At 42.8% G+C, this 130,333-nt stretch overlaps 1 protein-coding gene across 1 annotated transcript; it reads right to left on the reverse strand.

Moving 5' to 3' along the window:
- Positions 1-5,186: 5,186 nt before the first annotated feature.
- Positions 5,187-77,914, reverse strand: SLC1A2 (solute carrier family 1 member 2). Its single transcript, XM_030199458.1, has 9 exons — positions 77,779-77,914; positions 72,380-72,532; positions 70,662-70,912; positions 57,680-57,848; positions 55,365-55,491; positions 42,093-42,326; positions 17,136-17,330; positions 8,934-9,068; positions 5,187-5,454 (listed from the first exon to the last, which is right to left on the reverse strand). Exons 1-9 carry the CDS (start codon positions 77,906-77,908, stop codon positions 5,187-5,189), a joined length of 1,662 nt encoding a protein of 553 aa, XP_030055318.1. The 5' UTR covers positions 77,909-77,914.
- Positions 77,915-130,333: the final 52,419 nt, after the last annotated feature.

Consider the following 130,333-nt stretch of genomic DNA (forward strand, 5'->3'; position numbering starts at 1 on the left):
TCCGGTGTCCATCCCTTCCCTTTCAGACCCATGTGCTCAAACAATTCAAAAGGGCAGCATGGTTGTCACCTCACTTATCCACCCCTTATCAGAACCCTGACTAGGACTAGACCTCAACACAATAGAGAGAAATACTATAAATAGTTAAAACAGCCTCAAAGGAGTGACTTTTAAAGTATGATGGGAACCACTGTTACTGTCAGTAATACTGTTATATTATATTGCCACAGCTGGAACTAGGCATGCAACCATGGTCTCTGTAAGTCAAAATGTTCTAGTAAGGTTTCATTGTACTATGTATAAGGAACTCAAATAGTATCCTCTCACTGCTTCCATTACTACAGCAATACAAGTGAGATATTTAACGTACGGACATTTATGAACCAGAATTTAAGACCATTACTTGGCAATGAATACCCCAAAATATTTGTACACATCCAATTCACAGATGAAATAGGTAGAGCTTCGCATTCCAAGCAATAAAATGCCACCTGTTCTATCATCCTTTATTATGAGGCCACCTTCTTGAGAGGCTGATGAGATGAACTTTTAAGTCTGTGTTCAGATGTTTTCATGCATCCAGCGGCTCCTCCTCAACAGCATTGCAGTCTGCAGTTTGCTCATTGTTTGCCAGTGTGATCTGCAAGCGATAAATAACTGTCTCAAAAGTTGAGGCACTTTTAAAAGACACAATGGCTGAATGATGTGATCTGATGTTGCATGCATTAAGGATGTTCTATTATTACAAAACAAAATAGGACATATTGATGATATTTCCTATTTCATTTTATTTTGCCCACCTTAAAAAAAAAACAACCCTGGTCATCTAGGACTTAAATCACCCATCCCTGCAGGCCCTCCAGTTTCATTGAACCCCATTCTTATCCACAGGATTTCAATGGGTAGGAATAATCTCCAGTTGCTTCTGCCTTGCCACTACTATTTTTTTAATAATGGCTGACCAGAAGCTGAAACCATTTTGAAAAATAGCAGTAGTGAGGCAGAAGAGGCAGGGGGTGTTACTCTAGTCCACTGAAAAACCCTGGATGGAATAGGGAAGACTGTAAGAAAGCTAGGGGAATTGGGTGGAGAGGGGCAGTGGTTTGTCACTAAGCTTCTGCATTGGTCTTTTTGGGTTTTTTTTAATTTATTTGGCAGTAGAGGAAAGGTGTGGGACCTTTTGTTTTGGAGGGGATTTTGTTTGCTATTTGCTTCATTTTAAATAAATGAAACAAAAGACAGCAAACTAAACATAATATGAAAAAAGAAAGAAAACAAAAAACAAAATGAAATTTTTTAAAAAATATATTCAGTGCCTACTCTTAAAATGCATCCATCTATCCTGTCTACCTATCTGTCCTATTATGCTGTCTATATCATGTCTATCCATCTTTGCCTATGCCATTATTTATCTTCAAAGTATCCAAGTATATTTAGCTGTACATATGTATTCCATTCAAATTGACATTAATCAAAGACTCCTAAGTCCTATCTGTCTTGAAATTTTGTTATTGTCCTGGGTATTTGCTCTAGCTAGCTATTAGGATCTAAATCATTAGACGCCTGTCATGCCCAGAAGAATAGAGGCAATAACCTTTAGAAACTGGGACAACAGCCGATCAACGTCCGTACTTATAAAGCTCTGCAGCTCACAGTTAAAAGCGCTACATTGTGTAACTTCTTGCACAACAATCTCATCTCAAGTACATAAAAGATTTGGTTACCATGAGGCCAAACCAAGCTAAATTGCTTCCAAGCTGAAATCAAACGAAAATGGAACTACCAAACAATAGATGTAATGTCCAAGCTACAAAACAAGTTCTCTTTTTCATAATCTGCTTGATTCATTAAAAACTATTTCCCTCAGAGGCACGAAGTAGGAGAAAATGCTTTCTGAATCAGGCCCTCTGAGATGGTTAGCACGGAAATTTAACCGTGGGGACCTTGTACTAAAGGTTAGTGCGTGCAAATGGACATCAGCATTCACCAAAGGGCCCTTTTACAAAGGCACACCAAAAAGTGGTCTGCGGTAGTGTGGGCACGTGTATTGGACGCGCGCTGGACCATTTCTTTACTGCGTCTGGAAAAAAAGGGGGGGTTGGACCGGGAAATAGATGTATGGCAAAATTAAAACCAACGCTCATCTATTTATGGCCTGAGATCTTAACGACATCCATTGACTTAGCAGTAAGGCCTCACATGTTACCCACGTGGTAACCATCCAGCGCGCGCCAACTGCGAATTACCACCAAGAACACCCCTCGCAGTACAAAATAGAAAATTATTTTCTACCATGGGTTTTCGGTGCATGCCGAGGCCCCCTTTTATCATAGCGGGTAAAAGGTAGGTCTTTCTTTGTTTTAAAAATGGCCGTGCGGCAAGTGAAGCACTTGCCACGCACCCATTTTGGGTGGGAGCCCTTACCGCCACCCATTGAGGTGGCAGTAAGGGCTCCCAGGCTAACCCAGTGGTAACTGGGCAGCATGCAGCACTGCCCGATTACCGCTGGGTGCACACCAGCGCTTTAAAAATGAATATATTTTTGTAGCACCGGATATGAAGGTGTGCTGTGGGTGGGAACTATCACCAGGCTGCTGTGGTAGCACGGCGATATTTCCTTTTTAGTGAGCAGTAAGCCCTCATTGGGCTTACCACCGCTTTGTAAAAGGGGCCTTTAAATGGCAAAGAAAGGCTCCTGGATGTTTGAATCGTCTGTCCAGGGCTAACCAGGCATATTCAGCGCACTTAACTGGATAGCACAACAGAAAATGTCTGCCAAGCACCCAACTCAAAACTGACTATTTTGGGGTGTTCCGGGGCCGAGTCAACGCTTGACTGGTTAAGTGCCGATATTCAGCACTTAACCGGCCAAGGTAATCGTATAAGTAGGGTTGCGTAAAGCACAGTCCTATCTTAGTGCCGAATGTTTTCCCCCATTCCGTATGCCTGGAAATTCAATGCCAGAGCCCAGAATTTCCAAGGATAACACCAATGGCAGTCAGGAAAATGCTGATCACCGCCAACTGAATATCAGGCCCCTCGGCATTTGCTCTGTACACATGAAACTTTACACTCACTTTATTCTATAAGGGGCCATTTTACCAAGCTGCCGTAAAAAGGGCCCTGCGGTAGTGGCTGTTTTGCCGCATGCCATGGCCATTTTCACCGCAGCGGGTAAAAAGCCCCCCCCCTCCAAAAAAAAACACATGGCCACACAGTAAGCTTGCACTTACTGCGTGGCCATGCAGGGGGGGGGCACTTGCCGCCACCCACTGAGGTGACAGTAAGGGCTCTTGCCGCTACCTTGGCAGTAACCAGGCAGTACACGGCACTGCCCAATTACTGCTGGGTAACCCCTTGCAGTACACCGGAAATGGCTCATGGTGGAGGTGGAATTACTTGCTGCAGCTGCTTTGGACTGACGGTTGTTCCAGGTTGCCTCACTGCAACCCTTTAGTGAAAGGGCCCCTAAGACTTTTACACTATCTTGGGTATTCATGTTGTTAGGGGCCTTCTCTGGGGACAGGATGTGGATAAATAGAAGCACTCATTTCTTGCACATGGCAATAGGGCATAAAGGGACCAGTCACAGAAGAGATGGCTGTTTCCATACATAAAACTCTATAACCTAATTCCTCAACAAAAACAAAGCAGAGAGAGATCATCAGAAAATGAATTGTGGTATGTGCTGAAGAAGGTTTTTCAATTTCTAAGGTAATGTGTCTTTATTACAAGCCCTCAGGAGGGCTAACAAAGTCCCAGTGCAGCCTCTTAATCTGGTCTGGCAGATATAACCTGCACCTTTATATATTTTGCATCCTTAATTCTAAAGAAATGTGATGGTTCTTTCCTAATTTACCTACCTCGATGCTTCTATCCGCGGCTTTATGGGAAAGCTTACAGACTGGATTGGTATTCCACATGATGGAGAGACTGGATATGTAAAAGGATTGGGACATGGAAACATGAAAAAAATGCACCGGTATCTGCAAACAACCTCACCACTCATTCAGAAACAAGGAGATTAAGTGCATGCATCGTACAGCAATAAATAACAAAATTAAAACATGGATTATGGATTTTTCACAAGCAAGTGTTAAAATTAATCATACAGAACCAAAATACAGAAAGTGTCATGCAGTTACAGTCGCTATTGTGCCACCAACTGATTTAGAAAAACTACTTTAGCATTTCTGCAGATAGTCAAAGAAGACATGAGACATAACTTACATAAATTACGACACATCTTATGCAAACCATCCCACCTCTTTTGCAATGGTGTAATGCCGACACAGTCCATTCACTTTGAATGGGCTGTGTCGGCATTACCACACTGGCAGCCGCTAGCTTGGCTCTGTAAAAGGGAAGGGAAGGTTAGAAAGAAAGGGTTTCAGCTCGTGATTCGACTTTGCTGAAAAAGTTTGCAAGCAAAGCACAGAAAAGGCAAATGGCCCCAGATTTTTGGCACTAACACTAGCAGGGCTTGTGGTTTCTTTTATGACCTACAGTGTGTCAGGCAAAAGCAGGGCAGTGCGCTGAGCACAAATTCCATAACAACATCTAGGCTCTAAGATTCCTTTACCGAATACTATTGTAAATCTATCTGCATGCCTACAATTAGCAACACCCACTTACACCATGTCTATAGCGGGCATAAAGGTGCATGTCTAAATGCAGCACTTTAGGGGATAACTTACAGTAATGCATGTAAGGAGGAGCCCTGCATATGCTCCGCCCACATGCACACCCCTTTGCACTTATGCACTAAGCACATTGTGCACCAAATTTGTGGAATTGTGATAAGTGCACACATAGCACTAACAGCACATATGTAAGTGAACCTTTTCCTGCATAAGTGCTATTCTATTTTAGCTTAGATTTAGGAGCTAAAATTATAGACTGCAGGAGATTGTTCTTAGACTTACTAAGATTTGGGATTTTTGAAGAGTAGTTTTGGATTTTGCTCCCTCCAGCCACTTCCGAAATGCCAGGCCTCTCTGGAGCTTCCTCCTGAGCTTTTTCATTACACATTGATAAGGTTTTCTGCGAGTTTCACACAGTGTTATTTTATGCTGACAAACAGTGGCATTCAGACATTGTCTGGGGCATATAGAGACTGCTATATGTTGTTAATGTGAAAAATATGAAATATATCCAGTACAGGCAGATGCACGAAGCATGCAATGCTATATGCCTGTTTCAATATCCATAAACGTTAAAGGTACCTTGCACTCTTCTCCTGTGACAGAGTTGTGAGCTGCATAGGCACATTGGTTTGAGTTGTTTTCCCTATGGTTCTTCATGTCATCGTAAATGGATTGAGTCTTGGCCATTTCAATGTCATGCTGCCCGTGATGTGAATCCAGATCTTCCAACTCTGCCTTGGAAAGATGATAGACAATGCCAGCTCCAAAGGAGTCGCCTACAACGTTTACTGAAGTCCTCATTCTGTCTCTGAAAAGTATATAAAAGGCATTGAACCACAAAATATAGCCAGAAATAAGTATATAAGTACATAAGTGTTGCCATACTGGGATAGACCGAAGGTTGATCAAGCCCAGCATCCTGTTTCCAACAGTGGCCAATCTAGGTCACAAGTACCTGGCAAGATCCCAAAACACTACAATACACTTTATGCTGCTTATCCTAGAAATAAGCAGCAGAGTTTCCCCAAGTCCATCTTAATAATGGCTTATAGACTTTTCTTTTAGGACAGTATCCAAATCTTTTTTTAAACCCTGCTAAGCTAATTACTTTTACCACATTCTCTGGCAATGAATTCCAGAGTTTAATTACACATCCAGTGAAGAAATATTTTCTCTGGTTTGCTTTAAATTTACTACTTTGTAGCTTCATTGCATACCCCCTAGTCCTAGTATTTTTGGAAAGAGTAAACAAGCAATTCCCGTCCACCCATTCCACTCATTATTTTATAGACCTCTATCACATCTCCCCTCAGCCACCTTTTCTCCAAGATGAAGAGAGCTAGCCACTTTAGCCTTTCCTCATTGTTAAGTTGTCCCATTCTTATTTCTTCTGGAATCCCGGCATTACTCCACTTTTCCAGGGTCCTTGAAAACATCTTTTGAAGATCAGATAAGCAGATGTGATTCATATAGACACATTCCTATATACACTTTGCCACTTATTGTGGCATTGCTGTTTATTTATAGATTACTTAGAATCCATAAGGGATACTGTACTCATTGTGACTATGAAATTTAGGTGCCCGGTGTTATAGAATAGTGCACAGCCAGATGTGAATCTTAATTGGTGCCAATTAATGTCAATAATTGGTTGTTAGCATCCAGTTATTGACGGTTTAACAGATCGTTAGCCAATTAAGTTGTGTGTGTGTCTCTGAAGCGCCGCATATAGAATCCTGGAGAGCAAATGTGAATGCTTGTATTTTAAAAAAGTAAATGCATGAATCATGACCACCTGTGCCCCATGGAAAACTTAACTCTCAAACACACCCGCACCAAAGTCCCATATAAATATATAAGAGGTACTTTGCACATATAGACATGAAAAAAAAGCCTTTGCAAAATGACCCCCTTATTGCTGAAAACTTCCTGATATTTTCAAGAGGAAAAACACAGGTGCAGAACTACAGAGAAACTTTCACATCTATTGTACCCCTGCCAACAGGAAGCAGCCATCAGTGGAGCGGAGCCAGAGGGAACATTACTGCCCACAGAAAGCAGTACCATGGTTAAGACTGGCCACAGATCTCCAAAGAAGACTTTTACACTGTCTTGGGAATTCATGTTGTTAGGGGCCTTCTTTGGGGGGCACGATGTGGATAAACAGAAGCACTCATTTCTTGTACATGGCAATAGGACATAAAGGGGCCAGTCACTGCAGAGATGGCTGTTTCCATACATAAAACTCTAAACTAATTCCTCAATAAAAACAAAGCAGAGAGAGATCATCAGAAAATGAATTGTGGTATGTGCTGAAGAGGAGGCTGAGGCACCCAGAAATACCTTGTGCCTGGGAGAAGAAATAGGGGGAAGGAGAGAAGGGAAAGGAGACTGGACTGATGAGAGAAAGGACTAGAAATGACATAGTAACATACATAGTAACATAGTTACATAGTAGATGATGGCAGAAAAAGATCTGCACGGTCAATCCAGTCTGCCCAAGAAGATAACTCATATTTGCTACTTTTTGTGTATACCCTACTTTGATTTGTACCTGTGCTCTTCAGGGCACAGACCGTATAAGTCTGCCTAGCACTATCCCCGCCTCCCAACCACCAGCCCCGCCTCCCAACCACCGGCTCTGGCACAGACCGTATAAGTCTGCCCAGCACTATCCTCGCCTCCCAACCACCAGCCTTGCCTCCCAACCACCGGCTCTGGCACAGACCGTACAAGTCTGCCCAGCACTATCCCCACCTCCCAACCACCAGTCCCACTTCCCACCACCGGCTCTGGCACAGACCATATAAGTCTGCCCAGCACTATCCCCGCCTCCCAACCACCAGCCCCGCCTCCCGATCTTGACTAAGCTCCTGAGGATCCATTCCTTTGGCACAGGATTCCTTTATGCTTATCTCATGCATGTTTGAATTCCGTTACCGTTTTGATTTCCACCACCTCCCACGGGAGGGCATTCCAAGCATCCACTACTCTCTCCATGAAAAAATACTTCCTGACATTTTTCTTGAGTCTGCCCCCCTTGAATCTCATTTCATGTTCTCTCGTTCTACCATCTTCCCATCTCCGGAAAAGGTTCGCTTGCGGATTAATACCTTTCAAATATTTGAATGTCTGTATCATATCACCCCTGTTTCTCCTTTCCTCCAGAGTATATATGTTTAGCTCAGCAAGTCTCTCCTCATATGTCTTGTAACGCAAATCCCAAACCATTCTCATAGCTTTTCTTTGCACCGCTTCAATTCTTTTTACATCCTTAACAAGATACGGCCTCCAAAACTGAACACAATACTCCAGGTGGGGCCTCACCAACGACTTATACAGGGGCATCAACACCCCCTTTCTTCTGCTGGTCACACCTCTCTCTATACAGCCTAATAACCTTCTAGCTACGGCCACCGCCTTGTCACACTGTTTCGTCACCTTCAAATCCTCAGATACTATCACCCCAAGATCCCTCTCTCCGCCCGTACTTATCAGACTCTCCGCAGGTGACAGCTGATATTCAATGTAGGCACCTGCATAGATAAGCAGGTAAAGTTAAGACTTCCTTCTGTGCAGCTCTATCTACCCTCTTAGCTATGCGGGTATAGAAACTGAATATGGCATTATTGCTGGCTTCTCTCCCAGGCACTACTGCGGCAGTCAGAGCCAATATTCAAAGGCACTGCCTGGTTACTGCTGCTGTATATTGGCTTGCTCAGTGTTTTTAATTGATCAGGAGCCTCTTCTGCCAGTTTAAACCACACTGATCATTGACCCCTATGAAAAGAGGTGAAATAGGACAAAATTTTCCAAAAGCAGAATGCAAATTTTTGCCTGTGCACATTCCAACTGTTTGTTTTTCTTATATGTCACATGCAAATAAAGACTGTGATTCATACAAATGTAGCAAGTCACATTAACATAGACATTAAAGAACTGAAAATTTATGCTATAACTCAGAAGAAACATTAGTCAAAATCATCACCCGCTACTATACAAGAATACAAGGAATTGTGCACCGAGATGTCAAGGTAGACATTTCAGACCCTGCATGGTAGAAAGTTGTTTTTCCAGTTTGTCACAAAAACTAATATTAAATCAGACCAATAGTGTAACTGGCTAAAATTGCTAGAAAAGAAGTCACAAGCTCAGTGTCTCTCCTCTAGCTATTTATGTAACTGTTCTTTAAAGGCTATTGCCAGTATTTTTCCGGATGCTGGTGTCGCTGTGCAAGGTACTAATGAGTGAAAAACAAAGTCAGCACAATCAGCACACATTACTTACAAGAGCCAGTCAACAGCGATAAGTAAACTGATGTCCTGAGTTGGCAGCCCCACTGCCGTTAGAATCAGAAGCATGGTGACCAACCCGGCACTGGGTATGCTGGCAGCGCCAACGCTCGCCAAAGTGGCTGTCAAGCTGTAAAAACCAAGAGCGTGAGCAAAATAATGAGTGCAAATTTTAGAATTACTTCATCCTATGGTTTCTCTTGTCTGAGAGACCCTCAGCTAAAGTATCCATAATAAATATTCATAGAGTTGATAAACAGCCAAGATCAATTTGCATTGGGGGTTGGCCCTGAAAATTATTTTATTTATTCATACTTGTATGCCACAATTATCCAAAAATGAGTTTTAGTTCAATGTGGCTTACATTTAACAGTTGTTAGAGATTACATTGATTCAGTTACATTTACAAGGTTGTATGATGCTGTGTTTTACAGTGGTTGGCAAGATAACTATTAGTACGTATGGAATAGTCATTGGGTTTCTTGAGAAGATATTTATTTATTTATTTAATAGGATTTATTTACCGCCTTTTTGAATGAATTCACTCAAGGCAGTGTACAGTAAGAATAGATCAAACATGAGCAATAGGCAATTACAGCAGTAAAAATAGTCAAATAACAATACAAAGTATGGCATAGCATACTACTTACAACATCAACACAATACATAATAGAACATTTTAATTGATAGTGAAGGGTGAAGCAAAGATGTAACATATAGATAGGTAAGAGAGTTAGAAGAGTTAGAAAGTAAGGTGACTGATTTAAAGAAAATTGCACATGAGGTCTTAGTTCATTTCTTAAATAAAAAGATGCATTACAGTTAGAGGTTGTGTTGTGTAATGTTATTCCAGAATGATGGCCAGAATTTAGACACTTGTTTTCTAAAGGAGATCAGGCATCTCATCTGATTGAAATAGGTAGCTTTTCCGTCAGTGAGACCAGAGATGTCAAAGAAGCCATTACCTTTACAGCAGTGATGGTACAGAATATATGACAGGAATAATTTCACCCTTAGTCACATCTGAATTATGAGCTGTGACATGTGAAGCTGATGAGGATGTCTAAAATATGGAGGGCGGAACTAACACGCTGCTGTCCAACCCCATTGAAAGCTACAATGGTGTCAATGTTGCCAAAAAAAGGAAAAAAAGAAAACTTCTGCTAAAAAAATAAAAGTGAATGATGGAAAATTATTTCAGTGATCCACAATGATGACTCACCCATCACATATACAACAGATGTCAATGTAATGAGAATTTCTCCCACTAGAAAATACAGCCTATATTAATATAGTAATGACATTAAACCCTAGCTAATGGCCCCTATTGATATCAAACCTTTTATTACAAACCTTGGTTCTAACTGATATAAATTATATGTAATAGCTACATGTAGCTCACAATATATCCAAACTTTTGCTATAGACTATTAGAGGAGACACCTCGTCAAGAATTTACCATACTTAATATATATCCAAATAGATGCCTCAACCACCCGGCGGAGAAGACATAGACTTTTACACCAGCCCAATCAGGTATATCTATCACTAGCTTCTCTAAAATGACTGTAAAAACAGCACTGGGAAACAACTCCCCTTGGGAGAAAAAACACTGCTGCATAAACTAGTCCCTTAATACAAAAAATCCATTGACTAGGTATCTGCTCAAAATAGTCTCAAAATTGTCTTATACTTTTAGAACTCACAGGTCTCCCACTAAGCTATCTCTCGCCCCTTCAATCTATTCCAAACTCTGCTGCACGACTCCTCATATTAGCCGACTCCTCAAGTCACTTCATTGGCTCCCTATCCGTTTCCACATACAGTTCAAACTCCTCTTATTGATTTACAAGTGCATTCACTCTGCAGCTCCTCAGTACCTCTCCACTCTTATCTCTCCCTACACTCCTCCCCAAGAACTCCGTTCATCCGGTAAATCTCTCTTATCTGTAGCCTTCTCCTCCACTGCCAACTCCAGACTCCGTTCCTGTTATCTTGCTGCACTATATGCCTAGAATAGACTTCCTGAGTCAGTTTGTCAAGCTCCAGCTCTGGCCATCTTCAAATCTAGGCTAGAAGCCCACCTTTTTGAGGCTTCTTTTAACTCCTAACTCCTATTCACTTGTTCGGTACCCTTGTCTGTTTTATCATTCCCACCTTATGTAATTCCCTTATCCCTTATTTATCCCGTTTGTCTGTCTTGATTAGTTTGTAAGCTCTGTTGAGCAGGGACTGTCTCCTACATGTTCAGCGTATAGCGTCGAGTACATCTAGTAGCACTATAGATATGATAAGTAGCAGTAGTAGAAGTACAAAACTGTCCCGCCGTATTATGCTTAACGCCAAGCACACATTTCGCTAGCACTCAGCTGTTCTAGCGTGTCGATCCAGTTCCACCACGGTCATGGCGAGATATTCCTTCAATTGTCAAACTGTTTCCCACTGAATATCCCTGACAAGGGCCCCCTTGTTTCACCAAGGGACTGGTATTTGCAGCAGTGGGTTTTTTCTCCCAAGGGGAATTGTTTCCCACTGCTGTTACAGTTATTTTAGAGAAGCCAGTGATAGATAAACCCAATTGGGGTTGGTGTAAAATGTGTACGACTTCTCCCTCGGGAGGCTTCTATTTTGTTATATATTAAGTATGGAAAAAACTTGACAGGGTGTCTCCTCTATAGCAAAATTTTGAATATATTGTGAGTTATAAGGTATTTTGCTTGATTAAAAGAAAATAGCTATATGTAGAATAGATTTGTGAACATCTGACTGTTCCGTTACGTTGAGTAGATTTTACTAAGGGTTTTCACCAGCTTTTGCTCATTGTGTCTATGGTAAAATTCTTAGGGCATAGGACTGTTGTATTTAATGTATGCTGGGAGACACAAGTTGATTACATAAGTTGAATACATATGATAATTACATTTTTTACAGGTCTCGTGAGGAGAGTCCTCATTTTCTAAAATGTAAAATAAAAGCACGGTTGTGAAGAGTTAATTTCCAAAGATTTGACACCAATGAAGCAGAAGTTTCCTGGCACTGGAAGACTTTGATCACCATAAAATTAAATCCAGCACTTTGGGATTTTTTTGTCTAGTGCAAAGTCTGCTGCTGTAATTACCGTTCTAGTTTGATTGAGGTTTGGCATTTGGCACTGTAGTCTGATGGCCTCAAAGTAGTCTGCTTTCACTTAAGAAACAGGCAAGCAGTGGCTGTTGGTGGGTTACCTAGAGCATGTCCTACAGGCTTGATGCTGGTGGGCGTGATTAGCAAACCCATGTGACATTCCTTGACAATATGGGAAATCAATCAGCCAGCAGCAGGGTTTGCAATAGGCACGAAAGGGAAAAGGATAGAGTCTGTTTGTTCCGAAATGACTCATGCATTTGCAAAAGCGAGAGTTTTGGCTACTTCAGTGTGCATCAGAGTACCATGTAAAGAGCTGCACTTCCCCACTTCACTGCGTTTCAATCAACTGATGATGTCAATACTGAAACCACTTTGGAGGATTATCCATCACAGTGATGACAAAATAGATTAAATATGTTCTTACCTCTGACTATCTAAGCGTATTTATCAGTCTGGGTTCACTCATAGAAAGAGCAGTTTTCAAAGACTGAGTTACCCAAGAAAAGGGACTATTTGAGAACTGTCCAACCTGGGCCTTGGCAGAAATCTGTGTTTTGTTCTGAAATGTGTATTTATCTGTATTTAGCATTCCTAAGAGTAGAGCTATTGCTGGGAATGCAACAGCATAAGAACATAAATGTTACCATACTGGGACAGACCGAAGGCCTATCAAGCCCAGTATCCTGTTTCCAACAGTGGCCAATCCAGGTTACAAGTATCTGGCAAGATTTCAGAACAGTAAAACAGAATCTATGCTGCTTATCCTAGAAATAAGCAATAGATTTTCTCAAGTCCAGCTTAATAATAGCTTATGGACTTTTAAGAAATTATCCAAACCTTTTTTAAACCCTGCTAAGCTAACTGCTTTTACCACATAGAGGGGCATAATCGAACGCGAACGCCTATCTCCATGGGTGTCTATGTCTGAAAACGGGTACATGAAGAGGCAGGACAGACCATATTTTTGAAAAAATGGACATTTTTCAGCTGGGCGTTTGTTTTTTTTTAGCGATAATGGAAACTAAAAACGCCCAGCTCAAAAACGTCCTAATCTGAGCCATTTGGTCGTGGGAGGGGCCACGATTCGTAGTACACTCGCCCCCCTGACATGCCAGGACACCAACTGGGCACCCTAGACATCAGTGCGGTGGACTTCAGACAACGCTCCCACATGCATAGTTCCCTTACCACGGGTGCTGAGCCCCCAACCCCTCTCCCCCAAAACCCACTACCCACAAATGTACAACACTACCATAGCTCTTAGGGGTGAAGGGGGCACCTACATGTGGGTACAGTGGGTTTTGCAGACCTCCCATTTACCAGCACAAGTGTTACAGGTAGGGGGGATGGGCCTGGGTCCGCCTGGCTGAAGTGCACTGCGGTACCCACTAAAAGTGCTCCAGGGACCTGCATACACGCAGGCCTCTAGGACTTGTTGCTGCTATATAACATTGGCACACCAGTTAACACCTGAAGACTAATCTCTCCGAAAACGTCCTTTATTGGAATAAGCACGCTTACTCACAGTTAACTGCAGATCAGAGGTTGTGCCCACCTGGCAACGAGTCTCCTGGGGCTGAGATTAGCAGTAGGTCAGAGGCTGCAGAATGCTGTACAATGCCCCTCTTTCAGCCACATCAAGGGAAGAACTAAGTTCTGTATGTGGCTAACATGTGAAAGGGATCTAAAACTGGCTTACAAAAATGGCCACATACCTCATGGACTACGAAACAAAACAGGGCACACTCTGACCCAGTAAGCAGGGGGAAAAGCACCATGGGAGTAGAGCCTACCAACTACCAACATCGTGAGCATTTGCCACAAGCTAGTGGAATCACGAGCCCCATACCCTACCCACCCACAAGCATTGCTGATGTGACTCTGCAGTGCGCATAACAGCAAAGGTGTCATACTCACCCGAGAGCCACATCAGACCAGGGAAAGGCTGTCCAGGATAGAACACATTCTGCTGTCATGGAGGTGGGTACGGTATTTGAGGCTGGCATGCAGGCTGGAAAAAAAGTTTGTAAAGTGGGTTTATTTGGTGGGAGGGGGTTAGTGACCACTGGGGGAGTCCAGGGAGGTCATCCCCGATTCCCTCCAGTGGTCATCTGGTCAGTAGGGGCACTTTGTTGGGACTGTTCGTGAAAAAAGGGTCCAAAAAAAGTGACCCAAAATCGCGGTAAAAATGCCTTTTTTCGATTATCAGCTGAAGACGCCCATCTCTCCTCGCCGATAACCACGCCCTGTTCCCGCCTTCACCACGCCTCCAACACGCCCCCATCAACTTTACCCATTCCGTGACGGATTGCAGTTGGAAACGCCCAAAATCGGCTTTCGATTATACTGATTTGGGCGCCCACAGGAGAAAGACGCCCATCTCCCGATTTGGGTCGCAATATAGGCGTTTTTCTCTTTCGATTATAAGCTGGATAGTCTGGCAAAGAATTCCAGAGTTTAATTACATGCTTAGTGAAGAAATATTTTCTCTGGTTTGTTTTGAATATACTACTTGGTAGCTAAAAAGGATAAGACCTTTCTTCCCAAGGACCATCTTTCGCAATCTGGTACAATCACTAGTGCTCAGTCACTTAGATTACTGCAATGCACTTTACGCCGGCTGTAAAGAACAAATCATCAAGAGACTGCAAACCGCCCAGAACACCGCAGCTAGACTCATATACGGAAAAACAAAATATGAAAGTGCTAAACCCCTGAGGGAGAAACTACACTGGCTTCCACTTAAAGAACGCATCACGTTCAAGATATGTTCTCTAGTTCATAAAATCATCACGGAAATGCCCCAGCCTACATGTCAGATCTGGTAGACCTGCCACCCAAGAACGCTAAAAGATCATCTCGAACATTCCTCAATTTACACTTCCCCAGTTGTAAAGGCCTAAAATATAAACTAATGCATGTGTCTAACTTCTCTTACCTGAGTACACAGCTGTGGAACGTATTGCCGCGCTGCTTAAAAACTACTTATGAGCTAACTAAATTTCGCAAATCCCTGAAGACCCACCTATTCAGCAAGGCATACCAACAAGAGCAGCAACTATAAATGCAATACATTGCAACCTTGCCTATTATCAACAATGTTCTTGCTTATATCTATTTGTTTGAATTTCGATCACGCTATTTTCTATGACATCTCCACCTTATCGCTATCAGTAACGTCTCCTAATTGTATTTACCTGTCTAAATTTTGATCATGTTACTTTCTATGTAATACTAACTGTTATCTCCTAATCTACTATCTACTAATAATCGACACATTGTAAGTTGCAAAGAGGTGGAAAAATGTGGGATACAAATGCAATAAATAAATAAATAAATAATAAATAAATAGTATTTTTGGAAAGAATTAACAAGCGATTCATGTCCACCTGTTCCACTCCACTCAGTATTTTATAGATGTATATCATATCTCCCCTCAGCCGTCTCTTTTCCAAGCTGAAGAGCCATAGCTGCTTTAGCCTTTCTTCATAGAGAAGTTATCCCATCCCCTCTATCATTTTCATCGCCCTTCTCTGTACCTGTTCTAATTCTGCTATATCTTTTATAAGATGCGGTGAACAGAATGGCACATAGTATTTGAGGTGCAGTCACACCATGGAGCAATACAAAGGCATTATAACGTCCTTATTTTTATTTTCCAGTCCTTTCCTAATATTCTATTTGCTTTCTTAGCTGCATACTTTTGGATTTGTGAGGAAAAGTACCCACAGATAAAGGAGATGCAGGTGTCTGTTGGTACTTGTCCCTTAGGCAGTGGTCAAAGCAAAAGTATACATGGACTTTCATTTTAAAAACTAGTGCACAGACCACTTAGCAATTATGTGGACAGTATGTTAATTGCTCTCACCAGGTTAATATTGTCACAGACAGAGAGTAACTGGTAAATATAGCTAAATAAAAGAACAACTTCAAAACTGCTATGTTATGCAGAAAACCAAATAAAGTAGATTTGAGAGAGAAGTGTAACATGCTTATTGTTTGAGGCCCTCCGCTCCCCACCTTGAAATGCCATAAAGAAGGCCAGATTTAAATGTAGCACAAATAAATTTAAAAACACTTCAGCTTTGCCAGAATTTCCTGTGGCTTCTGAAGGGGAAGTATATTCCACAGGAAAGAAACAGTGTAAGCCCTAACTGCCTGCAGGGCAGGAGGTCAAGGGGCATGAAAATCATGTCAGCCTGTGCAGAATGGTACCTGAAGGGCAAATGTGTGCAGTTTAGTAGCTGAGAGGAACATTCCAGTGTATGGTGTTATCTTAGTCACATATTTCTCCCTCATTTCCAGGGACCTGAATGGCAGATCCATTATTAGTACAATAAACATTAAGGAGATAATTCTCTATAGATTGCCTACGTTAGGTGCCGAGATGATCTGCATGAGGTTAGACTGCAGTTACACACCTAACTGTTGGTGCGAGCACTTACACTAGCTCGATGTCTGGTGTAAATGCTCACACCTAACTAGAATTCTATAACCTGTGTGCACGTGCTGGGCACGCCCTACACCCCAGCCCCTCCCAAGCCCACACTCCAACCCACCCGGCCCCTCCCAGATCTACACTCTGCCCCCCCCAGCCCCCCCCCCCCAGTTTCTCACTCCAACCCGCCCAGCCCTTCTCAGGGCCACGCCCCGGCCCCAGCCCCTCCCAGGTCCACACTCCAACTGCCCAGCCCCTTCCAAGTCCATGCCCATGTCCCTCCCAGGTCCACACCCCAGTTGCACTTACATACTTTGGGTTTTGTGTGCAGAGTTTATAGAATACTGACTTAGGGCATAACTGCTAATTAGCAAAATCAACACCAATTAATTCCAATCATAGCCAATAATTGGTTGTTAATGCCAATTAGCAGCTCCTTAATCAATTCAGTTATTGTGTAACTGACAGTATTCTATAACTTGCATATGCAAGTTTGTGTGCTAAGCATAGAGATGTGTGCACGTTTATAGAATTAGGGGTTAGTGTCTGTCATGCCACTGTATTAGTGTAAGTAGCGAATGTTAGTAGCTAAGGAAACAGCGTTATTTATTAACTAGCAATTGAGAATCTTACCTTACAGTTACTATCTGGCCTCCATCCAGCACTACTCCATTCATTTGGGCTATAAAGATAGCTGCAACTGCTTCATACAGGGCTGTCCCATCCATGTTAATTGTTGCCCCAACAGGAAGAACAAATCTTGTCACACGTTTATCAATGCCCAGGTTCTCCTCCAAGCAGCGGAATGTGACCGGCAGGGTTCCAGCACTGAAAAGGTTACCACAAATATACATAGGATGAGACTTTATTTCCTGAGGAATCAAGATGCCGACATTGCATTGAATTTTACCGAAATATAATCTGTGCCTTCAGTACAAAGGGACCAGTTCCTCAGCATCTCCATTTCAGCACCCCAATGCTAGGAGTAGAGGAGTGGCCTAGTAGTTAGGGTGGTGGACTTTGGTCCTGGGGAACTGAAGAACTGAGTTCGATTCCCACTTCAGGTGCAGGCAGCTCCTTGTGACTCTGGGCAAGTCACTTAACCCTCCATTGCCCCATGTAAGCTGCATTGAGCCTGCCATGAGTGGGAAAGCGCGGGGTACAAATGTAACAAAAATAAAAATAAAATACCCAGTGAGCCCCTCATCTATAACAACATCTGGCCATCCAAATTCCATGATAGAATACTAGCGTAAACAAAGAAAAACAAAAATAAAGTAAAGGGGGTCCACACACCTTCCATAGAGAAAGAGTAAAAAAACAACAAGGTGGAAGTGGGACTGTACCAAGTAACCAAGGCTGACCACGAATAAAAGGTATCCAAAAGTTTATTTGCCAGTGCTAAAACTGACCCAATTCAATGACTTCACAGAGTTCTATGCCTCAGTGACGGTTTGCCACGCTAGCAGCTGTGCTTTCTCGTATGTGATTTCATCACTACAGGAGTACATTGTATTACATGTTTATACAACAAGTCATTGAATTGAAGGAATTGACCCCTGAGGAAAGTTCTCCAGCTGAAACATGACCCGTGTTGTGTCCTTTTTATTGGGACAGTTTTACCACTGACAAATTAAACTTTGGGATACTTTTTACTTGTGGTCAGCCTTGATTACTTGGTATAGAATACTAGCATAACCCAGCATCGAGTGTAACCGAGATGCCTAAAAATGGCAAGAGCGTGTTTAACTGACTGTATGTTGCGTGTATACATCGCAGTTCCACCCATGTGAACACCCTATGCCACTTATGCATGTCTGTATAGAATAGTGCCCAGTCCCCTTGTAATTACTTAGGTACCCAAATGTGCACTGACTTGCAAAAGTGCCAGTATTCTCTACATTTACGTATTCGAGTGGTACATAAATGCAGGTCTCAGTTATAGAATTTTCCTTCATTTGCAATGGAAAGCAACCCTCCACTGGGGCAGTCAGTGATGCTGGGTTGGTCAATGCAACCATCTAGCCCAGTTGCTGGCTCCAAAATGGATTCCAAGAGCTGGAGACCCTGCCAGTGGTGATCAGCATTTTGCTGACTGCTGCCAGTGTTACCCGTAGAAATTCAACGCCAAGCCATGTCCAGGCTCCAGCATTGAATTTCTGGGTATACAGAGGTGGTGAAAACATAGTCGGTTAAGTACAACATTCAGCATTTACAGGCCTTTTTACAAAGCAGCGGTAAGCCCAATGCGGGCTTACCGCATGCTTATCTGGAGCTACTGCCGGCCTAACTCAGGCACCAGCGGTAGTTCCAGCCCCAGCACGCGCCATTTCTCATACTAGCGAAAATAAAGCTGTAATTTTAGCGCAGCACTAACCCGGCAGCAATTGGGCAGTACCACATGTTATCCAGATACCGCTGGGTTAGCGTGGGAGCCCTTAGCACCACCTCAATGGGTGGCAGTAAGTGCTCCCCCTCATAAGGCCACAAGGTAGAGCAATCGTACTGCATGGCCATGGCTACTTTCAGCCTTGGTTACCTGCTACGGTAAAAAGGGGCCACAGCACGCAGCAAAATCAGCCACCGCCACTAACACAGGGCCCTTTTCTACCATAACTTGGTAAAAGGACCCCTTAGTCGCTATGGGGCACCGTATAAAGATGGAACTTTTATTTATTTATTTTATTTATCTATTTATTAGGATTTATTTACCACCTTTTTGAATTAATTCACTCAAGGCGGTGTAGCAGGGGTGTAGCCAGACACCCAATTCTAGGTGGGCCTGGGCCCAAGATGGGTGGGCAGAAGAACCCCACCCCATCCCATAGGTGATTTGGCCTCTCCTCTTGCCTCATGGCCATATGGTCTCTCAAATATCCCTCCTCTCCTGCACACCTTTTAAATTTCAGATTTTCAGTGAGGAGCAACTAATACACACTACTCATGTAGACCCCACATCTTTCCCACTGATGCAGCTTCCTGTTTCCGCATAGGCGGGAATACATCAGAGGGAAGGCTGTGGGGCCGGTGTAAGCAGTATGTATCAGTCGCTGCTTCCTGCAGGCGGAGATCTGCTATTTATAAGGTATGCAGGAGGGACAGTTGTTGGGAGTTTTCAGCTTGGGAATCTCTGCTGGCCACATCATAGGTGTGCTGCTACTGGTGGGCCTGAGTTCAAAGTGCCACCCAAGCCCACCCTTGGCTATGCTACTGGTGTACAGTAAGAATAGATCAAACATGAGCAATAAGCATTTACAGCAGTGAAAATATTCAAATAACAATACAAAGTATGGCCTGGGGTACTACTTACAATGTCAACACAATACGTAATAGAACATTTTAATTGATAGTGAAGGGTAAAGCAAAGATGTAACATATAGACAGGTAAGTAAGTAAGAAGAGTTAGAAGTAAGCTGACTGATTTAAAGGAGAGTTGCACATGCGGGCAAAGAGATGGTTAAATATTATCACAGCTAGGGTAGGAGTGGATAAACATATCCTTCTGCAGTATGTGCAGCCCGAGTCACTGGTTGTATGTGTGAGTGAGACTAACAAGTTAGTTACTTTTTATGTAGTCCTATTTTTGCAGTTACCATGGCTGGTTAAGTACTGAATATTGTACTTAACCAGTCAAGTGCTGACTCCACCCCAGAACACCCCCAAAATGGTTGATTTTAGCTTGGGTGCTAACCAGCCATTTTCAGTGACACTATCTGATTAAGTGCTGCTGAATATGCCTGGTTAGCCCTGGACTGGCAATTTAAAGGGCCAGGAGTCTCTCCTGGTCATCTACATTATTTTAAATATCAGCCTTTATATTTTAACTAACACCTGAGGGTCCTTTTACTAAGCTGCGGTAAAACGTGGCCTGTGATAGTGTGGGTGGGTGTTTTTGGCAGGCGCCAGGCTGTTTTTTTACCGCATCTGGGGAAACGGACATTTTTTTAGTAGGCCGGGAAATGGACGTGTGCTAAAATTAAAACTTATGTGCTCCTATTTATGGCCTGAGCCCATTGATCTAGTGGTAAGGGCTTATGTGCTACATGCGCGTTAACCGTTCAGTGCGCACCAACTGTCGATTACCGCTGGAAACACCATGTACTGTAGAAAATATAAAAATAATAATTTCTACTGCCGAAATGAGCGTGCACCAAATCCCAAACTACCACTGGGGGGCACTAGCCTGGCGGTAGTCTCATTTTGGCACACACTGCATGTGCATAGGCCCTACCGCAGCTTAGTAAAAGGGTCCCTAGAACTGTCAAACTCTCCTGCAAAGCCCAGCAGCAAAGTAACATTTGGCAAAAATATCAAGTGCTATATTTGAGACACAAATGATATCTGGATTGGAAAGAAACTGCATGGTGCGACTGCACCTCGAATATTGTGTTCAATTCTGGTCGCCGCATCTCAAAAAAGATATAGTGGATTTAGAAAAAGTGCAGAGAAGGGCGACAAAATGATAAAGGGGATGGAACGACTTCCCTATGAGGAAAGGCTAAAGCGGCTAGGGCTGTTCAGCTTGGAGAAAAGGCGGCTGAGGGGAGATATGATACAGGTCTATAAAATAATGAGTGGAGTTGAACGGGTAGATGCGAAGCGTCTGTTCACGCTTTCAAAAAATACTAGGACTAGGTGGCATGCGATGAAGCTACAATGTAGTAAATTTAAAATGAATCGGAAAAAAGTTTTCTTCACTCAATGTGTAATTAAACTCTGGAATTCGTTGCCAGAGAATGTGGTAAAGGCGGTTAGCTTAGCGGAGTTTTAAAAAGGTTTGGACCGCTTCCTAAAGGAAAAGTCCATAGACTGTTACTAAATGAACTTGGGGAAAATCCACTATTTCTGGGATAAGCAGTATAAAATGTTTTGTACATTTTGGGGATCTTGCCGGGTATTTGTGACCTGGTTTGGCCACTGTTGGAAACAGGATGCTGGGCTCGATGGACCTTTGGTCTTTCCCAGTATGGCAGTACTTATGTACTTATATCTCACTCACAAGACTTATTCTTTGGCTAAGTTTTTAACTAGTTTCACCCACCTCATTCGCTCAATGAATCAACAAACCAGTTCACTGGGTTAAGTAAAACAGAATAAAGTTAGGCACTAGACACTATGTTGCCAGAAATATTCTAAAATAGTTCTGGGACTTGACACATCCAGACCTGAACATCTCGGTTCCGATTTCTGATTATCTTAAAAAATGTCATTGGCTTTGTGTTCATGCACAGATGACCTTTAAAGACTATACGGTAATACTTCTGTATTATTCAAATTTTTTCTCACTGCTTTTATATGTCAGCCAGAGTCCATAATAGTTTGTAACTGAAATGCCCTGCATTTAAAAACGTTTGGTTTAAACATCAGTTGGATTCTATGTTTACCTTTCATGCTGTTGCTATTTGGAATAAATTGCCAAGTAGACTTCGAGTAGATAGAAATTATATGCACTTGCGTAAGAAGTTAAGAGCTTTTTTATTTGATAAATCTGATGGTTAATTGTTTAGTTATGTATTATTAATTGTGTAATACCACATTCTACTTGAGCTTCTTTTATGTAAACTACCTGGAACCTCTTACTGGGACAGAGCAGTATATGAAATATGATTAGATTAGATTAGATTTGGACATCCTATCTAAAATATGTTTCCAGGTGTCACAGGTTAGCGATATGTTGTGCCCTACTCGCTATTGGATGGATATTTTTTTTTTAATTTGTCTCTTTTTAATTGATTTTATCACAAGTTTTTTTTCTGTTTTATACTGGGGTTTTACACCTTGTTCTCATGCTTTGTATCTATGCATTCTTATGATTTCTATGTATTTATTATTATTATGATACATATTTTCTGTCCTCACATTATTTTATGTAACTATCAGGCTTATTTTCGAAAGTGATCGCCGGCGATCTTCCAACATAAATCAGGAGATGGCCGGTGATCTCGCAAAAGCGGTGAAATCAGTATAATCAAAAGCTGCTTTTTTGACACCATTGCCGCTTTCTCGTCGCCAAGCCGGCGAAAGTTCAAGGGGGCGTGTTGGCGGTGAAGCGAAGGCGGGACATGGGTGGGCATGGGCGTGGCTACCAGATGGCCGGCTTTTGCGGATAATGGAAAATAAAAGCGGTGTTAATCAGTATTTCGCCACTTTTACTTGGTCCTTTTATTTTCACGACCAAACCTCAAAAAGGTGACCACTGGAGGGAATGGGGGATGACCTCCCCATACTCCCCCAGTGGTCACCAACCCCCTCCCACTCTAAAACAATAAAACTAAAAACCTTTTTTGCCAGCCTGTATGCCAGCTTCAAATGTCATACCCAGCTCCCTGACAGCAGTATGCAGGTCCCTGAAACAGTTTATGTTGGTTGCAGTGGACTTCAGGCAGGTGGACCCATGCCCACCCCCCCTACCTGTTACACTTGTGGTGGTAAGTATTGAGCCCTCCAAACCCCCCCCCCCCAAAACCCACTGTACCCACATGTAGGTGCCCCCCCTTCAGCCATAAGGACTGTGGTAGTGGTGTAGAGTTGTGGGGAGTGGGTTTTGGGGGGGATTTGGGGGGCTCAGCACCAGGGTGTAGCCAGACAGCAGATTTTGGGTGGGCCTAGGCAAGAAGTGGGTGGGCACCAAGTGTTCTCCCCCACCACCCAAAAAATATCTAAGCTGATGGAAAAATGCTTCTCTTCACCTTGGCAGTCTACAGCAGGCTTGTGCTGAAAACAGAACATGCGCAGGTGCCAGTATCATGGAGAGCAGCGTTTTTGTTACCCTCAGGGTGAAGCCTTCAGCTGGCAGAGCTTGGGATCCCCAACAGCTACCGCTAAACGTGTGCTACTGTTGGGTGGGCCTGAGCCCTAACTAGGTGGGCCTCAGCCCACCCATGCCCACCTGTGGCTACGCCACTGCTCAGCACCCAAGGTAAGGGAGTTATGCACCTGGGAGGTATTTGTATATTTTTTTAAAATTCTTTAGAAGTGCCCCCTAGGGTACCCAGTTGCTGTCCTGGCATGTCAGGGGACCAGTGCACTACAAATGCTGGCTTCTCCCACGACCAAATGCCTTGGATGTCGCCGGGTTGGAGATCATCGGCATTTTTTTCCATTATCGCTGAAAAACAAAACCAGCCATCTCAAACCTGGTGAACTCTGGCATTTGACCGGGCTAAACTGTATTATCGAAAAAAAAAGATGGCCGGCCATCTTTTCCGATAATACGATTCCGGCCAGCTGTAGCGCCATTCGATTATGCCCCTCCTTGTGTTTCATTTTAACCCATAGACTCCTGAGGTAGGAAACATGATGCCGTGTCGAGCCTTATTCACCATTAAAGAATATTTTACTATCTCTTGTCTCCTTGGATTTGCTTGGAAGTGTCTTGCTGATCATGCTGCTCCCTTGCATCTCTACAATCTATTGTTTTGCATTTACTACAGTTACACTTTGCTGCCCTTTTGAATCTGCCACCTTAAGTGGCCACCTCATGTTCATAACGGTTAAGCCAGCCCTGCCTCTATTTCATGACACCCTGCATCATACTTTCCCATATAAGTAAAAGCCTCTGTGGATCAAAATGTTGTAGTAATTCAACAATACCTTTGAAATGGATTAGGAGTGAGGGTGGTTGCTTTGTGTACTCCATCAATGCCTTTGAAGAAGCCAATGAACCAGGTTTTTTTTGTTACATTTGTACCCCGTGCTTTCCCACTCATGGCAGGCTCAATGTGGCTTACATGGGTTAATGGAGGGTTAAGTGACTTGCCCAAAGTCACAAGGAGCTGCCTGTGCCTGAAGTGGGAATTGAACTCAGTTCCTCAGGACCAAAGTCCACCACCCTAATCACTAGGCCACTCCTCCACTACCCTTCAGTGGAGGAGTAGCCTAATGGTTAGTGCAGCAGACTTTGCTCCTGGGGAACTAAGTTCAAGTCCCACTGTAGCTCCTTGTGACACTGAGCAAGTCATTTAGGGCATCTTTTACTAAGGTGTGCTCACATTTTTAGCGTGCACTAAAATTTTGGGCACGCTAAACATTAGAGACGCCCATAGGAATGCGTTGGCATCTCTAACATTTAGCGCACCCATAATTTTAGTGTGCACCCTCTCAGGGCATCTTTCACTAAAGTGCGCTCACGTTTTAAGCACATGCTAAAATTGTGGGTGCGCTAAACGTTAGAGAAGCCCACACACCCACAATTTTAGTGTGCGCCAAAAACATGAGCGCGCCTTAGTAAAAGATGCCCTTAACCCTCCATTGCCCCAGGTACAAATAAGTACCTGTATATACTATGTAAACTTCTTTGAATGTAGTTGCAAAAAAAAACCACAGAAAGGCAGTATATCGAGTCCCATTCCATTTTTTTCAAGAATGATGTTGTTTTGCTGCCTGAGCTTGGAGAGCCCAAGAAAACAACAAGGCAGGCAATCTGCAAGCTCCAAGATGGAAAAACAACAAAGCAGATCAGTAGAAAGTGAACATAAAATTTATTGGATGAAAACCAAATATGCAAATTAGCCCGACACAGGCCATGTTTCGCCCAGCAGGGCTGCGTCAGGGGCTACACAATTTTCCTTAATTTTCACAATTAAGTGGGTATGGGTATAGATGTGAAATGAATTGAAGTCTTCTAAAATATATTGAAAAAATATTGAAAAAACAGCACAACCAAATGATCAAAAAGTGTTGATGTGTACATCGTCAGACACCCTCGCAGCTCTGTGATGCTGAGGGTGTCTGACGATGTACTTTTTTAGAAGACTTCAGTTCATTTCACATCTATACACATATCCACCTAATCGTGAAAATTACTTGGAGAGCTGCAGTAGCATGTCTGAATACAGGAGGAACATATTCCGGTTAAATTCTGCAATTAATTCACCACCTGTCTGCAAGTTTTCTACAAAATTTCAACAACTGAAGTAGGGTTGTGAATGGCCGTCAGTGCATTGCTGTATGCCGCATTCATCTTTAGAAGCTTTCTGCACATTTGGTTCCTTTTTCATTCTCCAATGTGCTGTTTCTTTCTTCCAGTTAATATGAAACAGATGTGCCACATTGTCAAAGAACTGAAGAGCGAGTAAACCACTGATGCATTCATAGTTATTCAACAGGAGTGAAACATAATGGATGCCCCTCTCCTAGCCTATATCTAAGAGTAAAATACTTTCATTACAGGATCCAACTAATGTACCCAGGAAAAATGCTAGAAAGCAGCTAATGCAAACTCAAAAAACCCAAAGATATAATATAAGGTGTAGCACAGCAGGACCGGACAAAGAATACAAAATGGAGCACTATCGGAAACTACAACGTCAAAAGCAGACAATAAATACAGTGGGTGGAGGGTAAGGGGAAGAAGTTTAGCCAGGTTTTAATGTCAGGGGAGCAGACATTTTGTAATAGGTATGAATGATAAGCTGAAGGGTTGATCTGCATAGGCACTATTTTATTTAAAATCCATTTTGGGGAGCGACTGTTCCCCTTGCACCCCACCTAGCTACACCTCTGGTGAGGTGGCTTTACGAGCGCAAAAATTGCCTTTGGGGTGGTGCTTTGCTTGCCAGTTAGGATTCAGTTCTGAGGCACAGAAATTGACCTGGGAAAATTCCTCTTTTTTAATTGTTTTACATATTTGAAGGATTTATTTATTTATTTGGATTTTACTCAACCTTTTTCAGTAGTAGCTCACAGTCAGTTGCATTCAGGTACACTGGGTATTTTCCTGTTCCTGGAGGGCTCACAATCTAAATTTGTACCTGAATCAACAGAGAATTAAGGGGACCTTTTACAGAGCGGCAGTAAGCCCAATGCAGGCTTACTGCTCGCTACTCCGGAACTACCACTGGCTCAACGTGGCCGCTGGCGGTAGTCCTGCCCCGAGTCCGTGCCATTTCTGTGGGAAAAAGAAACCCCCAAGGAAATGGCTTGTGCAGCAGTAATCTAGTGGTAATTGAGCATTGCCACTCGCTGCCTGGTTATTGCTGGGTTAGCGCAGGACCCTTATCTTACCGCATGGCCATGTGCTTCTGGGGGCTTTTTACCTGCTGTGCTAAAAAAGGCCCTGGTGCTTGGGAAAAATGGCCCCCACCGTTAGTGCAGCTGGGCACGTCTGGATGTCAAGACTGGTGCTCTGACTGCTAGGCTACTCCTCCACTCCTAAATGGTCATGTGAGCTCATTTTCATATGCCAACTGCAGGCAAGTGTTCATCTTAAAGTTCCTCACTTGTGGGAAAAGACACTGCAGCACAGCGCTGTTAGACCTCAACCAAAAACTGGTGGTACTCTTCATAAAGGTGGTTAAAAAAAAAATCCCAATAAATAAATTAATTAATTAATGACATCGGTACATGAAGGATCTAACTGAAAGTCCTTGTGTAAATTGGCCACCATATTTATGCCTCCCTTTGCACGTGTAAATGTCACCAATGCTAGCACTTATGCATGTAATGTATACACACATCTGCAAAAGTGCCAGCAGGGCACCTCGGCGCTAGTCTGTAGCAGGGAGCATAAGTGGCATAGTGCATGAATGTGACTCGTAACCACTTGTAACCACTCGCCTTCACCTACCCTCCTCTCTTCCTTCCCGTCCACATTAATTGATTTGATTTGCTTACTTTATTTATTTTTTTTGTCTATTAGATTGTAAGCTCTTTGAGCAGGGACTGTCTTTCTTCTATGTTTGTGCAGCGCTGCGTATGCCTTGTAGCACTATAGAAATGCTAAATAGTAGTAGTAGTAGTAGGGGGCATATACATGGGCGGAGAATGGGTAGGATATGGGCGGGGCTCCCACTTACACAAGTAACTTACAGAATACTGTAAGGTACATATGTTCCTGTTACATTTACACACACTCAGTTATGCCAGATCTATGGGCGTGTAAATGTTAGGTGGGCCAATAACAGGTTACAGTATCATTCTATAACAGAATTTGGGCACTGAGGTGTTGTTAAAGAATATGGTCCCACCACACATCCTTGGAGCACCTAAATGGAGGCTCCCCGTTGTGGAATTGTCTCCTTACTGTGATTTTTTTAAGAATATATTTTATTGAGTTTTATGCACATAACAAAGACAAGAAACCTGATCCATATACACCACCAAGAGCAGAATTCCCCCAAACCACAAGCAAAAAAAGAGTGGAAATCCATGGCATCAATGCACCCATTCCATAACCCATAAAATAGTTTGCAAGAAGAATCCCCTAAAAGGGTCCCATGTCAAAATCAGTTGTTGGCCCTTTGGGGTATCCAAGTCCGAGACATTACAACATTCCAGCACAGCTTGTTGAATCACAGCCGACCTCCACTGCATTAACGAAGGGGCCATTGGTTGTAACCAGCATTGCATTATTATTATACTATTATTATTATCTGGATTTTGCTCACACCTTTTTTCAGTCGAGATGAGTTACATTCAGGTACACTGGGTATTATACATTTAATTCTCAATAATATTGAGTTTTTCATAAACCCCCATTATTATAAAGCATAAAATTGTATTGCTTTGTAAATTGTATTGCTCTGTCACGTTCCTGTCTCCATGACTCTCACCTATCCACCCCCATCCTGTTAGACTGTCACTGAAATGCTTTGATGTTTCACTCATATATACTGTCATCTACCAACATTTGCTTATTTCCGATCTGACGAAGAAGGGCAACCTTCAAAGGCTAATCAAGAATGTATTAAGTTATGTCCAATAAAAAAGGTATTATCTTATTTTCTTTTCCATGTTTTATTTTGTTTTATTTCTATTGATTACCTTTAAAAGTGGACTAACACAGCTACCACACCTCTCTACTCATAAACCCCCCAAAACCTTTAGGCTTAGGAGATACTTATGACATATACTGCAAATAATATCAATGGTCTGGGAATCCATCGTGTCATCCATAAGGCCGAAACCTGGGCTGCCACTCTTTTCTAATAATGCTGAATCTGGGGGCAATGCCACAACATGTGTCCCACAGTGGCTTCTGATTAATGACATTTCACACAACAGTCTGATGCTCCAAACTGGGCCTGATAAGTTCTATGTGGGGAAATATATAGTCTCATTACCAACTTGTATTGCATTTCGAAGTGTACAACATTTGTAGTCAAAGAGTGATAATGGCAGAGAGTTTTAAGTAGTACTTCTTCTTTCACCTGTATGGATAAATCCTTTGACCTTCTCCGAGCTAATGGAGCCAAATCAAAAACAGGCAAAGCATCAAACAGAGATCTTTGGTGAAAGTGTAACACCTTACTGTGTTTAAAAAAGATATGGACAAGTTCCTGGAGGAAAAGGCCATAGTCTGCTATTAAGACAGACATGGGGAAAGTCACTGCTTGCCCTGGGATTGGTAGCATGGAATGTTGCTACTATTTAGGTTTTTGTATGGAATCTTGATGCTCTTTAGGCTACTTTTTGAGATTCTGTATGGAATCTTGGTATTCTTTAGGATTCCGGAAACTTAGTACTCTTCAGGATTCTGGAATGTTGCTAGTGTTAAAACCAGGAAAAGTGAAGTTCTGTAAGGCATGTATAAGGTTAGGCACCAAAAACACAACATATTTATAGGATAATAGTATGTGTGTGATTGGTGCCAATAATTGGTAGTTACTCGCATAAGTGCTAGGCTCTATTCTATAAAATGTGCACTAGGCATGCAACTTCAAGTGGGCATTAACCTAGGCAGAACATGGGCATTTCACATAGCGATGCATGCAGCTTTTAGAATAATGTAAGTGGCACTAAGGCTCACCTATTTACACCAGTCATTGAGTTGACATGTGGCCACACCTATATTTTGGTGGGCCAATGCCACTTTGCACCTATATCCTATAATATCTAAGCACTGTTATAGACCTGGCATCAATTTATAGAATTAGCAGCTAATGCTTTTTTTTAACCAGAAAACTGGCCACATTTATCCTGAAACTCAGTGATTCTGAGCCTGATCTTCAGGGATTGCTTGACAGTCTGTTTTTCAGGATATCCTTCATAAATATGCATGAGATATATTTGCATGCATAACCTCTACTATATGCAAATAGCTCCCATATGTATTCATTCTGAAAAGCTTGAAAACTGTACAAGTTCTCTGGTCCCTAACAGGCTGAGTCAATGGTTCTCAAATGCACTGTTACAAGCCTGGTTTGACACTCTACAGTTATAAAGACAGCATTCTTGTTAAGCAGAATGTAAATTACAGATGCAAGAAGCTGGTGGCTAAGGGAATCAAAATCCCAATGACTGCATGGCAGGGCTGCCGAGAGACAAAGCTGGGCATGGGGCAAACAGTCTTCAGGACCCCATTGCCACTGTCACCCCCCTACTGCCGCCACCACCCTTCTCTGCTGCCACTGCCGCCCTCCTCCTGCAGCAATGAATGAGAGAGAGTTCTCTGCTGGCTACAGGTCCTTCTTCCTACCACATCCCATCTCCTGTGAAATAACTTCCTGTTTCCACATAGGCAGGACACGGCAGGAAGATGGGCCTATGGCCAGCAGAGCAGTCTCTTTTGATCATTGGGACCGGGCCCTCCTTGGGGGCCGGACCCCAGGAATCTTGGCCCCTCCCTTAGCGGCTCGGTTGCATGGATCTAAGCCACGATTAGATATACAATAGAATAATACCAGTTAATTTTTAAGGCTGCCTTGGAGGAGGAAGGAAGCATGAATTAGAAACAGAGTCTGCTGTTAATTAAATCTAAAATATTCCCCAATACCACCGATTTAACTGTGACTACACTGAATTGATCAGCACGACCAATTCTCCCCTTGCTCTTTCACGACTAAAGGGAATCTAAAAATGCTTTAAAAATCCTGGGGCAGGGATGAGGTGCATTTAGGAACATTCTACTTTGGAGCCAAAATTGCTTCAGCATTGCCCTGTTGACTTTCCTATTGAAAACACAGGAATATTTTCATTGATGCATCTGCAGGCAAGATTGGTCATAAAGAGGTGACTTTTCAATGGCACAAGAATTTGGAGTAAGTGCACCTCATGGCTGTTGCATTTTAAGAGGCACAATTCCAACAGAAATTTAACAGCATTGGATACATAGAAATAAATAACCCGCTTAATAATGCCGAAAGAATGTTTCCATTGTTTGTTTAAGAATTCCATTAGTCTGCATCTGGAAGGGTTTTAAGTTTAGAAACGTAATTCCCCCAGTACCAACGGACTATCCAGGAGGTTACTTTTAGATTTCTTTGGTGGTGATTCAAAACGAACAAACTAAAGGATCTTTTTTTTACTGTCCAAACTGCAACAGTACAGCTGGAAAGAAAAACTTGAAGTATATCTTCAAGAAGCATGAAAGAAGAGTTAAGATATAGCCATTAATGATGCATAAAATTCAGGGATTTCTTTTCTCTGGAATGCTGTCTTCATATATTGAGCACATGGATCAAGCTCAGCTGCCCTTCTAAACATAAAGGGCCCTGTTTACTAAGCCATGCTAGAGGCACGCTAGCGTTTAGCGTGCACTGCGTAGATGCCCATAATTTTCCTATGGGCGTCTACATAGTTAGCACACACTCATTTTTAGCACTCTCTAAAAACATTAGCGCACAGGACCCAAAGACTTCAGCTTTGTCCCTGAAAATACAGGACCTGATTGACCTGCTCCAGTTGATGTAGGAACAGAAGAACACCAAACTTTGCACACTCGAAAGCACACTGGAAACAGCGAAGATGACTCAAAAATAAGTCCCTAGACAATGCTTAGTATGTCCAAGTTTTATTGTATAACTGTATAGACTCGACATGGCTGTGTTTCGGCCAATTGGCCTGCCTCAGGAGTCTGTACAATTTCTCAAAGACATCTTAATGAAAAGAACAATGATACTCGCAAAAGATGAAAGCCAGCGTATAAACTGGTATGATGGAGTCACTGTGTGAAATACTCTCTTTTGGCAGGAAAAGGAGATACCGCGAGCTTTTGTGCAGTACATTTTGGCGGTTCCTCCTTTTCCTGCCAAAAAAGAGTATTTCGCACAGTGAGTCCACTATACCAGTTTATACACTGGTTATCATCTTTTGCAACTAACACTGCTCTTTTCATTAAGATGTTTTTGAGAGATTGTACAGACTCCTGAGGCAGGCCAGTCGGCCGAAACACAGCCATGTTGAGTCTATACAGTTATACAATAAAACTTGGACATTCTAAGCATTGTCTATAGACTTTTTTGTGTCATCTTCGCCGTTTCCAGTGTGACCTGCTCCAGTAACAGAGAAAATAAGTTTCCTTTCTTACTGTTTGCTATTGTAGGTCTGGCAAAAATGTATTTGATGTGATGAGTTTTGAACATTAGAGCAATTAATTTTACCTTGAATTGTATTGTACTTCTAAGATCAGAGAAAAATTTTCCCATGGACACAGGCTTTTTGATACATCTAGTCCTTTGAGTATTTCTAGAAGGATCTTCACTTTGACAAGCTGATGATTAATTCAGTATCGTCAAAGTTAAAGCAGTGATTTTGTATATAATTAACAGCAAACCCAGTGTTTGACAATAGGCATAGCACCAAACAATACCTGTTTAGTCTAACTTCAGCCTTGTCATCATTTATGATTTTCTGCCAAGTCATGTTTTTCTCTCTGACCTGGAACCCTTTTCCCCTTTGCAGCTGGAATGGAAAATGTAAGCTTTAGAAATGACCACTGGTCCAGCCTGTGGGTTGTACAGTAGGATGGCGATGTATGGGAAGAAATACATCATACATCACACTTTGTAGCCAATATCCAAAGGGCACAAAAATCTGATGCAAAATAAAATACTAAGATCACACTGGTCTGTCTGGAAAGAGTCCAACCAGCTAGAGTCTGATGTTTGTGGGAGAAGAGCTCCAGGAGAACGGATGTCAAAGGGAAACAGCAGGGAGTCTCTCCATTCCTGCACTTTACTAAAAGAACCTTGAGAAATGTGTAGCCTTTCCCAGGCACACTGTGGACTGCAGCTCCAGGGACCCATAAATACCTGAGTAGAAGGGATGACTTGTCTCTGTTTTTTGATATATGGGGATCCTGAAGGCCAGTCACAGGATTGCTCAAGGTCCTTCACTACATGCATACTTCAATCTCCAAATGTCTCTCACCCTTTTCTTCAAAGTATACAGGCACTTCTAGAACCTTCACTGTGCCAGAAGTCTGTATACATTAAAAATTACTTTACTGGGTGATTTTTAAAATTTTGAATAAAGTCCACAGAGCACTATGCAGAACAAAACATACAGCTTAATTAAGGAACACTGATGTTTCTTCTTTTCTGTCACACACTCCGATTTCTTCTGGCCCCTGTTTATTGGCTCCTGGAATCCTTCTTCATTCCACCAGGCAACTCTTCTTAGAACTGAAAAATACGTCCAGGTCAATTTGGCCCTGTCTCTTATGGGCCCCCTAAATCTAAGGGGATTTTTGTCTTTCAATCACCCGAAATTTCCAGCTTAGGCAAGCCTCAAACTCTGTTGTGCAGTTGCTCATCTTCTTGCCCAAAAGTAGTTTACTTCTGGTATTCCACTGAATTTCAGCTTCTTTTGCTACTTCCTTTGTCAATGACTCTCAGCCCTGGCTCTCCATCAGCACTCTCCATCGGGCCAGAAAGGAATAAGACTCAAATGCACAATTTTACCTTTTCCTCAAAGACATCTTCTGATACTTAAGTGTCCACCCTCCTTTTGACCCAAGGCTCCTTCCCTTAAGCACCCAGAAAAGGCACATAAGATCCTTTCCTTCCCTTCAAAAGCTCCAAATTTATATCCTAGTTGACATTACTACTCCTTCTCTAGCAACCTGCTATTAGGGAGATGTACTCCCAATATATACTCTCTTTTGTTATACATCACCTCATAATGGAGACAAGTGATACCTCTTAATTGTGACAGAAATATATACAAATACATCCAGTAATGGGGTCTGAAGTGACTTATTGAGAATTTATTAATTTTGTTCTGCTTTTAGACTATGTATTTCTGCAATGTATAAAGTCTACAGACTACTTCCTATGATTTTCTGTCTTTTGTATTTTTTTCTGATTCTGTATTTCAATAAACTTTATTTTTCTTGGTGTGTGTAACAAACTGTTAGTGTGGGACATTGCCCTTAAAGAGAGTGAGGGGCCCTTTTACTAAGCTGTGGTAAAAGGGGCCCTGCGTTAGCGGCGGCGGCCATTTTTGCCGTATGGCAGGGCCCCTTTTACCGCAGTGGGTGAAAATAGCCAAACATGAAATGGCCATGAGGTAAGGTCACACTTGCCGTGTGGACGTTTTGGAGGTGGGGGAACACTTAACACACCACCCATTGAGGTGGTGGTAAGAGCTCCTGCGCTAACCCCCTGCGTAAATATTTTTTCAATATTTCCACTAGTGTCAGAAATGGCACACGCTGGGAATGGAACCACCACCGGCACCTGCATTGGGCCAGTGGTAGTTCTGGATTGCCGCACGGCAACCCTTTAGTAAAAGGAACAACAAACGACCACCTACATTTCTGGAAAGAACTAAAAACAAACTTATTCATAAAGGCATATCCCACCGACCCAACATAAAAGCCTGAGCACCTGCAACAGAACAAAACCAAAAATCGTAATGGACACACCACAACTTCCCTCTTCCTCCTTAAGTTCCCTAACATACCTATGCTACATGAACCTATTCTACTATAATAACATCTGTATTTGTTCATTCCGGAACTGGTGAATGCCACTACGGTACTATATAAGCCACACTGAGCCTGCAAATAGGTGGGAAAATGTGGGATACAAATGTAACAAATAATAAAAAAAGAGCCCCTGAGGAGATTCCTCTTGGGCTTACAGCATGGCCATGTCCCATCCCAGAACGCATGCTTCCAGAGAGTGCACTGAGTTTCCAGTTCTCAGTAGCCTCTGAATTTGAAGGGCATGTCCTGAAAAAAAAAAAAAGAGTGACATCTCACTGCCTTCTACAAGACATTTCTCTAATATTGTTGATGTCGTGAACATTTGACATAGGCCTAAAGACACATATTGAGAGGTCAGAAGTGCAGTGCTCATTCAATTGGTGAAATTATACTTAAATTTCAAGGGTCTACAGTCTTGCAGTTCTTTTCAAATTGCCTTTCAATTGTGCCACACAGTGGCACAGGAGTGGGCAACCTCAGTTCTTGAGGGCTACAACCCAGTCGGTTTTCAGGATTTCCCCAATGAATATGCATGAGATCTAATTGCATGCACTGCCTCCATTGTATGCAAATAGATATCATACATATTCATGGAGGAAATCCTGAAAACTTGACTGGGTTGCAGCCTTTCAGGATTGAGCTTGCCCATCTCTGCACTAGAAGATCAGTCTTTGCACTGCCACCTACTAAATCAACTGACAAAATAAAACCTTTCAGGAATATACACATATTCAAGAACCATACTACAATGTGAAAATGAGTATTTTCTCTCAGCTGTGGTTAATTTCATTCATTCAGATAATCTGTAAAGGTTTTTAAAGGGTTTAATTTCTCCAGTGACTCATAGACTTTACCTCTTCCAAATACAGTTCACAATGAGAACTACAAAACAATTAAAGTTAACATCTTATTAAAATGGCATGCAGAGCTGAAGCACTGTACATATTTTGACATATTGTGATCTACATTTTGTGAATTCTTAGTTGCCTTGACAACTTGCATCCTTTATCCTGTTTTAGCACTCTGCTCTGAGACTGAATATACATCCCAAACTATGAGTCATGACCCAAGTAGGGTCACACAGTCCTCAGCCAGAGCTGTGTGCAAGACCCCAGGGCACAAAAAATTCCCCACAGGCACAGCCATGTGACCAGGCGATGTGTGTAGCAAGCTTGTACTTTCCAACTGACACATTTCCTGCTGTGTTAAGAAAAGGCTTCAGAGTGGAAGAGTAACCTGATGGTTAGTGCAGCAGCCTCAGAACCCGAAGAACTGGGTTAAATTCCCACTGCAGCTCCTTGTGACACTGGGCAAATCACTGGATCTTTCCAATGCTCCAAGTACAAAATAAGCAACTGCATATAACATGTAAACTGCTTTGATTGTAAAAAGGCAGTACATCCAGTGGCGTTCCTAAGGGGGCTGACACCCGGGGCGGATTGCCGATGCGCCCCGCCCCCTCGGGTGCAGTGCCCCCCCCCCAGATGCAGCATGACCCCCGCGGATGTAGCGCAACCCCCCCTGGCGAAAGGACCCCCCACGAAAGAACCCCCCACCCGGGTGCACGCCGCTGGGAGGGTGCCACGCACGCCTGTCCGTCATTCGTTCCATGCTCCTTCTGCCCCAGAACAGGACCTGTTCCGGGGTAGAGGGCGCATGGAACGAACGACGGAAGGCACGCGCGGCAGCCCCCCAGCGGCGTGCACCCGGGGCGGACCGCCCCCACCGCCCCCCTAGGACGCCACTGAGTACATCAAATCCCATCCCCTATCCTTACTAAAATCTCCATTGATGCCCCCTCCCACCCATCTCCATGTACTGTGAATGTCTTTACTCCCCAGATCACTATGCTTATGTCCCAGCAAACAGGAAGGCAAATTTTACAGACTTAGGGGTAGATGCATCAAGCAAACGTAAAAAAATCAGAAACGTAAAAACCTTTACCGAATCTGAAATAACGAAGCATGCTCCAAAAACACAGCCCCAAAAAGTTTGGTGCGGTATTAGAAAGAACGATGCACTAATCCCTGTCGGTAATCGGCTCGTAAAGCATGCGCAAAGCAGCCAAGCGTTATGCTGGCTGCTCTGCGCATGCCAGAAACGTAAGAAAAAAAAGAAAACACAAACACGTGGCTCCCCACTTTCCCCTGCATGTGTCCACAAACATTAAAGGATCGGGAGGGGGCAAAGGCGCTCATCAGCAGCGTCCTGTATGGACGGCCTTGCCTTGCCCCCCCGAAGTCCCCGCTGCTCCCCGCTGCTCCGTTTGTGAAATAAAAGCTTTTAAAAATGAAACCTTTGCAGTTGCTGGGCTCCCCCTCCCTTCCTGTGTCTCTCTTCTTTAGTCGGCAATGCTCCGCCTCCTGCCCTCCTCCACCTCCGTGCCCCGCCCCCCCCGATTTCGTCCCCGCCGCTCTCCCCCCCCCCCCCCCACGGACCCCCCTCCACCATAATGGCCGGTGCAGCGCCTCTCACCTATGTTTGAAGGCGCTGCACAGGATGGATCAGCTATTCTTTAGCTCTTCTGTCTCCTCCGATGTCTCCTTTTTCTTCCTGTGTCCGCCCTCCTCTGACGTCAGCTATCTACGTAGATAACTGACATCAGAGGAGGGCGGACACAGGAAGAAAAAGGAGACATCGGAGGAGACAGAAGAGCTAAAGAATAGCTGATCCATCCTGTGCAGCGCCTTCAAACATAGGTGAGAGGCGCTGCACCGGCCATTATGGTGGAGGGGGGGTCCGGTGGGGGGGGGAGCGGCGGGGACGAAATCGGGGGGGGGCACGGAGGTGGAGGAGGGCAGGAGGCGGAGCATTGCCGACTAAAGAAGAGAGACACAGGAAGGGAGGGGGAGCCCACCAACTGCAAAGGTTTCATTTTTAAAAGCTTTTATTTCACAAACGGAGCAGCGGGGACTTCGGGGGGGGGGGGGGCAAGGCAAGGCCGTCCATACAGGACGCTGCTGATGAGCGCCTTTGCCCCCTCCCGATCCTTTTTTAATTTAGTTTCCTTTTTTATTTTAGGCACAGGGAAGCAGGGAGCCACTTTTCTTTTAAAACATGCCAGCAATTTGGTTTTTCATCGTGCAGGGGGCAGTGGGGAGATGACAGCTCAGGCTTTAACGACAGGTCTGAGCTGAAGTTAAATTTCTGGCGGTAAGTGAATCGTTGCTATCGTCGGTATGGTTAGTGCATTCCGAATTGTCTACATTTCAATGGTAGTTTCTCATTTGCATTCCAGTTTCGTTAGCTGCTACTGCCGTCGAAAAATAGGCTTTAGTGCATGGAAAGGATAGGAAATTCTTCCTTAAGGGCTCATTTAACGATGAAAAACGTTTAGTGCATCTGGGCCCTAGTCCTGCCTGGCAAGTTCAGTCAACCAAATGTTCTACCACCTGGAACTCCTGCCACCAGCAACTGAAAGGGATGGGCTTATTAACCCTCATCTCTTATCCCTGTTCCTTCTGCTGCTAGATAAATGGTGCAGGGCTTCTTCCCTTCTGGCCTTTAGCTCTGCCTCTAGCTCCAAATGGGAACATCTTGCTTCTGCTCCCTGCCCTGAATTTCAGTGTTGTAAATGTGTATATTTTTTATCCTGTTTCATAGTAGTCCTATTATTAGGTTTCAATTTGCTGTTTTCAAGTTTTTCTCTTTCATTGTATTTATGTTTATACTTGTTATTTTACTATTGTTATGCTGTCAACAAAATTGTAAGTTTTATGTTAAATGTACTTACTGTACAGCGCCTTGGGTGAATCTCTTCATAAAGGTGGTTAATAAATCCCAATAAATAAATAAAAATGGAGTTCCCCCTGCCGAAATGGATGAACGAATGAAAGGATGAGTCTGGAGGGGATCTGAAAGAGAGTTGGCTTGGAGGGGAAGATGGGATGAGCCTGGGGTGGTACAGAGCCGTGGTTCCTAGTATTCTGATGTTCTTTCTGTTTTGTAAATATGTCTGGACTCCTTTTGGTATAGTGCATTAATGCAGGAATTAATGTATGGCCACTTTAACAATTAGCACAGCACCTTGATATGAATTCCCACATTAACTGACACATGGAATGGAACAGAGAAAGGGCAGGAACTGTGCTCTACACTTTACATTGATTATAGTGCCACACATTAACTGTTAATGCAGCAGATAACATGGAGTAGTTAACATTGCCTCAGTAGATTGGGTTAAAATGGAGGAGTGGCCTAGTGGTTAGAGCACAGGTCTTGAAATCCACAGGTGGCAGTTTCAAATCCCACTGCTGCTCCTTGGGATCTTGGGCAAGTCACTTAACCCTCCATTGCCTCAGGTACAAACTTAGATTGTGAGCCCTCCTGGGACAGAGAAATAGCCAGAGTACCAGAATGTAACTCGCCTTGAGCTACTACTGAAAAAGGTGTGAGAAAAATCTAAATAAATAAATAAATCCCCATTATCTGTTAATGTAGTTATTACACAGTGAGGGGGTAGTTCTGCATAGATCATTTAGGGGTCCTTTTACTAAGGTGCACTGAAAAGTGGCCTGTGGTAGTGTAAGCGCGGGTTATGGGCACGCGCAAATCCATTTTTCAGCACGCCTGTAAAAAATGCCTTTTTATAATTTTAGCCGAAAATGGACATGCAGCAAAATAAAAATTGTCGCGCGCCCATTTTGGGTCTGAGACCTTACCACCAGCCATTGACTTAACGGTAAGGTCTCTCGAGTTAGCCATGCGGTAATCGCCAACACGCACCAAGTCGGAATTACCGCACACCAGAAAATACAAAATATTTTCCGGTGCGCATAACAGGCACACGTCAAACATCAAATTACCACACGGGCCACACGGTAGCCGGGTGGTAACTCTAAATTGACGCGTATTGGGCGTGCGCAGGCCCTTATGCGGCTTAGTAAAAGGGCCCCTTAAAGTTAAGCACTGGGATATAGAATAAAATACTAGCATCGGTCCACATGCCATGAACAATTATGCCAGCTCAATAATTGCTATAAATGTTCACACTTAACTGTAGGCAGTTAGGCACGCAAAGGCCAGTATTCTATAAACCATGTGCACGAGTGTTGCGCACACTCCTGACCTGTCCATGCCCCTCCCAGTTCCATGCCTCCCTTGCAGTAGCATATAAAGAGGGCAGATGCTCAAAACTCCAGCGCTGTACAAAACAGCCCTGGATAACTTTAGGCAGTTAGGCACGCAAAGGCCAGTATTCTATAAACCATGTGCACGAGTGTTGCACCGTCATATCCAGCGCCCTTCTGGAAGCAGGAAATGAGGGCGGGACCAGAGGCAGAGCTGAGACAGATGGGAAGGCAGGCTGAAGCGTCGCTCGCCTTAACTGTGGACGCCGGACCCCAAGGTAACAATTTTTAAATTACAGCCAGCACACTGGAAGGTGAGGGGCTGCCGTAGGACAGATTGTGCTTGCACTCGGAGGGGAGACAGAGAAAGGAAGGGAGGCGTGGGGGTCTGGAACTCGGAGGAGAGGGGGACATGGAACTCAAAGGGGAGGGGAGGGGTGGTGTCCTGGAACTCGAAGAGGAGGGGAGGGGGCGTCCTGGAACTCAAAGGGAAGAGAAGGGGGGCATCCTGGAACTCAAAGGGGAGGGGCGGGGGGGTCCTGCAACTCGAACGGGAGGGGTGCCTGGAACTCGGAGGAGACGGAGGGAGGGAGGGATGGGGGGGCATGGAACTCAGAGGGGAGGGGGGCTGGAACTCGGAGAAGAGAGAGGGAGGTAGGGAGGGGGCATGGAACCTTGCTAGCGCCCGTTTCATTTCTCTACGAAACGGGCCTCTTTTACTAATGAGTCAATAATTGATGGTAATTGCTTTGTATACTGGTAAATTGCAATATCACAACACTCTTTCTTACCAATCTCAATATAAGCTGTGGTCAGCAAGATAGGTCAGAGGGGAATTCCTTGAAAAAGCGCAAGTGAAACATGCTGCATGTCAGCACAGTATACTCCAATCTGACATTATTGAAAAACATTTAAGAACTGAATTTTTACAACATTTAAAATATAAAATTTAACATAAAAACTACAAAATTCTTACTTGTTTAAGAACCGATGATGAGATCGGTGAAATAAAACTCTGACATTTACTGAGAGTCTCAAGTATCACCACTGAGGTTCTGTTTAAGTCATTTCTTTATAATAGAGCTTATATTGAGATTGGTCCATATCTGCTACAGAAGAGTGTTCTGTTATCTGCTATAACGAGGTCACATTAGAAGCACCACCTTATGCCCATGTTGATGTGTGGGCAGATACAAAGGATTAAGGGGGCCTGGAGAGTGAATAAGAACATTGCATTAATCAGAGAATCAAAACAAAAAAAACAGCACCACGGGCCTTTAAAAATGGAACACAGTTCTTTAATGAATGAGCCTTGACAAAAAGACCCGACACAGAAAGTGAAAGTGCCTTGGTGCTTTGTAGCTTTTACTACATGAGACGTGGGGTAAGGAATAATATATTGTAGAGGAATATATTCGAGTTATTCCCCAAGTTTTCCACGTCATCACTGTGACCCCTGACGCAGGTGCTAGTCACCGAAACACGGCCCGTGTCGGGTCTTTTTGTCAAGGCTCATTCATTAAAGAACTGTGTTCCATTTTTAAAGGCCCGTGGTGCTGTTTTTTTTTGTTTGGACTTTAGTTTGTACTTTGTTCCTTCTCTTTTGTTATATTAATCAGAGAATCAACATTCTGTCTACTTGGCACCAAATTTCAGAGCATACATCGATATTACAAACCAAGAACAGCACATGCAGGAACGGAAGAACAGCTCTGCTGTTAAAGAAGCAGGTTGTGAGCCAGAGTTCACTGATTCTCTGTGTGACCTTGGGTAAATCACTTCACCCTCAAGTGCCTCAGGGCTAGATGGTCAGCCAATCTGGGCAGGGAAATAACTCATGTGCCTGATATGTAACGTGCCTTGAGCTCAGAAGTAGCTCAAATCCAGTTCCATTCAGGTACAGTAGGTATTTTCCTGCCCCCAGAGTGTTTACAATCTAAGAGGCCTGTTTACTAATGTGTGCTAAAATCTGGGCTTCAGCTTTAATAGTCCAATTAATTTAACAGCGGGGGTAACAATTACATATGATTTCAAAGAATCCAGCGTCTGATATCATAAATAATGGTGTTCTAGCCAGACCTCAGCAGTGGCTGTTTTTACACTGAGACACAGCCCAATGATTCACCAGCATCATCATTGGTCTTCCCCTTGATTATCTTTGAATAAAGACCTCAATCTTATCTCCTATCATCCATCTCTTTTCCAAGCTGAAGAGCCCTAACCTCTTTAGCCTTTCCTCATATGGGAGCAGTTCCATCCCCTTTATCATTTTGGTCGCTCTCCTTTGAATCTTTTCTAATTCAGCTATATGTTTTTTGAGATACGGTAACGAGAAGTGAACACAATACTCAAGGTGAGCTCACACCATGGAGTGATACAGAAGCATTATAGTTTTCTCACTCTTATTTTTCATCTGTTTTGTAATAATTCCTAGCATCCTGTTTGCTTTTTTTGCTGCCGCCACACATTGGGCAGAAGATTTCAGCGTATTGTCTACAATGACACCTAGATCTTTTTCTTGAGTACTGACCCCCAAGGTGAACCCTAGTATCAGGTAACAATGATTTGGATTGTTCATTCCAAGGTGCACAAAATAGATTTAATGCACATTGAGGTCCATTTACTTTGCGTATTTACTGTGCGTTAAAAATGATTTAGCAAGCCTTTACTGGTTATTATTCCAAGGGTTTCCTCTGAGCATTGCTAAGAAATGAACTAACCAGCTGAGAGCATCCAATAGAGAGAGAGAGAGAAAGAAAGAAAGAAAGAAAGAAAGAAAGAGAGAAGGTATTGGATATTTGTGGTCAAACACTCTCTGCAAGCTTAAAACAAGGATTATGCAAAGGTTAAAACAGCAATAAGTGATGGTACCTAGAAGCTGTGCCAAGAGCTGTGATCCAGGCTTGGAAAATTCCAGCAAAGAATGAGAAGGGGTTTTTCCTCGTTATGGCAAAGTAAATCAGCGGCAGAAAGATCCCTCCATGGATGATAAGGCCCACAATAACAGTCACCATGTACATTCCCAGTTGCCTAGCAACCACTTCCAGGTCCTTGATGGCGATGATCTTCCCACAAATGAGGCAAGCGATACCCAGCGGAGAGTACCTGAAAAAGATGATCAGTGAACTTTGAAATACCCAGCTTGGATCCCTGCAGAAAGAAAACTGGTGGTGTCTCAAGCTTATGAAAATGCCAGAGAATAACAATTATCAAGGGATGTAAGACTTGTCCCTCTCCCAACCAATAAGACACCAAAACAACCTTTTCAAACTTCAGGACATTTATTTGGGTTTAACATGGCCGCAGCTTCATTTATTGAAGGTCTGAGCCAGTTACCCGAGCTAAACATTCAATCAATGAATGGAAACTGGACTACCTGCCATCTGGTGTCTACAGTAAACCATAGCAAATACATTTTCCCCTTGCCCCACCTTAAAAAAAGGGCAAGTTATCCAAACCCCAAGCCTAGACCTCAAAACTTAACTTGATGAAAAAGGCCTACCATTCGCTGCCAGGTGAAAGGTAGGGACCTCCTTGAAGGGTATAAGCTCAGGTACCCCCCTCCCATTGTGATAAACTGCTGACTAACCCCCCTTTTGAGGGAGGGCAGGGTGGGAATTTTTCTTTCCCACACCAGCAGGAAGACGTCTTCCACCTCCATGGCTCCCGATTCTTCAATCCTTCTACCCCTACCCCCTTCCTTGAGCACAAATTGCCACTAATTGGTGAGTGGATCATGCCTTAAAATATTCAAAAAACGTTGACCAATTCAGCCCAGCACCAGCATGCGCGTCATCACTCCCTCCTACCCCACCCCTCCCCCCCATGCCAACATGAGCAGCAAGTCCTGGCACCCACCGTTCCTTGTGGATGCATTCGGGGGACGCTCACCCCCTCGTTAACTGCGGGCTCCAGAAGAACCCGGTCACCCTAGTTAAGATAACGAGTGAAGGCACATTAACACTGAAGTTGTGCTCCATGTAAACAGTTAGGTATGAGTAACAGTAGCATGACTACATTTCATATTTCACGTTTCTGTAATATACAAAGAGTTATCTAAGTGGTTTGCAAATCAATTAAAATCAGTAGTAGAAGAGGAAATGGGAAGGAGACATAAGGATGCCTAAGCTACAGCATGATAATTAGAAAAAAAATAGAATAAAATTATAAAATTTATGAGATCGATATTCAGCCGACGGCACTCAATGTTTGCTGACCGCTGCCAGCATTATGCCTGGAAATTCATGCTGGACCATGTCTGGCACTGAATTTCTGCGTATACAGAGTTGGTTAAACCATAGCCTCTTAAGTGCAATATTCAGCACTTAACTACATAAAGATAGAAGAACTTGTATGCAGTCCTATTTAAGCGGTGACTTTGGCTAGTTAAGTGCTGAAAATCGGAACTTAACTGACCAAGTGCTGAATCTGCCACCCAGCACCACCAAAATAGCCTGTTTTGCTTTAGACACTAATTGGTCATTTTAGGGCTCACTGAACAAGTGATTTAGTCAGCCAGAAACTGCTTTTGGCTTGTTAAATCACTTTGAATATTGACCCCTTCACGTTTAATCAAAGATACAATTAAGCACGGGAGAGTAGTGCAAAAAGAAAAGGAGATGGGCTCTTTCCACCAATTGCATAGGGAGCTGCACATTTCTTTATACTATCGTTAGACAGTTCTGTCTAAATCAAATTAAATTCCTCCATACAGTTTTAGGGGGAAAATTTTCAGTGTGTTTTCAATGTTTGGGGGGGGGGGGGGGAGATTCCCTATTTTCAACCTTTTCTCGATTTGTTTCACACATTCACGTTAATCAACATTTTTTACATGTTAAAACTTTGTAATGCACACACATTGAATTTATGGGGTATGTTTACTAAGGCGTGTTAGCATTTTTAACGCACCTATAAAATTAAGGCGCATTAAATGCTAGCATGCCAATATATTCCTATAGGCACGTTAGCGTTTAACATGAGTTAAAAATGTTAATGCGCCTACAGTGTGCCTTTGTAAACACAGGCATATGTGTGTTATTCAATAGGTTAACCTGAATTAAAATGATTTGGTGTGATCTAAATTTAAGATGTGCTAGCACACTGAACACATGCTAATGAATGCACGTCACTGTGGTATATTTATTACTTATTTATTAGGCTTTATTTACCGCCATTTGAAGGAATCCATTCAAGGCAGTGTACAGCAAGAATAAGTCAAATATAAGCAATAGATAATTACAGCAGTAAAAATATTCAAATAACAATACAAAGCATGACATAGAGGGGCATTTTCGAATGGGGACGTCCATCTCTAAGGGCGCCCATCTCTAAGGACGTCCTAGCAAAGGGGCGGGGAAACTCGTATTATCGAAACAAGATGGGCGTCCATCTTTCGTTTCGATAATACGGTTGGGGACGCCCAAATCACAACATTTAGGTTGACCTTAGAGGTGGTCATCCCTGGTTTTTGGCCATAATGGAAACTGAGGATGCCCATCTCAAAAACAACCAAATCTAGGGCATTTGGTCATGGGAGGAGCCAGCATTCATAGTGCACTGGTCTCCCTCACATGCCAGGACACCAACCAGGCACCCTAGGGGGCACTGCAGTGGACTTCACAAATTGCTCCCAGGTGCATAGCTCCCTTACCTTAAGTGCTGAGCCCCCAAACCCCCCCCCCCAAACCCCACTCCCCACAACTGTACATCACTACCATAGCCCTAAGGGGTGAAGGGGGGCACCTACATGTGGGTACAGTGGGTTTCGGGTGGGTTTTGAAGGGCTCACATTTACCACCACAAGTGTAACAGGTAGGGGGGGGGGGTGGGCCTGGGTCTGGCTGCCTGAAGTACACTGCACTCACTAAAAACTGTTCCAAGGACCTGCATACTCCTGTCATGGAGCTGGGTATGACATTTGAGGCTGGCATAGAGGCTGGCAAAAAATGTTTTTTAATTTTTTTTTAGGGTGGGAGGGGGTTTGTGACCACTGGGGGAGTAAGGGGATGTCATCCCTGATTCCCTCCGGTGGTCATCTGGTCAGTTCAGGCACTTTTTCGAGGCTTGGTTGTGAAAAAAAATGGACCAAGTAAAGTCGGCTAAATGCTCATCAGGGACGCCCTTCTTGTTTCCATTATCTGCCGAGGACGCCCATCTCTTAATTACACCCCAGTCCTGCCTTCGGTATGATGCTAACACGCCCCCATGAACTTTGGTCATCCCCGCAATGGAAAGCAGTTGAGGGCGCCCAAAATCGGCTTTCGATTATGCCAATTTGGGCGACCCTGAGAGAAGGACGCCCATCTCCTGATTTGTGTTGGAAGATGGGTGCCCTCCTCTTTCAAAAATGCCCCTTACAGTATGCTACATTACAATATCAACACAATACTTAATAAAACATTTTCATAGACAGCCTAGAGTATAACAAAGACGGAACATATAGATAGATAAGATAGAGTAACAGAAGTAAGAAAATAAGGGGATGAATTTAAAGAAAGTTGCAAATGAGGTCAGAAAGGTGCTTGAACATTATTTTAGCTAGGGTAGGAGCGGATAAACATGTCCTGCTATAATATGTGCAGCCGGTGTCATTTACTTCTTCTGTTAAAGGCCTGGTTGAAGAGCCAAACTTTCACCTGTTTCCTGAAGTAGAGATAGTCTTGTGTTAAGTGGAGCCTTTCACGGAGTGCATTCCAGAGTGTGGGGGCTACTCCGGAGAAGACTCGCTTGCCGGTATCGCATCATGTGATGTCCTTTGGAGAGGGTGTGGTTAGGGAAACTCCTTGGGAGGACTTTAGTGACTTTGGAGGTGTGTAGAGGGCCATATCTTTTAAAGGTAGTCTAGAAAGTGATGATGCCTAAGCCAAATGGCCAGTGCTGGTGGACACCTCCTTTGAAGCCCCCCTCCAAATACCGTGTGGTGAGAGCCTATTATTGTGAGCTGGTCACCCTTCCAGGACCCAGCCAGGGCTGACCCTGCTTAGCTTCCTTGACACACAGCCACTGCTGGGCTCTACACTTCTCAGTGATTCACCAGGACGCTGCCTCAAACACATGGGAGTTCTCTGCCTCCTCTTCTCCTTTTCACAAATATGCATCAACACCAGGCTTCTTATAACCAAAGGCTTTATTAGTTGCCATTTAACATAATCTTCATGGCTTATTTCGTCTTTAACTCAAACATTTCTTCTTCAACCCAAACATAACAAAAGGCATTTACTCAGAGTCTTCTAATTAAACCCTTTTCAGACTTAAAGCAGTTCCTCAAACTTTCACAGTTTAAACAGCCAAACAAAAGCATTTAGTTTTCCTTCTCAGAGGGTAGTGCAGCTATCACCTTTTCAGCAGAGAGCTTCCCCAGCGCTTCCATCTCCCCCTTCCAGCTTTCCACCATTGTCTCAATAAAGCTGCATGAAAACCTCCCACACCTGGTTCAATTTCCCAATCAACTCCTGACTTCTCACTCTCCTGCCTAGAGTCCTTCCCCTGACTCTGCTTCCCTTCCTGCTGCAGTGCATTCTAGACTTTGTAGTTTCCTGCCTCCTCACATTATATAACAGCTAGCACACTGTCAGGTTCTCAGGTTCAGAGCCCGCGGGGCTGGGCTCTGGAGCAAACGTGAGCCCTTGGGCTGCTGACGAGGAGCGACAGCAGCAGGCAAAACCCACCAACCAACGCTGGGCAAGCACAACGACACCGGCAGGGACTGCAGGCACCACCCAGCGAACCGGAACACATGGACTGGAATCCCCCAGACTGGAGGACACAGGACTGGAACACACCGGACCGGAACACACTGGACTGGAGCGCACCAGACTGGAACACACCGGACCGGAACACACTGGACTGGAGCACACTGGACTGGCCCGTACAGCTTCACCTGCACTTAGCTACTAAGCCCCCCAGAAGTTGAGCTCCTGGGTTCGAGTAGCCGGCAGGACTTACTGGATACCGGATGACACAGGGACCAGGACTGGAAACAGAAGTACTCCTAAACCTAAACTGATCTACGTGCTCCCAAGTCCTAAACCAGCAGGAGTGTTCCTAACAGTAAACTGACAAAAGGACTTCCTAAGCCCTATACTAAACAGGAGCTCCTAATCCTTGCTCAAGAAAGGGACTTCCTAAGCCCTAAACTAACAGAGCAGGGAACTAAACACAAAGCTAACACAGGTGCTACTAAGCACCAAGCTACAAGCAGAGCTTTACACTAATAAGCTAAACACAAAACTAACCAGCTACCTAAGCACTGCTCTAGCAAGCTAGATACAGCTAATAAGGTGCTTCCTAAGCACTACTCTGGCAAGCAACCAGAAGAGCTCCTAGCACTAAAAGGGAAGGCAGGGGAGCCACAAGGAAAAAGAAGGGAAGCTAACACATAAGCCAAAAGTGATTCTAAATCACCAAACACCAACAGCAAAGACTGCAATGCTCCCAATAGCACAAACACCAGAAGTACTTCTAACAGCAAACTCTGCAGTGTTCCTAACAGACACTAGTTTGACCCGGTATCAGCGTGCCTTACACACAGGCACCCACAGTTACACCAGTCATGCAGCATGAGCGCATTTAACTTACAGTTTTCTGTAAGTTGTGCATATAAGTGGTAGCACCGCCCATGTCCCTCCCATGCTCCGCCCATGTGAACGCCTCCTTACATTATGTTCTCTGCCACTTACTCCTGCCCTTACAGTGTAGTGCTCCGTCTATTTGCTGCCATTTATTCCTGTAAGGCTGACTTTCTGAAATAGAAGATACCACCAGGAGGGTAGAGGTACACTGGTTTCCTACGTGAAAAGATGCGGAAACAAAAAGTAGGAAGGGTAGGCTGTTCTGAAAAACTGGAGGTGACGTCTGTTGAGAATCAATTCTTTATAGCAAGAAAAACAAGAAAGATGCGACACAACACAGCTGTGTTTCGCGTTATCATGCGCCTTCCTCAGGAGTCTATGAAACAAAGTGTTTAAAAACATACAAGTAGTAGAAGAAGTCACAGTAGAGCGATTGGGTGCGATATTTCGAAATCTGGGCAAGCTCATTCCAAATGCAGCACTGCAGGATATACAATATCGAATTCTTAACAGGGTCCACATCACTAAGGTAAAGGGGAAGCAGTTGGGAATGTGGGAAGATGACAAGTGCAATAAGTGCAAGAAAAATGCAGGAACATTTTTACACTCATTCATGGAATGCCCAATACTCCACATGTTATGGGTCGGAGCATTGGGGTTAGTGGAGGAGGTCCTGCAACGCCCAGTAGAGTGGAAGTACTCGATAATATTAATGGGGTGTGGAGAATCACTTCAAGAACAAAAACTGGGGGCAGCTCACTGCAAATTTGTGTTATTGGCAATGATGTTGCTTAAGAAGTGTGTGCTGAAAGCGTGGGTAGATGCCGAGCCACCACACCTAGATGTATGGAAAAACTGTATGGTTGAGATGGCCCACTGGATAAGCTTATCATTCAGGCTTTCTGCCTCAGGGAGGAACCGCCAATACAGAGACATCTGGGGGAGAGCACTCAAAATAATCTCACCGCAAGATTCAACAATGAGTACTTAAAGGGGTCTGCATGTAATAGGGCAGGAGCAACCTTTGGGGAAGGGGGGGTAGGGAAATGGGAGGGAAGGGGGTGTAAATGATAAAAAGTTATGAAGTTAAGAATGGTGGAGAGAAGAATATTTATGTACTATTGCTCTGTTTTATTACAGAATTGTGGTTGATTGGTTTTTGTTTACAACTGATTGTCTCTGTCTTCATACAATAAAAATATTTTCAAAAAAAAAAACATACAAGAAAATCAATAAAAATCACCAATGCCATAAAAAACATCTTTGAAAGGAAAACATGTACATATGTAAAGAAAGTAAACATATAAAATAATGAAACTAATTCAACTAATCCAAATATTTATGAGTCCATGGATGAATGCCAAAATAATTGCACATATATATAACAAAGGCACGACTTAAAAATATATACAGATCATTGATTATAAGATTTGTAGACCCGATCCTTTTATATATTTTTAAGTACTTTGTCCGATATAGACCATATATTTTTTGTCTCCTCCTTGGTAGCAGCCAAGAATATGCCTCGTATTTGTTTCTGTTTTTCCTTTTTAGATTTACACATCCATTCTAATATCGGCCAGACACAAAATTTTATACTCATACAGTCTTCTTTTTTCATTGTGAAGCCTTTTTAAATACAAATGTGGGTACCCTTACAATGATCCAGTCATGCATTCATTATATAGAAGACACAACGTCTCTCTCATATAATAATATGATTATATACAGTTTTTAGAAGGAAGGAAACATTTCACTATTTCATTTGTTTAGGATCTGTATTGAGAAGAGAATTCACTATTTCATGTTTTATTTCATCTCCAACATCATTTTAAGGAAACTACTGTTACATACAGACGTACTGTATATTATACACAACCACTCTCCCGGTCCATTCTCTATATTCTAGATTTGGTGGGTACATATACACACATATTGTAAACACAGAGAACTTCAGATCTTTGCGTTTTATTTCTTGTGCACTTTGACATTTAAAAATGACTCTCACAATAAGCGAGCCTTCTGCTTTATTTATCGGATGATATTTATACCTTATGTGAAAGTATTTTATTTAAACAAACCATTGACTACAGCTATATACCAAAAGGTTAGTATTATTTGGAGCATACTGTATGTGTTCTTTACTTTTGGTTTTATGTTTCTGTAAAATATCTTTATGACATTTTTTTGATAAGTTTATTGATTTGGGTACACTACACCTCATAAGTTCGTCTTGAGATATATGTAATTTTTGAAATTTGAATAGATCTTTAAATGTGTTCATATATATTTATCTTTATGTACAATGTTTTTTGATTTATCTATTCGTTTTATTTTTATTTTTCTATACAACACCATTTTATTAACAAATTTTATTAACACAATTTGTTCTTATCCATAAAATTAGATAGTTTTGGTAATGTATTTCTATGTATTTATAATTCTCTCATATATTTCAATATGGACTCTATCTATTGATGTATATATTTTTAAGCCGTGCCTTTGTTATATATATATATATAATTATTTTGGCATTCATCCATGGACTCATAAATATTTGGATTAGTTGAATTAGTTTCATTATTTTATATGTTTACATTCTTTACATATGTATTGGTTCTTTATATGTGTTTTTAACTCTTACATGTTTTCCTTTTAAAGATATGTTTTTTTTATGGCATTGGTGATTTTTATTGATTTTCTTGTATGTTTTTAAATGCTTTGTTTCATAGACTCCTGAGGAAGGCGCATGATAATGCCGAAACACAGCTGTGTTGAGTCGCATCTTTCTTGTTTTTCTTGCAATAAAGAATTGATTCGCAACAGACGTCTCCTCCGGTTTTTCAGAAGAGCCTACCCTTCGTACTTCTTGCTTCCACAGGCTGACTTTCTGTACATTTACAGACAGCTAACTCAAGTTATGTATTAATTGAAGTGCCAGTGCTTTCATTAACATGCTAACTGTGCTGGCCCTATTGACCTCCGTGATTTCAAAATCACATTTACAGAGATGCAAATGTCACCATTGTGCTGTTATGTGGGTGTACCTAGACCATGTCACCTTTGCAATAAAAAAGGACTTCCTCTATTTCTGTCCTCTTTCAGGCCCTATTTTGACATGCTTCTGTAATTTTAATAAGACACTGCCTCATCCAGAAAATAATGACCGCCTATCCCCTCCCCCATCTTTCCTGTCTTCTCTAAATCTTGCACTCCTTTGACTGGGGTTTCAATCCCACTCTTTCTGCAAGTTGTAAGCCTTCTCCATCTTTACATCTCCTGTGCAACCAGCACCTAGAATAAAGTCCTTCTCCAGTTACTTCTCATGAAGGGTTCAGGATTCACTGTATCCTTTTTTTTTTTTAAACTTACAAATGTTACCACAGTGTCTGTGTTTTTCTACCATATGCTTCTGTAATACTCACTACAATTATCACTATGTGAGATGTGAGATTTTATTATGGGGGTGGGCAAATCAGATTAAATTAGAAGGGAAATGGATGAGGTTTGATATACACTTTTCTGAGGTTGCAATCAAAGTGGTTTATATATTGTATATAGGTACTTATTTTGTACCTAGGGCAATGGAGGGTTAAGTGATTGCCCAGAGCCACAAGGAACTGCAGTGGAAATCAAAGCCAGTTTTTAAGCTTCTGCACTATTAGGCTAATCCAGCAAACCAGGTTAGGCTGTGCCTGAGACTTGATAAATCAGCTGAAATTTTTACATTTATGTGGTTTGCAACTTTTTGACTCTGTTCAGATGAGGAGAGTCAGTTTGGATTCACACTCTTGGTTAAAGTGATTCAATAATCATATTATGTTCCAGTACGAAATCCCAACCAAATGGAAAAGCAAACCTGAGATTTTAGCAGTAAATCAAGTGAGTAAAAGGTAAGATTTATTAGCTGAGTAAATTCAAGTCAGGTGTTTGCTGTATCTGAGGCAGGTAGGAGGACATTCACCCAACCCTAGTCTCATAATAACACTGAGTCCCTTGTCTTTGCTTTCTTTATAACAGTACAACTTAACATTTTATTTCCAGCACAAGCATTCCTGAACAAAGGAGTCCATTCATCCATAGTGATCAGTGGCTCAGGCAAGAAGCATGAGGAAAATCCAGTGTCCTTATCATATCCGTCTTCTGTATTTTTTGCAGCTATAAAATATCCCATTGTATTGTCATTTGGGCTACATGACAGATCTGTTCGTTTTCACTAAAGTTCACACTTAGGTTCTGAGCTATAACCTGCCTTTAGGCTGAGACCGAGATCCCATACAATACTGAGGAGAGGAGAGGGATAATTTAACACGTTAAAATCCTACCACATAAGGGACAAGATGTAATTTGAAAACATTTTGGATTGTTCACAGAAGAGACCTGTCAAACTTTACCATAGGCATCGGCAACTACGCTCTTAAGTCTACATGATTTGTTCGTACCTATAATGCACAAACATGCCGTTGACTGTGATAATGGATCACCTCACCAGAAATCCTGCTTTACCAGATTGTAATTGCCCTACAGTGAGTTGCTGGGTCATGTCTTACCCTTGATATTGAAAGTTGTATTGGTATGTCTGATAAAGCATGACACGTATCTCATTGAGATTTTTCAGAAATTGTATTTTTTTAAATTTGTTTTTGGCAGACTTTACAAAAATGCCTTTTTGTTGCTAACTGTCTTTTGACAAAGCAATGATCTGCACTAATGGAGGAATCCTGCAGGCCTGTGCTGCAACAGACTGGTAATTCACAAACTGACATTGCTTTTCCTCAGCGCAGTAGAGATATCTTGCAGCATATCACAATGCCAACAAAACTTCCATCTACTACTCCTGCTATGACTCCTACCCCAATTCTAACCTTAGTACTCCTACTGATACTATTACTACTATTACTACTCCTACTATGAACACAAATACTATTACTACTACTACTATGAATGAATGCTACTACCAAGCCAGGGTCAAATCCGCCATTTTGAACTCAAGCTGCAACAGTGTTGGGAGCGAAGGGGGATCACTTCTGCTCCAACACTACAGTATTTCACTAATGATACTCCTCATAAGTGCTGGGGAGGGATATTAGGATGTGGGGGGAATCAGCCCCCTCTTTGGTGGGATATCTAGATTGTAAGCTCTTTGAGCAGGGACTGTCTTTTTCGTGTATGGTGTACAGCGCTGTGTATGACTTGTAGCGCTATAGAAATGATAAATAGTAGTAGTAATGTGTGGGGAGGAGGGAGCAATGCTGACACTTGAGGAGAGTGGAGGGTGAAAGAAGGTGATACCTTGCTTAATGCTTCTGCCTGAAGAGATCAGAGAAGGTAGGAGTTGGGTTGGGTGATGCTCTTGGAAGAGGGATTGGGATGTGAATGGGAGGGGTTTAAATTATGATTGGGGGGGGGGGGGGTTGGGTCTTGCCTGTCAATTCAGATTAAAAACTATATGAAATAACATAAGAAATTTCATTTACATGTCCAACACCATTTCAAATGAATACACACCTCTAGGGAAAGTTTGGGGAAGTTTCCTGCTTTGGATGGTGGAGCAGGGAATATCAGGGTGGTACTGTTAATGGGGTACATCCTCTGGCTGACTCAGAGTGAAGGAGCCACGGCAGAAGTAGTGCATAGCTTGCCTTCCAACTCTCCTGTCATTCTCTCTGTGGAATTGTTCCCTGACCTTCTTTCGTTTCCATGAATGGATGTACATTGTGCTGCAGCACCAGACTGTAGAAACGTAAACATCCCTCCTGGGTACAGTGGTGAGAGGCAGTAGAACTGAGAAGAAAGGCTATTTTTATTCTAGTGTTTTGCAAGCTTCTGGCTCGTAAATTGTTTGAGAAAAGTAAACACACAAGGAAAACAGCTATGCTCCCCTCAAGGCCTTTGCTAGTTTCTCTCATATCTCATTTTTTATTAAACTGGCAATGATCAATATTTGTATTGTGCTCATATGAAGTTTAATGTTATTTATACATTTTCTCCCATTGTCCTGCATATATACTGCCAAAACAGATGATTTCTCCCTATCCTACATATCAGACCAGTGCTGCTAATGGCACAACTGCCACCTTGGAAAGAAAAAGCCCAAGAGAACAAGGCACTTGGTCAAAAAGACTTTGTAGAGTTATTTAATAGTAACAAAAAGAAGACAACTGGTTATCTCAGTCCAGGACTTCCTGCTGCACTGAGTGAGGTGAATTGATCTACTGGGGTTTTGGGGTTTCCATTGGTTGGCCATTCATGCTCATCCACTTCCTTAAATTCACTAGCTGTCAGAAGGGAGGAGGATGTGGGGGTGAGAGATTGATGCTTCTTGTGCCACACCATCTCCTGATGAAGTTTATGGGGGGGGGGGGGGTCAAAAATTGGATCAGATGCTGCTACATTTCCTGAGATGGTCTGTAGGAACCAAAGAGTGAAGCAGCCTGGATTGTTCTCTCTGCTCTTGCAACCTTCAGCTTACAGGGTCAGTCAAGTATAGCGACTGGTCCACTGCCCCTTTCATTATGGCCCATGAGGGCTGATGAGTGAAACCATCTGTGCCACTTCCCCTGCCAATGCGAACCACAGGGACCAAAGAGTAGGGATGGGCTGCCAGAAAATTTTCATTTTATGTCACTTCCCAGGTCATTTCCGGGAATGTTCATTTTATTTGCTTTCATTTGGCCACTTTGGCATCATGAGAGCAAAGTCACTGAGTGAACGGTCTTTAGAAAGAGTGCTCACTATTTGATATCATGAGAGCCAAATCATTGAGTGCCCATTCTTTAGAAGGACTGCTCACTATTTGGAAAGATGATGCACTTTTTCGGAAAGAGTACATAATTCTTTTCTGGATATTGCTCCCATGCATGCACCATTCACACATACACAGTGATTCGTACATGTTTATGCCTGCACAATGGTTTGAATGGGCACACTATCATGAAAAGAGTGGGACCTCTTTTGAAAGACTGTGCAGAAAATGTGTTTATTTTTCTGCTTGTTTTCATTCATTAACAACATGCAACGGCATCAGATATGTTGTTGACACTTCCCATGTCATTGCAAATGACAGCCCATCCCTACCAATGACTGGCATCACTGGTACTGCTCCCCCTCCTGGTGTGGCTTCTGGGGGCCAAAGACCTGTTATGCTTCTGTGATGGAGAAAATCCTAGACCTGTTATTTTCTGAAATCCCTAGTAAGGAAGGGAAAAAAATCGAAATTCGTCATTGCTTGAGGGACTGCCCCTTCCCCGTTGGGGGACCTCCTAGGGCCAATACTTGCCTACAATCCAGTCTGATACAGGAAGTGGGAGGCAAAGAGGATAGTGTCCAGGAGAATCCGCCTAAGCACAGAAATCAAATGCCCCACAAGAAAACACAAAAGTGTAAAAAGAAAAGGTGGAAGGTTGACCAGGTGAATCTTGAAGTAAAAACGTTTATTGATTAAAAGTCTTTTAGTCAATAAACGTTTTTACTTCAAGATTCACCTTTCCAGTCTTTGGTATCCGTGGCCAACCTCTCACTTTTTCTTTTTACACTTTTCAGGCAAAGAGGATAGACATGGGCTATTACTTACCACATGATCATGGTCACCAGCTTCATGACAATCTCATTCAGGATGCTGAAAAAATCAACCATCAGCCGAGCTTGTTCGCCCATTTTTCCCATTGCAACACCAAACGCAATGAAGAAGCCAATCAGACCTGTGGTCAGATCACAAAAGCCACCACATGACTCTCACATTCCTTATTTGACTTTATTTTAATTCATTCAAAGTGTCGGAACAGGACCTCACGCATTTGTTTTATGTTCATTCATATATATTTCTCCCATATGTTTCTAACATTGAAAGGGATGCACAGAACTTGGATAAAATATATAGTTTTATAGATGCTTTTTAAAATACAAAAACAGAAAAAAAAACCAAAATAGAGCAGATTGATTTAAGCATCAATATCATAGGCAAATACCTAGGGTGTCAAATGTTGAAGTGCTGAGACCAAAAAGGAGCCATTTCTCACTTACTTTAGGGCTGTCTACCAGTGCCACTTCAAAAGGGTCCGTCATGGCACTGCTGCCCAAAACTCCCACCTCTGTTTTCTACCCTTCAGGAGACACCTACTCAGATCTCCAAGCCCTTCCTTTACCCTCTGATCCTTCCCTGTAGGCACTTACATCTTAAATGTGACTTTGTACACTGCAGAACCACAGAAGCATTCAAAACGCCCAAGAAGTTAGGTGCCTAGGAGGCATATTTTCAAAGCACTTAGAGTTACAAAGTTACATTGTAACCTGTGGAACTTTGTAAGTCTAAGGGGTTACTTTTACTAAGGTGCGCTGAAAAATGGCTTGCGGTAGTGTAGGCACAGATTTTGAGCATGCGCCAATCCATTTTCAGCACCCCTGTAAAAAAGGCCTTTTTAAATTTTTTGCCGAAAATGGACATGCGGCAAAATCAAAATTACCGCACGTCCATTTTGGGTCTGCGACCTTACTGCCAGCCATTGACCTAGCGGTAAAATCTCACATGGTAACCAAGCAATAATGACCTACTTGTGTCAAATGCCACTTGGCACGCATCCAATACGTGTGTCTGAAAATAAAAATTATTTTTTGGCCGAGCGTATCGGAGGCACGCCAAAAATGAAATTACCACAAGAGCCACGCGGTATCTGAGCAGTAACTCTATTTTGGCGCACAATGGGCACACGTAGACGCTTACGTAGCTTAATAAAAGGGCCCCTAAGTGCTTTGAAAATGAGCCCCCTTCTAGTAAATTGATATTTTTCCTTATCAGAACACCTATAGTTTGGGCACTTATCTTAACTAGATGCCTAAATTTAGGGACCAGGGAAATAATCAGATAAAAGGAAAAAAGAGTTAGGTGCTCAGTGTTGATTCCCAGTGCTTGGAGGATAATTCCCTAAAAGGGCACCTAGGATAAGATAAGCAGAAGTAGGGGACCAGCCTGGAGTGGCGCAGCATCCTAATGAATAGTACAACAGCCTAAAAGCCAGGAGTACCAGGTTCAATTCCCACTATAGCTGCTGGTGAGTCTATGGATGTACTTAACCCTCCATTGTCCCAGGTATAAAAATAGTACCTGTATATAATATATAAACTGCTTTGATTGTAACTACAGAAAGGCAGTAGTTCAAATCATTTTCCCTATTTCAAGCCTATTCTATAAAGAAAAGAAAGCACCTGCTTTTCTTGTACGGAAAACACACCCATATTTAAGGCACAATCACTCACCCCATCCCTATGGTTGTATAAATGTTTGGGCCTAGATGATAGCCAAGATGTGTACAAACAATAGAATTCTAAAATTTACATGGGAATTTGCATGATCTGCCTATATTCTGCCAAAGCCTCCCCAGTTCCCTCTCGCACTCCAACTACAGTTCTCTCTAGCAAGATATTATAGGTAGCCAGAGTTCAAGGCATAGCAAAGGCATTATATGCTCAGTCTCTTTAAGATTATCAAGGAGCACATGTTCAAATTTCACTCCCCCTGCCCCCCTCACTCCCACTCACTGACCCTCCTTATGGCCTGGGAAAAATCAGTGCACTTCCTCATGTATCAGGCAGCCACTTAGATTGTTAGCTTTTGGGGCTGGACTTACTGTACCTGAATTTCTAATACTGTTAAACCACCTTGAGCATTAATTGGAAAGGCAGGCTTAAATCTCAAATTAATTAAACAAAAGCACCGTTGTAACTCTTCTTTCCCAATCGAACTTTGTTCTAGATTAGATTGATCATAAAACCATATCACTGTGGTACTTCAAATGAATTGCTTCGGGTTAGGTCTCAACTAGATGACAAAGCTGAATGATACTGAAGACCATCAGGTCCAGGCCAGATGTTTAACAAAAATAGATCCTGTACCTAAAACATTCATTCCATCTTTAAATTCCAGTCCCTTTTTGATGGTCACCTGGGCTACTTCTTTTGCTTCGATTAAACTCTCATTTATCACGGCAAAGATAGAATTTGTAACATTTGAAGGTTCCTTGATCACTGGTTGTAATACCTCTTTCTTGGTGACAGTCTGTATCTAAAAGAGGGAACATTAAAACCATAAATAGTTAGTATTGTCATTGGAATTATTTAGGTCAATGTTAAGACGAGTGAGTTTCCTTATTATATAGAAACCAATATGCAATGGGACTTAACCGGTTAAAGTTAATCACAAAACAAATCCAATTTAATTTATCTAAGAAGTTTTAAGACAAACACATCCAGTTAAGGTAGGCCATTGAGATACATTATTCAGTTACCCTTAGAATAGGAATACTTATTCTATTTATTTCTTAGGCAGTGTACAGTAAGAATAAGCCAGACATAGGCAAGACAATTACTTCTGCCCAGACTTAACTGGTTGTCTTCAAGCAGAGAAAACTGAATATTAGCACTATGCAGTTTATCACCATACCTCTTGCCCTCCCTCACTTGTTATATTTTTATCCAGTCAACGAGATGCCTAGATAGACTTTAAGCCAGTGTTGGAGCAGGAAATTGAAACATTAAGATTTATCGAGTGAACTCCCACCGTTAGCAGGACTAAATGTTTGGTCCCAGAGTACATATAGTTCCTCCCCTTTGTCAGAAAAAAAGATTTAGGTCCTTACAGTACAGCAAACTACTTTTATTGACTTCAGCTTAGGGAGTGGAATCATACAAGTTCACAGGTATATTCTCAAAAAGTGAATTTACTAATTCAATATAACAACAAGGTAAATATGCCACAGGTCTTGAACTCCCATCCTCAAGAATTAGAACCCCATTGGGTTTTTAGGATTTCCATGGTGAAAATGCATGAAGTAGACCTAGGTATACAGGAGGCAAAAAACAATCAAAGAGGAGGAAAAAGGACCTCACGAAGCCATGAGAATCAAAACAAACCAGTGAGGTGAGTCCAAGGAGGATAATAAAAGATCCTTTATTAAAAATACATAAAAACAACCCGACACGGCCGTGTTTCGGGCCGAAGGCCTGCCTCAGGGGTCTTGATAAATCTCTGATGTTGTAAAATAGGGCTTGACAACAGGATAAATTGTTGTGAGGATCTAGCAGTAAAGTCCTTTGATTAACTTCTGTCTTGCGGATGTGCTGAAAAAACAGTTGCCGTATAGTTGGCCAATGTAAATGATGCAAACACTGCAGCTCCTTGTGACGCTGGGCAAGTCACTTAACCCTCCATTGCCCCTGGTACAAAATAAGTACCTGAATATATGTAAACCGCTTTGAATGTAGCTGCAAAAACCTCAGAAAGGCAGTATATCAAGTCCCCTTTCCCTTTATTATCCTCCTTGGACTCACCTCACTGGTTTGTTTTGTTTATACTGGAAGCAGTACATACAAACTGTTTTCAACAACAATGGAAGGTTAGCCGTGTCAGAGAAGAGAGCCCCTATGCCGACCAGATTTTAAAAAAAATACATTAAAAATTCATTATTATATTTAGAATAAGTATTGAATAAGTTTATTTATACTAATAACACAGGAGGGTGGTGGTCAACAAACCAGTGAAGATTGGAACATATAAGTCACTGTACACTGTTCACCAGCTAACCTTCCATTGGTGTTGATTTTCTCTGGAGGAGTGGAGGAGTGGCCTAGTGGTTAGGGTGGTGGACTTTGGTCCTGGGAAACTGTGGAACTGAGTTCAATTCCCACTTCAGGCACAGGCAGCTCCTTGTGACTCTGGGCAAGTCACTTAACCTTCCATTGCCCCATGTAAGCCACATTGAGCCTGCCATGAGTGGGAAAGCACAGGGTAGAAATGTAACAAAAAAAATGGAGCTCTATGAAGTATATTAGACATCCTAGATTGTAGTTTTGAGCAGCCAGTATTAAATTGAAAGTGCCTCATTTGACTTGGTCTACAAACTGTTCTCATGCATATTCATTGTGGAACTCCTGAAAATTAGACTTGTTTGGAACCCTTAAGGATGGAATTTCAGAACCTTTGGCAGATGCATAGAAAGAGAACATAATGGCAGAAGAAGACTTAAGAGCACCTGATCTGTCTATTTTTACAGTTGGCGCAGATTCAAGTTTATTTCTGGACAAAATCCTTATTATCTCAGAAATAAGTTTCATGTGTTGTTCCTGCACATATCTTGCAGCAGAGTCCTCAGATCTGGAACAGAATAGATGTATCTATGTAGATTGAAGAGGGCAATGCTCTCCGTGTGTTGAGAAGCAGTTGGAAGGTTTTCACTAATTAGTTTTTTTGCTGCCTGCTGGGTGAAACTGGCAGCTTGGACAAGCTTTCATCAGAAAGCAGAAATGAGATGGAGGGAAAGAATGCACGTGGGAGGTCTGGCTAATGCTGCTTTTGACATTGTTACTGCTAGCAAAATGAGGATTATGTTTCTGTGTGATGTTTTAGCTTTAGGAGCTCATCTGAGCTGAGCCCAGCGCGTAAGTACTGCTGCAAATGAGAGATATCAGTGGAAAATGGGCATTCCCTTTGTGGTTTTGATTCAGAAAATATGCAGATAAAGAATGCATACTAAGTCAACTTTTATATGTGAATAAAATCTTCACATTAATGTGCTGAAAGCTGATTTATGCAAGTTAAACACTTTTATGTGTATTCATCATACTTTACATGCTATAATTTCTGAAAAAGAAAACATATCTAAAATATCAGCCTAAAAGTATCAAAATGATTCAAAAATGAGCTGAAAATTTTTCTGTGCACACTCCTAGAAAATATAATTTTATTTAGAGAGAAAGGGCCTAACATTAAGCAGCTCCTACCAGGATAAGTGGCTCTCACAGGGGTCACGCAAAAAGAGAGCAGATCCAATCCAATATATAAAATGATGCCTTTATTTAAAAATACCTACCCTGGTCCATGTTTTGCCTATGCATGGGCTGCATCAGAGGTTACAATACACCAGGGAGGAGTGCCTGGGATGTACAGTCTCTAAGGGCCATGTTTACTAAGCAGCACTAAGGGCATGTTACTGTTTTTAGTGCACGCTAATGATTAGCACGTGCTAAATGCTAAAGTTGCCTATATGGGCGACTCTAGGGTTTAACGAGCGCAAAAAATGCCAGCACACCTTAGTAAACAGGGCCCTAAATGCTGCAGTAACCGTTGGGCTTACTGCCGCTCTGTAAAAGGGCCTCTCAGTGTGTATTCTATAATGCAGTGCGCCTAACTTCCAACATGCGCAGTGTGGTTATGGGCAGGGAAATGGGCATTTCAAGGGTGTTCTGAAATGTACATGCATAATTACAGAATATGACCCAGTGCACCTAAATCTATGCACCAGGATTTATGCCATATTTTCAGTGGTGTAAATGGAGGCACATAGTTTTAGGCATTGAGATATCAACTAAGCGTATTTTATATGCCAGGCCTAAATCTAGACGACGCCTATAGAATATGCTTAGCATTGATTTCAGTGCCGATTTCTTAGGCAACAAATATAGAATATCCTCCATAGTTAGGGTTACCATATTTTGCCCTCTCAAAAAGAGGACACATGTCCCGCCCCTGCCCCTCCCATGCCCCACCCCTTTCGCATCCTCACCCCGTCCCCTGTCACATATTCCCCTCCCCTGCCCCCTCATCACTTCCCCTCCCCTTACTTACTATCTACTGCCTTGGTGGTCTAGTGACCTCTTCAGGGCAGGAAAGAGCCCCCTTTCCTGCCCGGAGCTCTGTCCTTGCCCTGTTGCTGTGACGGTCTTGGGATTCAAAACGGCCACCGAGAGTTGAAGTCTCACATGGCCACTTCAACTCTCGGTGGCCATTTTGAATCTCAAGACCGTCACAGCAACAGGATGCAGGGCAAGGGCAGCGCTCCGGGCAGAAAAGAGGGGGCTCTTTCCTGCCCCAAAGAGGTCACTAGACCACCAGGGGAGTAGATAGTAAGTAAGGGAAGGGGAGGCTAGGATGGGCAAAACCCATCCGGACACCCAGACATGTCCTCAAAAAGAGGACATGTCCAGGTAAATCCGGACATATGGTAACCCTACCCATAGTGCCAGGGCAGTGCGAGAACTTATTTGAGTACCACTGATATTCAGTGCCAGAACCCTAGACATGGTCTAGTGGTTAGAGCACCCATCTTGACTTCCAGAGGTGACCATGTCAAATCCTACTGCTGTTCCTTGTGATCTTGGGCAAGTCACTTAACCCTCTATTGTCTCCGGTACAAAATCAGACTGTGAGCCCTCCAGGGACAGGAAATATACCCAGTGTACCTGAATGTAACTCACCATGAGCTACTACTGAAAAGTTGTGAGCAAACCTTGAGTTACTACAGAAAAGGTGTGAGCAAAATCTAAACAATAAAAAAATGGTACAGCATGGTGCTAAATTCCTGGGAATAACTTTAAATGCCATAGTAGATGTTCTAAAGCAATGCCAACCACAGAGTTTAAATACTGAGGGAGAGATTTTTCTTTTGCAATTCTGCATTGTTTTTTCAAAGAACTGGGAAGCTTTATGTCTTACTTTGCTACTTAATAAAGAACTTTACTATTACTGTGATAATGCTAACATATCTATCTACATCACATTTCTGTGTGTGCTGCCCATTGGCTACACTGTTGCCTCCTTCAGTGATGTCACAAAGCCCAGCGGTGCCCACAACACAGGTACTGTTAGAAGTGGGATATGCCACATTCCAATCACAGAAAAATATACTTCCACCCAGCCAAAAAACAGAAAAAAAATGGACATGTCTTGTGTTTACAGTACTTTGTTACCCGACAGGGCAAAAAAAGTTGAGATACAGGTCTAGACAGTGATAGTTACCAATGGGGCTAACCAATACCATGTAAAATCCAAACTCCACCAAATACCTAATTCCGAAGCAACTAGAATTGCTCATGCCTGTTATACTATCCTGTCCTGAATTGCTTCCCTCAGTTCCATTTGTAACCTGGGCTCTAAATTTCACAGTTCTGTAGTGGAGGAGTAAACCTAGCCATTGTAGCATAAGCATGCCAATCAGGGAAACAGCATTTAATTCTGTTTCTTTTACTAATGCTCTTTGAGATCCCCTGGGCAAGTCTCTAAACTGTCTATTGCCTCAGGAACAAGCTTACATTATAAGCCTTCTTGGCAAAAAAAACTAGTTACTGCCTGGATTGTAGCTTGTCTGGAGCTCAGATTTGGAAAGACAAGTAATTAAATCCGAATTCTACTAAACACAAGCAGTTCTGTATTATACAGAAAGCTGGACCATGACTTCTATCTAAGCAATTTTCCATTTCATTTGGATTAGAGTCCTTTTGAATAGATTTACGTACTTGCAAATGTTTCAACTTCCAAAACCTATATATTTACAGAGGGTTCCCTTTCTTAGTGCTTCAGCTATATAATTCATGTATTAATGTAATTTATAAAAGTAATTTTCCTTATTAAAGTAATAGTAATAATTATGTTCCTTTCAGGGGTTAATTTCATAACAGGGCAACTATATGAAATGTCCAAAAATGCACCTCTTTTATGCAGTGTGTGGAAGAATCTGCAAGTAATGAAGATGTTTTATGGCACTTGACCCCCAAAAGCATGCACTGCTGCCAAAACATCAGCATCAAATCCTGATGGGCAGCCCTTTTAACCTTGATAAGCTAAGGAGGGTGTCCTAAAAAGGCTACTAACAGCCCAAAATATTGCAGTTAGGCTTGTCCTCAAGGTATCACACATTGATAGGTGTCGCGTTTTGATAGAGTCACTCTATTATTATGCAAGCTGCACTGTTTGCCCATAAAGCCAGGAATATTTTTAAATTATGTGATTTTGTGTTTCTAATATTATATGGCATGACACCGGATTATATGCAGTCCTTAATAACTACTCCCCTGCATAATATAACCTCTGGTTCTAGGGACTACCTTAGACTTCATCTTCCAGATTGCAAGAGAGTACATTATAAGTCAGTTCACTCTGCTGACTTTAGATACCAGGGTGCCAAGTGCTGGAATTCACTGCCAATGGCAAATCAAGGGTCAGCCTGATTACTTGGTATTTCATAAAAGACTGAAAACTCTCCTGTTTGAGAGGTTTCTATCCATTAATGGGGTATCTTAGATTGCAACTGGTCATCAATGGTCTATATTTGATATTTTGTTTATGGCTTTGCAGTACGTTCTTTCTAACAAAAAAGGTGCTGGTACTCAAATGCCAGGCCACCCTTCAGGGGTGGGGTGATTACTGAGGTACTCACCCCACAATAGCCAGGTCCCCTGCAACCAGTCACAGAATCTATGACAAGGCAGAATTGGTGTGTGGAGCCTGAGCTCTTTCATTAAAACTTGGGGAACCATGGGTCAATTCTAGCAGACAATGGAAAAGGTGCCATACTCAGTACCCCCTCAAAAAAATCCCTGTGGCTTTGTAAACCTTGTCTGTTGATTATTTACTGTTAGCCAGATTGAACACAAGTATGTTCAGGATAATATGGGGTATAAATGTCAAAATAAACAAACAAATATATTCCTATGGGTGTCTTTAGCATCTAGCATGCGCTAAAATGCTAGCATGCCCTTAGTGCTGCTTTGTAAACAGGGCCTCAAATTTACAGACCTGGATATTACGTGGCTTACGTTATGCCGTAATGACGATCGCCATTTCCAGAATGAGAAATACAATATACATTAAGTACATAGATGTAGAAGAAAATTATAAAGCGAATTGGATAGACAGTTCAGTTCAGGCAAGACAGATAAGGGGGTGATGCGTTAATGTTCATTAGTGAAATCTGATTGAAGCAGTCAGGTGTAGAGAATTCGGTTTTATCTGGTTTTAGTAGAGTTTTGATGTGAGGTCATTATGATGGCTCATTATGGTATATCTTTTTGAACAGGTTGGTCTTTAGTAATTTCCTGAAGGTTGTTAAGTCGTGCATTGTTTTTAAGGTCTTTGGTACTGCATTCCATAGTTGCATGCTGATATAGGAGAAGCTAGATGCATAAAATGATTTATATTTAAGTCCTTTACAGTCCATAGATAACTGAGTATAGTTAGGGCTGCTTTTTTATGACGTCCAACATGTCTGGCTATCTAGACAGATCCCAGCAGTGAATATCACCAGTAGAGCATAACCCAGCTGCAGCACAATACACTCCTGGACCATCTCAGCACTAACCACAGTCAGAGCAAATATTAACCAGACAGTGCTGCTGAAGTGCCACTGCATATCTGCTCCTGACCTGCTCAGCATGATTTAACTTTCTGGGCTGTTGCTATTCAAGCAGAAGTAAATTATATGCAATTTTGAAGGAAGTTGAAAACTTTTTTGTTTGATACATTTTAGGATTTTTTTTTTTTTTTTTACTTTTTTACCTGCTGGTTTTTTATGTAATTCCTCATTTTTTGTGCGAGTCTCTTAAAATGTGAACCGCCTTGAATCTTTTGCTGGGATTAGAACTTGGATAAAATATATGTTCATTTATAGATGCTTTTTAAAATATAAAAACAGAAAAAAAATAGAGCAGATTGATTTAAGCATAAATAATATAGACAAATGTCTAGGGTGTCAAATGTTGACGTGCCCAGACCAAAAAGGAGCCATTTCTCACTTACTTTAGGGCTGTCCACCAGTGCCACTTCAAAAGACACCATCATGGCACTGCTGCCCAAAACCCCCACCTCTGTTTTCCACCCTTCAGGAGACACCTCCTCAGATCTCCAAGTCTTGGATTAGATCAGATTAACTGGGCAGGAGCTTCTCCTACCTGATTAAATCACTTTGAATGTAGATCCCTATACACCGCCTTGATTGAATCTCTTCATAAAAGCAGTTAATAAATCCCAATAAATAAACTATCTTGTCATCATATATGTGTTACATTCATAAATGTTGATACCTTTAAGTGGGCTATTGAAGACTTAAGGAGACAGAGGATGATGTGATATACCCACATAAGAGTAATTAGGTGCCACATTTACACACATTTCCCGTGTAGCATTTACACGAATATGTGTCTACTTTTACACACATAAATGCTGATATAGCGCCTAAGTGCTATTCTTCAAATATCTACTCACCCAGCGCTTATTTGCAAAAGAGGTACCCAAAGGGGCAGGACATAGGCAGGGCTCCCACTTATTTTCTCTTTCTTTCGGACATAGGCAGGGCTCCCACTTATTTTCTTTTTCTTCCTTTTCTTTCTTTCTATTTATTTATTGCATTTATACCCCAGTTTTCAACTTGGTGGTTGGTTCAATGTGGTTTACAATTAGCTTAGTAGAAATCAGTTTACATAACAGAAGCGATGAGGTGTGAACAATATTGTTCAATCACAATAGTCCAGTTAGATCATTCATGTCTTTAGTGTTGGAAGTGGGGTCCTGTATGCTGTTGTACTAGGTGATGTCGTCTGAGAGGAGAGATTTGAATAGGTATGCTTTCAGGTGTTTTCTGAATTATAGATAGTTGGTTATTAGTTTTGTGTTCTTTCGTAAGGCATTCCAGATTTTGGTGCAGACGTAGGAGAAGCTCATTCCATATGTGATTTTGTATTTCACTTACATGTGTAATGTACAGAATACTGTAAATTAGGTGTGTCCCTGCCACACTTAAGCACAAGTGCTATGGCTGACATGAGTACACCTAAATTTTAGGCATGTTGATAGCTGTCTGTGTTAGCATTTTAAAAGCAAACCTAAGCATAAGCTCCTACCACACACCTAATCAGAGGTGCCCTCAAAGTGCAGGGAACCCTTGAGAGCTATATAATCTTAGATATCTCCAGACCTGATTAAAGAACCGTGGGGGGGGGGGGGGGGTTGCTGACATCAAACATTTTGAGTGATTTAAGTATCAATGTAGCAATTCTAAAAAAAATGTTAAAAGTTTGAACATTTTTTAAATTCCTTTTTTATATTTAGGGTTTTTTTTTTTGGTTGGTTTGTATTTTATAAGGCTAATATAGAAGTCTATGTGTTTTTATAAAATGGGGTCTCAGAACTATTCCTCAATAGGATACAAATTCTCTAGCATAAATTTGTTCCTGCTCTAAAATATTCTATAACTATTTACCCACCCCCTTTGGTGCACAAGCTTATAAAATTCTGTTATTTATGAGTGTAAGTGTGCACTTATCTGTGACAGTAACAGCAGGGTACCTGAGCATCTTTCTATAAGAGCACACATAGGAGAGATTCTATGTATGGCACCTAAAAAGTCCGACTGAAAACATTTCCACCTAAGCCTATTCTATAAGCCATGCCTAGATTTAGGCGCGGTATATAGGATACGCTTAGGTGAAAATCATAGCACCTAAATCTACATGTCTCCATTTACACCAGCGAAAACATAGCATAAATCCCAGTGTGTAGATTTAGGCACAGAGGTCCATATTCTATAACAGTGTGCATAAATTTTGGAACAGCCATTTCCCTGCCCATAACCATGCCCCCTTTTGCCTGTGCACGTTAGAAGTTAGGCGCACTGAGTTACAGAATACGCTTAGTGAGATGTGCATATAAATTCTAATTATTGATAATTAGTGCTCATTATTTATTTATTATTGCTTAAGTACTGTTATCAATACTAACTAGCTTGTTAAGCTTGTTAAGTTACACGTGTTATTTTAGAATACGCTTGGAATTTGACACAGAACTCTAGCCACGCTATATAGAATCCGTGGAGATAGTGTATAAATATGAGGGGCATGCACATGGGTGGAGTATGAGGGGGATCCCATACATGCAACTTACAGAATACTGTATATTACATATGTTCCCACTGCATTTATCTTCCCGTGGTTACGCCAGGTCAATGGCTAGTGTAACTAAGGCTGCATGACTGTTAGGTGCACCGACGGCACATTAAGATAGTAGTCTATTACAGAATTTCAGTGCCCAGGGTGTGTTATAAAATGGCCTCCTATTGCTCGTTATTGGGACACCGAAATGGAGGTACCCTATATGTGTGTGTATTTATACAATACACACCAATGCCACAACTCTGCTTCCTCTCCTTATACAATTTTATCAGTGTGTCAAACCTGCTTTACACATGGAAAATGCTGTCAATATTTTTGCTTTTTGGCTGCATTTCTGCCTTCTATGATTGTCTCGGTTCCTCATACGATTTCCTTAAATAAAAGCTATGTAGCCATTACCCTGACAGCTTCCTCCCATAAATCTCCTCTAATTTCTTGTCACTGGCACTGCAGCAGCCCTTTGTTTTAAATATATTTCCATGTAACTTTCTTGAGTGTCCCCTAATCCAAAAGTACAAAAACTAGGGGACGCTCAAGGAAGTTACATGGAAATACTTTTAAGACAAATAGGAAGAAATATTTTTTCACTCAACGAACAGTTAAGCTCTGGAACTATTTGTTGGAGGATGTGGGAACAGTGGTTAGCTTATCTGGGTTTAAAAAAGGTTTGGACAAGTTCTTGGAGAAAATGACCATAGTCTGCTATTGAGACAGACATGGGAAGCAACTGCTTGCCCTGGGATTGGTAGCATGGAATGTTGCCACAATTGGGGTTTCTGCCAGGTACTTGTGTCCTGGCTTGGCCACTGTTGGAAACAGGATACTGGGCTAAATGGACCATTGGTCTGACCCAGAATGGCTACTTTTATGTTCTTATTCACACTCTATACCAGAACCACTTTTCTGCTGCTCCTGCCTTATCCAGGGTGTGTATAGAAAACTGAGAAGAAGAGGTCAGTGTTGGAGTCAGAGAGCTCAGAATGGCATTTCTCTCTTTCTGCTCCTGTCAGTCCCAGCTCTTGGTCTCAGAGATGGAGGTCCAGAAAAAGACACCGTGTGCTGGTCCAGCTGACATAGTCAGCCTGAAAAAGAGAGGGCTGATTTCTCCTAACAGTTTTACTTCCTTATTGTCACCCCAGACACCCAACAGAGTTGAGAGACCAAAACAAATATGGGTGTGTCAGATTCCCTGATGGAGGCACTCTCAGAACTGATTCTGCATTACAAATGCAATAAGACCAATAGACAACTATATTGGGGGGCATCTAGAGGTAGGCACCACTTAGGTATGTCAAAGGGGCCATTGATTGACAGGCACTTATGTGCAATAGGCACTGTTCTCTAAGGTAGTACCAAAGAACATAAGAATAGCCATACTGGGTCACTACATCCTCCAGCAAGGAATTCTAGAGCTTAACTATTTGTTGAGTGAAAAAATATTTCCTCCTATTTGTTTTTAATGTATTTCTATGTAACTTCCTTGAGCGTCTCCTAGTCTTTGTACTTTGCAATGAGTAAAAAAAATCGATTCACTTCTATTCGTTCTACGCCACTCAGGATTTTATAGACCTCAATCATATCTTCCCTCATCCGTCTCTTTTCCAAGCCGAAGAGCCCTAACCTCTTTAGCCATTCCTCATATGAGAGGAGTTGCATCCCCTAAGTGCCATAGTGCCTAACTACAAGGAGGCGCATACAATGGTTGAAGTATTAGCAGACCATGGGTGTGTCTCCCAGGAATACGTGCAGTTACTATAAATTACATGAGTCACATGGCACACCTAGGTGTTGCAATTTACACCTACCATTAGCATGGCGTAATGTGTACCTAAATATGGGCATGCCCAATGCCAACTTTATGTTAGTATTCTAGAATAGAATCATGGCACTTAAATGCTGTTACAGAATTGACATTGGGGCACCTAGACTGAGGTGCCATTTATAGGGTATCTGGTGAGTAGCCACCTGGAAGGCTGTAAAGGGTGGGAATTGTCCTCCCTGGAGCAGTGGGAATTGGTTTGATCTAGGTGGGAATTATCCAGAAGGTAATTGGTGAGTGGAAACTGTCCAGTGGGAATTGTCCAGGTGGGAACTGACCTAGAACCATTTATAGAACTGCCCCCAATATGCTTTGGAGGAAGGATGTCCTACAGAAGGGAGATGAAGGGGATGATAGAAATGTATGCAAGAGGGACATGTTAGCATTTTAAGAACACAATATTATAAAGGTTTTTTCATGTGTAAAGCTGGTTCTACATGTCTTTTCATAAAATTGTACAAAGCCATCTACATGTGTATAAAGTGGTATGTTTGCCTACAAGATCATGCATACATGTATTTCACTGTGTGCAGCAGACACTCCCAATGGTGTAGTTTAGGTGGAGCGGAGGCAGAGTTGTAATGTCCATGTGTACTTTATAAACTGAAAGAAAGAATTTGTATCCAAATCACTGTCTTCATTTCTGGTAGTTTTGTCACGAAAAATATAATAACTTTCTTTAACTAACACCAAATAACGCAAAGATAATAAGCAATTAATTATTTTAAAATATACATATTGCAGTTATAACATTTGTGGGCCAAAGTAACAACCTACAGTTTATTTCTCTACCACAAAATGCAGATTATAGATGAGGGTTTGGCTATATTTATGTCTGGACTCACATTGTAGGTGGTTGGAGAAGGCATTGCAAGAAAATGTTCAAATGATAGGAAAGTGTCAATGGCAAAAATTTTAACTAGGATGGGACCCACAGGAGAGACAGTGGGGTGGCTGGTTCCTTTGTGGATAAACACTGAGACCAGATCTTTCACCTCTAGATCACTGGTAGATTTCAATGGAAGTTTGGCTTTTAGCAAACAAATGAATGGTATCAACCCTGTACTTCATGGACAAGTTATTTAAGTGTAGTAGGCCTTAGTGACAGTCATAGAAGAAAAGCTAAATACTGGGTGGGCATGGAGACCTCTCACCTCAAGAGATAGTCCCTCCAGAACAGCTTTGAGACACTTTGGTAGACTTAAGTTTCTAGGGTTGTCAATCTGGTACCATTCATGAGCACCAAATTTGCTGTTTCAAAAGAAAAATAAGAAAAATACATAAAGAAGGGACTCTCACAAAAAAAAAAAAACTAAAAAGACATTGGAAAATCAAATGGATTACCTGCTGGAAACAGGCTTGGACCAGGTTTTCTGGAAAGAGATTTCGAATGAGATCCAAGAAAGCATCGAGGCTAGACACTTCATCATTCTTCTGACCCTCTCCCAACTGCTCTCGGAGTTTAGGGTTTCCTGGATGAATAGCCAGAACTAAAATGACTCCTAATACAGCAGCAATAATCGTAGTGGTCATGTAGTAAACCATAGCTCTTGTGCCCAGTCGGCCACTGGCTTTAGCATCCAGACCAGAGAGACCTGAAGAAGAAAGGGGGAGGGATGCAATGAGACTGCTAATTCACAGGGATGGTTATTTTCAAAGGCACTTCCAGAGCAAAGCAGAACTTCCTGTTACAAAACTGTTTGAATGATCTGTGGGTAAATTGCACTTAAACTGTTTCAGGGGTTTACATTTATGCTGATGCTTCTGAAAATTCAAACATATCTATGTATCTTAAGTAGGAAAATTGTGTATCCCAAATAGCAGTTGTAAGTGGTTAAAGGGCTATTCTATTGGGTAGAACAGGATGAAGCTCCAGCACATCGAGCTCTTAAATTAATTAAACCCCAGAATTCATTGAGCCAACAGCCCAGTAGCGTCAAAGACTTCGTGAATGTGTCAAATATACTGAATATCCGGTTATTTTTAGGCAGTTTAAAGTCAACCGACTAAGTCAATTTTCAAAGCTAGCCAGTTCACTTTAAACCAGCTAAAGATATACCAGCTCTTTAAGTAGCCCAATGTGACCGCTTATATAGCTGGATATGAATTGAATATTCGAGGTTAGCCAATGGTTTTTCTGCCCCCAGCATGTGACATTTCTGGCGCTGCTGGAATTTTTGTAAAATTAATACCACAGGGGGTTACCTGGCAGTAATTGGGCAGTGCCATGCACTGCCTGGTTACCATCAGGTCAAAACAGGAGCCCCTACGCCACCTTAATGGGTGATGGTAAGAGCGCCCCCGAAATGGCCATGTGGCAAGTACGAATTTACCGCATAGCCATTTCTTTTTTTGGTGGGGGGGGGGCTTTTTACCTGCTGCGGTAAAAGGGGCCCTAGCGCATGACAAAATGGCCACCGCTGCTAACACAGGGCCCCTTTTACCACAGCTTAGTAGAAGGGCCCCCAAAGAATCTATAAGGAGCAGAGGCTCTGTTAGCAGCTCATTACTTAAAACCTAGAAATTCGCAAAGGGTTGAACGAAGGATGGGCAGCTGTGTAACCCTCAAGATACAGAAAGAGAAAGTGATATACCCAAGTCACACAGAGATTTTGATTTGTGACCTTTTACAGAGCAAGCAACACTTGGTAAAGCAGGCCCAAAGAGCCAGTGGCAGGGCAGGATTTGATCTCAGATCTCTGTTATCCTCCTGCCTTATAGAGCCCAGTCTCCTTAGAAAAATTGTGTCTAGACTCTGTGAAATGACATATCCCTTCCTTAGCAGAGACCAATGCAGTCACTTACATACCTTATGAAATTAAGTTTAGACAAAGGCAAATGTTTCTAATTCTCAGTGTCCAAATGCTATTCTAATTACTTTAGCATGTTTAGAAATTTATAGTATCTATCAAGTGAAGACTTTCTCAAAGTCTGGCTGCTAGAATCTATTATGTTCTCTGTTTGGCAAGATGTACAAAGAGCAAAGAGAAGCCATGCACATCCCAGACTAAAGCTCTGCTGTTCTTGCCATCACAAGACATGAACCAGTGATTGCATTTTACCGGTGATCAAACTGGAGATGATTAATGGTAGAATCAACATCTTCAGCATCCTCATGAGGATATCCCCAGGGAAGCCTATCACCATGATGATGTCTGGATGGATAGGTGCAGCAAAACGAAGGAGCCCCCCACACACTGCTCCCAAAATAACGCCTGAGGAAAGAGGGACAAAAGCTTGTTTTCAGTGGAGAAACAGGACAGTGGAAGATCATCAGGCTACAGTCATCCCGAGGCTCAGGTTCTCAACAATGTCATTGAAAAAACTGTTGGTGAAAGTTTTTTTTTTCTCCTCATACATGAAGGAAGAATTTAGAAAGAATGAACAAACTAGATTTGAGACATCCAGGCCAGAAGATGTCATTCATTCATTCAAGAGTTTATATACCACTTAGACCTAAGTGGTTTACAGTTTCATTTTACAGGTATTGGGTCTGTCCCTAGTGGGCTCACAGTCTAAGTAGTACATTGTACTACTGTTGTACCTAGGGCAAGGGAGGGTTAAGTGACTTGCCCAGGGTCACATGGAGCTACAGAAAGAATTGAGCCTGTTTTCCTAGGATCTCAACCCACTGCTGACCATCAGGCAGCAGCAGGGATTGAACCTAGTTCCCCAGGTCAGCAACACACTACACTAACCATTAGGACACTCCTCCACTGCCAGTTTCTGCTAGTATTGTAGAACAGGATCTGCTGATGTAGAGGCTTTTCTAAAGCCTATGCAGGAATGGACATATATGTGCTGGCTACATGTGGGGGACAGTACCCATTTTGCAATTGTCAGCATCCAAAATATTAATGGGGTCAGCACAGCAACATAAGGAGGAGTAGCCTAATGTGAACTGACAACCAGAGGAACCAGGTTCAATTCCCATTGCAACTCCTTGTGACTCTGAGCAAGTCACTTAACCTTCCATTGCCCCAGGTACACAATAAGTACCTGTTTATAATATGTAAACTGCTTTGATTGAAACCACAGAAAGGCCATATATCCAGTCTCATCCCCTGTCTATTAGCAGGAATGTTGATATTTCAGAACATAAATGTATGTATGTATGTATGTCTACCATTTTAGAAACATAAGTGTCTAGTTTGACTAAGCCGCGTAAGAGTCTATGCACGCCGCCAAAATGGAATTACTGCATGACTACCATGTGGCTCCTGCAGTAATTCAATTTTTGCCCTGCATATCAGACGCACGCTAAGTGGCATTTGGCAGGCGTAGGTCATTACCGCCCGGTTATGTGAGACTTTACCTTTAGGTCAATAGATGGCAGTAAGGTCGCGACCCAAAATGGACACACGGCAATTTTGAATTTGCCGCACATCCATTTTCGGCAAAAATTTGTTAAAGGCATTTTTTTTACAGGTGTGCTGAAAAATGATTCTGCACGTGCCCAAAGCCCGCACCTACACTATCACAAGCCATTTTTCAGCGCACCTTAGTAAAAGGACCCCTTAGTTTCTCCAAGCTGTCACAGAGCCTGATATCATTTTCCAGCATCACCTTTATTGGACAAAAACACTGGGGGAGTAAGGGAGACCTCCCCTAATCTTTCCACTAGAATGCTGCACAATACGAGAACCTTCATATAACCTAGATGTCCACAAGAACAAGTATAAATCCCAACATTAAGCTCAGGGGACCCTCATGTGCATTCCCCTTCTAAAATGGAAAAGCACCTCCCTAGTACCACCCAAAACATGGTCAGATCATGCCCCCTTGCCAAACGCATATATCATGACTTGGACATATATAACCAGCTTTCTAAAATCAGGATTTAGACATGTGCAATATACACTCTAAATGCCAGATTGTGCACTTCCAAATCACAAATAGGGCTTCTAAAACCACCTAACCACCTGACACATTCAGAACAAGAGAGCAGCCTAGTGGTTAGAACAATAGACTGAAAACCAAGGAAGTCAATGTTCAAACCTTGCATCTCCCAAACAAGTATCTTGTGACTTTGCTCAGGTATAAACTTAGATAGTGAAACTCTGAGGACAGGTAAATCATCTGCTGTACCTGAAAGTCACTGGCCTTGCGCTTGCATATGGAAAAATGAGTAATAGGAAATTACATTCCACTGACCTGACAAAGGGAGTGAAACGCTAGTCACAAATACACTAACTCAGTCCAATAAAAAGGTATTGCCTATAATTTGTACCTAAATGAACTAACATAGCAATTGCATCTTTTAATCTAGAGTGCTTTTGAAGCCACTTTTAAATTCATTCCAAGACAGATGGGCACAATTGATGTTCTAGCTTTCAGCTAGTCTGAAATCAAGTTTCACAACTCACTGTGTAAACAAATGTAAACGCAATTATAGAACTGGGAAATAAATTCTGCTCCCTCTTGTTACATATATGCTTGGTAATAAATCATGTATTAATCTTGATGTATATGCAGTTCTGTTATACTGCCCTGAGCTAGATACAATTTTTAGAGGCGTTCATATCCTAAGTTTTCTTGCTTAAACTTGCAACTAGACTTTGGGCCTGCAGGTTCCAGCTGCCAAATGACTGAAAACTGAAAAGTTTAAGCAAATAAAATTATTATACGGTGAACTTGCTATATCTAGTCTTGTTTTGTAAGCAGTTCTGCCAACATACATTTATTTATTTATTTATTTATTTATTTACAGGATTTGATATACCGCAAATAAAGCTAGTACAGACGGCTAAGCAGGTCACAACAATAAAAATTCAAACGCAGCTGATGAGGGAGAGGGGACACATTTCAGAGATATTTTTAAAGATATTTTCATATTACATTTTGCATACTTTCAAAATACATGAAAAACATGCATTTGACTCTAAGACCGGTTCACACAATCTTATATAACATCAGACTTCACGCAAATCATCTCCTGTTCATGAAAGTAAATTGGAAAATAAACATTCCTCTTCCCTTCCCTCTTTTTTCACTCTCCCTTTTACACCTCAAACTGGAGTATAATTTAAGTTAAAGATCCACTGTGAGCACCTTATATCTTCCAATAATACTGGGGCATATTTATAAGTTGAACCAGAAAAACAATACCAAATTCCTCATCCTAGGTATATAGATAACCTTCTCATCTTCATCACCTTTCCAACTGTCTCATAACATATTTTTAATGATGAGGAAATACTATTCTTTCATTTAAGCAAGACCATTCAGGCTACACTATGTGGTTTTTCGTATCACAATATTGATTCAAACACATTTTAAACACACCACCAAGCAGTGGCATAGCTACGTGGGGCCATGGGGGCCTGGGCCCCCATAGATTTGGCCCTGGACCCCCTGCTGATGACCCTCTCGACCCCCTCCCACCGCCAACCGTCCCCCGCTGCCTACCTTTGCTGGCGGGGGACCCCAACCCCCGCCAGCCAAGGTTCTCTTCTTCCAGTGCAAGGCTTCGTTCTGTTTCTGTGAGTCTGACGTCCTGCACGTACAACGTACAGGATGTCAGACTCACAGAAATAGAACAAAGCCTTGCGCCGGAAGAAGAGGGCCTCAGCTGGCGGGGGTTGGGGTCCCCGCCAACAAAGGTAGCTGATGGCGGCGGGAGAGGGTTGACGGCGGGAGTGGGGTCGAGAGGGTCATCGGCATGGGGGGTCAAATTTGTTGTTGGTGGTGGTGGTGGTGGTGGTGGCAGCGGCGGCGGCGGGGGGGGTCAAAAATGGGGGGGTCGGTGCCGCCGGGGGGGGCTAAAATGTGCTCCCTCACCTCAGGATCTGGACCCCCTCCTGCCGAAGTCTGGCTACGCCCCTGCCAAAAAGTGATTGTGAACAAAGTAAATTTTTCCAGAAAAACTAAAGGGGTCTTTTACTAAGCTGTGGTAGCATTTTTAGCTTGCAGTAGAAATCAGCTGGCGGTAAACGCCGAGAAATGGGCATCTAGGTGTTACCACCAGCTGATTTCTACCATGAGTTAAAAATGCTACAGTTGCTTAGTAAAAGACCCCCTAAGTTAACCTAAGGCAAAATGACTAAGTTGGCCAACTCCCCCAGAGTTAAGGAGATGACCTCCAGGACATTGTCATGAATGATACTGGTGAAAACTGAGAGAATTCTCTTGAAAGGAACACCAACCAATGTGCTATTCACACTATCAACTTCACATATTTGCAATGCCAAGGGTTTAAGGAGAAATACAAATGAACACAAGATTCTCCATTTTGTAAGTGCAATACCATCTACTTAAAATTTTGGTCAAACGGATTTTGATCAAGTTAGTTATTTCATACTATTTTCTTTTCCATTTTCCTTTCATTTGTAACAATTGAATAGATTAAGTTAGTTCATACACAAACACATAAAAGGTGAAGTAACCCCCTCACTCTTAAAAAAAATATACTACATTAATTGTAAATATCATATTATGTTGTTTTTCTCTTGTATTTTGTGTGCCAGAGTGAATATTTGCATCCCAACAATTTGTGATGTTTAAAGTTGGTGTAATAGCCAGATATTTTTGGATGTGCTTCATTTTATTCACCTGAGAAAATCCAGTTGTTAATTCAAATTTAATAACAGACTTATTTTTCCATAGAATGCCAAGATGAAATGCTGGCATATTTTGTCCCTATTGTCATGACCCAAATATTATCACACCTATAAATTTTAATCTATATTCATGAAGCAGCTCATGGCATAAAATATTGGGGTCCATTTACTAAGGTGCACTAATGGATTTAGTGCACGCTAATGATTAGCATGCATTAAATGATAAGATGCCCATTACCTATTCCTATGGGCATCTTATCATTTAACATGTGTCAAGGGCCCCTTTTACTAAGCTACAGTAAAAGGGTCCCTGTGTTAGCAGTGGCGGCTGTTTTTGCTGTGCACCAGGGCCCCCTTTACCACAGCAGGTAAAAAGGCTCAAAAAAAGAAATGGCCGTGCGGTAAATTTGCACCTGCCATGTGGCCATTTTGGGGGGGGGGGGAGCACTTACCACCACCCATTGATGTGGCAGTAAGGGCTCTTGCGTTAACCAAGCGGTAACCCGATTACCGCCAGGTAATCCCCTGCTGAAATATATTTTTTTAATATATCCACTTGCACTGGAAATGGTGTGCTCTGGGGTGGAACTACCATCAGCACCCACATTAGGCCGGTGGTAATTCCAGGTTGCCATGTGGCAACCCTTTAGTAAAAGGGCACCTAAATCTGCTAGCACACCTTAGTAAAAGGACCCCTACTTCAGCCCTGACCTCCTACAAGCAGAGGGCACCTATCAAACTCCAGCTACTGTATACAAGCAGCCTGCTCTGTGAAAGCAGGAATAAATAATTATAGAATTCTCTTGAAATGATGACAACATGGGGTACATGTAGACAATATATGAAAGCGCAAATACAACAAGGAAATATTAGCAGAAGTATACCTTCATACAAATTCTTACCAAACACGGTGAGTGACAACAGCAGGTTGCCCCTGATCTTGTCCCATACCCTCAAGAAATGGGAGCGTGGTCGTAGTTCTGTAGTGGTCAAATGACTTTCATGCATTCGTACTTCTACTTGCTTTGGCATATTGTTGGCACTGGAGAAGAAGAGACAGGATGTAAGCAGTGAGGGAAAGGGGGGATCTAAAGTGATCAGTGCAAAATAAAATATGAAGACAAAAAGCTAAAATCTAAGACAAGGATTCAGACCTGAGAAACAAAAGGTTAATCCAGGTGAAGGTCCAGCCCTTTGATGGATTTATTACAGAAAAAAGTCATTGGAATTCCTATTGCTACATTTCAGCAGAAAGACAGTATTAATTAGCGACATGGCAATAATTTGAAGTCAACCTTGAACTTCATGAATGTCAGCCTGGTTAGAGTTCAGTGAAATTTCTGGACTTCCCCATATCCACCAGAAACATCCATCAGACTGTAACATCATGAGAGATTCAGCAGGTTAAATCTGCCTGAATTTCTCACTGCTGTTCCCTAAAGGTCATGTTAGTGTCAGTGCCCTCACTTCTGGCTGTAGTAGGGAGAAGCTAGCTAGCCAACAGGAGAGAAACACCTGCATTTTATTCCAGCAGTGTTCCTGAGGTCCATTCCAGTTGTGGCTTCTTGCTGAACTCTGTACATCCTGCACCTGTCAGGAAAGGGTCCAGCTAGTCTATAGAAAACTCCAGTATAGGAAAGCTCTGGAACTTACAGTTTAGAAGGTGCAGGAAGTTGATAGAAGTTTGGAAGGGTCTTACCATGTTAGTAGAGAAGGTTCTGGTGGCAGAGGGGCCATTCCCTCTGAGTATTTAAGCCCACTCCCCTATCCCACTTTATCTTAAATTCAACTGCATTTACAGGGAGGTCCTTCACATATGCCTGAAGCAGCAGCCTAAAAGAATCAGCTGATTCATTCCTTCACAGGTTGGCCTCTAAAGGCACTTGCTAGAGGAGCAAAGATTCAAGAAGTATCAGGGACAAAAAACAGAACTAAAACAGTTGCTGCCTTGTATAGTTGACAGGAATGAGAAACCTGTCCACCCTACTAAATCCTAAAGGAAAGGAGCAGGAGGTCAGTTTGTGTTTCTGCTAAAATGACCAGATGCCCTTTTTTCATCTATGCAGGACTGAAAGGTATAACACTCTACCATTTATTATCATCTTATCTACTGGAGCCATCTGCCAACATCTGAAGCACTGATGTATGTTTAACATCTATCAGTATGAACAGCAGATAATCTAAACTGTGTATTTGAAAGATCCTCACTAACGTGGTGAGTAGGTTAAACCATCTAAGGGAATTAAAGTAACCATTAATTGTATTTTCATCTATGACTGGAAAGATGAGGAAAGAACTGTAAAAAGTTATTAGTTGATCAGTGAAGATAAAGTGTACTGAGCCTAAATCATTTAAAGGACAGTAAAGACTGTGTGTGGAATGGATTTCTGACTCAAAGTCTGGTGCTACTTGCTGCAGACTCCCAGACTAAATCCTGGTCCCGCCTCTGGTCTCAAGCCAACAAATTTGATGTGTGCCCCTTCCTCCCAGCTTTTAGGGCTTGAACCAGGCAATCACGTAGGTGTGTAGACAAGGGGGTTACAAGACTTAGCAGGAGATTTAGGAAAATTTCAGAACAAAGTTGGAACATTCAAAAGAGATTTGTAAAAATTCCATTTGGAAGAAGCATAGAACATGATGACATATATGGACTACAGGGCCCATTTAATCGTCTTGTTCTAATGTAATATCATGACATTTAGCACATCTCGGGCTCTATCTATCTATTCCATGCTGTTTTGACCTCCACCTGTTCCCCTGAGCACCTATTGCATGAAGAAATATATCCATATGTTTCTCTTATCTTCGCCGTCTTCCATACTAAGGTCGATAACTCTGATGTTCCAGTTCTCTGAGCTCAGCTTATCTCTCTACTTTGGCCAAATTTCTAGATTTTGATATTTTTTTAGATTATCCTGGGACCCAACCTCCTGTCTGCTTTCCATTCTCTCTTTTGCTTTGTACTTTGTCTCCCAGAACTAGTTTGGCTAATTTGCTAGCATAACCACTCAATATATGACCAACAAATCTCACTTTCCTTTTGGCCACTAGAGTTCTTCACTTCCCATCATCCTATGTAGCCCCTTTCAGTGTTCTATTATGAACCGTTGTTCTAGAACTTTCATACTTACTTCTTATGCACTATTTATCATGTTTCCTGTATATCCCCCATTCTTTCTACAGCATACATATGTAGACCCTTAAGTCTTATTCCATAGTACAGATTCTGTACCATTTTACCACTATTCTGTCTAAATGAAATAGAAGAACCTGTAGAAGATGGAATTCGAAGCACACCCAAAAAAACCAACAAACCAATAAAATACAAGAAACCTTCAAGAGTGGGGGTATTTTATTGATCAGACCCCGACATGATCCATATTTTGGCGAAACTGCCTGCATCAGAACATGAGAATAGCCATACTGAGTCAGACCAATGGTCCATCTAGCCTAATATCCTGCTTCCAGTAGTGATCAATCCAGGTCACAAGTACCTTGCAGAAACCATTCCACGCTACCAATCCCAGGGCAAGCAGAGGCTTTTCCCATGTCCATCTCAATAACAGGCTATGGACTTTTCCTCCAGGAACTTGTCCAAACCTTTTTTTAAACCTAGATATGTAAACTGCCATTACCACATCCTCCGGCAACAAGTTCCAAAGCTTAACTGTTCTTTGAGTGAAAAAAATATTTTCTCCTATTTGTATTTCTATGCAATTTCATTGAGTGTCCCCTGGTCTTTGTACTTTTTGGAAGAGTGAAAAAAATCAATTCACCTCCACCCACTACACCACTGGATTTTGTAGATATTAATTATATCCCCCTTCAGCCATCTCTTTTCCAAGCTGAAGAGCCCTAACCTCCTTAGCCTTTCCTTATCAAGCAGCTCACCTTTATCGACATGATATTAGTTTATATGTATCCCCACTTTAATTTGTTTTTAAACATTTTAATTTCTGATTGTGTGATATAGGTTTATATATACCTATATTTTTAATGTTTCACGCTTAGACCCTGACGTAGGCAGTTTTGCCAAAACATGGGCCATGTCGGTTGTGATCAATAAAATATTAAGTTGACATCCCCACTCTTGAAGGCTCTTTGCACTTTTTTGGTTTATTAAATGAAATAGAAACCGTGAATTTGACAAACTGATGTAAGATTTTTGAAAAATGAGTGTGAATTTGTTAAAATTCACCTTCAAATTTCCTAAAACATCTCAAACCAATTCAACAGAACCTTAAAATTATTCCAGAATTGCTAATATTATTTGATGCACATACTTTGAAGAAGTTCATACATTTCTATTGCTAATTTTTTTTAATATATATATTTCCATTCAAAACTGGTGAAAGTAAAGAGGAGAACTAGGTTAGTGTTCAGATCAGTAGAGAGGAGCTGAGTTCAAACCTTGCTTCTTCTGCTGAGAATCCTTCTACACCTGGATCACTTTACCCTCCATTTTTTCAGGAACTTCTTAGGGGGTCTTCTTCTCATGAATAGCCCATGTTATCTGCCACAGGCCATATTTTATTCCAATAGACCCTGCTGTAGATAACATGTGCTAATCAATAAAAGACCCTCCTTTCCCCTAGATTGTGATGTGAACCCACAGGAGGAGGGAATTAACTTGAGTAACTGATTACAACTTGCCTTAAGCTCAAATTTGGAAAAAAAACTGAACCCAAATTTCACTGCAATATTTATCGCCATAACTCTTTGTGAGCAGAGCCAGAACCTTCAACCCAGCAAAGTAAAGTGGTGTTCTGGAATTTTCTGGCCTTTTCTTTTGGGTCTGCTTATTTCTGTGTGTTTCTGTGAGTTTCCACTGATAGTGGCAAGGCAGGAATTTCTGGCTGACCACAAACTGACAAAGACCATTGCCATGACATTCCAAACCAACTGTCTTGTTACAAACAAACTGACCAGACCCCCCCCCCCCCCCTTTTGTCATGACATCCCAACTGTTACTGAGAAGAGGTATGGTAAGGACACCAATTGCAAGTATCCAGCACATATGCAGCACCTATGATTGGTCCAGGTAGAGAAGAGGTGGATGCTCACCACAGCCTATAAAACCACGCTGCAGACAAAGAAACTCTGAAAAACTAGGCATGCTTGGAAAGAGTGTTTCAGATCCGTCCAAATGGCCTGTTTTTCCCGAAGGGGTTTGCTCTCCCCCCTTCTTAGAAACTAATTCTCTATACCTAAGAATCTTTCTTTCATTCATTCTTTCTTTCTTTCTTTCTTTCTCTGTTCTGTGACATTTGAATGAGGAACAAAGTTTACTTCCTCCTTTTTCTTTTCTTTATATAATTAGTCTAATTACTTATAATTACCAGAGGTACTGATGTTAGTTATAACTTTACAACTGATATCTGATGCTGTGCTGGTGGGTGAGTAATTAAAGACTTTTAATTCTCTCTAATTCCTGTTGAATTTTTTGCCTATAATATTTTGTAAGATTTAGAGAATAGCAAATCAAATGTGCAGCCTAGTACAGTGGGAGCCAGAGGAAGGAGCCCTGAATCTACCAGCTCCAAAAGTTTGTAGTAGTGATAAGAGCCTAAGCTCTGCTCCATGAAGGATTCAAGTTACTCAACTCTGATTGGATAATCATGTGCCCAATATTCTAAAGCATTTATCTTTATGGACAAGTGCCCTATCCAGACATATTAAGGGAGCAATTCTACAATGGGCAGCAAAATTTAGGTGCCCTAAGAGTGGAGGAGCTTATTCAATAATGGCATCTGAGTGCTCTGGATTTCATTATAGAGCGATAGCACACCCCAGTATCAGCGTCCCTAACACTTACATGGCCACAATTATGCCAGCCGTAGACTTGAAGCAGGCACAAGCATAACTTACAGTATTCTGTCCCGCCCATGTGCCATCCATGTATATGTCCTCTTGCATTTATGTACTATCCACCGGATTCTATATAAAGAATGGCGAATAGCACACATTAAATTGGGCATGTGCCCAATTTACATGTGGAACTTAATTAATGAGCCAATCAGTGATGACAATTGGCAGATAACAACCAATTATCACTAATTGGCAATAATTGGAATTTACACTCACTTCGTTTTTAGGTGTATTCTAGAAATGGCACACATAAATCCTAATACATGTAGCTGAAAAGGGGGCACAGCCATGGGAGGAGTGTGGGCGTGTTGGCAGTATTACGCAAATGTTCACGCATTGTTATAGAATTCGGGGGAACAAGCATACATTTAGGTGGGGGTATTTACATCAGCTTTTCAGTGGTGTAAATGGTGTTCCCAGGCCCTTTGCACTATTCTGTAAACCACGCCTAACTTTAGGCTCATTATATAGGACAGTGCTACGTGCTTTTTTCAGATGCCTCTAGATTTTAGACGCCATTTACAGAATCTGGCCCTATGCCTCTCATATGCACCACTACAGAATAGCATTTAGACAGGGGGACAAGTTTCTCACGGGCCCAGCCTCCAAGGGGGGCACAGCACCGGCAGCCCAGGTAAAATCCATCATCTTTCCCTCCCTTCCAATCTCCCCTCCCCCCTCAGTCTTCTATATGCCTGGAGGTATTGAATGGCAAGCGGATCCATGCACCTTTTCCCTTTACTCTTTTCACATGTTACTGCTAGTGTTCCATACAAGGGACAGGTACATACGGGTGCTTAGATTACATAAATGCCCTTCACACGGATGGTATCTGCTTTTAGTGGAATTAGAAAAGATAGAGAAGGGTGACCAAAATAATAAAGGGGATGGGTTGACTTCCCTATGAGGAAAGGCTAAAGAGGCTAGTGCTGTTCAGCTTGAAGAAGAAATGGCTGAAGGGAGATGTAATAGAGGTCTATGAAATACTGAGTGGAGTGGAACGGGTAGACAGGAATTGTTTGTTTACTTTTTCCAAAAATACAAGCACTAGGGTGCATGAAATAAAGCTACTAGGTAGTAAATTTTTAAAAAAATTGGAGAAAAATTTTCTTCACTAGATGAGTAATTAAATTCTGGAATTCATTGACAGAGAATACGGTAAACGTGGTTAGCTTAGCAGGGTTTAAACAAGATTTGGACACATTCCTAAAAGAAAAATCCATAAACCATTATTAAGATGGACTTGGGAAAATCCACTTCTTAGTCCTGGAATAAGCTGTATAAAACGTGTTTTACTCTTTTGGGATCCTGCCAGGTACTATGATCTGGATTGGCCACTGTTGAAAACAGGATAGTAGGCCTGACAGACATTCAGTCTGTCCTAGGTATGGAGATGCTTACGTGCTTATGTAAAATTCTAACAGCCTTCTCAACATTATATATATATATGTATATATATATATATATATATATATATATATATATATATATATAGCACCAGCACAGAATGAGGGTGGAATACGGATGTTCTAAGTTTATTTATTGGGATTTATTTACCGCCTTTTTGAAGGAGTTCACTCAAGGTGGTGTACAGTAAGAATAGATCAAACATGAACAATAGGCAATTACAGCAGTAAAAATATTCGAAAACAATACAAAGTATGGCATAATTAGTATACTAGCAATGTCAACACAATACGTAATAGAACATTATAATCAGAAGCGGAGCCAGGTTGACGGCGCGGGGGGAGCGAGAGCGGACTTCTGCCGGCACTGGCGCACATTTTCAATGCAACACATTGAGAAAAAATAGGCGCCGGGGCTGGCAGAACTCCGTTTGGGGGAGCGGCCACTCCCCTGGCACCCCCCCCTGGCTACGCCACTGATTATAATTGGTAGTGAAGGGTAAGGCAAAGTTGTAACATATAGATGGGTAAGAAAGTAGGAAGAATTAGAAAGTAAGGTGACTGATTTGAAGAAAGTTTCACATGGAGGAGTGGATAAACATGTCCTGCTGCAGTATGTGCAGCCCGAGTCACTCCTTGTGTGTGTGAGTGAGACTAGCAAGTTAGTTACTTCTTCCATTAAAGGCTTGGTTGAAGAGCCAAGCTTTCACCTGCTTCCTGAAGTAGAGATTGTCTTGTGCTAAGCGGAGCCTTTCAGGCAATGATTTCCAGAGTGTGGGGGCTACTCCGGAGAAGGCTCGCTTGCGGGTATCACATCGTGTAATGTCTTTTGGAGAGGGTGTAGTTAGTGAAAGTCCTTGGGAGGACCTTAGTGTCCTTGACGGTGTGTGGAGGATCATCCTATTCTTTAGGTACTCAGGGCCATTTCCTTTCAGACATAGAGTTTTAAATTTAGCCCTGTCAATGAAGTTTTTGCAAAAATGGTGTGATGTGGTCACATCGCTTGCAACCTTCTATGAGTCTTGCTGCTGCATTCTGAATCAAATGGAGCTGGTGCAGGGCCTTTTGTAGTCAGACCATTGTATAGTGCATTGCAGTAATCCAGTCTTGATGTTACCTTGGCATGCACAACTGAGATAAGATTTACCTTCTCGATGTAAGGAGAGAGCCAGGGTAGCTGTCATAAATAATAGAAGCAGCTCTTGAAGGTTGCTTTGATTTGGGGAATCAGAGTAAGTGTTGAATCTAGCTGTATTCCAAGGTTTCTGACTTGTGATTTGAGTGGGAGTTCATACTTCCCAAAAGGGATTTTGATGTCAGGTATGTATCCACTTATGTTAAGGACCCAGAGAAGCTCGGTTTTATTTGGGTTCAGGCAAAGTTTGTTGAGTTTAGCCCATTCTTGAATTGATGTTACAGGTAATCAGTTTATTCAAGGCTGTAGGTAAGTCAGGTTCAATGGGTTGTTAAATCATAAGAGGATTGTGAAAAATTACAAGAGGACCTTATGAGACTGGGAGACTGGGCATCCAAATGGCAGATGTTTAATATGAGCAAGTGCAAAGTGATGCATGTGGGAAAGAGGAACCAAAACTATAGTTACGTGATGCAAGATTTCACATTAGGAGTCACTGACCAGCAAAGGGATCTAGGTGTTATCTTTGATAATACATTGAAACCCTCGGCTCAGTATACGGCAGTGGCTAAGAAAGCAAATAGAATGTTAGGTATTATTAGGAAAGGAATAGAAAACAAAAATGAGGACGTTATAATGCCTTTGTATCACTCCATGGTGCGACTGCACCTTGAATACTGTGTGCAATTGTGGTCACCGCATCTCAAAAAAGATATAGTGGAATTAGAAAAGGTACAGAGAAGGGCAATGAAAATGATAAAGGGGATGGGATGACTTCCCTATGAGGAAAGACTAAAGCAGCTAGGGCTCTTGAACTTGGAGAAAAGACAGCTGAGGTGAGATATGATAGAGATTTATAAAATAATAAGTGGAGTGGAATGGGGTAGACGTGAATCGCTTGTTTACTCTTTCCAAAAATACTAGGACTAGGAGGCATGCAATGAAGTTACAAAGTAGTAAGTTTAAAACAAATCAGAGAAAATATTTCTTCACTCAACGTGTAATTAAACTCTGGAATTCGTTGCCAGAAAATGTACTAAAAGCAGTTAGCTTAGCAGGGTTTAAAAATGTTTGAATAGCTTCCTAAAAGAAAAGTTCATAAGCCATTATTAGGATGGACTTGGGGAAAATCCACTGCTTATTTCTAGGATAAGCAGCATAAAATATATTGTGCTGTTTTGGGATCTTGCCAGGTACTTGTAACCTGTATTGTCCACTGTTTGAAACAGGATGCTGGGCTTGATGGTCCTTCAGTCTGTCCCAGTATGCCAACACTTATGCTCTTAAGTCTATTCATAGCCAGTGAAATTCAGCCACTGTCTTAAATGTATCCATAGTGCTCTGGTGTTTGAATATTTCCAGCTATCTATTCAGCATCAGCACTCATTGCTGTGTACATATATTCAGGGCTGCTGCTTCAGTAATAGCGCTGCTGAGTATATGTACAATATTTAAATACCACAACCAACATTTTCAACCTCAGACGAATACGGAAATACTTTACACAAGAACATAACTCTGATTCTAACCAAGCTAGACTATTGCAATATAATCTACTTAAAGTGCCCTAAAAACCTGTTACACAAACTACAGACAACACAAAAACACGGCCATAAGACTTATTTACGACCTGAAAAAAATTTGACAGGGTCTCTCATCTACAGTGGTGGAAATAAGTATTTGATCCCTTGCTGATTTTGTAAGTTTGCCCACTGACAAAGACATGAGCAGCCCATAATTGAAGGGTAGGTTATTGGTAACAGTGAGAGATAGCACATCACAAATTAAATCCGGAAAATCACATTGTGGAAAGTATATGAATTTATTTGCATTCTGCAGAGGGAAATAAGTATTTGATCCCCCACCAACCAGTAAGAGATCTGGCCCCTACAGACCAGGTAGATGCTCCAAATCAACTCGTTACCTGCATGACAGACAGCTGTCGGCAATGGTCACCTGTATGAAAGACACCTGTCCACAGACTCAGTGAATCAGTCAGACTCTAACCTCTACAAAATGGCCAAGAGCAAGGAGCTGTCTAAGGATGTCAGGGACAAGATCATACACCTGCACAAGGCTGGAATGGGCTACAAAACCATCAGTAAGACGCTGGGCGAGAAGGAGACAACTGTTGGTGCCATAGTAAGAAAATGGAAGAAGTACAAAATGACTGTCAATCGACAAAGATCTGGGGCTCCACGCAAAATCTCACCTCGTGGGGTATCCTTGATCATGAGGAAGGTTAGAAATCAGCCTACAACTACAAGGGGGGAACTTGTCAATGATCTCAAGGCAGCTGGGACCACTGTCACCACGAAAACCATTGGTAACACATTACGACATAACGGATTGCAATCCTGCAGTGCCCGCAAGGTCCCCCTGCTCCGGAAGGCACATGTGACGGCCCGTCTGAAGTTTGCCAGTGAACACCTGGATGATGCCGAGAGTGATTGGGAGAAGGTGCTGTGGTCAGATGAGACAAAAATTGAGCTCTTTGGCATGAACTCAACTCGCCGTGTTTGGAGGAAGAGAAATGCTGCCTATGACCCAAAGAACACCGTCCCCACTGTCAAGCATGGAGGTGGAAATGTTATGTTTTGGGGGTGTTTCTCTGCTAAGGGCACAGGACTACTTCACCGCATCAATGGGAGAATGGATGGGGCCATGTACCGTACAATTCTGAGTGACAACCTCCTTCCCTCCGCCAGGGCCTTAAAAATGGGTCGTGGCTGGGTCTTCCAGCACGACAATGACCCAAAACATACAGCCAAGGCAACAAAGGAGTGGCTCAGGAAGAAGCACATTAGGGTCATGGAGTGGCCTAGCCAGTCACCAGACCTTAATCCCATTGAAAACTTATGGAGGGAGCTGAAGCTGCGAGTTGCCAAGCGACAGCCCAGAACTCTTAATGATTTAGAGATGATCTGCAAAGAGGAGTGGACCAAAATTCCTCCTGACATGTGTGCAAACCTCATCATCAACTACAGAAGACGTCTGACCGCTGTGCTTGCCAACAAGGGTTTTGCCACCAAGTATTAGGTCTTGTTTGCCAGAGGGATTAAATACTTATTTCCCTCTGCAGAATGCAAATAAATTCATATACTTTCCACAATGTGATTTTCCGGATTTAATTTGTGATGTGCTATCTCTCACTGTTACCAATAACCTACCCTTCAATTATGGGCTGCTCATGTCTTTGTCAGTGGGCAAACTTACAAAATCAGCAAGGGATCAAATACTTATTTCCACCACTGTATATGCCCAGTTACACTGGCTGCCTGTAGAGGCCAGAATTGTCTCGGAACTCTGTTGTTTTGTCTTCAAAATCTTTCAGGGTTATGCTCCCCAATATATGTTTTCTCTATCCACAACTCTACACTCAGGCTATGGAACAAGAAACTCTCTTAAACTATCCTTCCCATCCTACAAAGATTTTTGCCTCAAAAGACTTTTCTCAAGCTTATTCCCGTACCAAGCTGCCAAATTCTGGAACTCCCTACTGACGCCAATGTTCAACATCAACTGCTACACCCAATTCCGCAAAGCCTTAAAATTCATTTTATTCAAGAAATATGTACTGTCAAACTCTTATAAATCTATGTTCCTGTACCTGCTCCTTTTGTATTAATCAATGCTAATGCATTTCCCACTGAATAACGTTGTCCACCTACCATACTATATAATTGAGGCCCCAATGAAATGCCACTGACTTTCTGACCCCTAACCCACTTTATAGTCTGCTTTGAAACTGACATCCCAAAGTAATTACTGTTGATCTCTTTACTCTGTAATTTGCTCCAAACCTCTCAAGGTATGAGCAGAATATAAGCACCTGGCAAAGTAAAGTAAACAGCTGAATATTGACCTGAATGGATATTTAGTTTGGTTTATGTATTGCTTTGCTTTTTATTTTTATTTCTATATTTAAGTTTCAAACATGTTTTCTTTTGTATATCATAGCAACAACAGCAGATCTGAAAATCCCTTAAAGATTAGATAACAATTGTAAGCAATCAAGGAAAAACATCATTGCTGGTGCATTAGTAGTTTTCACTGTAGTACATATCAGCCACAAAGTATGAAAAACCCCACAGTGGATTATCAAATTCATTGAAGTGGAGACAATTTCATTTGGTCTTGGTTCATCTGACTGTAGATGTTACAGATCAGAGCTGACAATCTGTTTCTAAACTGAAAGTGCACAAACTTGTGAAAGTAGAACAACTTCCTCTATCATGTTCACTATGCTGTGTTTGCTACGTGCATTCATTCATAGCACCATTGTCCAAGAGACCCCCAACAAAATAATTCTGACTGATGATTTTGATGCTTAGGGATACAGATGCCTCCTACTGGCTTATTTATGGATTCACACCCTGGTTTCCAACTCTTCCTCATAAATTGGTTGTAATCCAGACGTGTAACTCAAGTCCAGTGAATTCTGCCGGCTCACCCCTACACAGAGAATGATTGCAGTTTTCAGACTCATACTGTACTTCAGCATTACAACCATTTACAGATTTCTTTTCTCCAAAAACTCTTGAAACTTGCCATATCCACTTACAGCCTCAGAGGTAAAGATGGGCTTCAATCCTGCAGTGATTCATTTTAGACTATTGTCTTAATTAAAACCATCTCAATTTCCTGTGAATTTATCTGAGCAAGCCAAAATTCTTCTTCTGAAATCAGATCTATTTTAGACTAGTACAAATCATGCAATTCATTTCATTCATGTCACTTGAGGACATGCTTCTTCTAAATCATCTGAAATGAATTACAAAATCATAGAAAATTATTCAATTGGGACATACCCAGCCAGTCAGGTTTTCAGAATACCCACAATGACTAAGCATGAGATAGATTTGGATTCAATGGAGATAAGGCATGCAAATTTATCTCATGCAAATTCATTGTGGATGTCCCGAAAATCTGAGTGGCTATTGGGCTCATTTTCGAAAGAGAAGGATGTCCATCTTTCGACATAAATAGGAAGATGGATGTCCTTCTCCCAGAGACTTCCAAATCGGTATAATCGAAACTCGATTTTGGACGTCTCCAACTGCAGTCTGTCGCAAGGACGTCCAAATTTCAAGGGGGCATGTCAGAGGCGTAGTGAAGGCGGGACTTGGGTGTGCCTATCATTTGGACATCTTTGACCCATAATCGAAAAAAGCAAGGACGTCCCTGACGAATATTTGGACATTTTCACCCGGACATGTTTTTATTACAAATAAGGCACAAAAAGGTGCCCGAAATGACCAGATGACCACCGGAGAGAATGGGAGATGACCTCCCTTTACTTCCCCAGTGGTCACTAACCCCCTACTACCCTCAAAAAACATTAAAATATTTTGTGCCAGCCTCTATGCCAGCCTCAGATGTCATACTCAGGTCCATGACAGTGCATGAAGGTCCCAGAAGCAGTTTTAGTAGGTACTGCAGTGCACTTCAGACAGGCGGACCCAGGCCCATACCCCCCCTACCTGTTACCTTTGTGGAGGAAACAACGAGCTCTCCAAAACCCACCACAAACCCACTGTACCCATATATAGGTGCCCCCTTCACCCATATGGGCCATGGTAGTGGTGTACAGTTGTGGGTTTTGGGGGATTCAGCACACAAGGTAAGGGAACTATGTTCCTGGGAGCATTTTATGAAGTCCACTGCAGTGCCCCCTAGGGTGCCCAGTTGGTGTCCTGGCATGTCAGGAGGACCAGTGCACTACAAATGCTGACTCCTCCCATGTCCAAATGGCTTGCATTAGGACGTTTTTGAAAATCGACGAAAGTCAGAAACGTCCATGTCTAGGGATGTCCAAATCTAGGGACATCCAAATTTAAGGATTTGGACGTCTCTGACGGTATTTTTGAAACAAAAGATAGATGTCCATCTTTTTTGGAAAATACAGTTTTCCCCACCCCTGGATTTGGACGTTTTGCAAAGATGTCCAAATTGCAACTTGGACATTTCTTTTGAAAATGCCCCTCCACATGTGTCCTGAGGACTAGATTGAGAAACTCTGCCATACACTACACACACAATTCCTTCCCATTCTTTGTACAAAAGCACCCCCATCAACTAAGATACCAAATCCAAACTTCAGCCCTTCCCAAACAAGAGTCTAGAAAAGCTACACTAAAACACCACAAATTCAGCTCATTACAAATAGAATTCCATAAATGTGGTCCACAATATATAAACCTACTCAGTACACTGAAGCAGTAACTGAATAGGTGTCCATTGGAATGAGGGAAGAGTCCTCCCCGCTGCAAAAGGGATCAACATATCTGAAGAGTTTAGGATTATCCTTGTTAGGCATGTGAAAAAAAAACCCCAGGCATAGACGCTTAAACTAAAAGCTAAACTCAACTTGGAGCCAATGCAAAGCATACACCAGTGAAGTTACATGATCCAACATTTTCTTTCCCAACATCAATAGTCCATATTTTGCAGCAGCTGTAGTCATCGATGTTTTTTTCAGCAAGCCAATACACAGACTGTTACAATAATCTTTTCAGCTCATGATTAGACAATGTATTAATACCACAAGGTCCTCCAGCTTTAAGAATGACCTCACTCAACACAAAAACTGCAAATCAGCAAACTAAGTTCAAACAGACACTATGCAAAGACAGTGGTGACTTATTTCACAATTTAGGTCCAGTGACTGAGAATGCCCCTACAGGGGTCTCAGCCATTCAGACCATTTTGTGTATACTGAACTGTTAGAAACAACTGACCTTCTAAACAGAGTGATCTCACAGCAATATGTTTGATTAAAACTTCCTGCAAAATTTTAAACCACTCTCTACTCTACCAAGAGACAATGAAGCTTTTCTAATTGTGAAGACTACGCTCCCAACAGCTACAGTCCATCAGCAGCCCACCCATAGCATACCAAGCTTGCTTTAGATTCTAAATCAACATTTTGGACAGTCCTATAAATAACACTTTACCATAGTCCAAGTTTATACGTGCCAATGCATGGACTAATATCCTCTGCTCTTGATGTGGCAGTAAGCTTTTCAACCTCCTGATCAAATGTAACTTATAAAATACCTGTGTGAGAATAGATGCATGTCATTTCGAGGATAGCTGGGAATCAACCAGCATTCTCAGGCTCCTTATTTCTGGAGCCCATCTTAATAGACTACCACAGTAGGCAAGTTTCATGTCAGCTTTCCTTCATTCTAATCACCAAGTATTTTTTTATTGCTACATTAAAAAAATCAATGTATTTTCTACAGATCTGATACCCAACTCTGGAAGATACCCTTCCACTGTCTCAAAGAACTCACTGCATTTTTCATCAACTAGTATGGCTAGCTATGTATCATCAGTGTAGATAGCACTTTTGTACAAAGTAGACTAAGCATGAAAGTTTGCGCTACAGAGGACTCAAAATTTGCACAGTTCTTTTGCAGAAGGCTGCAAACCACACAAACTACTACATTTAGTTGATTCTGCGCATTTCCAGGTATTTTGGATGTTTCTTTCATGCACTACAGTCTTCTGCAAAAAAGAATTCATATTTAATAACCGATCTCTAGACATGTTAGGGGTGGAGGCACAGGAGCCAACCTTTGAGAACTCAAATACAAATAATCCAGAATTTGTTCAGTGTTAGTGTTGCTCAAGTACCTACTTCATTCACACAACTGATACCTATTGGTGAAGGCAGTACAAAATATTTCCTGGCTATTTCTGATGATGACTCATGGATCCAGAACATGGTTTAATTCTGACCAAATGAGAAGTACAGGGGAGAAGGAGCTAACTGCCAGGGCAAAAAAAAAAAAAAATTGAAATTGTCAGCACCATATCATGGAGGTTCACGTGTTCTGCATCTTCCCATTCAAGCTGTGCTTACAATGATTGGAACAAAGGTTTCCTGGAAGCAGCAGGTTCTGCCTACTCAAAGACAGTAGAGCTAGTCCACAACTATATGGAGCACCATGACTCTGGCTGGGTCCTGATCAGCGATGTTGGGTTCAATCACAGAAGAGCCTTCGCCCTTCAGACCTTTCAGGAAGGAGATTGTATGTCATAAGCGAGTCATAGAAAGGAGAGGAGAAAGGAGTCAGTAAAGAAGCTTTCACCATGAACCTGTTCACCATTCCATCCCCAAATTTATCCCTGGCCAAATTTTATAAATGGCACCTTAAAAATCAGCGCCAATAAAAACGCACGCTCTTAGCGCAATTCTATAAACTATGCCTAAAATTAGGTGTAGTTTATAGAATATGCTTAGTGGCAGTTCTTCTGACTATAATTTAGACACACCCATTTAGGCCACCTAAAATCAGGCCTAAATACCTGTGCCTAGCTTAGGCACAGATTGGGTGTATTCTATAATAGTGCGCATAGTTTTTTAAACACCCATGACCCACCCATTCCACATCCACGCTATTCCCCCTTTTTGGCTGTGCACATTGGAATTTACACGCATCACATTGTAGAATATGCCTAGAAAGTTGTGTGCGTAAATTCTAATTAAAGCCAATTAGTGCTGCTAGTTGGTTGTTAAGTACCAATTATCAGTGCTGATTGGCTTGTTAATGAATTAAATTGTGTGCACAATTTGGCCGTGTGGCGAACTTAGTGCTCACAACTTATGGCGCCATTTATAGAATTTGGGGGTTAGTATTTCTCCATTAATTCACATCTAGGAGGAACAATCAAAAAACGTTGATCAATTCAAATGTGGAAGTATTTACTGTTTTTGAAATATCCAAGTAAAGACAAGGGGGGGGGGGGAAATATTCAGCTACCGGTAGTTAGTGTTTTCTGGCTGCCACCATCTTTATGCTCAGATTTTCAATGTGGGCTATATCCAGGCACAAGCACTGGATATCCAGGTTTGTGCGGCCGGCTATTCCCTATCTGATTAACCCCCCTCCTATTCACTAAGCCTTGCTAGCGGTTGCCGCACTGCAATGCTGACACAGCCCATTCAAAGTAAATAGACTGTGTCAGCATTAGCGCACGGCAGCCGCTAATGCGGCTTAGTAAACAGGAGTAAATTTGATATTTAGCATGTAACTGCCAAAGTGAAACCAGATAAAAGATAGGACTGTGTTTTATGTGGTCCGATTTCTCTGATTAAGTGCTGAATATCCACACTTAACCCAATAAGTGCTGACTCTGCCCCTGAACCATCTACAAAATTGTCGGCAGTGGCAATAACCAGTTAAGTGTCACTGAATATCAATGAATAGCACCGTATGAACGATTTAACAGGGAAGGAGTCTCTTTTGCCTGGTTGTCTCTTTGAATATTGACCCCAAGATCTCCATGTTTTGTCAAGAAGAAACAGGAAAACATACATTTCTAATTTCATTTTTGGAAGTTCTGATTCAGAATGAGGTTTCATGAATTCTTGGATAGAAAGCACTGCCAATCCAGAATAGGAAGAATCCTACAATTCTGACATTTTTTTCCAAATGATCTTGATCCTTAAACGAATTTATTTTAAAAAAATAGTGGAAGGAGTCTTCTTCCTAAAATGGAAGAATAGCTTTAGATCTTCTGCGCTATAAAAGGGATTGCCAAAAGCAGGCGTAGCATAATGGAATCGTTTTATGACAAATTACATTCATCCCTACAACTTGGTGTATCTCCTTTTATCATTTCTGACAGCTGTTCTGGACGCTGCCTGTATGACCACAGTGGTATATTTTGATGAATGTATGCCATCTGGTGGAACAATAGAAAGTCTCTTTTAGGGAAGACATCCAGCAAAATAGCCTCCAAGACCTTCAGTTCATTGCATTTACATTCTTTGCAACATTAATTTTAGTGCATGTTGTGTGATAATGCAATTATCACATATCATCTACTGTAAAACTCCTTTTATGCAATGGTCTTGGTACAGATAATGCATGATAATAGTCTGGTCGATAACCCATGGCGGTCAGCAATTTTTCAGTCATTGACATCTGTGGCCATGTCTGAGTAACTAGCATTGAATATTCAGGATCAGGTGGTGACCTGGAAGTTATGTCCAGTATTAAGTGCTGGCACCTGCATAGACGAGTGGGCAGGGATAGGACTGCCTTTTGTGTGGTCCTTGATGCCTGCTTAGCAATGCAGGAACTAGCATTGAATATGGCCAGTGCCTGAATAACTGCTGGCTCCTTCTGGACTCATCCCTCTGACTGCCCCAGCACTAGCTAGGCAGTGTCACGGCAATCAGAGCAAATATTTAGCACTACCCAGTTCAGTATTGGTGAATATCACTGTCTGGCACACTCGTGCTGAATATCAACCCCAGTGTTTCTACATGCTAAGTACTAGTAAATAGCCCAGGGAGGTTAGAAGAAGCCACACTGCACCCACCCTTCTTACTAGATTTATGACTGCACCAGCAAGAGAAGCATCAGCTTTCTCCAGTGAAACAAATATTTATGCAAACAAGGTGCTTCAATGAGTCTCTGTACATGGCCCTGCATTCCCCAGGAATATTACTAAAGCTTAGTGCGCAAAAACAGCACTCTCCTCTATTATCCATGCCGTCTATTTCATACAGCTTTTCAGCTGGAGAGAGAGAATTTGGTGTTCAGATGTGCTTTAAAATGTTTATCTGCACACAACCTGAAGAATTTTAAAAGCCATTCCCACAAATAAAGCCATATAGTTTGGCTATTCATTCAACAATAAGCATCCTTGTGTAACTGGTGGCACCTCCTTGGGCAGCAATAACATCAGTTGAAAGTTTCCTGTAACTGCTGTTTGGTCTTCACATCTACCTTGAGAAACTTCGGCCCATTCTTCTATACAGAACTGTTTCAATTCTGACATTTAAGGGTTTCCATGCATGAACACCTCACTTCACATCTTGATACAACATTTCAATAGGATTCATGACAGGACTTTGACTTGGATGATACAAATCACAAAATCTCTTCTTCATCCATGCTGTTCTAGATTTACTTACATATTTTAGGTCATTGTCTTGCTGCATGACCCACTTTTGGCTTACCTTGGGGTTATGAATGAATGTTCTCCTCTTTAATTTTCTGATATAAAGAAGAAGTCATGGTCTCATCAATGATGGCAAAGGAACTTCATACCGTGATACCTCCATCACTATGCTTGATAACCAGAGTTCTTAATCTTGACGGCAGTGTTAGCTTTTGCCAAACAACACATTTATTATTGTGACCAAGAAGCGATGAGGGAAATACAGCTAGCAAAAGCGCGAGCGGAAGAAAAAAATGGCTAAAGATGTAAAGAGAGGTGACAAGACTTTTTTCAGATATATTGGAGAAAGGAGAAGAGATAGGAATGGAATTGCGTGACTGAAAGATAATGAGAATGGCTATCTGGAGAGTGATGACTATAAAGCGAACATGCTAAACAATTATTTCTCTTTGGTGTTCATGGAGGAAAATCCTGGTGAAGGACCGCGGTTGGCTGCCAAGGGAACATCTGGGAATGGAGTGGATACTGCGCCGTTTACGGAAGAAAGAGTTTATAAACAGCTGGAGAATCTGAAGGTGAACAAAGCTATGGGGCCGGATGGGATACATCCCAGGATACTGAAGGAGTTCATAGAGGTCCTGACGGGACCTCTTAAAGATTTAATAGACCTTTAGAGACGGGAGAGGTTCTGCAAGATTGGAGACAAGCGGATGTGGTCCCTCTTCACAAAAGTAGAGGCAGGGAAGAAGTGGGAAACTACAGACCAGTAAGTCTCACATCGGTGGTAGGAAAAATAATGGAGTTGCTGCTGAAAGAAAGGATACTTAACTTTCTAGAAACCGACAGGTTACAGGACCCGAGGCAACGTGGCTTTACCAAAGGAAAATCCTGCCAAATGAATCTTATTGACTTTTTTGACTGTGTGACCAAAGAACTGGATGAGGGATGTGCGCTAGATGTAATCTACTTGGACTTCAGCAAAGCTTTTGATACGGTCTCCCACAGAAGACTCGTGAGTAAGCTGAAAGGGTTGAACTTAGGACCGAAAGTGGTGAACTGGATAAGAAACTGGTTGACCGATAGGTGGCAGAGGGTGGTGGTAAATGGAATCTGCTCGGAGGAAAGGAAGGTGAGCAATGGAGTTCCTCATAGGTCGGTGCTGGGGCCTATTCTATTTAATATATTTGTGGGAGATATTGCTGAAGGGTTAGAAGGAAAGGTGTGCCTTTTTGCGGATGACACGAAAATAACCAATAGAGTGGATACCCTGGAGGGAGTAGAAACGATGAGAAGGGATCTCCCAACGTTAGAAGAATGGTCGAGGGTCTGGCAGTTAAAATTTAATTAATCAATTAGGGATCTAATAAATGTAAGCTGGTGTTGGTTATTTGACTGAATATATCAATTACACCAGAATGTCCTCTATGAAACCAAATATTCTGTTGTTTTAAAAACATTTTTAATTTTTAACTTGCAATGCTCAGTAATGCTGTAGTGCCTTTTAAACCATATGTTATGGAGTAGGTACTCAGCCGCCAAACATCACAGCACTTACCCTTCCTTCCTTATCAAAAAAAGTAGAAAAAGTTTGTTCATGATATCATTTAATTATTGTCAGCACAGGATTTAATATACCCTGTTGAGTGAGAAAAGGAAGGAAGGGCAAGTGCTGTGATGTTTGGCGGCTAAGTACCTACTCCATAACATATGGTTTAAAAGGCACTACAGCATTACTGAGCACTGCAAGTTAAAAATTAAAAACTTTTTTGAAACAACAGAATATTTGGTTTCATAGTTAAAATTTAATGCCAAGAAGTGTAGAGTGATGCACTTGGGGTGCGGAAACCCAAAAGAAAGATACCAGATAGGAGGGGAGAGATTAGTAAGCTCAACTCAGGAGAGAGACCTTGGGGTATTGGTGTCAGAGGACCTGAAGGTGAAGAAACAATGCGACAAGGCGACGGCCATGGCCAGAAGGATGCTAGGCTGTAGAGAGGGGTATAACCAGCAGAAGAAAGGAGGTGTTGATGCACCTCTACAAGTCGTTGGTGAGGCCTCACTTGGAGTATTGTGTTCAGTTTTGGAGGCCATATCTTGCTAAAGATGTAAAAAGACTGGAAGCGGTACAAAGAAAAGCTACGAAAATGGTATGGGATTTGCATTGCAAACCGTACGAGGAGAGACTTGCTGACCTGAACATGTATACCTTGGAGGAAAGGAGAAACAGGGGTGATAGGATACAGATGTTCAAATATTTGAAAGGTATTAATCTGCAAACGAACCATTTCCAGAGATGGGAAGGAGGGAAAAATAGAGGACATGAATTGAGGTTGAAGGGGGGCAGACTCAGGACTAATGTCAGGAAGTATTTTTTCACGGAGAGGGTGGTGGATATGTGGAATGCCCTACCACGGAAGGTGGTGGAGATGAAAACGGTAATGGAATTCAAACATGCGTGGGATAAACACAAAATAATCCTGTTTAGAAGGAATGGTTCCATGGAATCTTAGCAGAGATTGGGTGGCGATGCCGGTAATTGGAAACAAAATGGGAGGTAGGCAGACTTCTACGGTCTACGCCCTGATCGTGACTGAATAGATAGGGATGGGCTGGAATGTAAATTTTAAGGGGCTTCGATGTTAGCTTCAGAACTTAGTAGAAGAACATTACTGAGCAGACTTCTATGGTCTATGCCCTGAGAAAGGCAAGGACAAATCAAACTTGGGTATACATATAAAGTATCACATACCATGTAAAATGAGTTTAACTTGTTGGGCAGACTGGATAGACCGTACAGGTCTTTATCTGCTGTCATTTACTATGTTACTATGCTTCTCACAGGTTTCCCACTAAGCCATCTGTCTCCCCTTCAGTCCACTTTTTGAGGCTGCTTTTAACTCCTATTCACTTGTTCAGTACTCATGGCTTTTTTTTTATCATTCCCACCATAATTCATTCCTTAGAGCCCCTTTTACTATGCTTCTTAAGCTCCTCCACGTGCTGAACGAGCACCAAATTGGAGTTACCGCCCGGTTACCGCATGGCCCTTTCAGTAATTTCAATTTTGGCACGCGTCCGCTATGTGCGTCTAAAAGATATTTTTTATTTTCTGGTGCGCATAACCGATGCATGCCAAGTGGAATTTGATGCGCGTAGGTCGTTACTGCCCAGATTCTTTACCGCTAGGTCTATGGCTGGCGGTAAGGTCTCAGACACAAAATGAACGCACAGCAATTTTCATTTTGCAGCACGTCCATTTTCGGCAAAAAAATGAGGCCTTTTTTACAGTCACGCTGAAAAATGGATCGATGTGTGCCCCAAACCCACGCCTACACTACCACTAGCCATTTTTCAGCATGCCTTTGTAAAAGGACCCCATGGAGGGGCATAATTGAACAAAAACGTCTATCTCCATGGGCGTTTATCTCCGAGAACGGGTCCGTGAAGGGGCGGACCGAACCGTATTTTCGAAAAAAATAGACGTCCATGTTTTATTCAACAATGTGTGAGCTGGGCGTTTTTGTTTTTCAGCGATAATGGAAAATGAAAGCGCCCAGCTCAAAAACGAATAAATCCAAGGCATTTGTTCGTGGGAGGTGCCAGGATTCGTAGTGCACTGGTCCCCCTCACATGCCAGGACACCAACCGGGCACCCTAGGGGGCACTTTTACAAAAACAAAAAAAAAGGTAAAAGAGCTCCCAGGTGCATAGCACCCTTCCCTTGTGTGTTGAGCCCCCCAAATCCCCCTCAAAACCCACTGCCCACAAGTCTACACCATTACTATAGCCCTAAGGGGTGAAGGGGGGGGCACCTACATGTGGGTACAGTGGGTTTGGGGGGGTTGGACGACTAATAAGCATTAAGCAGCACAATTGTAACAGGTAGGGGGGATGGGCCTGGGTCCACCTGCCTGAAGTCCACTGCACCCCCTAACAACTGCTCCAGTGACCTGCATACTGCTGTCAGGGAGCTGGGTTTGACATTTGAGGGTGAAAATAAAAAGTTGTGAAACTTCATTTTTTGTGGTGGGAGGGGGTTAGTGACCACTGGGGGAGTCAGGGGAGGTCATCCCCGATTCCCTCCAGTGGTCATCTGGTCATTTAGGGCACTTTTTGGGGCCTTATTCGTGAAAAAACAGGGTCCAGGAAAAGTGTCCTAAATTCTAGCTAAAAACACATACTTTTTTCCCATTATCGGTGAAATGCGCCCATCTCTGTTCGGCAGATAACCACACCCCAGTTCCGCCTTCGCCACACCTCTGACACGCCCCCATCAACTTTGTCCGCATCCGTGACGGAGTGCAGTTGAAAACGTCCAAAATCGGCTTTCGATTATACTGCTTTATTCGTTTTTGTGAAATAAACGTCCATCTCCCGATTTAGGTCGGAACTTGGGCGTTTTTCTCGTTGGATTATAAGCAGGATGATCTCTTATTTGTCCTATTTGTCTGTCTTGATTAGATTGTAAGCTCTGTCAAGCAGGGTCTGTCTCTTTATGTTTAGAGTACAGCGCTGTGTACGTCTAGTAGCGCTCTCGAAATGATAAGTAGTAATAGTTGTGAGTCATCTAAAGGCTTTTAAACAAACTGTAGCACCCCCTGTTAGCTGTTGGCAGTATCACACCCCTTTGGAAATCTTGTTGGTCATCCAAATTCTCTTTGACAAACCTTCAGTGTACAGTAATGTTCTTTTTAGAGAGCAGTGATTTCTTCCCAGCTATTCTCCCAGGGAATGGCCTAGTGGTTAGGGTGGTGGACTTTGGTCCTGGGGAACTGAGGAACTGAGTTCAATTCCCACTTCAGGCACAGGCAGTTCCTTGTGACTCTGGGCAAGTCACTTAACTCTCCATTGCCCCATGTAAGCTGCATTGAGCCTGCCATGAGTGGGAAAGCACAGGGTACAAATGTAATAAAAAAATAATAATAAATTTTCTTCCTGCATCAGGATTTGGACAGCTGTTAAGGAGAAATCCCAGTAATGCTGATCTTTAGCTAAAAAGCCCTAGCCTCCTGCTGGTTAAATTGCCAGTAATGCTCTGTTGCTGGCATTTAATTCAGTGGTGAATGCACAAGATCTTTATTAATAAAATTGCATATAACATATATTGCCCAACACAGGCCGTGTTTCTCCCAGCAGGGCTGCGTCAGGGTTTGAAAGCCAACTGTACACAGGTCAGAAAAAAACAGCATAGTTCATATATATATGCACGCCAACCATTAGATGTCCTGAAGTCATATATATATATATATACATATATATGAACTACGCTGGTGTATTCTGACCTGTGTACAGTTGGGTTTCAACCCCTGACGCAGCCCTGCTGGGCGAAACATAGCCTGTGTTGGGCAATATATGTTATATGCAATAGTATTAATAAAGATCTTGTGTATCCACCACTGATCTGCTTTTTTTGTCTTCCACTTTGGAGTTTGCGGATCGTTTGCCTTGTTGTTTTCTGGCATTAAGTTCATGCAGGTGCAGGAAGCACTGACCTTTTAGGAATGAACTAACATTTATGACATGGGAAATGTCAAAGAAATACGTTGCATGTTATTAAAACAAGCAGAGAAATACATTTTGGGGGGGGGGAGGGATTCCATTTGCCGATAATAGTGCACACTATTTCCACAGGAGGCATGCTCTTCCCGATTGTGTACACGTGAATCAGTGCACATGAGTGCACCATCAGGCAAAGCGCACCCATTCTTTCCGAAAAGAGTGCACCCTCTTTGCAAATAGTGCACAGTCTTTCGAAAGAGAACAACTTCAACTCTGCTCCAGTGACAACAAAATGGCCTATCAAAAACAAAGTAAACATTCCCAGAAATGACACTAACATGACCATTTTCCAGCTATAACTTTTACCCCTACTCCTCTGCAACATTGTGATAAACTTGAAACCTTAAAAGTCTTTGAAAAAGGCAGATCGCAGAATGTCATCACAGTGTGTTCTCTTCTTCTTAAGCAGTGCCAGCAAGTTGGCTCACTACTACCACAAAGTAAAAGTTAAAACTTCATCAGAAACTTTGAGGAGTTATTAATGTTTTTCAGTGTTTGCCTAAGAGGTTCACAGTATGACAGCATAACACTACTTACCCGGCATTAGCACATTTTCAATTAAACCAAGAGCAGTTCATTTGTGAGTCCTCTATAAACACGACATTGGTAATATTATGCTGCCATGGGTACTGCTAAGAACCCTATCCATGCTTGCAGAGAAAGGAATGGGGTTATAATGCGTCATTACACCTCTAAACCTCTTCCCCATCCGGCTTGTTAGAAAGATGCTCCAGTCCAGAATGAGATGAGTTGGCTTGTTATTTCATAACTTGCCATGTCCATGTTAGTTTTCTGGATCAGCAAATAGGAGAGATTTGGGTCAAATTCTTGTCTCTGCCCCCTCCATCCACAGTCACCAAAAATATCTTCAATCTTTATAAACCCTTGGGAATATGCTGTGGACGAAAATGTGGTGTAGAACAAGTAGAAGTAAATCGATTTTTCACTTGTTCCAAAAGTACAAAGATTAGGGGAAAGGGAAATGGGACTTGATATACAGCCTTTTTGAGGTTTTTCAACTACATTCAAAACAGTTTAAGTTTACATATATTCAGGTACTTATTTTGTACCAGGGGCAATGAAGGGTTAAGTGATTTGCCCAGAGTCACAAGGAGCTGCAGTGGGAATCAAACTCAGCTCCCCAAGATCAAAGTCCACTGCACTAACCACTAGGCTATTCCTCCACTCCAGGACACTTGAGGAAGTTACATGGAAATACTTTTAAAACAAATAGGAGGAAATATTTTTTCACTCAACGAATAGTTAAGCTCTGGAGCTCTTTGCCAGAGGAGGTGGTAACAGTGCTTAGCATATCTGGGTTTAAAAAAGGTTTGGACAAATTCCTGGAGGAAAAGTCCATAGTCTGCTATTGAGACAATTTGGGTTTCTGCCAGGTACTTGTGACCTGGTTTGGCCACTGTTTGGAAAACAAGATACTGGGCTAGATGGACCATTGGTCTGACCCAGTATGGCAACTCTTATGTTTTGAAAAAATGCCACTTTGGGTAGAAGAATATTAGCATTTTGGAAATGTATTTAGTTATTTGGATTTATTAACCGACTTTAAGAAGAGATTCACCCAAGGCGGTGGAAAATGTGGAAGCAGGTAGAACATTCTTACCCCCATTCCCCTGGTGGGACTTTAGTTAGTCCTGCCACTCATATTGCACAGTGATGGTGAAGAAAGCTGCTCCATTTTGTATATGATGCAATTAAAAAAATCTGATGCTGTGTTTCTGGGTGTGGTGCAATGAACCAGTGTGATTCCATTTCCCATGCCCTGTACCCCTGAGAGTGCATCAGGAGAGGGAGTGAGGACATTGCTGGCACCAGTTACAATTAGGCAGCTAAATTACACAAAATGGAGAACTAGACATGCAATTATTTATAATTATTGCTACTATTTTTATTATTCCATTGGTCAGCACTATATATACATTTTTTTTAACTTTCTTGTTTTGTCTTTTTTTAGCAGGAGGTTTAATCCTCCTGCTTTCTGAATGGTCCTTCACATCATATCACCAATGAAGCTGAGTGGCACATATACCATTTTATTTTTTTTTTTATTACATTTGTACCCTGCACTTTCCCACTCATGGCAGGCTCAATGTGGCTTATGTATTATATACAGGTACTTATTTGTACCTGGGGCAATGGAGGGTTAAGTGACTTGCCCAGAGGCACAAGGAGCTGCCTGTGCCTGAAGTGGGAATTGAACTCATTTCCTCAGGACCAAGGTCCACCACCCTAACCACTAGGCCACTCCTCCACTCTATATAGCAGGGGTTCCCAAACCTATCCTGGGGAACCCCAGCCAGTCAGATGTTCAGTACATCCTCAAGGAATATTCATGAACTGATTTGCATACACTGCCACCTTGGTATGCAAATCTATCTTATGCATATTCACTGTAGCTATCCTGAAAACTTGAGTGGCTGGGATTCTCCCAAGACTGCTTGGGAATCACTGCTAATACAGTTTCTCAGTTTTAGACAAAAGACTCACAGCTCAGACCCTCCTGCACATGGATCTTAGATGAAAACATGCCCAGGGATGTCAAATTGAGAAATAACCTGGAATCTTCTCCTCATGCCAAATTTTTTTATTGGAATCTATACTCAGATCTCAATATTATTTATTTATTTATTAAGATTTATTTACCACCTTTTTGTAGGAATTCACTCAAGGCGGTGTACAGCAAGAGTAAGTCAAACGTAAGCAATAGACAATTACAGCAGTAAAAATATTCAAATAACAGTACAAAGTACGGCATAGTATACTACATTGCAATGTCAGCACAAAATTATAGTGACAGACTGCATTCAGAGTGGCAAACAGCCAACATACACAGGTAGAAGCAATTTTGTCCCTCAGGGAAGACCACTAAAATATTCTAGTAAAAATATACAGAAAGGTGGGGGCAGGTCAATGACCTCAGTGTGAAGCAGATGAGATTCCTGTCAGCACCTGCAGGCTGCAGGGAGAAATCACAATTTAATTTAACAATTATTGTTCACATCAGCCAGAAAAAAATAATCTGCTCAAAGCGGATTAGATAAAATATTTCATTGCATGTTTTAAGGCCTTGCCTTCAGAGGGGAGACTCCTAATCTTCCTCCAGGGCAATGACACTTTGGAACATTCAGCTCAATAGCCCAAACTCAGAACCAGATGGTCCATAATGACTACTGGTGGTTCTCAAACCAGGGGTCTGGCCAGATGTGAGGCTAGTAGAGGTGTGCGGAGGGAAGAGGGAGTTCATTTTGTTTTGTTTTTTTCTTTTCATTGGTGGGGTATTACATTTTTTTTTAGCGCACACTTGAAAAACAGATTACGTTGAAATGGGTTTTACTGGCAGTGTCCTCTAAAAATCTGGCTCCCACCATGTTGCAAAATGTTTACAAAACTCTCCCCCAGTCAGAAAATAAAGGATAGGGGGTTATGGGGTTATTCTAGGTGGATGAGGGCCTGCATAGCTGGACTTCTTTTTAATTACTAAGGAAATGGGGAAGAATATGTTGATATGCACAAGGAGGCAAGGCAGTGGCACAGAGAAGGGTCTCGTTTCATCAATCTTGTTTTATCAATGAAAATCAAGCAAAATGTATTTAAAATATGCAAAATAAAGCAGCAGTGAAACAAAAATCAAAATAAAAAGTATTTTCCATGCACATTCCTCTTAATATACAACCCTCCTATTCTCTTTGTAGCTTTATTTTTATTCCTTTTAAAATTTAACAATGTCCAAACAACTTCTGTAAGAGCAACACTCATATGTCCAACTTACTTTAACCTTAAGTGCCAGTTCCATAGAACATATCATAGGTAGCAAATAGTAGGTGTGTTTTATCAAACATATAAACGGCGAGTGACCAAACTCACTCGCAAATGCGCAGTAAAGACCCTCTCTGTCCCGCCCCCGCGTCAATACGTGATGATGGGGGCGGGACAGAGAGGGTCTCTACTGTGCAAGGGGAGGGACAAAACCACCGTCGCTACCGCTTCCCCCCCCCCAAGGTCGCCGCCACGACTCCCCCCACCCGGAGTCGCCGCCACCACCCACCCTCCGCCCGTGCCGGGCTCTCGCTCCGCTATAGAAACAGCGTCAACGCAGCACACAGCTCAGATGAGCTGCCGTCCTTTTTTTCTGCCTGTGTCCCGCCCTCGTGGGTGAGGGCGGGACACAGGCAGAGAAGAAGGACGGCAGCTCATCTGAGCTGTGTGCTGCGTTGACGCTGTTTCAATAGCGAAGCGAGGGCCCGGCACGGGTGGAGGAGTGCAGGTGACTCCGGGGGGGGGCCGTAGCGGTGACCTCGGAGGGGCAGCGGTGAGCTCGGCGGCGGGGGGCCTTGCAGCGGCGAGGAGAAGGGGCCTTTCAAACCCCCCCATCCTATACGAGCCCGTTTTTACGGGCTCAACGGCTAGTATTAGCATATTCTGTCATCTGCCAATCAGATGATCCCGTCACCTCCCCTACGCCCGTCAGCAATTCTGAGCTTGATGTATGAGCCCTTACCGCTAGGTCAATGGCTGGCAGTAAGGGCTCAGGCCGTAAATAGGCGTGCGCTAGTTTTAATTTTTGCACAGGCCCATTTCCCAGCCCATTAAAAAATGGTATTTTTCCCAGCCGCAGTAAAAATTGGCCCAGCGTGCACCAAAAAGACATGCCCACACTTCCACAGGACGCTTTTTACCGTGACTTTGTAAAAGGACACCTCAGTACACCGCTAATCAGTAGCACAGCTTTGTAAAAGGAGCCCTTTAATATTCAAAACTAGCTTCTGCTAAAAATAACTTCAGCAGAACTATCTTATTGGTATGATCACCCTCTAGTGGTCATGGCTGAAATCTAAGACAGGAGCGGGTTACATAGGTGAAAGCAAGCCTTCATTCAGGGAGTCTTTTACAAGGCGGTGGTAAAGTCCTGTCTGTTGTGTGTCAAAATATTCAATCATTCAATCAACTTAACAAGGATCTGGGATTTCCAACCCATTATAAACCATAAAATTGTATTTCTCTGTTTATCACCCTCCTCTCACCTACCCTACTCACACCCATCCTGTTAGAATATCAATGAAATGCTTTGATGTCTCCATGCATACCCCCACCCTCCTACTCTGTCAGACTGTCAAAGTAATGCTTGGGTGTTTCACTTATATATACTACCTGCTACCACATTTGCTTATTTCCGATCTGACGAAGAAGGGCTACCTTCGAAAGCTAATCAAGAAATGTATTAAGTTATGTCCAATAAAAAAGGTATCATCTTATTTTCTTTTCCATGTTTTATTTTGTTTGATTTCTATTGATAACCTTAAGAGTGGACTAACACGGCTACCACACCTCTCTTCCTATTTGTTTTAAATCTACCATATTCTAGCTTCATCTTGTGTCCCCTGGTTCTATTATTGTTTGAAAGTGTAAACAAACACCATCTGTCCGCTCTACTCTGCTCATTATTTGGTAGACTTCTATCATATCACCCCTCAGCCGCCTTTTCTCCAAACTGAAGAGCCCTAACCTTCTTAGCCTTTCCTCATAAGGAAGTCGTTCCATCCCTTTTATCATTTTCGTCGCCCTTCTCTGCACCTTCTCCAATTCCTTTATATCTTTTTTGAGCCACTGGCAGTAGTTCTGGCTGGAACGCATACCATTTTCGGCACTCCGGAAAAAATTTTGCTATAGCACGGCATTAACCCGGTGGTAATAAGGCATCACCGTGCACTGCCCAGTTACCGCTGGGTTACCACAGGAACCCTTACCTCCACCTCAGTGGGTAGCGATAAGTGCTCACTACCACATGGCCATGCGGTAAGGACTATCTTACTGTGTGGCCATTTTGGTGGGGGGGGGGGAGCATTTTACCTGCTGTGGTAAGAAAGGTCCTGGAGTGTGGGAAAAATGGCCCCCACCGCTACCACAGGGCCCTTTTTCCTGCAGCTTAGTAAAAGGACCCATCACTGCTTTGGGAGAGCAAGGAAGCATTTATAACAACTATCACATCAGAGATCAAAATGTGATAGTACTTAGTTATCTACGTCAACAAAGGAACATATTATTTATATGTAACCAACTATATCAAACATTAAAAGAAATTAGAGGCCTTCTCTGTCAATCCAGACTCATAAGCAAATAATTCCTCCTTGTCCTGTGACAGTGCATGGCAAAGATTTCTGCTGACAAGTACATTTGATATCCCTGCCTGTGATTTTAATAGGCTCTGAACTGTCACTATAAAATAGGAAAATCAACTGAAAAATGGAAAAGAGCCAGAAAATATTGATCACTATGTAGATTTCATGAGAAAAGCTTGCTGAATGCCAACTGGGAAAGATATTTTCTCAGCAGAAAGAGAATATAAGGACATTGCTACAAACCTACTGGAAAAGCCCAGGGAAATATGGAATTATTCCTATTTTTAAAAAATGTTCTTTTCTGCAGCAAGAGCCTATTGCAGAGGTTCCCAAACTGTGCACCGCAGCAAACTCTCAGGGATGCCGCGGCAAATCCTGAAATCCTTCCCACTGCCACCCGAACCACTGCTGCTTCCTCATTATGTCCCTTTTTCTCTTCCCTTCCCCGTGCCTCGTGAGTCCTACATCTCTCCTTCTCCCTTCCGCCAGCTCTCCTCTGTAGCCCTAGGCTCCTGTACCTGTCTGGTAGCGGCATTGAGATAGTTTTCCACCAATATCGGAGATGCCCTCTTCTCTGGAGCATCCTGCCTACTTTGATGCAACTTCCTGTTATCCGCGTAGGCGGGACGCACCTGAGAAGAGGCCCTGATTCTAACGGAAAAATTTCTTAATCATCACCGCTGCTGGAGAGGTACAGGGGACTGGGGCTAAGGAGGAGAGCTGGTGAGAGGGAAAGATGCAGGGCTCACTGGGAGTGGGGAAGAGAGACTTGTTTGGAGGAGGAAGATTGAAAGGTAGAGAAGTCAGACTGTTTGGGGGGTGGGCAGGCCTGGAAGAGACATGGCACAAGTGAGGTAGGGTGGACAGGGCAGGATAGTACAGGAAGAAGGGAAAAAAGAAAGGAAAAGAGTGGAGGAGTGGCCTAGTGGTTAGGGTGGTGGACTTTGGTCCTGAGGAACTGAGTTTGATTCCCACTTCAGGCACAGGCAGCTCCTTGTGACTCTGGGCAAGTCACTTAACCCTCCATTGCCCCATGTAAGCCGCATTGAGCCTGCCATGAGTGGGAAAGCGCGGGGTACAAATGTACCAAAAAAAATATGGGGAGAGACAAGGACAAATAAAAGATGCTGGGCAGGGAGGAACACTGGGGTAGGAAAAGGGGGAGAGGGGCGCAGAGGAGGCCCCCCAGGGCTGCTCCAGGTGAGCAGTGGAAAAATGCTGGGGGGGGGGGGGAGCAGCAGAGAACTGTGGGGGGTGGAGACCTACTTGGCCGGGGAGGGGGGCACAAAAAATTGCTTGGACACTAAGGGTGCCGTGAACCAAAAAAGTTTGGGAACCTCTGGCCTATTGCTTTTAGTTTGTCACAGGTCCATAGAGTAGCACTGAATGTTCCTTTCCTAAGCAATAGCTAAGATTTCACCACTGTCTCTGCTCTCACTGACCCTGGACACCAGCCCTGCTTTGCAAGAAGCCCTGTCTAGTGGTTAGTGCAGTAAACTTTGATCCTGGGGAACTGAGTTCAATTCCCACTGCAGCTCCTTGTGACTCTGGGCAAGTCACTTAACCCTCCATTGCCCCTGGTACAAATAAGTACCTGAATATACTATGTAAACCACTTTGAATGTAGTTGCAAAAACCACAGAAAGGCAGTATATCAAGTCCCATTTCCCTTTCCCGCTGAATTTTTTAGGAGAATGTATAGGCAGGCAGAATAGGGTGAGCCACTGGGAACCATGGCCTGTCCAATATTCTGTGCAACAGGGCATCAGCAACAGAAAGCTTGGGAGAAGTGCCAGAAATTGGTTCATTGAGGCCCTCCAACTGCTGTCCTAGGAGAAAGAGATGTGCTGGTGGTCTCCTTTAGTGTATTTCCCATGGCCAGGCTCTCCAGATAAATCCAGATGTAACTTATGATACACTTATCTGCTGCGGTGTTCTCCTGCCTTGGTCACATGCAAATTTCTGGTTCCTGGTGGCTCTCTCAGTCGCTGAACCCATGTAACTAATGGACGGAACTGATTCCAAAACCGATGGAAACATTCTGAATGGCTAATGTGGGGGTCACAAGCAGTAGTAAGATTTAGAGCAATAATTCCAACATTTGTCATTTTAAAATAAGGTCTGCTGTTGGTAGGAAGAGGACCAGCTGAATCTCAGCCCACCAGACCCCGACTTTCCCCAGGATTCTGCTAAGGACAGTCTTTGTGGTTTATTTATTTATTTTTATTTCACTTATTGGGATTTATAACTACCTTTATGAAGAGTGGGTATAGTTTAACCCCAAATCTTACAATTTTGTTAACACCATAACATTTCATACCACACTGCAATTTCCTGAAAGAAATCAAAGACCTGCCTTTTACGTGCTGTGGTAAAAGCCCCCTCCCCTTGTTGTTTGTTGATTGCACGTTTTGTTTTGGGTTTTTTTGTTCATTGCTCAATTTTAAGACAATAAACAATTTTGTTTGTTGACTCTGCCTGTCTGGATTGATAAAGAATCCTGGTGGTTTGTGTGTTGGGTCTGAAAGTGCTTTCTGGGAACAGTGGGACTGCTGGGAGTGTGTCCTCCAGTAACCTAGAAATCACTGGGGAATAATTTAAGAGTGGGAGATTTGCCCGAAGGCGGTTGTGACCCAGTCGGTGGGAGGAGGGTGCTAGTGTAAAGAACAAGCAGCAGGCGCAGGCAGACCTGAGCTGTTCTGGGATAGACCCTCTAATTGGCTGTGGGGTAACCCCAGGTGGGTGGCTAGGTGTTTCGTGACACTAAGATATGCATACAGTGTTATAGAATTCAGGGGATCCGCACCTAATTTAAGCATGGGGAATTATACCAGGGTTCAGTTGGTGTAAATCCTCATACCCAAAATTGGGTGTGGATCCCGGCACTAATCGCTCTTCTATAAATGGTGCCCAGCTTGGAGTGAGCGCCATTTTGTATAATGTTGATGCCGGTAAACAAGAAAGAAGTGGTGGCAAATATATTAGCACATATAAATCCCTGAAGAAGCTATTGAGTGAAATGGGTTCCCGTTGGGGGATTCAAAAGAAGATAAGTGTGCTTTTTATGAAATATGGACTTGTAGAAGCAAAATTAACAAGTGAAATATAAAACATATTAAAAAAAGTATTTTGATGTTTGGAATGGTGAAAAGGTTTTTTAGCCGATGATAGAAATATTGTATGTAGGGTGCTGTATGAAGTATTGCTTACCACAGACTTCTGAGGCCTTTTTCTCTCTTTCTTAGGAATTTTTTCCACTTAGTATCTGATTGTCTGCTATTTTGGTTTGCGCCCAAATTGGAGCACTATTTATAGAATTGAGTCCCCATATGTGTTAAAGGCTTGGGAGAAGAGCCAGGCTTTCACCTGTTTCCTGAAGTAGAGGTAGTGTCGAGTTATACGTAGGCCCCCTGGGAGTAAATTCCAAAGTGTGGGGGCTACTCCTGAGAAGACTCGCTGGTGAGTATCACATCACACAATTTCTTTTGATGAGAGGGCAGATGATGATCATTGAGGGGATCTTAGAAGTCTCAAAGATGTGTAAAGGGCTAAAGGGTCTTTTTACAAAGCCACGATAAAAAGTAGCCTGCGGTAGTGTGGGCACATCTTTTAGGCACGTGCTGGGCCATTTTTTACCATGGCTGGGGGAAAGGCTATTTTTAATGGGCCTGCGCTAATATTAAAACTAGGATGCGCCTCCTTACGGCCTGAGCACGTACTGCCACCCATTGATCTAGTGGTAAGGACTCATCCGCTACCCATGTGGTAACCATGCAGCACGCTCTAATGTGGGCACACTGCAGGTTACCACCGGGAATGCCCCCTGCTGTAGAAATTATAGAATTATTTTCTGCCGAAGGATTCAGCACGCGCCAAACTCAGAAGTACCACCATGGACATTCTCTACCCTGGTGGTAGTGCCAATTGGGCATGGGTTACCCACACATTAGCCCTCCCACACCTTTGTAAAAGGGCCCCTAACTTATTCTTGTTTTTCCAGGAAATCAGTAGGGTGTGCTGCTCGAAAATGTTCATGTCATGTCATTTACCGGAATGTTTCTGGCATTTTTTCATTATGGGAGCAATGTTGCTAAGAGTGCATGCTCTTTCTGAAAAACAGTGTGCACTCGAGTTTGCCACACTTTTTTGCACTATTCACACACTGCAAGAATAGTGCACACTCTTTACAAAATAGATGCGCTCTTTCGGAAGAGTGAATACAATGACACATTTTTTAACAACACAGAATTTCATCTTTTTTTCCTGTCATTTTTGTTGACATTTCCCACGTTTATTCAAACAAAAATCTGCCAGTTTGATAAAATCGACTACAAATTTTTCAAATGTTTGAAGTCATTTTCAGAGCCTATTTCAGATTTCTTCAAAACAGTCTTGGCAACATTTAAAAACATGTTCAGGTTCCGTAAATTGATTTTTGAAGAAGCTGGACATATGTATTAGGTATTTACTGCCACCTGTTGGGAAGGCTATCAAATGTCTTCAATGAATGCACCATTATGATAGTCTAACCGACACTGATCTCACGTGAAGAGTGTGTGCCGCATTTAGGGGCCCTTTTACAAAGCGGCAGCAAGCCCACTGCGAGCTTACTGCGTGCCAATCTGGAGCTACTGCCAGCCCAACATGGGCACCGGTAGTAGTTCCGCCCCCAGTGGAACTATTGGAAAAATATTTCTGCACGTGCTAACCCAGCAGTAATCCCGTAGCACCGCAATTACCTCTGGGTTAGCGCAGGAGTCCTTACCGCCATTTCAATGTGTGATGGTAAGTGTTCTCTCCCCCCCTCCCCCCCCCCCCCTCGGCATGGCCATGAGTGAAATCTTACCACATGGCCATTTCTTTTTTCGGCCTTTTTACCTGCTGCGGTAAAAGGGGCCTCAGCAAAAAGCAAAAATGGCCCCAGTGCTAGCGCAGAACCCCTTTTACCGTAGCTTGGTAAAAGGACCCCATAGACATCTATCTACTATCTACTTTACATGAGACACATTACACAGAAACCTGGGATTGACCCAACAAAACTACAGAGTAACGTGGAGGGGCATAATCGAAGGGGGGCGCCCATCTATAAGGGCGCCCATCTCTAAGGACGGCCCCGTAAAGAGGCGTCCCCGACCGTATTATCGAAACAAGATGGGCGGCCATCTGTCGTTTCAATAATACGGTCGGGAACGGCCAAATCTCAACATTTGGGTCGACCTTAGAGATGGCCAACCTTGGTTTTCGCATATACTACTACTACTTATCATTTCTATAGTGCTACTAGACATACGCAGCGCTGTACACTGCATATAATGGAAACTAAGGGCGCCCATCTCAAACCCCGCCAAATCCAAGCCATTTGGTCATGGAAGGAGTCAGCATTTGTAGTGCACTGGTCCCCCTCACGTGTCAGGACACCAACAGGGCACCCTAGGGGGCACTGCAGTGGACTTCTCAAATTGCTCCCAGGTGCATAGCCAGTGGTGTGCTGGAGCCGGCTCGCACCGGCTCGCAAGAGCCGGTTGTTAAATTTTCTTCCGGCTTGCGAGCCGGTTGTTGAAAATAGCGAGCCGGCTCTGGCTCTCCTCCCTCCCTCCTCCCTCCCTCCGGATCCGCCTCACCGCCCGCTTGTTTTGTGAATTCTTCGGAGCAGGCAGTATTGCCTGTCCGCTTCCAGCGCTGACTGTCCTCCCTTGCCGATTCGCCCTTTAAAAATGGCCGCCGAGACTTCCAGAGGCGGCCTCGCGAGACTTCGGCTGAAGTCTCGGCGGCCATTTTGAAGCACGAGTCGGCAAGGGAGGACAGTCGGCGCTGGAAGCGGGCAGGCAAGACTGCCTGCCCCGAAGAATTCAAAAAACAAGCGGGAGGTGAGGGACCGGATCGGGAGGGAGGGTGGGATGGAGGAGAAGAATTCACGAAACAACTCGGGAGGGGGTGGCAGGGGGGAAAGGGAGTCACTGCTGGGCATGGGTGGATGGAGGGGGTTCCTGGGTATGGGTGCATGCAGGGCAGGGGAGAGGAGGGTACACTGCTGGACATGGGTGCATGCAGGGCAGGGGAAAGGAGGGTCACTGTTGGACATGGGTGCATGCAGGGGAGAGGAGGGTCACTGCTGGACATCTGGGTGCATGCAGGGCAGAGGAGGGTTGCTGGGTATGGGTGCATGCAGGGCAGGGGAGTGGAGGGTCACTGTTGGACATGGGTGCATGCAGGGCAGGGGAGAGGAGGGTACACTGCTGGACATAGGTGCATGCAGGGCAGGGGAAAGGAGGGTCACTGCTGGACATGGGTGCATGCAAGGGAGAGAAGGGTCACTGCTGGACATCTGGGTGCATGCAGGGCAGGGGAAAGGAGGGTCACTGCTGGACATGGGTGCATGCAGGGGAGAGGAGGGTCACTGCTGGACATGGGTGCATGCAGGGGAAAGAAGGGTCATTGCTGGACATCTGGATGCATGCAGGGCAGGGCAGAGGAGGGTCGCTGGGTATGGGTGCATGCAGGGCAGGGGAGAGGAGGGGAGAGAGAAGAAATGCTGGACATGGATGGAGGGGAGAGAAGAGTGAGGAAGGCGATGAGATGAGGGAAAAGGAAGAGAGGAGAAAAACTGCACATGGATGAAGAAAATAGGCAGAAGCTGAGGACCAGAAATGAAGAATAAAGGAGGAAAGGAATAAATGGAAAGGAAGCCCTGGAAATGGAGTTAAGAGGACAGATAGCAGCAGAATCGGATACTGGGCCAGCATGATCAGAAAAACAGTCACCAGACAACAAAGGTAGAAAAAAAATCATTTTATTTTCATTATAGTGTTTGGAATATGTTCACTTTGAGAATCAGGTGCTCAACATTAAAAGTTTATATTTATTTACTTATTTATGGCATTTTATCCCACATTAAACGTGAATTAGATTGGAACCTGGGATCATTTAAATTTTTTTCCTGGAGAGAGTAATGCATTGCCCCCCCCCCCCCCCCCCCGGCTATAGCCAGCTCTGCAATTTTGGGGGGCGCGCCGAGGTGGACGGGGGGCGCAGTGGTGGACGGGGGGGGGACGGCCGAGGTGGACTGGGGAGAGAGCCTGTTGTTAAAAATTTACCAGCACATCACTGTGCATAGCTCCCTTACCTTGTGTGGTGAGCCCCCCAAACCCACTCCCCACAACTGTACAACACTACCATAGCCCTTAAAGGGTAACAGGGGGCACCTAGATGTGGATACAGTGGGTTTCAGGTGGGTTTTAGAGGGCTCCCATTTACCACTACAAGTGTAACAGGTAGGGGTGGGGATGGGCCTGGGTCCACCTGCCTGAAGTGCACTGCAGTACCCACTAAAAACTGCTCCAGGGACCTGCATACTGCTGTCATGGAGCTGGGTATGACATTTGAGGCTGGCATAGAGGCTGGCAAAAAAATGTTTTTAATTTGTTTTTTTGGGTGGGAGGGGGTTGGTGACCACTGGGGGGGTGTAAGGGGAGGTGATCCCCGATTCCCTCCGGTGGTCATCTGGTCAGTTCGGGCACCTTTTCAAGGCTTGGTCATGAACAAAAAGGGACCAAGTAAAGTTGGCCAAATGCTCATCAGGGACGCCCTTGTTTTTTCTATTATCGGCCAAGGACGGCCATCTCTTAACCATGCCCCTGTCCCGCCTTCGGTACACTGCCAACAAGCCCCCTTGAACTTTGACCATCCCTGCGACAGAAAGCAGTTGAAGCCGCCCAAAATCGGATTTCGATTATGCCGATTTGGGCGCCCTTAGGAGAAGGACGCCCATCTCCCGATTTGTGTCGGAAGATGGGCGCCCTTCTCCTTCGAAAATAAGCAGGATAGTAACATATTAACATAGTAAATGACAGCAGATAAAGACCTGTATGGTCCATCCTGTAAGCCCAACAAGATAAACTCATTTTACATGGTATGCGATACTTTATATGTATACTCGAATTAGATTTGTCCTTGTCATTCTCAGGGCACAGACCGTAGAAGTCTGCCCAGCATTGTTCTTGTGTTAAAAGTTCTGAAACTAACGTTGAAGCCCCTTAAAATTTACACTCCAGCCCATCCATATCTATTCAATCACGATCAGGGCACAGACCATAGAAGTCTGCCCAGCACTGGTTTTGCTTCCCAATTACCGGTGTTGCCACCCAATCGCCACTAAGATTCAATGGATCCATTCCTTCTAAATAGGATTTCTTTGGGTTTATCCCAATATTTGAATTCCATTACTATTTTCATCTCCATCACCTCCCGTGGGAGGGCATTACATTACAGAGAATTCCCATTTAAACCAATGTAAATCTTGTAAAAAAACAAACAGTGGTAAATCAGAAAAGCACATGAATGAGATCATTAATAGAAGTGTCAGTACAAAACAACAATTGTATACTACATATAAGAAAGATGAAAACCGAGAGGAAACAGACGTCCCAAGTGTATTGGTCAATACCAGCTTGTTTATATATTTATTACGTTTATACCCCACATTATCCCAAGCAACCTCAGGTTCAATGTGGCTTACAAAGCACAGTGAAAACAAGCATATAAGGAAAACAATGTATAATACATTACCGTCAATTTCAAACGTACAAAAACCATTCCAAAGATAAACATTTCCACGATAACACAAACTTGTGTAGAACTGTAATCCTAAACTAAGCCTGATAGAGTCCCCTGCAGAAAGAAAATTTCCTAAAGAGGAATGACCTCAACAATTTATGGAATAGTAAGTAATTATCTTGATATTTGATGATATTCGGTAGAGAGTTCCACCATTTGGTACCTTGGAAGGAGAAATCAGTGGAAAAAAATGATTTATAAGTGATTTTCCTGTAATTGGGGAGATGAAGTCAGAGAAAATTTCTAGTGCCAAAGTGATCATTATGCAGAGGGAGCCTTATCAGTGGCTGCATATAAGCTAGTGCTACGCCATATATTCTTTGGAAAGTTAGGGCACAGAGATTGAAAATTACCCTAGCTTTAATAGGGAGACAATACAGCCAACTCAATAATGGAGTAACCCTTTAAAAGCGTGAAACTTGAAGGATCAATCTAGCCGCTGTATTCTGGGCTGTTTGTAATCTTTTAAGGACACTCTCCTTCCATCTAGCATGTATAGCATTATAGTGATCAAACTGAGATAGGACTAGAGATTGTACTAGAAACCTGAAGAAATCAGAAGGGAAAAAGGATCTAATATGCTTGAATTTCCTAAGGGATTTAAAGATTTGCTAACCACAGAAGAAACCTGATGTTCAAATGTGAGATAGCTACCAATAATGACACCCAATATTCTCAGAGAGTGCTCCAGGGGGTAGGAAATACTGTCCATGTCGCAGCTAGTGAGTAGGTGAGTATGGTGAACTAGTGAGTTTAAAAAGAGCTTCCACACACACCTTGATATGTGGCCTGTACATATCACACTGTATAATGTTCAGAAGGGGGAGGGCTGATGCAAGGCTATTAGACACTCTAGGTGAGCCTTCAATCTTGCACCCCCCCATAGGCCCTTTCCTCTTTCTTCCTACCCCCTCCTCAGCAATCCAGAATCTCACCATTCCCTCACTTTCCCTCATAGTTCAGTATCTTCCTGTTCCCTCCCCCTTCCCTATGTAAACTAGAAATCTCCCCTCCTTGTTCTCCTCCCTGGCCGGGGCAGTTGAACACCTTTCTGGTTGGATGGGCCAAACAACCCAATTTCAAGCCTCAAACCCAACCTCTCTACTTTCTAATGCTCATCTTTCTGTCCCCTTCCCCTTCCAGAAATCTTTACCCTCTTCTTCCCCTCATAGTCCAGCTTCTTTTTGTGCCCTTCCTCCTCTCCATGACCAGCAATTTCCCTCCTCTTCATCTCTTTCCCCTTAGCCAGGGTCAGTGAAGCACCTTTCTGGTTGGATGGGCCAAACAAACCAATCTCAAGCCTTAGCCCCAACCTTTCTAGTTGCTAATGCTGTGTTGGGCAAAATATCAGTAGGTCATGGCTCCAGTAACTGTCCCATTCCACTGCCTATTCCCTCAGCAGTCCAGCATCTCACCTCTTTCCCCCTCCCCCAACCTGATAATTCAGTGTCTCTTCTTTCTCCTTTCCCCATCACCTGCCATGATGGCAATGCAGAATAGCCAGAGCTGAGCAGGCAGGCCAACAGCTAAACAATAAGGATGCATGGTGTCTCAGCATATGGGCACAGTGAAGGCTGCCACATCACCACCTAGTCCATAACAGGAAGCTTGTGTCAAATTAGGTAGGGACACAGCAGGTCTTCAATGTGTATGTGTTAAGGCTCTGTAGTTCCTTGCTTAACTGCCAGCCTGCCTACTAGCTCTGGCTTTGCTGCCCACCACTAATTGGGAGAGGAGAATGCCTGGGTTGCCCACTGCCAATTGCCACCACCTAAATCTCAGTGCTCTAGACAACCACCTAGGAAATGCCAGCCATGAGGAGGAGGCTCTGTTTGGCTCAAGGGAAGTTTTAAGAAGATCATTAGCAGTACATCTTACTGATTAACCTCCATACTTAGCTTATGAGCGAGGTTCATTAGGATCTTGTTATGTACACAACCAGTGGTGTGCTGGAGCTTGCTCAGGAAAGCATTTTTTTTTTAAATTTTGCGAGCCGGTTGTTGCGCCAGATCAGCTGGTGAAGGAGCGAACCTCCTACATTGACGCAGGAGTGATCCTCCTGTGCTCCTGTGCCATGCAGTCTCCACTCTCTGTACTGAAAAAGTGACTGCCGTAAGTTTCAGCAGCAGTCTTGCGAGATTGCTGCAGGAATTTACTGCTAGTAGGAAACTGAGTTTATCCAGTTCACATTACACTGAGCCATGGTAGTAGTTGAGAAAGGTTCATAAAGCAACCACTGAATCCCAGAATCTAACCAGAATACCTGAAATACCACTGAGTGTTACCTTTAAAACCAAGTAGGAGTGAAAATCTCTGTTGTTGTATCATTGTTTCAGTGCATGTCTTCCTACAAAAGCAATTGCAGCTCCATGGAACATTTTGAAATGTTCAACTCATTTAGGTGCCGCAGGGGAATGCTAATCACTCTAATTTAATGAGGAAGTTTTCTAAAACATTTATTAACAAGTGATTGTGTTGTCCCTCAATTTCAGCAGCAGTAGATCAGCAGAACTCTTTGGCTTTTTTCAGCCATCGGAAAAAACACAAGAGGAAAATTATCAATGTGAATACGTATTATCAGGAGAGTGACTCAAAACAAACGAGAAATGTGCTTTGTTGAATGAGACAATTATCCCTCATCCCACTAATCAGTCACTGAAATGTAAGAGAAATGTATTCAATATATGCTTTGACTATGGAATAAAGAAAAGATCTGACAGTGCTCAGACATTAAAGAGGTGACTGCATTTGCATATGTAAATGCCCTAGATGTCAAAAGTTACATAGTTATCAAGTGGGCTACTGTTAAGACAAGTCATTTTACTGTTAACCAGAGGCATAGTCAGGTTTTGATCTCAGGAGGAGCAGACTTTTATGAAATAGGCGCCGGTTGGTGTCAGCTAGACAGCAGTGTCTGTCTTGTTGCTCAGGGGCTGTGGCGGGCAATGATTAATACAGGCTATCTCTGTTGCGTCCTGCCTACAATGAAACAGTAAGTTACATCAGTAGGCAGGACGCAGAAGAGGTCCCTGGACTGGCCAGAGCAGGCAACCTGTCTTCTTAACTTCAAATAAAAATATTCAAATCGTGACCATCACCTCAGGAATAGCACACCTAGTCCTTCCACTGCTAGACACCTTGTTTAAATCAGATGGGCTTTTGTTTGTGTGGCGACTCTACAGGATGTGAAGAACACTAGTCTTGAGCATTTTTATTTTGGGTGACCTTTGGTGGCCCTTGCCCCAGAGCCTACTTTCAAATAGGGCTAGACACTTTGTGAAATAACACAAACCCCTGCAAAAAGACACCCACAACCTATACTGAAAACTTACCACACCAAAATAGCCCTAACCCACCTATGAAAAGACAATGCTATAAATATTACAGTGGGACCTAGAGAAGTGTTTCCCTAGGTGGTCCTGGAGTACCCCCTTGCCATTCAGGTTTTCAGGCTGTCCACAATGAATCTGCATGAAAAAGATTTGCATGTAATGGAGGCAGTATATGCAAATCAATGTCATGCATATTTATTGTGGATATCCTGAAAACCTGACTAGCAAGGGGGTACTCCAGGACTGCCCTAGAACACAAAACTTACCACACCATAACAGCCCTAAACCACCTATCAGAAGACAGTGCTATATATATTACACTGGGCTCTAAAACACCAATATACCTACTATTGGGAAACTGGAACAAGCTGCACTGTTACACATTCCTACACATACATGCTGGCAGAATCCTTCACCTCAGTCACACATGCAGAACATGGACAGACCCTCATCTATATAACATAAGAGTAGCCATACTGGGTCAGACCAATGGTCCATCTAGCCCAGTATCCTGTTTCCAATGTGGCCAAACCAGGTCACAAGCACCTGGCAGAAACCCAAATTGTGACAACATTCCATGCTACCAATCCAATGCAGAATAGGGAACCACAAAAAAAACCCAAAACAACAACAACAAAAATTTTTTCCTCTGCACCACTATTTATCCTGTCCAGCATCTCCCTTCTGTGTTCCTTGTCCCTATCCTACCCCCAAGTTCAGCATCTGCCCTGTGTCCCCATCTTCCCCCTTTTTCAGCACAAGTCTACCTGGTCTCCTCATCTCCCACTTTCTAGCATCTGCCGTCCTGGTGTCCCCCACCTCTCCCTTTTTCTAACATTGTCCTGTGTCCACATCTTCCTGCTTTTTCCAGCATTACCCCTGTTACCATCTTCCCCCTTTTCCAGCATTACCTCTTTGTCCCCATCTCACCCATTTTTCACCATTGTCCCCATATCCCCATTCCTCCTTCCAGTGGTGCCCCTCTCTGTCCCTATCTCCTCCTCCCCTTTCCAGTAGTGCCCTCTTTGTATCCCTATCTCCTTCCCCTCCCATGTGATAATCTTTGAATAACTGCCTATACTTATGGCTATGATTTCTGAACATGTGGTATCAATAAAGGACAAACGTTTAAATGCCCAGTTGGGTATATATGCTAATCTCAACTTTGTTAAATGTTTCAGACACATCCATCTATTTATTCCCATGATATAACTCAATTCTATTATTCTGTCTCACTGTATTTTAAAATGTAAGCCACACTGAATCCAACTTTGCTTGGGATAATGTGTGATATAAACATATATATATAAAAAATCCTTTATCCTCCACCTTTCAAGACATTGCCTATCCTGCTGGATAGTGCTGGCACAAGGAATGTAAGTTTGGCTCCCTTGTTAAAGTGGACTAGATTGACCAGAGTGGAAGTGAGCCTATTAAACCTTCCCCACCTGCTTTCTCCCTTCTCCAGCCCGCCCGCCCGCTTTCTCCCTTCTTCCTTCTCCAGCCACCCCCCCCCCCCCCCCCGCCTGCTTTCTCCCTTCTCCAGCCCGCCCGTTTTCTCCCTTCTTTCTTCTCCAGCACACCTCCCTGCCCACTTTCTCCCTTCTCCAGCACCCCCCAAGCGTTGCATCTTTCAGTTTCACTTTCTCCTCTGCCCGTCTTCTCCCTCCTGCGCAGCACCGGCGATTCAGAGTGAGCCTTGCTTCTGCCAGCGTTGGGGCCTCTTCTCAGGCGCGTCCCACCTCTGCGGAAAACAGGAAGTTGCAATAGAGTAGGTGGGACGTGCCTGAGAAGAGGCTCCGATGCCGGCAGAAGCAAGGCTCACTCTGAATCGCCGGTGCTGCGCAGGAGGGAGAAGACGGGCAGGACTCAGGAGGGAGCAGAAAAAAAATTATTGGCACAGGACGCATGGGCGCCTTTTTTTCGGAACAGCTGTTTGGGGGAGCGACTGCTCCCCCTGCGCCCCACCTGGCTATGCTTCTGCTGTTAACCCCAGTCATTAGTAACTAGATCTCTTTGCATAAAATGGGATCTGTGGTAAAATAACACATCTTAACAGTAGCCCACACTGATAACTCCCCCCCCCCCCCCCCCCCGCAGTGTGAACAGTTTCAGTCTCTGGTAACCAGAGCTGATATTGTGATGTCATAATGCCTCATTCTACCAATGCCTAAGAACCAACCTTATCAGTGATGTCATAAGGGCTTCATTGTCCTATTTTTGTTTTACTGTTATTACATATAGCAGTGATTTCAATTTCTAGAGACATTTCTTTTTTCTTTAATTAATGGGGGAAGTTATTGGGCCACAATTTTCAAACTTAAACTAAACTAAGAAAAAAACCAAACTCCTAGTCCTATCGAACTCGTACAATCCCACTACTTAGCAAAACCTCACAACAGTCCATCAAATGTATCCAATTGAAACACAACTGAAAATACTGGGAATCATTCTCGACAAACATCTGTCTTTCGAAAACCGGGCCACTGAAGTCATAACAAAAAGCTTCAAAACATTATGGCAACTGTGAAGGATCAGAGATTATTTCCCCAGACGATCATTCCGTTTTATAGTACAGACGCTGATATTGTCCCAAGTAGACTATTGCAATTCAGCATACGTAGAGTGCAAAGAGAACACATTAAAATCGTTGCAGGCCATCCAAAACACAGCAGCAAGATTGATATTCAAAAAGTCGAAATGCATTAGAGTAACCCCATACTTATAATGCTACACTGGCTCCCAATTAAGGCCAGATTATTTTTCAAAACCAGTACAATCATATTCAAAATACTGTATGGTATGTCTCCGGACTACATGCAAGATCAGATCACAGTATCACCAAGAAAGGCAAACCAAGAACTAGAGAGCACTTACTACTTCACCTGCCATCTACAAAAACATAATCTAGAAATCCATCTGCACAGCGGGATTCAGCTACCTGGGCTCAAAATAGTGGAACTCAATCCCCAAGGTCATAAGTGTGGAGTGGAGGAGTAGCCTAGTGGTTAGTGCAGTGGACTTTGATCCTGGGGAACTGAGCTCAATTCCCACTGCAGCGCCTTGTGACTCTGGGCAAGTCACTTAACCCTCCATTGCCCCTAGTACAAAATAAGTACCTGAATATATGTAAACCGCTTTGAATGTAGTTGCAAAAACCTCAGAAAGGCAGTATATCAAGTCCCATTTCCATAACAAGCATCACAAACTACCTCCATTTCAGAAAAGATCTAAAGACCTACCTCTTCAAGAAATGTTATGTACTAAGTACATATGTAATGCCATACTGGGAAAAGACCATGGGTCCATCAAGCCCAGCATCCTGTCCACGACAGCAGCCAATCCAGGCCAAGGGCACCTGGCAAGCTTCCCAAACATACAAACATTCTATACATGTTATTCCTGGAATTGTGGGGTTTTAGTAGTGGTTTATGGACTTGTCCTTTAGGAAACCGTCTAACCCCTTTTTAAACTCTGCCAAGCTAACCACCTTCACCATGTTCTACGGCAACGAATTCCAGAGTTTAATATGCGTTGGGTGAAGAAACATTTTCTCCAATTTGTTTTAAATTTACTACACTGTAGTTTCATCGCATGCCCCCTAGTCCTAGTATTTTTGGAAAGCGTGAACAGAAGTTTCACATCCACCTGTTCCACTCCACTCATTATTTTATATACCTCTATCATGTCTCCCCTCAGCCGTCTCTTCTCCAAGCTGAAAAGCCCTAGCCTCCTTAGTCTTTCTTCATAGGGAAGTTGTCCCATCCCCGTTATCATTTTAGTCGCCCTTCGCTGCACCTTTTCCAATTCTACTATATCTTTCTTGAGATGCGGCAACCAGAATTGAACACAGTACTCAAGGTGTTGGACTGCAGGAGTGGTTGGCGTCCTACCTTCAGATTAATATCAGACATCAAGAGTGAAGTCCAAATTCATTGAGAATGGAGGATGGAGTTAGAGAGTATTGAGAATTGAAGAACAACGAGGAAGCTGCACTAAGGAAGACGGCTTAGCGTTCAAATTTTTATCATCACGTGCACCTATTCACGTAACTCTGGCAACTCACTGGAGAATACTGCACAGACAATGACAGCACTAGCCCTAAGCTAAGTATTTATTTGCAAGGTGATATGTCTGAATGAAGTAGGTTGGTGTCATAAGGCACAACTATTTAGGAGGAAAGGGAGGGCTGAAGTGCAATGATGTCTAGTATGACATATTACTAACCAGTTGACGCGCGAGAGTAATATGCATTTCACTGAGCACTTCATAAGTTATAACATGAAGGGTTTTTGTTTTAAGTTTCACAGCATAATAAAAAATAAAAAAAATGAATTTAAGCAAGACTGCAACGGTTTCTATATATAGTGTAGTTAAAATTTAATGCCAAGAAGTGTAGAGTGATGCACTTGGGGTGCGGAAACCCAAAAGAGAGATACCGGATAGGAGGGGAAAGATTAGTAAGCTTGACTCAGGAGAGAGACCTTGGGGCGCTGGTGTCGGAGGATCTGAAGGTGAAGAAACAATGCGACAAGGCGACGACCATGGCCAGAAGGATGCTAGGCTGCGTAGAGAGGGGCATAACCAGCAAAAGAAAGGAGGTGTTGATGCCCCTCTGCAAGTCATTGGTGAGGCCCCACTTGGAGTATTGTGTTCAGTTTTGGAGGCCATATCTTGCTAAAGATGTAAAAAGACTAAGCGGTGCAAAGAAAAGGTACGAAAATGGTATGGGATTTGCGTTGCAAACCGTACGAGGAGAGACTTGCTGACCTGAACATGTATACCTTGGAGGAAAGGAGAAACAGGGGTGATATGATACAGACGTTCAAATATTTGAAAGGTATTAATCCGCAAACGAACCTTTTCCGGAGACGGGAAGGCAGTAGAACTAGAGGACATGATTTGTGGTTGAAGGGGGGCAGACTCAGGACTAATGTCAGGAAGTATATTTTCACGGAGAGGGTGGTAGATACGTGGAATGCCTCCCGCGGGAGGTGGTGGAGATGAAAACGGTAATGGAATTCAAACATGCATGGGTAAAAACACAAAGGAATCCTGTTTAGAAGGAATGGTCCATGGAATCTTAGCGAAGATTGGGTGCCGACGCCGGTAATTGGAAACAAAATGGGAGCTGGGCAGACTTCTATGGTCTACGCCTTGATCGTGACTGAATAGATAGGGATGGGCTGGAGTGTAAATTTTAAGGGGCTTCGATGTTAGCTTCAGAACTTAGTATAAGAACAGTACTAGGCAGAATTCTATGGTCTGTGCCCTGAGAAAGGCAAGGACAAATCAAACTCAGGTATACATATAAAGTATCACATACCATGTAAAACGAGTTTATCTTGTTGGGCAGACTGGATGGACCGTACAGGTCTTTATCTGCTGTCATTTACTATGTTACTATCCAGCTCATTTTCAAAGTGATTGCTGGCCATCTTCCGACACAAATTGGGAGATGGCTGGCGATCTCGCGAAAGCGGCCAAATTGGTATAATCGAAAGCCGCTATTTTGACACCATCACCGCTTTCTCGTCGCAGAGCCGGCGAAAGTTCAAGGGGGTGTTTTGGCAGCAACGCGAAGGTGGGACATGGGCGGCCATGGGCGGGGTTACGAAATGGCCGGCTTTAGCCCATAATGGAAAAAAAAACGGGCGATGAAGAACATTTGGCTGCTTTTACTTGGTCCCTTTTTTTTCAGGTCCAAGCTTCAAAAAGGTGGCTGAACTGACCACATGACCACCAGAAGGAATCGGGGATGACCTCCCCGTACTCCCCCCAGTGGTCACCAACCCCCTCCCAGCATAAAAAAAACAGGTTACAAATACTTTTTTGCCAGCCTCTATGCCAGCCTCAAATGCCGTACCCACCTCCATGACAGCAGAATGTGTTCTGTCCTCCAACAGCCTTTGCCTGCTTGTGATATGGCTCTGGGGTGACTGTGGCACCTTTTCTGTTATTTGCACTGCAGAGTCACATCAGCAATGCATTGTGGTCATTGGAGCCGACTCTGTGGGTGCTGTGGGTGCTTGAGCACCCCCAATATTGAGAAAATTCCTTGTATCTGGCCAGGGAAAGTTTATTTCCATTGGGCTTAGCACCCCCATTAATTTTGAAAAGTTGGCTCCTATGATTGTGGTGGGTATAGGTATTGGTAGTTGGTAGGGTCTGCTTTTCCCCCTGCTTACTGGGTCAGAGTGTGCCCTGTTTTGTTTCCTGTTGTAGTCCATGCGGTAGTGGCCATTTTTGTAAGACAGTTTTAGATCCCTTTCCTGTGTTACTCACATCAGAGAATGTAGTTCTTACCTTGAATGGTGCTGAAAGAGGGCATTGTACACCATTGTGCCAGCTCTGTCCTACTGCTAATCTTAGTACCAGGGGACTCTTTGCCAGTGGGGCACAACCTCTGATCTGCAGTTAACTGTGAGTAAACGTGGTTATTTCAAGAAAGGACTTTTTCAGAGAGATTAGTCTTCAGGTGTGAAGTTATACAGCAGCAATAAGTCCTAGAGGCTGTATGCAGGTCCCTGGAGCAGTTTTAGTGGGTGCAGTACATTTGTGGGTAGTGGGTTTTGGGGGGGGGGGGGGGGGTTGGAGGGCTCAGCTCCCAAAGTAAGGGAGCTATGCAAGTGGGAGCTTTTCTGAAGTTCACTGCAGTGACCCCTAGGGAGCCCGGTTGGTGTCTTGGCATGTCAGGGGGGCCAGTGCACTAAAAATGCTGGATCCTCCCACGGCCAAATGCCTTGAATTTGGCCGGGGTTTGAGATGGCCGACATAACTTTCCATTATCGCTAAAAAACGAAGCCGGCCATCTCAAACCCCGGCCAAATCCAATGCATTTGGCTGGCCGGAACCGTATTATCGAAACAAAAGATGGCCGGCCATCTTTTTCGAAAATACGGGTCTGGTCAGCTGTTTGCGGCACCGCAAAAATACATCGCCGGCCATGTATTTCGCCGGCATCGTTCGATTATTCCCCTCTATGTTACCTGGTTTCAGCTCCAGAAGATACAGTGGGACTTCTGCTTCCCCACAGCCACACAGCTCCCTGCAAGCTTGAGCTGCGTGGTACTGGAAGTTTAGATTGGACTCGCAGCTGAAACCACGAGGCCAATCCAAACTTCTGGCACCGTATGGCTGAAGCTTACAGAGAGCTGAGTCATGGTGGGGAAGCAGGAATCTCACTGTAAGCACCACAAGAATTGCCAAGCTCCCAAGGGCCAGGAAAAAGCACTTGGTGGGCCGGATTTTGCCCCACGGGCCATAGGTTGGACAAGCTCATTCTATAACAAGGCCCCTATTTTAGGTGCCCAAATACAGGAAAATAGGTGCTTAATTTCTTTTATTGAATAGTAGCTTAACTGGATATATGCATATGTATGCTTTTAGGCATGAGCACTCACAAAACTTACAGAATTCTATTAGTTATGTGCATAAGTGTGAGTCCAGGCAGATTCTGCCTATGCTTAAACCTACCTACCAAATATGTTAAAATATGCACAAGGACTAGATTCAGTACATGCAACCCAAATTTGGGCACTGAAAAAAATCCCCACCAAGTGCTCCGTGTTGTGCGCTGTTTATAGAACAGTGCTTAGAGCCGATTTCCACATAAAACTTTGGGCACGAGGATTTATTCCAACTGCAACTTGGTGTAAATCCTGGCAGGCATGGTTCACCAGTATTCTGTAATACTCCACAAATCTTTAGTGAATGCCTCTGAACCGCCCATGGTCACACCTCCTTTCGAGTTACAAATACACACTAAAACATTTGCACGTGGAACTTTATAGACTAGCACCTAACAAGATGAGTTCACAAATCCTAATTGGAGCCAATTAACTGCAATAAATGGTTGTTAATGCCTCAATGATTGCTAGTTATCAACTCGTTACTCAATTAAGTTGAATGCACAATGTGGACGAGCACCCAAATTTGAGCATGTAATTTTGGGTGCCATATATAGAATCCAGGGGTTGATTGACAAATAGCACTTAACATTTTTGGCATTCACCTTCATATGCTGGCATAATCTGTGCAAAAATGTTAGTGCCAATTCAGAGGTACCTGTTCAAGAGCTTAATTATCCTAAAAGAGGCTCCGTGATGATTTTTACATTTCAGTAGTTTATATTACTGATTCTCAGTTCTACACCTCTCAAGTCCCTCCAGCAAGTCTGCCTTTCAGGATAGCCATAATGAACGTGCAGAACTTGGTTCAAAATCGATCTTAGTTTGCATATTTGGCCGGTTGAGGAGCCCAGACTAAATTAGTATGCATGGCAAGGCTGCAGCAACTGAATCTTCAGATCAAATAACAATAAAACACTGCCACATCTAGGAACCACTGGACTGCTCTGTGTTCAGCTACTCCCAGAGGGCTCTCTCTAGCTCCTGTCAAATATCTGATTGAATTATTTCATTGTTAGGCGGTTAATATAAAGTGTATTCACAGCGGAAGGAGTAAAGTATTCCCCCTAAATCTTCTGAAGCCAAAACAGATATGCAGTGGAAAGATAATGTTGAGACAAAGAGGTTCAGTTTTTAAATAGGTTAAATACACCATTTATAGTTTATTTTAATTTTTAGGGTTGATTTCTATCTACCTGACTAGTACAATTTTTAGATGTACTACTGACCACATGTTATTTCTTTCCAGTCTACAAGAAGAAAGCAAGATCTGAAATGCATGTGCTTTGCCAACTCTAAACACAATGGTACCCAAGCATCCGATCTCTGCGTTCGTCTCTGATGTTGCCCAGCACAGTTTTCATATCTTGTCTTATCCATTCCCCCCACATCAATCTTTCTACCCAGACGCAAGCACAGCAGAATTAAAAAGGCATTCAATAAAAGCCCGAGTTGTCCCTCCCCAGTTTCCCACACATGTACACTGCTTCCAGGGGCCTGTCCAGAAGAGATTAAGCAGTGATGCAACCTGACAACCATTCTGGAAGAAAACAGAGCCACCACAATGAGGTATAATGATGGTGCCAAATCACAGGAGGGCAGCCAGCGCGCTGAGTCCAAAGGCTGCCCTTAGACTAGCAATTTTTCTGTGAAACACAACGCTCTTTATGTGACCTGCGCGTCTACAGCGAGGGATCTTTTATCCCAGAGTAGGATTTTTGCACATCTACTGTATGAAACCGCCCCTGGGGACTCTTATCCCATTCCAGATTATTTGTCTCCTCATCCTCACACATTTCAGTCCATGCAACATAGATCCTGCTCCTAAAGGCACAGGGTGCACTGAGATTTTGAGAGGGGAGCGTTTACCTTTCATTCGGTTTAGTTGGTAAATCTTCATTTCCTGACCAGCATATATGTATTGGTAAAAGTTACTGGTCTTCATCTCCCCACCCCAACCCCCCACTGGACCCAGGTTTCTTTCATTCTTAGTAATAAGATTCCGTCTCTGCTGACAGCATTTTTACCCCTTTGTCACTATAAATAAAATGGAAAAAGCACCAAACCCCCGAGCACGCTGTGGTGTTGAGACTTCCCTTCGCTAAGGCTTGCCCTGCTCTCCGCTCGCTTTTCAGATCGCTGCCCCTTTGCAACCTGCACAGATGTGAAAATGCTCGGCACTAATGATCTGTTAACCCCCCCCCCCCCCCCCCCCCAAAAAAAAAAGGGAGAAAAATTCCCTCTTACCCTTCAGTCGATGTCATTTTCTGTACACTCCCCCTTTCTGCTCCAGGAAAGCTCCAAGGTGTGCCCAATATTTATATATAAGGAGCAGGCACTTGTACCCTTTGGGTTATTTAAGCGCTGGCACAGGATTCCTAGTAAAATCCTCAAAGCTTCTAGAGGCACCAGTGCACAGATTCTGCTCTTCGGCTCCCCCCGTCTCTGATTCAATGTTTTGTTTTTTCAGTGCCTTCAAACCTTGAAGTCCTGCGCTGTCTTCCCCAGCCGAATTTTCAGCTCCGGATGCTGCTAAGGGGGGGATGATGGACGCTTGCGCCTTCCTTCTTTCAGGGGGTTCGCCTTGACCTAACGTGGGCTGAGGCAGAACTGGAAGGGTTTTAGCCTTCGAGCTGTGGATTTGCAGTCTATCCCTCTCTATTTTAGGCAAAGCTGACATCACTGGCTGGTGTTACTCTTTAAATCCCCAGCCTCTTAGAGAATCGGGGGAGAGCATCCACAGGCATGAGGGCAGTGTCAGATTGAATGGGGAAAATCAGTGTTAGCACCTTTCAGCATGCAGGGTTTCTTTTATCTGCTATACCAGCCTTGTTAAGAGAAGATATTTCTAAAGGGACCTGCTGAAGAGAAAAGCACCTAAGAAGATACACATTACCCAGGCATTCTCCTGTGTTTTCCTCTGCTCTCCCTTTTTCAATACATTATTATACATGATTGCAGGAGACACTGGAGTAAAATCTGGGATCAGTGCATTCATTTGTTGCTACCTTTTCTGTGGATAGATAGGAGGTTGGCATGTTTCACAGGTTAACACCAATGGGCTGGAATTATAGCAAT

Source organism: Microcaecilia unicolor, chromosome 4 (assembly GCF_901765095.1).
Source record: "Microcaecilia unicolor chromosome 4, aMicUni1.1, whole genome shotgun sequence".
In the NCBI taxonomy this organism is placed as follows: Eukaryota; Metazoa; Chordata; class Amphibia; order Gymnophiona; family Siphonopidae; genus Microcaecilia; species Microcaecilia unicolor.

Coding starts and splice junctions, on each gene's coding strand:
- SLC1A2 (XM_030199458.1), bottom strand. CDS start 77,908: ATGCCAAAGCAAGTAGAAGTACGAATGCATGAAAGTCATTTGACCACT. Junction 9,069..17,135: donor GGCCAGATAGTAACTGTAAG/GTAAGATTCTCA, acceptor TGGTTTTTACAG/CTTGACAGCCACTTTGGCGA. Junction 5,455..8,933: donor ATCGCTGTTGACTGGCTCTT/GTAAGTAATGTG, acceptor TATACTTTTCAG/AGACAGAATGAGGACTTCAG.